Below are 138,094 nucleotides of genomic sequence, written 5' to 3'. Positions count from 1 at the left end.
TGTGTAGCTAGCAGGCTCCCTGGCTTGCAGCTGCAACAGACCTTACTGAATGCTCCTGATCCCTTGCCTTGCTCCTGGTTCCTGATACCTAGCCTCAATCCCTGGTCCCTTGCTCTGCACCTGACCGCCCACACTCTCTCTGTTCCATAACCCAGCTTTGGCAGGCTCACATGGCTCCGATCCAGCTCATCAACCTCAACTCGGACCTGATCTAATGGCATGAAATTGATATGTATCGCTGCATCTGGCCTTGACCCTCTAGACCAGTGGTTCTCAAACTAGGCCTCCGCTTGTTCAGGGAAAGCCCCTGGCAGGCCAGGCCTGTTTGTTTACCTGCCACGTCCACAGGTTCGGCTGATCGCGTCTCCCACTGGCTGTGGTTCGCTGCTCCAGGCCGATGGTAGCTGTGGGAAGTGGCACGGGCCGAGGAATGTGCTGGCCACCCAGGGGCTTGCCCTGAACAAGCGGCGCCCCTAGTTTGGGAACCACTGCTCTAGACTGAATTTGGACCCCATTCTCAAGTCCTCTCCAACCCAGGCCCTGGCCTGTGCCCCGTAGCTGGGATCCTGATAGAGTCCAGTGCTGTAATCACTAGATCAGATTCTAAGTCTCCTTGCATGCTCAGTTCAGAAAATAAACAACTTTTATTATTTGTACAGTGATGTACGTAGACAATATGCGAACTACACCAACCAGGAACTAAACCCATGGTGGAGGATTTACAAAGTGAGGGTAAGAGCTGGTACTGCCTTTCACAGTACAACCCACACTGAACAAATGCAGCATAGCAGTATAGAATCAGGGAGTTTTCAGTATTGTTCTGAAGGTGAGAGATGGGGCCTGGTGAATATTGAGCAATAATAATACCTAGCTCTTATACAATGCTTTTCATCCAGAGAGTGACAAAGGAGGTGGGTATCATTATCCCCATTTTCCAGATGGGGATACTGAGGCCTAAGGGGGCATCACCCAGCAGATCAGTGGTAGAGCCAGGGCTAGCAGTAGCACTCAGATCTCATGAGTCTCAGTCCAGTGGTGTAACCACTAGACCACCTCGGGATGGGAGGCTGTTTTAGGACAGGAAGAGAGCACAGCGAGAGGCAAACAGGTTGAACTTGTATGATCCTGGCATGAGTGATGATCAGTTTCTCAGGGAAGCACAAATCTGCCTAAATAAGGGCTCTAACTGGGCTTTCTGAGTCTGCAAGCAGCCAAAGCAGTAGAGAAGAAATTAAAGATTTTTATCAGCTCAGCAAACTCCAGCAAAACAGCAGGTGGTGCATCGGGATTCCCCAAAAGTTCCCTACCAATAGGAGATTGTCTTTCATTTATGATCTGCAAAAAATAACTCTCTTCCTCCCCTTCACTTCTTGTTGGAACTTTTTGGACAGCTTTGCTGCCAATTTTAGCTTTGAAACAAGACACTGTTCATGAGTCCAACTCCCCACTTTGGGGCAGACAGTGTCTGGAATTACTTCCCCACTCGAGTTAAAAATTCACTGGTTGGTGTTTCGTTCTGAACAGGCTTTGTTACAATTCTTGGCTCGGGAGTTGCTCAATCAGTGCGGTTAAAAACACCGCTTCCTACAGGCGCACAATGAAGGTGAACATTTGTAGTTGTGAGGTTAGTTGGGTCACCTCAGAGCATTTCTGGAGGCAAGAAAAGGGAAACGAAAAGGTTCATAAATCCATGGCTGAAACCAACCAGGGGTTTGGGCAACTGCAAAACTGTTTAGCCACTTCTGTAAAGCAGTTGTCATGAAACGTTCTAAAGGTTCGTGGATCTTATTGTTCGTGGCAGGTATTTGCTTGTGTTCTAGGCATATCTCTTTGAAACATCAACCGAATATCAGTGCCATAAAGGAACTCCACCACATGTTCCAGTACAGGACTGGAACACAGTAGTGAAGTGGTTAAGTATTATCGTGTGCCTTTACAAAGGGGGAAACTGAGGCACAGAGAAGTAAAGTGACTTGCCGCGAGCCTGTTGCAGAAAGGAGAATAGAACCCAGGAATTCTGACTCCCAAGTCTATGCTCTAACCATGAGACTTTGCTGCTCTTTGCCCATGGAATTTCCTGCAACAACCAATGTTAGGGAGGGTGCAAGTTGTTTGAATGCAGGCAGATTAAAAATATTTATCAGTTAGCTTCACTTAGCTAAATGCAGGTAGAATACAACAGCAAAATTAACCTCTTCCTTTTCTGAGATGCTTAGGCAGGTTCAAAAAGAGAGCACAACGGGTGGTGGTGATAATGAAGGGGTATTACACATAAAGAAGTGACACAGCCAAAACTCTGGGTCTGAACACCACTGAACTTTGAAAACCCAGATGAGATTTTTGTGACTTGTTCTCTTCTCTTATGAAGGTGTCGGCTCAGTCCTGCCCTCTGCTGGGCTAGGGCCCAATCCAACTCCCTCCCTTTAATGGCAACAAGACGTGGAAAGGGACATACTACAGGGAGTCTGACCCCACACAAAAGCAGCAGAACAGGGTCCTTGGTCAAAAGGAGAATGCAAGGGCTGGGCCAGCCTGATGCACTAGTTACCAGGTTCTACGCCACATAGTCTACAGGGTCGGACGCATGTCCACCAAGCCAAACAGCTCCTATGCTGCTGTCAGCAATAAGTGCCTGCTCGCTATGCATGTTGCTCCTGCTCAGTCATGTGAACTTAGCTCTTGCTACACTGTAATAAATCAATGAACCTTGTGCAATGGGGCTAGGGAAATGTGTTCTCTTTTCAGGCCATATGCTGAATTGGTTGTGAGTAGGAGTAGGAATCATCCTCGCTTAACCCCTTGTTCGCAGTTCATGGGACACCAAATATGCTTTATTGCATTTCATCTCTCTCTATTTCTCCCCAGGGCCAATGCTGCCTTCAGTACAAAGGTAAGTAGCCCCAGGGAGCTTTCAATACAGGAGGCAAAATCCACCTCATTTTCATCCAAACAAAATTACGAGGCTGCCAAAAAGGCTATCTGAGCTGCCGTGTTGTTCAACAACCTCAAAGTCCAACTTCGTAGTAGCCCAGGAGGGATTGGGGGAAGGGTGCACGGATTTTTATAGCAATGAATGTGACTGGGTGAGGTTCTTTGGCCTGCGTTATGCAGGAAGTCAAAGCAGTTGATGATAATGGTGCCTTCTGACATTGAAATCTATGATACCATCCAGCATCCAAAGGCTGTTTCGTGAGTAAGCCAGAGCCGTCTATAAAACACCATGGGCCAAATTGTGGTCCAACTGGTGTCAACTCACATTGACTTCAACAGGACCGGGCATTAGCCCCTGGTCCCTAATGCTGAACATTGCAAAGCCGGTCTGGCAGCATCGCTGCAGGAGTAACTTGGTCATTAGCACAAAGTGTATTGCAAGCAGAGATAGACCAAGGACACCCAATTCATATCCAGATTTCAAAGGCACCCAAAGTTCAGCAGGTTCAGATGCAAAGTTCTGGTTTGGGCCCAACTGCAACTGAAGGTCTGTTGAGATTTGCTGCAAAATCTCATGAGAGTAGCCACTGGCATTTTGTTCATGTGGATGGAGCTCTCACATACTGGCATCGTCTGTTTATTAAAGTTCTGATATGGTGCCTATTGCCGTGGCAGGTGGGCACCTCACAACTGGCTTATAAATAAACACCTTTAAACTAGTATGGCTCAGCAAAATGGGTGACTAAGAAAACATCATCATCATCAGAAACCCCTTGCTACAGGAATAGCCGGCTAATTAATTAAAAGTATGAATTTTATCCCATGCTATGATGATCACCAATCTTGGGGTCCGGAAAGGGTGAGGGTTTTTTACCACAAGAGGAAGAAAAGGGATGAGTTTACAGGTAGAGAGAGAGACCCTACTTATTCTTCCTGACAAAATGGGTATCATGTTACCATCTAAAATAAGCCATTTCTTCTTTTTATTGCACAGCACCAGTGACATTTAGTAATTCTATTTGATGCTTTGCACAGGAACTTACAGTATCAGGGTAATTTTTAGCAAAATGGAGCAAAATGCATTAAAAATCACTACAGTGCCATTACTGGAGTTTACAATGATCTGTCTGTTTATATCTCTCTATATATTGTACACATCACTGCAGTATCATCATTAGTTTCATATCCATTTCATATTGTATAACTACAGTCAGTTAGTGATGGCTGGTACGACCCAAATGTGTGAAAGTGACATGTGGAGTGCCAATTTACAGTGGCAGCTAGAAATAGTAGTGCATTGAATACAATGGACAGCACCTACCATTCTACCCAAAGGAAACACTCTTTTGCACAGATTGGCAGTAGATTAACACTTTGCTCCAAGAGCAAAATGATTTTACCTACCTTAAGTTACAGTGAATCTTTACTGTGGACTTTCTCCTATGCCACATTCCAAGCTGGATTTAGACGCCTGAGGGCTCTCCCACCTGGCAGCTGGGTTAGTTAGTGTTCAGATCTTGATGTTTATTCCAATTTTGTATAAATGTCCAACACTTATATATTAAGCTTTTCTTCTTCATCCAGGCCCCTGGAATAGTTTCCTTTCCAGGCTGCTGTCACAGATTTGCCACCAAGAAGAAGGTATCAGACGTGATCGAAGAACTTTACAGGAATGCGAGAAGTGCCATCAGCTCATTGAATATGGAACCCCAAACTTCTCCTTATGTATTCGGCTCCTTTGTTCATAAGTGTTAATGAGGTAATAAATTTAAAAAAAAAAGAGAGAAGTTATGATCAGAAATGGCGAGGATAAAGGAGAGGAATCCCCCTGCTTTCTGGGGAACTAGCAAACATTTTAATACAAAGCACCCTACTTTTCTGCAGAGCACAGAGTTGAAGTAAGTCCAATATCCTTTTAGATCTGATGATATGTTACCAATCAAGATTCTAATGTGAATTAATTCATTAAGTTCTTTTAATGGAATATTTCAGCATCTTTTCCCTGCCACCCCCCCCCAAAAAAATCTACAGTTCAAATGAAAGAGAACATACTAATTTCCTAAAGTGCACCATGCTCCTAAAGTGCATCATTATTATTATTATTATTATTATTATTATTATTGGGGTAGCACTTAGGAGCCCTAGTCATGGACCAGGATCCCATTGTGCTAGGTGCTGTACAAACACAGCACAAAAAGATGGTCCCTGCCCCCAAAGAGCTCACAATCTAAGTAGAGTGACTGCTACATTGAGAGCACAGCATGAATATTGCCTCTTGATATCACAGATGCTGCATAACAAACACAAGTACCTGGAAACAATCCCTTTTACTGAGCAATTTGAGTCTATTTTAAAACATGTCTAGCATCCTTTTCTTCCAGATGGCTCATCATGAACAGAACAGGGAATCATCAAATGATCCGTCCCCTGTCACTCATTCCCAGCTTCTGGCAAACAGAGGCTTGGAATACCATTCCTGCGCATCCTGGTTAACAGCCATTGATGGACCTTTGAGAAATACATTAAAGACTATGAAGTGCTTTGAGAGTACCGATGAAAAGCACAATAGAAGAGATAGGTGTTGTTTTTTTATTATTGGATGAAATTAAGCAAAGTAAAATTCAGTCACTATGTCACCAAAATTTTTCTAGCAGTGAGATCTGTTAGACTGTAGAATAGTCTCCCAAAGCAAGCCCCAGTCTTTAAGTAATTTAAAATAAAATAATTGATAAAATGCTGTATGGCACAATCCTGCAATGTCAGAGGTATGAAAAGGATGATGTAGCAGGTCTTTTCCATCTCTACTTTCTGTGATTTTAGTCAGCATTCCAAGGGCATCCCCAGGGAGAACGTAACCCACCTCCAGCAATGTATTTGTTCAGATTTAAATAATAATTTTAAAAGACCTCTATCCAAGGGTCTAGGTGCCCTATCACATCATTAATAATAAAATAAAATCCTAGCAGCATTAAAATAACCATTTAACTCAGCCAGCCAGACACCAAAGAAACCCCTAGGAGTGTTTGGCGATGGACAGAGACTGTTGGCGAATCATATGAGACAATCAGTGTTCTTCAATCACTTCTATCACGATCTCAGCAACTTGAGACAATTGCCTGTAGCCATCCCATGGCAGGTGGGGAAGACTCGTGCATTCCAGGCTAGTCAGTTACAGAAATGCTAATGAAATAAAATCATATTGGAGCATTGCAACACAGCCCAACTGAACCAATTGCCAGAAGACAGTGTTAAGAAATAAAAGAAGCAAAGAGCATAATCCCAAAGTGCCATGGACTTCATTTGAGAAGATCTTTTGCCTGACTCAGTAACTGAGTTTGAATTATTCATGTGATTTTTATCACGGTGCATTTTATATGTTGCTTGTTTGATGGCTTTAATGTTCTTTTGTGGGATGGGTTCACATTGAAAAAGGTGCCATGCAAAGAAAATGTATTTTGTTATTTTTAATAAAAAAACTAAAACCAAGGTGGCTGCTACTGCTCTGCACTGACAAAGCTCAGACATTTATAATGCCAGGGTTAACATGGTTACTACTGCAATTTGGTTTTCATAGGTACATTTTAATGTGTGGTTGCAGCTAGAGTAATGATAATACTCATTTCCTACTGGGAACTGGAGAGAGAATTGAGAATGAGTCATTCATACCCACATAATTTCAGATTAGCTCTAAATAAATTGCCTTAATTAAGAAGGGAAAAGTAGCTAAAATGTGTGTGTGTGTGCGCGCGTGCGCGCACAGGAGATTCTTTCCCTGGAGATTTTCATCTGTGATTTCTTCAAGGGAAAATGTGGGAAGAGAAAGTCAATCAGAGGTATTGTTGAGACTGCTCCAGAGTAAAATGTGGCCCTGACACTTTGTATTTCCATGAGGTTTGTAGCAACAGTGATGTGAGAAATGGCCCAGAATTCATGAGACCCATGGAAGAGTTAATATGATCTATTAGAGGGTTTGTTCCCCTTTTTTTTTTTTTTTTTTTTTTATTTTTTGTGGTGGTGGTGGTAAAAGTGTTTTAAAAGTCCTGATCTTGCATTCCTCATTTTTGAGGCCCTTTGAAAACTGAGTCCACATTGTTTGCAAGTCAGTCCATGAAGATCTTTGGAACCCTGAGAGATGAAGGCAAATCTTCATTGAGCAGATCTGCATTCTTTATCATGTTATGATTAGTTCTACCGCAGCAATAATCTCTATTGCTCTGTGCTGGATCTGCACAATAAACAGCTTTTGAAATTGATTAAACAGCTCAGCAACTACTCACCCTCAGAAACCATTTATTGCTCCATAACTTGTGGAGCAATAAGAGACAATAGAGATTGACCCACTGTTCCCCATCACATTCTGTGTACAGTCTAGGGTTGCCAACCCTCCAGGATTGGCCTGGAGTCTCCAGGAATTAAAGATTAATCTTTAATTAAGGATTATGTCATGTGATTAAATCTCCATGAATACGTCCAGCCAAAATTGGCAACCCTAGTACAGTCCTTAGTGTGGCATACACAAAGAACAAACCACAGGAGTTTGACAGGGCTCTGTAGGACCTCCCCACCCTCCCGTCCGAGTCACTGTATCCATTTTGGGAGCTTTTTCCAACATGCCTGTAGGGAACCCAACATGGTGGCTGGATGGGGAACATGCAGGTCTTTGAGTTCCCCAGGCCAACAGCTCTCTTTCTACAGCGATACTTTTCAGTCATAGCACTCCACAGCTGTCATTTCATTATGTGCCTTCCACGAGTGCAAATAAGGAGGGCCCCGCTGAGGTCACTGGAAGTTAATGAAATTAAACCAGTGTATCTGAAAAGAGAATCAAGCACAGGCTATTCCCTTCTTAAATTAGTGCTGAGTTGACAACCCTAGAGGGTGAAGTTCCCTATCTCTCCCTGCAGCTGGTACAGCACAGACAAGTAACCCAGAATGGCGGGGAAAGCATCTGTGAGGGGAGGGGATTTGCTAAATGGATAATCAAACATTGAACCAAAGGGCCAAATCCTCAGGCCACTGCCTCAGTTCTCCCTTGGTCCTGACTGGCAAACTCCTGAATCTTCAATGGAAGCCTTGACTGAGCGTGTAAGCAGCCGAGCAGTTTGCCCCACTGAAATTAGAGATGCAAAGAATAGCTCAGTTCACTTCTAGCCCACACTCTGGGCAGTGCAGGATGCACCTTGTAATAGATATTTTGATTTTTGCTCAAGCTGGTTTTAAATTGCTGTAGAGTTGGGGCTTCTATCACTTCCCCTAGGAATATCTTCTACAGTCTAACCGATCTCTCAGAGTAAGATTTGTTCCCATGCAGAAGAACATAAGTAACATTTAAACCCTATTTTGAGGGTTTAAGTGGGGCCTGGGCTTTGTGCTAGCTCTCTGCATGCTGGGGAATTGCCTCAAATTCCAGGGATTATGTCCCAGTATTCAGCTTGAATTTTTTTTTTCTTAATTTCACTCTATTACTCCTAGCTCTATCCTCTGGGATGATAAGCAGTTCCCTCTCACCTTGGGGTTTATACCTTCGTGTGTAAGCTCTTATCATATATACAGGCCTAAATTTTCAAATGCAGCCAGTGATTTTGAATCTCTTGTCTGTGCCCACTTTAAAGGGGATTGCTTTCCCCCAGTGTGGAGAACCCACCCTGTGAAAATAAAGCCACTTTAAAGTCTCAAGTTGGGCTTCCAAAATCAGTAGTCATTCTGAAATTTGGAATTCTTGGACTCTGCTTAATCACATGAGATATAAATACATCCTATTGGTGAACCAGCCAATAATCTGTGGACGGCTTTCCATGGACTATCAATGTTGTGAAACAGACACAGAGAGCAGCTGGGAGTGAACACAAGAATGGCCATATTGGGTCAGACCAATGGCCATCTATGCCAGGATCCTGTCTTCTGTGGGGGGGGGTGGAGGGTGAGAAAACCTGGATTTGTGCTGGAAATGGCCCAACCTGATGATCACTTTAGATAAGCTATTACCAGCAGGACAGTGGGGTGGGAGGAGGTATTGTTTCATATTCTCTGTGTGTATATAAAGTCTGCTGCAGTTTCCACGGTATGCATCCGATGAAGTGAGCTGTAGCTCACGAAAGCTCATGCTCAAATAAATTGGTTAGTCTCTAAGGTGCCACAAGTACTCCTTTTCTTTTTGCGAATACAGACTAACACGGCTGTTACTCTGAAACCTGTCTTCTGACAGTGGCTGAGGTCAGATGAACAAAATAGTGAAAATTTATCGCATGATCCATCCCCTGTCATCTGGTCCCAGCTGCTGGCAGTCAGATGTTTTGGGACACCCAGAGCATGGGGTTGCATTCCTGACCATCTTAGCCCTATCCTCCATGAACTTATCTAATTCTTGTCTGAAACTAGTTACATTTTCACAACATCCCCTGACAATGAGTTCCACAGGGTGACTGTGCATTGTGTGAAGAGATACTTCCTTATGTTTGTTTTAAACCTGCTGCCTACTGATTTCATTGGGTGACCCCTGGTTCTTGTATTGTGTGAAAGGGTAAATAACACTTCCCTATTCACTTTCTCCACTCCATTCAGAATTTGTGACGGGATGTTCACCCCACACCATCCCTGAAGGGGTTAACATGGCTCAGAAAGGGCTACTTGACAGGATGGGCTGCACCTGGGTGAGGTGTAGGCTAGAGATACAGCCCTAATTGCACCTGAAAAGCTCAGCAGGGCAGGAGAAGGAAGGACTTCTCTAAAGCCAGGGAGAGAAGAGCAGTAAGGGGCTTCAGGAGGAGGGAGGCTGCAGTCATTCTCAGAGCTGAAAAAAATGAGTAGGAAGAAGCCTAGAGAAAACAGCAGCAAGGGTGAGACTGTGTGGACCTTAGCTGCTGAATACAGGGTCTCTAGACTGGAACCCAATGTAGGGGATGGGCCCGGGAAAGTGGCACAGACAGGGAAGCGAACTTTGAAGGCTGCCTGAGGTGGTTTGTTGAAAGACACTTGGATACCCCAGAAGGAGGCAACTATAGTGACCTGGTCAAAGGGCCAAGCTATGAAGAGAAAGCACTGCAGCTTGTGGTGTGTGCGAGAGGCTGCCCAGTGAGAGACTGGGACAAGGGGCTGAGTAACCACGCGAGGAGGCGTCAAACCAGCGCTGAGCTAATCCCCAGGCGGCGACACAACAGTGAGTGGCACGAACCCAGTGATGTGATTTTCTAGATCTCTAACATAGCCCCTCTTCATGTCTTTTCTAACCTGAACAGTCCCAGTCTCTTTACACTCTCTCCCCAGATGGTAGCTGTTCCAGACCCCTCATCAGTTTTGTTGCCCTTCTCTCTACTTTCTCCTATTTGGTGGGGGGGGGATGGAGTGACTTGAACTTCATGCAGTTTTCATGCAGCATGGGCATCCCTGGATTTATACAGTGGCATTATGATATTTTCTGTTGTCTTATCTATCCCTTTCCTAATGGTTCCAAACACTGTTAGCTTCTTTGATTGACGCTGCACAATGAGCCGATGTTTTCAGTGAACTATCCCCAATGACTCCAGGGTCTCTTTCTTGAGTGGTAACAGCTAATCTAGATGTATAGTTTGGATTATGTTTTCCAATGTGCATTACTGTGTACTTATCAACACTGAATTTCATCTGCCATTTTGTTGCCCAGTCACCCAGTTTGGTGAGATCCCTTTGTAGCTCTTTGCAGTCAGCTTTGGACTTAACTAGCCTGAGTAATTTTGTATCCTCTGCAAACTTTGCCACCTCCCCTGTTTACCCCTTTTGCTAGTTCATTTATGAATATGTTGTATAGCACAGGTCCCAGTACAGATCCGTGGGGGGGACCCTGCTATTTATCTCGCTCCATTCTGAAAACTGATCATTTATTCCTACCCTTTGTTTCCTATCTTTTAACCAGTTCCTGACCCATGAGATGACCTTCCCCCTTATCCCATGCCTACTTTGGTTAAGAGCCTTTGGTGATGGACCTTGTCAAAGGCTTACTGAAAGTCCAAGCACAGTATATACCGTTTCACTCCAGTCCACATGTTGGTTGATCCCCTCAAAGAATTGTAATAGATCGGTGAGACACGATTTCCCTTAACAAAAGCTGTGTTGACTCTTCCCCAACATGTTGTGTTTGTCTGCATCTACTAATTCTGTTCTTTACCATAGTTTCAATTAATTTGCCTGATACTGAAATTAGGCTTACTGGCCTGTAAGTGCCAAGAAGGCCTTTGGCGCCTTTAAAAAAACATCCGTGTTAAATTATCTATATCCACTAGTCACCGGCTAGAGAGGCTGATTTAAGTGATGATAGGTTACATACCACAGTTAGTGGTTCTGCACTTTCATATCTGAGTTCCTTCAGAACTCTTGGTGAATACCATCTGATCCTGGTGACTTTTTACTATTAAATTTATCGGTTTGTTCCCAAACCTCTTCTACTGACACCTCAATCTGGAACAGTTCTTCAGATTTGTCACCAAACAAGAATGGCACAGGGGTGGGATACTCCTTCACATCATCTACAGTGAAGACTGATGCAAAAATTTCATTTCTTCTGAGGGTGACTTCTGCCTTTTGCAGGTGGGAGTCATAGTGCTGAGCCTGAAATATTTGATTAAATCTCCCAGTGAGACTCCACAGCAGAATGCAGAAGAGGAAGCTGGGGACGACATGTGGTTCCTTTCTTTAACACTCACAAAGATTCCTTTTCACTTCACTTTCATGACTTAGCATTTCTGGTGTCAATATCTTACAGATAATACCAGTTCTGAGTGGGGATGGACGGGAATTTGGGCCTAAAATTAACAATGTGGCCTTGCAATCAGGGAGAGGGGTGAAATATAGTTGTCTTGTGCACCTCGCAGTTCTTAACTCAAAGAATGGACTGACACTCCTGAACCAGGAGCATGCTGGTGTGAGGAGTGGATGAGGTGCTGGTGAGGTTGTTCCTATGCCCTGGCTATTCTGCAATGGATCGAAATTGTCTTTTTGTTCTGTGTACAGCGCCGACCACACTAGGGTTTCTGGGAGCTCTGATAACACACATACAAAGAATAATGATCATGATGGCCCTCAGAGGCCACTGCAGCCAGGGTAGAGCATGCTTGAGGACTGCATCTTGCAGCCAAGTGCAGCCCTAGGGTAGTGGAGCCACAATTTGCTCCTCATCTCTGTGCCTGCACTGGTATGGAGGTGAATTGTGGTCTTTATCCACCCAAGGGGTGCAGCTGGGGGAGCTTACCTCATGTCTGCTAATGTGCCTCAACGTAGACCTAGGGAAGACGGGCTCCTGTGGTGAGAAGGGAGTTAGGTGTCCAAAGGCCCCGTCAGTTGAAAGCTGGTTTTTGGTGTTGCTGAGAGATGTTACGTTGTGACACCTGTTGTTCTTTCTCCCATTCCCAGCCTTCCAGTGATACCCCCTCATATGGCACTGTGCTACTGGTGAAATCTTTCTAATTTCCTTGTCCCATCCTGTTCTTTCCAGCCTGTCCTGCAGAGCAGATGTGAGTTTGCTCCCTCAACAGATGGTAACTTGTGACCACTGCACCAGAGTCCCCAATGAGTAGCACTAGGGGGGACGGTGCAGTGACTTGGGTGTTAGCCAGAGACCTGGGTTCAATTCCCTGCCGTCACAGACTGCCTGCATGACCTTGGACAAGTCGCGTAGAGTCTCTGTGCTTCAGTTTCCCCTGTGCAAATGGCCATAATAAATAGCATTCCCCTACCTCACAGGGGTGCTGTGAGGATGAATACATTCATGATCATTAGGTGCAAGATATTACAGAACTGGGGGGGCATGTAAGTGCCGAGCTACAATTAACAGCCTTCGGCCTCCATGACACGTCATAAAGTCCTGCTGAGAAACCGGACTCCTTCGTTCTTTTTCCTTGTTTATTTACTCCTCTTGGGGAGTATTTGATATGCTCAAAGGTTGCTATTATACTTATCTTATTGCCTCTGATAAAGCAAAGCCTAATTATTTCTTTGGTACTGTTAATAGTTCACTTTCATTGTGATGCCAAACTAGCAGCCAGGCTTCCCATTCTAGCGCTTCTGTCCAATCGTTTAAGAAAGGAGAATTTAGAGCTGGACAGGTGCTGGGCTGACTGCCCTGGAGGGTGACATCCTTTAGCCATCCACTGAACAGGTGCAGCAAGGGGAAAGCCGGCTGCCCCCACGTGGGCATAAGCTTTTCCTTGCAACTGTGTGAAGCAAATAGGGAAGTTCCCGTTCAAAAGGTGCAGTACCCCCCACTTCTCCCATCCCCGCACTCCATGGCCGATTGCCCTAGTTGGTGGTGTAACTACAGAGGAAATGCCCTCCACAATGTGGTGATAGGGCTGGTGTTAGCTTTCTGGTTGTTTGGCTTGGGGGGCGGTTCTGCTCCTGCGTCTGAGCAGCTGGCTTTAGCACAGGCAGAGAGTCCTGTTCACACTGCCAGTGTCCAACTCCCCTTCCTTTTATCCCCAGGCCACCCTCACTCTGTATGTTTAACTGGAAATGGCTTGTTCGCAACTCCATTTGCAGAACTGATCTCTTCACAGCTAGGGTTTCCAAGCCTCCCAAGTGACTGACACCTCACAACTCGAGCTGGAGAACATTTAAAGCACCAGATTCTCTCTTGTCTATCTGATTCTGCCCCTTGCTGATCTCTGTAGCATCAAGCATCAGTGTTGCTCTGTTGCCAGTCCCTGCTGGCAAGTACGCCAAAGCCCTGTACATGTTCCATTTGGGATGTGCTCCCTAAGTCAACCTAGGCCTGTCTATGTTCCAAGCATGGACTTTATTACATTCATACAGGACTCTGTTCTGGGGATCCTCATGGCCTCAGCCAGCAGGTATACTTTATTTGTACTGAGCCAAGAAATAGGTTCAAGGCACGACCAGTTTGGATCAACAGATGCAAAACAGGGGAGGGGCCCTGGCTTCTAAAATATCATCTGTCTCATCAGCCTGTATTTCTTAGTTTAGACAACGCCATTTTGTTTACTCAAGTAGCAGTTTCTAAGCAAGAGGTGGTGAAAGCAGACTTGTGTCCTCTGCTGGCTACCTGATCTTGCTGCGCTTTCCCCTCTAGCTGTGACTATCTTTAGCTGAAGGTTTAGCTGGAAACATCTGGTAAGAAGCCGAACAACCGGCCTAGAGGACATTCCTAACTAAGCTTTGAATCACACAGTAAATCTTAAACTGTCTGTAACCAACACCAAAAAAACACATAGAAGTAACCCTGAGTCTGAATGAGACAGACCAAAACCAGGAACTTTGAAATTAAGGATCCGTCCTCACAACACGGAACTCGGTCAGTGTAGCCAGCAAATGCAGAAATAAGGGGAGCAAAGGCAAATGTAGGCTGAATTGTACTGTGGGCAGAAAAAATCATATCTATTGGTGTGCGAAATAGTCTCCCAAAGGAAGTGACAAGACCCCAGAACTGGCTGTTTGAAGGCCACTTGCCTTCCCTTCCTGTTTCCACAAGGAACCCCTAATATAGCAAGCCACAGAAGTAGCACGTGTGTATTAGTCTGCAGGTGCATATAGCAGTCCATCAGTGCAAGCTGGTCCCTCTCTGCCAGGTAACATTGTCCTTTGGACACTGTTTCTATTGTGGAACAACATTGCCACCCTCTGGCCCAAGAAAGAGACACGTCTTCCCTGCGCCAAAAATCCTCTGACAGGTGCCAGTAAACCATCCACAGACCAAAGGGAATCTGTGCATGCCTAGCAAGGACATGAGAGGGTGGATGTTGTTATTATTGATAGTCACTGTCATTTATGTCATGCAACAAATGGTGCATGACATAGCAATCAGGTGCACCAAGAGCTGTGTGCGCCCCAGTTCCTCTCATCAAACAAGCAGGGTTCTGCAGCTTAACTTTCATGTGATTTTTAGGAAACAGGTTCTGCAGTGACAGCTTGGGGACTGGAGTTCCTGTATTTATCTACAGAACAGGTACAGCTTAGGCAAAGGCAGGGCAAGCTTCCTCCCCTGCTGTTCCACCAGTGTGACTTCTGGGCACAATGGGGTGACAAGGCAGTTTGGTCTCTCTGGTACTTTCAGTCCTTGCTCTCTGGGCTGAGGCTGCCAGCCAGAGATGTGGGCCCCTGGCTGCTGCGATGGACAGAGACTGACCAAACTTATGGCACACAGACCGGCAAGACAGACCTTGGGTGATGACAAATACTTACCACTGTTAACACGGGCTGGATGTGAAGCAGCTGTGTGGAGAAGAAAATGGTCTACACAGCCCATTACTGCCCTCCACTCACCACAAGGCTAGTCTTGAAGGAAGCAGGTCATAGCACTGGGAATTTCACAAGCCAACTTGGCCTGGTGGAATCTCCAACCTTGTTTTGCAAACTCAAGACACTTTTGGGCACAGTCTACTTCAGAGCCAAACCTGGGGCCAACACAGATTAGGAGTGGAAACCACTTTACCTGACAAGCAAAGAGGCAAAAGAAAGGAAAGTGGCAGGAAAACAACCCTAGGAGAGAGTCTTCTAAAGCAGAGTCCTTCCCTGTTTTGTCACACCCCTTCATGGCTGCTCTTCTTGCTATCCCCTTCCACCCCCTGTGCATACCGTACATCACCATTTATGGTTTCTCTGTATTTGGCCTCTTGTGTGGTCCCTCCATCCCATAGAAGATTTGCCCATCACCCTATGTAAGGAGCCTATCACCTTGGTTTCTAAGCACCAAGTATCCACAAGCTGCAGAGATCCAATTTTCCATGCAAACTTTTTAGGCTAAGAAAAAGTGTAACTTAACCCAATCTTGCTGCAGCACTTCATTACTAATGAGCTGGAAATGCAGCTGGAGGGAGGAGCAGCAAGGCACAGGATGATTAATGCTGCTTCTTACCCCTGGGCATGAACAATAAATATGCTTCCTGATGTCTGTGACCCCCTCAGAGCACCCTCAGGGGTAAAGACCTGGTGAACGGTAATAGATTCTAGGGTCAGAGCTTGGCTCTGACAGGAGGGGCCTGTTAGGTCAGTGGTGGAAATAAGCTGCTTTTAAGTAGTAAGGTTGCTATTTTGCCCCCTGACTGAATTCGGCCTGGGGCAACGAGGGCTCATCTGCACCTGCTGGCACACCTCCAAAGCTGGCAGAACAGAACTGTGAAATACCGCAAAGAGGGGCCATGTCAATGCTCTGACCGACTTCAGAACAGCAGGCGTCCTGGCTCTTGGAAATTGCTTCTGACTGCAAGCGTTCAGAGAAACAGCCGTGTTAGTCTGTATTCGCAAAAAGAAAAGGAGGACTTGTGGCACCTTAGAGACTAACCAATTATTTGAGCATAAGCTTTCGTGAGCTACAGCTCACTTCATCGGATGCATACTGTGGAAAGTGTAGAAGATTTTTATACACACAAAGCATGAAAAAATACACCTGGAACTAGATTTCCCACCCCCCTCCCCAAGGGTACAGCACCCATAATGGGGAGCAGATTTTTAAAGGACCAACTACTCCTCCTGCTTCTTCAGAGCTCTGTGCAAGTTCAAAATCTTGCCTCTCTCACCAACAGAAGTTGGTCCAATAAAATAGATTTACCTCACCCACCTTGTCCCTCTAATATCCTGGGACTGACGTGGCTACAACACTGCATTCTTCAGGTATCAGGCATTTGAGATTCAGTTTCTAGAATGTTGGTTCATTGATTTGTATTTAGACATGAGGCTGAGGTGCAAAATTCAGAGCCAGATTCCAAACCACTCCAAGTCAGGAGTGTTCAGATCAGGGGGTTTGGACTTTGCTCTGTCTCTGTGTCTGCTGCACATTTACGATGGAGTGCTTTTGTTTGTGGGAAGCAAGAATGATAAAACAGCCAAGGTATTTAATCTCTTGCGTGTTCCAGGTGACACCTGCCCTGCTGTTGAAAGTTCTATCTATAAAACCTTAGGGTTTTATGCTGCCACCCGATACTGTAGTATCTGTTGCCTTCCGTGTGAAAGCGATAACAGTAGCAAAGTCCCTGGTGGACTTCATGGAATGGTGCCAGGTACATCCACTATATACTGGTACTTTGAGGAAAGTTGGTAGGCACAGTGCCATCTGCCTCAGCAGGAATGCAATCAATAATTTGCGATGGCAATTTGTTTAAATTGCCCTCACAAGATAGACACGACACTGCTTCTCTCACAGTGTGTAAAGGTACTGGGTAAGGTAGATCCAAATTCATGATAACGTTTCCTGTGCATCGGACACAGAGCTGGGTTTCCCCTCTGGTTGCAATGTGTGTTTCGAATCGCATGATGGAGAAGCAGAGCCTTCTAGCTCAAAGAATCGTAACATGCTGCACCGACGGAACACTTCACAGCTGAAATACACCCACTCCTGGGGTGGACCCCAGCAGCCATTCTTCTCTAGCCACAGTAAGCAACAGTGTTTAGGAGAAGAAGTGAAGAATAATGTATCTTCTCAAACTGCGGTGGGGGAATTGAGAATAGCAGAATGCTACTGAAAATGGGCCAAGACATAGCGGTGAATGCTCCTATTCCTGCAAATGGTGCAGTGGGAACTTTCGTGACAACATGTGGTTTTACATCTCAGCCGAAAGGTGGCACTATACCCATGCTGGGGCTCTGGTTAGGAAGTGACTCAGATGCTGTATCATTGTTTACACCTGTACACTGCCAGCTCAGGGTGACGGCATTTTGATTTTGCACATGTAAATGATCTACAGTGGGTGCAAGGAGAGAGAGCATCAGGACCACCAATGCCTGAGTTTTCTCTAAACACTTCCCCTTCAGGTAGTGACCTAGCCCCAGCTCTGATTTGCGTATGGGAGCACAGCTGGAGGTGCTCTGTCCGCAGCCAAATATCATCTTGCCTTCCCAAGCTGGCTGGCTTGAAACTCAGCAGCACCTCTTACCTGCCCCCACCCACCCCACCCCCACCGTTAGCACGTAGGGGGAGATGTGCAGCTTCCCTGGAAAATGAGGGGGAAATCCAGACATATGGTAGCCTCTGGGATAAGAAGAAGAGCAGCTTGTGCTACCCAAAGCCCTGTAATAGCAATGAAAGAAACACAAACGCAGGGATGGGTCTAGATCTAGAGCCAAACTTCCCACAGGTTCAGGGTGTTGGGATCTAGGTTCATTTAATTGCGAAGTATGTACTGTGCAGACGTCCGAGCACATCCCCTGGCTGTATAACCCTCCAGAAGCAGAATCAATTGAAAGCGTGTTTTACAACAGGACTTCCTTTCTGTCTATGTGGGAGAGGATCAGAGGTGTTGACAGAAGGCCATTAAGGATTGCTGTCAAACTGGCCTGACTAGCAAAAGTCAATCAGGCCTGATCATAAAAAGAACACGGTGCATAGATATGGCCAGGTCCTTAGGGTAGAGTCAGATTGCTTTTGGAGTAGAAATTAGGATGATCAAATATTTAAAATACTTTTAAAAAGCCAGCAGCAACACTGGGAGGAACATGAGACGTGTTCCCAGTGATGTTTGTAAAGCCACTCCAGCGCAAACAGGAATATGGCGCAAACAGACTTGAGCATATTTATTTGTAGCCAAGAGTTGTCCCTAAAATTAGCGTTGGTTCAATGGGCTCTTCCCTTCGTCTTGAAAGTTAAAAATGGGGCCCAAGCTGGAAAATTCAAATTGGGATCTGGTTTCCTGTGGGCATTCAGTGCTGGGGTTTTAGTTCACCCCATCTCTAATAAAAAGAGAGCAGCTCCCTCTGTTTCCTTGTTTTGATCATTCAGCAGCATATGCCTAAAGAACACAGACGGATTCTGTAGTCAACCATACTAGTCATTAGTCTGCACCCCCCCCTTTCCCTGCCCCCATGGCATAATATAGTACAACCAGGTATTTGAGGAAGGATTACACGTCACTCTGAAAAATCTGGGACTGACCCCATTACAGACAGAATATTAGGCTAGCGGGATGGTGGGATGTTCTCAAGTATGGCAGGGCAGGCGTAATGTTACATCTTGAATCCTTTATTGCTGGCTCCATTATGCGGTGGGCTGGTGAAAACAGGCCGATCAGATTCTGAATGGTTGGGGCAACAGAAGCATTACGCAGACACAGTGCCGCGGACTATTTTCCACCCGGGTTATTAATACAGGAAGTGGCTGTGAGACTCCATAAACTGTTCAGGGAGCCTTCAGCATCCTTCAGAGGACAGTGCAACACACATCTTAGAAACATTGATTTTTTCCTGCAGATTGCAATGATTATTTAAAAAGAGGAGGTCAGACTAGATGATCAAATGGTTCCTCCTTGCTTTAAACTCTCTGTTAATCTATGTATCGATTGACAGTGAGGAAGAGAGCGTGCCTACAGGTTAACCAAATCAGGGCCCTACTGCACCAGACATATCATAAATGACAGTCCCTGGCCCAGATAGTTCAATCTACAAGATAGGATGTAACAGGTAGATGAGACAATGGCATGCGACTGCTAGTAGCAAATATCTCCAAAGGCTACTGATGCGACTCTTGATGAGGATGGCTGTGAATTACTACAGAAAATTTTCTTGGGTGTCTGGCTGCTGGGTCTTGCCCACATGCTCAGGGTCTAGCTGGTTACTATATTTGGGGTCAGGAAGGAATTTTCCACTAGTAGAGACCCTGGGTTTCGGTTTTTGGTTTGTTTGTTTTGTTTTTTGCCTTCCTCTGCAGCATAGGGCCTGGGTCACTTGCAGGTTTAAAAGAGTGTAAATGGTGGATTCTGTAACTTGAAGTATTTTAATTGTAATTTAAGGACTTCAGTAACTTATCCAGAGGATATGGGTCTATTACACGAGTGGGTGGGTGAGGTTCTGTGGCCTGCAATATGCAAGAAATCAGACTAGGTGATCATGATGGTCTCTTCTGGCCTTCTATGAGACAATCAAGCAGGCTGGAGTGGTAGGTGGGGAAGACATGATAACAACAATCATGGGAGGTGTGCAGTGCCTAGAGAGTGAGGAGGTGTAATCCCTACCCGGTTGCAGCTTGTCTTGTGCATCATAGAAGAGCTATGTGCTAGGTGAGTAACAATTTGCGCAAACAGGCCTTCCTCATTATGGAAATTACCTTCATTCATATAATGAGCAGCTGGTGACAAGTGAATCTGTTTATACCAGGAGTAAACCAACCAGGCATAATGTACAATATGTGGGGCCTGTAATATCACCATGGGGCATTGCACTGAATCTATAGCCAACAATTGCTAATGATATGTAGTTGTCGGGAACATGTTATCAGCACATCAACACACCCCATCACCGATCTTCAGTGCTCTGCAACTTTTTAAGCAACCTCCTACCATTTTTGCAAATCAGTTAGAGTTAAAAATGAAATCCCAGCCAAAGAGGTGCTCTTGCAAAACAACCCAGATAAATTATCGCTCTGCAATGTCTCCTGCATAAAGCACCACAGCTACCCCTCCTGTCTCTATTGAGCTGCAAAGTTGCAGGGCATTACAAGCCGAATGCAGCTGAATTTAGTTAACATAAACTGATATATATGTGTGTTCTCTGCTTGCCAGAGTTGACTCAATTTATGGCATGATAATCCAATTGGATGCCATAATCGAAAAGGGTTGGGGCAGGTCAGAACATGGATTCTGTTACCAGAAATGAGGGGAAAGGAATCCAGTTTGGTGTTAAGATTCCAGGCTGATAAACCATGGCTTAACTTGTAATCTTGATTGCCTTTGATCAGGAACAGTCTGTATTGAAACCCACAATGTCCTTCGTGGAGCTTGTCATTTACAATCTCGCCTAACGACAGCTGCATTTTCCAAGTGCCCCTCTGCTAACAGGGGCTGACTGAAGAGGGATAGGAAGAAACTTAGTTTCTGAGAAGGTCATTCCATACTTGCTCACTTTAGAGTTTGCTGCACCTTCCTCTGAAAAATGCCACAGGGTCCCTAATGACCACAAGCTGTCCCAGGCCTTGGTTTATGTTGAATCTAAAACATGGCGCCTCTGCCCTAGGACTCGGAAAAGGCATTAGCCCAGCACTGACTCCGGGGACAGGGTCACACATTGTGAATCACCGTCCTACAACACCTGGGTTTTCCTGGATGATCTCTCATTCAAGGACTGACCCAGCAAAACCTACTTCGTGTAAGGAAGCTGACAACAGAGTTGCAGGCTGTAACAGCAACAACATGGATATAATCATTAACCATTTGTATGATAGTACCACTCGGATGTTCCAACTGAAATGGTGTTCCCGTTCTGCTAGACGCTGTACAAACAATGATAGTTTGTGCCTTAACCTCCTCTCTGACATTAAACTAGCATCATACTTTTGTCAATCAATCACCCAAAGAATTGGTGAATGTAACCCCAACACCTCATTACACTTGGACAAATTGCTAGGGTGCCATCTCGCTTTATGCAGCGAAGTCCTCTGTTACCGTCAAGGCTGAAAGGAAATGTAATCTCAGTGCCCCACAAGCACTATCTACTGCCCCCTGTCTTAGATGTGTAATTTTTTTTATCTGTGTGAGTTTACTAGGATTTATCACCCAACAAAATATACCACATAGGCTGTCATAAACATACAGCTCAACGTAGCATAAAATCCCTCCTTTACCTGTAAAGGGTTAAGAAGCTCAAATAACCTGACTGGCACCTGACCAAAAGGACCAATAAGGGGAGAAGATACTTTCAAATCTGTGTGGGAAGGTTTTTGCTTTGTCTCTTTGTATGTGTTCTCTCGGATACAAGGAGAGAGACCAAGCAAGCAATCTAGCTCCTACTGAGTGATACATCTAACTTACAGAAATAGTAAGTAATAGCAAGGAAATGCATTAGAGTATCCTTTTTGTTTTAGCTTGTGAATTTTCCCTGTGCTAAGAGGGAGGTTTATCCCTGTTTTTTGTAAACTTTAAAGTTTTGCCTAGAGGGGAATCCTCTGTGTTTTGAATTTCATTACCCTGTAAAATTACCTTCCATCCTGATTTTACAGAGGGGTTTCTTCTACCTTTTTTTTCTTTATAATAAAATTCTGTTTTTTAAGAATCTGATTGGTTTTTAGGACACTAAAAACCAAGGGTCTGGTCTCTGCTCACCTGGCTTACCTATTTGGTTGGTAGATTATTCTCAAACCTCCCCAGGAAAGGGGGTGAAGGGGTTTGGGGGGGATATTTTGGGGAAACAGAAACTCCAAGTGGTCCTTTTCCTGAATCTTTGTCTAACTCACTTGGTGGTGGCAGCAGTACCCATCCAAGGACAAGGAAGGATTTGTGCCTTGGGGAAGTTTTTAACCTAAGCCAGTAGAAATAAGCTTAGGAGGTCTTTCATGCGGGTCCCCACATCTGTACCGCAGAGTTCAGAGTGGGAAGGGAACCTTGACATAGGCCTATTATTACCTTGCTCAGATCCAGCACAACTGGCTGATTAGACTCAAACATGAGACCCTTCTGCTCTCTAAGTGAGGAGTAAAGGTCTAATTTCATGTTGGTTCAAAACTGTGTTTATATGGTGGCCACTCAAAGAATCTCATATGACTGGCACCTGTTTGCCATACTGGCCAAATGCAAAGAAGCCCTAGAATATCCTGAGCCACAACCACAGTGGGAAATGATTATTGATCATAATACTCTCTAGTTATACAGCATCTTGCAGCAGAGGGTCTCAAAGCTCTTGAAAGGCATTAAGTAAGCCTCACAATTATCCCAGGAGGAAGGTATAATTATCCCTATTTTACAGAGGGGTAGGTTAAGGCACAAAGAGTGACTTGCCTAGCATTGTATAATGAGCAGTGCTGGGAAACCAATTCCAGGAGGTCCTGCAATTTAGGACTGTAATTCAGCAAGGTGCTCAAAGCATGCAAAGTGGCACACTGAAGTCACCTCCTTTGAAGTAAATGAGACTACATAGGTGCTTAAAGTTCTACATGTATTTCCTGAATCAGGACTTGGGTTCCTAACTATTAGCTAACACTACCAATAGCATGATCTACTCCACAGCTGACATGCACTCTCTTAAGGCAAGGGTGCAGGCGTGTCTTTCTACTCAGGTACAGGAGCTGGCTTCCTTACCAGGGACTATGTCTTTTGCTGAACTCCAGGTCATTTGCAGGCTCAGTCCCTGGTCAGTGAGAAAGAAGAACTTAGTGAAATTAAAAAGTGGTCAAGCTTTGAAATAGATAATCAGTGCTCCAACACACGTGTGAAGATGGTAGGCATCTTTCCCTGCTGTGTTAACCTGATGACCCAACAGGCACTTGGCTCTTGCTGCCTGGGTTGGGAAGACATGGCAGATCTGAAAGTGAAGCTATGGGAGTTTATCTATAATTTTGGCTCAGACCTGCAGTTTTCAGTTTCTGACATGTATATAAAGGGGCAGAACCTCTGCTGGTATATTGACATGGCTCCAGTGAAGTCAACGGCTGCAACAATTCACAACAGCTGACAAACTGCCCCACGGTGTGATAAACTAAGAGCATGTCTAAGACAGAATATGTCAATAAATACTGGAATATATGCCCCATTAAAAAGCCACAGACATTTATCCCACGTCTCAGATTCAGAACAAGCAGCTGTAGAGAATCCAGCTAAAACATGTTTCCCACAGGACAGATTTACTATATTGTCTAGTGTTGAGATTGAGAAATGTCTGTCTTCAAATGCTTTTATTTAAAAGGTTGATGCTTGCTTTTCACCTTGAGGATGGGCTGTTCTGCTCTTGAGCTTTGAGAGTCTGAGATTCCCAGGCTAGAAGGGACCAATAGAACATCTAGTCTGACCTCATGTATAACACAGGCCAGCGAATTCCACCCAGTGACTTCTGCATCTGTCCCATATCTTGGGGTTGAGCTATAGCATATCCTCAGATGAAAGGTGCTATGTATCTGCAAAGTAGTAGAAGTTGTAAAGTTTCCCATTGAAATTATGGCACAATTAGGTTGGTGATTTCAATGTTTTTTTACTGATACCAGTTGCTTTGAGGTTCCTGAAGTACTAAACATAAGAACAGCCATACTGGGTCAGACCAAAGGTCCATCTAGCACAGTATCCTGTCTTCCAACAGTGGCCAGTGTCAGGTGCCCCAAAGGGAATGAACAGAACAGGGAATCATCAAGTGATCCATCCCGTCTCCCATTCCCAGCTTCTGGAAAAACAGAGGCTAGGGACACCAACCCTGCCCATCCTGGCTAATAGCCATTAATACAATCTGGAATCGAGGGAATCAGGATTTAACTTCCAGATTAAACAATACAAGGGCATCATCTTTGATGTCATCAGATTTTAATAAACCACTTATCCTGGATTTGAGCGGGGTTGTTCAGTTGGGTGATAAGTCTTGGTAAATTCACATAAGAAACAGAAACTACCTATCTGAGCCAATATAGCCCTGATGGGACAATACAAAATCCCTGCAAGGCATTAAAATTAAATTGCCTGGCAGACTTTATTCTAAGTCATAGGGAGAACCTTACTACCCACCGTGAGATGTCCCCACTTTGTCCAAGTATATTAAAGTTGTTGAGGTTACATTCACCAGTTCTTTGGATGATCCTTCATTACATTCTCTCTTCACCCCAGTATCTCGGGCTCTGCTCATGGTCTTGTCCTTAACACACACAACCAGGAATAAGGAGACTTAGTTTCTATTCCTGCCTCTGCTGTTCATTTCATGAATATACCTGAGCAAGTCAATTAACCTCTCTGTGGCTCAGTTTCCCCATCTGTAAAAAGGGCCTAATACTTCCCTACCTCACAGAGGTGTTATGAAGCTACTTTCAGAATGTCTGGGAAGGGTTTTGAGATCTCTAAAGGTTCTGTAGAAACGTAAAGTATTGTTCTTATTAGTAGGAACTGTATCCCTTTTTACTTTCTGTCCTAAGCTGCAGTGCAGTGTTGCTGCATTTCAGTGACAATAGAAGTGATTCCTGTAGCTTTTAGAATCATTAGTTTGTAAAACGCTCTGAGACAGGAACGGTCAGCTCATTAGCTAATCTAATCTGTAATCTATAGATAAATAGATATAAATATATCTCTATGACAGTGTGTAGTTTTTCATACCAGTGGCTCCTTATCCTTTATAATCCTGCAATTTATTTCCCCCTATGGCATCAGACAAGGTTTGAATTAATATTTGATCAGAATATTCTAGTTCAAAAATAATTAATTTATGAAGTTTGCTAAGCGTCCCAGATAGGCAAATATATAGGTAAGAGTGAAGACCAATTCATTCTATACATCTAAGGATTATGAGTTGCATAAGGGATATAAAAAAAAACCTCCTGCCAGTGTTTATGGAACAATCACATCAATTAATGTAAGTGAAAGAATGTCATGACGGATGCTACATTTCCCAGCCCCTACAGTAAACATCATTGAAAGAATACCTGTTGCGTTGTGTGTAAACCGCCTTCTGACCCAGCAGGTTTAAACTAGTTTGGGGCACAAACAGCAGCAAAAGAAGTTTCCACTCAGTTATGAACTCTTTACACCATATACTTTGGAGTGCAAATGGTTGTCTTAAATGAAAAGTCAGCAAGTTAACCGAGAGAGAGGAGAAGAAATTTCAAGATTGTGCACACTGAGTTTGTCAGTCTGTATTAACACACAGTTGTGCTCTGAAACGTGACTCTCTCAAGATGATATCAGGTGGCTCCATCTTTATTGACTCCCCATGTGTCCAGGCAAATTTCCTCACTTTACAAGTCCAAAGATGTTATCTGCTCCCTCCCCAGCTGGGATCTGAAAAATCAAGATTGGTCCTGCCTGTCTCTTATGTTATCACCAGTGATAGAGATCCTGCAGGCAGAATTTAGCTGGCATCTTTGGTGATGGAAATGTAAGGCAGAATGGAATCCAGCTCTCTCTCCCAGAGCTGTGTCCACCCTGATGAGTTGATCACATGAGGGCACTTTACTAGGATGGTTCTTTTTGTTTGCCTTTTAAACTCCAGTAAATAAGGAAAATCTGGCAGGTTTGATGTCTTATCATCAGCATGGTGTTCCCTTGGCTACCAGTGGGCTGGGTGAGATCTCACGTCCAAAGGTTACACTATTGGGCTGATGCTTCAGTGGACCTGCACCCATTTACATAGGCTGTGGATCTGACCCAATGGATGAAACCAGAAAGGGCACTAAAAGTAAGACACAGCCCTATAGCGCTTTGCTCCGCCCCTCTGGTGACACAGCAGCAGATTTGTGGGAGAACGCCAATGGGCTCCAGCAGAAACGTTGTCAATACCTCCCCTGTGGAGTGAAAACACTCTGCTTTTCTCCCACATCCTTCCTCCTAGGGTGTCAGGTCCTTTACTATTAATTAGTTCAGGCCTACACCAGGTAACCAGCAAGATATGCACTTTACTGATGGACGTACTAAGGTGCACAGAGGTCCTGTGGCTAGATGAAGATTACACAGTGCATGAGTGAAAGAGCAGAAACTTTAGGACAGGAATACCTGTTCTAACCATTTGATAACACTTACTTACTAAAGGAAAAAAGATTCTCACGGCTCTAAGAGGGGCTCAGAAGAGACACACTTCAACCTTCCCTCTGAAATCACTCTGGGCCTAATTCTCCACTGCCTTGCACCGTCTCTAGTCATTTGCACCTGTGCAAAGAGAATGTAACCCCCCCCAACACACACACACACACTAGAAAGGTGGCATCTTCCCTTCTGCAGAGGTGCAAATGATCGCACCAGGGGCAGGACAATGGAGATTCAGGCCTTGAGTGTTACGCTTCTCCCACTTTGTACTAAAAGAGGCTAACCTGAACTTTTTTCTGGTTAGTCCAGTTCTTCTCCAGACTTCCTCCAGCGCTGAAAAACAGTTGAGTGTTGTTTGGGGTTCTGTAAAGGAATTTGTACCCATCCATGACTCGTATGTCATGCATCTTAAAAAGAGTGTTGTTTTTATTAGACATATTTTAACACAGATCCCTAGGCAGCTTTAACCTAAAGGTAATCTGATCTTGTTTATCTAAGCAAAAATGTAGAGTCTGCCAGTATTCCTCAAAGAGCTTTTGTGTCATATAAAACCTTCGCTTGGTTAGCAGCGTGATTTTGAAACAGAGGCACCATTCCAAAATGATCTTGGATAAAGGAAACTTCTTTCGGTGCAAAAGATCCAGTCTAATCTAACTCCCCGGGGATATTATGGCATCATCTTTGTCATGCCGTGTTGCGAAGTATCGGTTCAGTTTCTGGATAGAGATCTCACTTCCAAAGTTTACACTATTCTGCTGACCCTTCAGTGCAGAGATGCCCATTTAAACTGCTGTGGATCTGGCCCCTGGGATGTAAACTGAAAGGGAACTGAATAAAGTCAAAGCTTGACAGCTTAACACCAACATAAGGGTGCCACAGCTTCTCCTCTGCACTAACTCTAGCTGTCTGTGCCTTCAATGGTGTAAATTAATCTTGATTCTTATCATGGGTGGGTGGCTGTGCGTGTTTTGTACCCCTAGCCTGGCAGCAGCTGCTACCTCTAGCCTTCAAACAAACCAGGGCAACTTGGGGGCCAGCTCATTTTATAGAGTCACTAGAAACCAAATGATTTATCCCCACAAGTCGTCCTACCCGCACTGCGTCTGTGCTTCCAGAGCTGGGACATTGGAACAACAGGCACATATTCTTGCCTGGTGCCACATGGCATTAAGCCCTCGTGTGTAATCAGTACAGAAAAGTGAATTCTTCTCCAGCAGGGAGGGTAGAGCCAAGCCACGCCGCTGATGTTATTTAAGCAGGCAGGAAGGGCTCCCCAGGACCGGTCTGCCCTCTCTACTTCTAGTCTGAGCCAGTGTGACTCCAGAACTGAACATGTGACTTCAGACCAACATGGCTGGGTACAATCTGTTCCTAGGAGAGGCATGAGGAGGACTGGGGTGGGGTGGGACTGATGTGAACACGAGGTTTAGAAACACAGACCACATCCTCCCTTGATCCCTGCTCAGGATGAGCCCAGAGGCATGTCCGCAAGCCAAGATACCAGGAGGTTGCATTGTGGGTCTCCAATACAAATAACTTGTCACGTGACCCACTTGTAGTAGGAAAATGGAATCCTAGGGCTAAACTCATCCCTGTACTGGTGCAGGGACTGAGAAAGGGATGGGCCAGTACAGTAAGTTAAAGCAGTCATACTCTGTGCCCAGTTGCACAAGTCCCCTATGGGCCTTGTAACAGCTGGAGAATAGCTGTCCCAGCCCTACCACTTAGAATCCCTGCCTCCGTCCAGTATGCATCTGACACAGGGGGCTTTACAGGGGAAAAGCAGAGCAGGCTCTGCATCTGACACCGAAGACTGCAGCAGGAGGCTCTGTGGCTGCTTTGCAGCCCCTGTGGACCAGCATATCCCAAGGGAACAGCAATTTGGACCCCTAGACTTGCTAGGCCTGGAACGGGCCCATAGTAGGTCTGACTCCTGGATCAAAATTCAGGAGCAGGATTTTCACAGTGGCAAAAGAGCTTTAGGGAAAATTCACAAGCTCTTCCAGTAGGATCCAGTGAGTCTGCAGGATATTTCATACTGGGCAAACCAGAAGGGTTTCCAGCTAGGCACTGTTCAGCATAACTCACCTGCTTCATTTCCTCTCAAAGGTGTGTGGGTTTGGGTTAATGCTGACTAGCTCACAACTAACTAAGATAATAGCTTACCTGTAAACAAATTACTGCTTATGAAAACAAACTTTATCAGGCATCTTTCTCTGACATTGTTGGGATTCTTTCCAAAGGGCGGTACTTTTCATTTGTTCATATTATTTTGTTTGCTTCCTTTAAAAGCCCTCCACAAAATAGAGCAGAAAAAGAGGTAGGGAGCTGGAGCGATTGGTGGGGATTGCAGGAAAAACACTTTTAAAAGAAAGATGGTCCCAACCCAAAATCCTAGCTCCTAATCCCCTCCCCAAATTTTGGATTGATTAGAAACCTTGCTCTGAATATTGTAGCCTGCACCCTTCTTTAGGTTTTTAAAACACCATGGCACAGCGGTTTACCAATATTTAAACATGTTCCAACCAGCAGTGCGGGGTCTAAGTGTCATTTGTAAAAGTGACAATGGCTACATACCTTTGAAAAATCTGGGCCTATTTGCATTATATTGACCTTTAAAAGGAATGTCAATGGCTTAATTTCACTGCCAGGGTAGCTGTCTTATCTCTGGCCTGTGACTTTATGTAAATATTGCACAGGTTGACATAGGTACTGGTAGGCTGTACTACTTTTATCTGTTACGTTTCCTGCTGGGAATAAGGATACTTGATTTATACACCCCACTGAATCTTAAAAATGCACAAACTTGAGAACAAGACTTCCCTGTGAGCAAACTGTAAACTAACGTGCAGAAAGTGGCACTTGTATGCTGCTGGGTGGCATATCCACAAAATACCACCTTGGCTGATCATTTGGGGCCCACTTCTACTTTTGTCAGAAGACAGGAGACATTTTAACTGATTCCCAGGGCACCAATGGCAGGATGCCCACTGGCCAAATTTTTGCAAACGTGGTCATGGATTGTGAGTGCCCAACTGTGCCTGATTTCCAGAGGTGAAGCCCATAGGACATGCAGCAGCTCAGTCCCTTTGAAAATCAGGACCAATGTATTAAAGGAGAAAATGTTCAAAAGGGGCCAGCCCATTTAATTCCTTTTGATGGGCAAAACACACAGTAAAATGAGGTGAGAGACTCTTGCTCTCCGTATCTTTTTGGTTCTTCTAGTTCAATACTTTTAATAAATTCATTAATTACACTTATAGTCTGAGGAGTAAACTACAAGAAAGTATGAATGGTGGAGTGGAGGTTGGTGATGGAAGGCTAGCTAAAAAAGCAAGTTTGGAGCAAAGCCTGGGTGGCAGAACAAACAGACAGATGAAGTTTTAGGTCTGTAGGGATTGGGATGGGTGGCAGTGAACAAAAAAAGTTGCAGAGAAAAGCGGAGGAGTTTGTGGGAGGAGAGCACCATCGGAGCAAAAATGTCTGGAGCATTCACTGAACAAAGCCACTGTAGGTGGCCAGAAAGACACAGGAAATGATGTGCACATTGAAGACAAGGATGTATCATCTGGTATAGAGGGGCATGCAGGCCTCATTCCAGCCATCTTCTACTCTAGGAACTCTTTAACATTGCATTTCTGGTACTAATAAGGTCATGCATCAGTTATTATGGGAGACACTATTTCCCCTCCAACGAATGTGGCTGCCTAAGGCTACGGGAAGAGCTGCTCAGGCTTATAAATGTTCACATTAGAGCAGCAGAAGATCCCAGGAAGCCTAAGGGGATCAATGCGACAGGTATAACTTATGACTTTCAGCTCTGTGAGATGTGCATTAGCTTGAAGAGTAGTCCAACATCTGTTTACCATGCTCTCCCTGCACCCCACTTCTTGGATGGGGGAGAGGGTGGCAAGGGAAAGCCAGAAGTTGAGTAAATTTTTTAAATGCCTCTTTTACATTTGGGAGGTGGAGTCTCAAATTCCCATAACCTGAGCAAAGTAACAGAGCCTCACCATAACAGATGCTTTTTCTGTAATAAAAGTTGAAATATCCATTGATGGTCTGAGCTTGTAAATCTGAAGCAATCTTTTCATTGCTACTACCACCATTTCTGTTCAGCTCTCTTTTAGAGTGAGTTGCAGCATTTTGTACAAGAAGCCAGGCCACAGCAATTCAAGGAGCTTACAATAATAGAGGCAAGGCCTAGGAACATATAGACAGGGTATCAGAGAACCCTCCAGGGAAAGAGAGCAAACAAACCTAACTCAAGGCTGACAAGGGGAGAAAAATCTTCCCCTGGTGACCTAATTAAAACATGGAAGAGTCTTCCAAGGACTTGGTTGGCACTAATGAGTTCTATAGGAGTGGAAGGGAATTCCTGGGTCAAAGTCCAGCATGCTGCTATTGCAGGCAGCCTCCTCAGACAGTCCAGGCTGGCACTCTTAAATAAAAAGGAAGTGCCCAGAGTAGTGTTCAACCCTGAATTGGTAAGGGGGCTGGAGCAGGCAGGCCCCAACCAGCTTTTTAAGGGTCTCACGTCTATGCCACAGGAACTGGCTTTTGCTATTCTAATAACATGGGCTATGCATGACTGCTGTCATGGCTCAGAAGTGGTCTAAGGTCCTGGTCTCCAGATTAATTAAAAAAAAAAGTTTCTGGGCTCCTGGGTAGTTAAAATGGTGATACACTATATAACCAGAGAATTATAGTTTACTTGTGTAGAATAAGTGACGGAGTAACTGAAGAATAGCTGGGGGGGGAAGGGGGAAATTTGTTTGCAGCCCCCTTTTTGTTGAAATTTCACCTCCACTTTCTAGGAGCAGGAAAGTTACAGGAGGTGTGGCATAGCAGCCTACCACTGGCCAGCACCCTCACAGGAGAATGTGGGTTCTGACAGGTCCCTACCTGTGCTCCTGTCAGTTTGGAGGGGCAGGCGTTGCCCTTGTCTCAACTGTGACATTGTGTAACGCATGTTTCTCTCCAGCACAAAGGTCATCTGAGTGTAACACCAACCCACGGTTCTAACTGTACAAAAGTTTGTGCTGTAGAGTGGAGATTTGAAAGTCCAGAACTGTAGTTGTCCTGCTCACCAGCTCAGCCTTGCAGGATCTTCTGTAGCGCTGACGTGATCACCCAGAAGCACGAGCAACTCTTCCTCTAGCCTCAGGCAGCTATATCCACTGAAGGGAAAATATTGTCTTCCATAGTAACTGATGTAAAACTCATGTGGGACATTCCTGGAAGAATGCTATGTGTCCAATGATTAGTTAGAGTTGACTATGTTGCCCCTAGATACATGCATTATTGCAAGTTTTGCCAAGTCGGGGCAAGGCTTCATTGGATCTATTCATGAGCAATGAGCCAAAGCAATTAACCTATAAAAATGTAAAAAGTGTATTGTAGGCAATGAACTTGGAGAGGAAGCCAAGCCCATAGCAGAGAAAGATTTAGCCTGAGTGGTAGCTACTGCATCTCTGTAGTCTAATGTGCTAGAATAACTGACCATATAAAGGTCAGTTCAGAAGTTGAATCAAGTTTTGCTCTGGCCACCGTCCAACACAACCCTGCTCACTTTAGTGGGTTGCACTTAATCTCACAGCAAGACCAGTAACCGCTGCCATATTCTAGAAATGGACGTAAATACCCCATTAAACTAGAACCTAAAAAGTTCCACTACCACTCAAGTGCAGAGGTAACAGGTTCCTTATTGGCTCAACTGCTCTGGATTGAGAGGACATTTAAGAATAAAACTTGTTCTTCCTACCCTCCCAACTGTTGAAACATACTGTCTTTTTAAAAGAGGAAATCCACAATATATAGTCGTTTGGCCATTTAAAATAGTTTATTACCAAAATAAAAAACCTCTAAGATAAAAGGGGCATAACCTAAAAGCACACAAGGCGTCAGCAGTAGTTTGCTCATACAGCTGGATATAATAAACCAGAGGTCAGATAAAAGGTCATGAAAGCAAAACAACAACATCATCAACTTCTACTCATCTGTATTTTCCCCCCTCATATTGGGCAGCAGTTCTGAATCGGCTACCTACACAAGTTCGATTGCCTGAAAGGTGACTGGCAGAGCAGCATCAAGCACGCTTACTTCTCACTCCTATCTGGGCTAAAATATCCAGGTCCTGATCACACTAGCAGTTGCACATGCATCGCTCCCATTGGCTTCAGGAGGTATGTGCATGTGCCCAATGAAATGATCAGGTCCCAGAAAGCTTTGAATAAATGTTGAATAATAAAAACAAAAAATCTAACACCCACCCACCCCTGAGCCAAATCCTGCCATCCTGTCTTTCCCAGATTGGCTACCTCCACACCCTTCTCCCTCCCCCCACACCAAACCACATGCCAGGAGTTCATGGTTTCCAAACAGTGAACATTTAGGGGAGCAAATGCAATAAAACATTTAAGGGAATGTTTCCATCCATATACTTATTCCCATTACATATAAATAATTATACACACTATATACACATGTGATGTCTATTTAGCATGAAGCTTTGAATAATTTTAATGGCAGTATTAATTCAGGCCAGTCTTCCTGAGGCCCTGGAGGGGTAGAAATCAAACTGTGAAGATGCTCATTTTCATGCTGCTGGTTCAGAGTGTGCAGAATTAATCTGTGTGCCTAGAACCCTGTTCCAAGGCTTTGCTGCGTTCACCCAAATAGTTTGTCCCACTTTGCTTAAGAGGAAGGACAGAAGTTCCTGTATTCATAGCATAAAAACATAGGTGAATTTGCACAAAGTGTTGGATTGTTTATTCCTTCAGTAGGCCAAGTTTTTTCAGAGCCTCCCGGCGGTTTTCATCTTTTGCTCCTTTAGGGGTGATTTTTACACTGACACAAGTAGGCCGGGGAAACTTCAGCAACGGGTAAGATTTGCGCTTGTCACCTTTCCCCAGCTCCTTATCATCAGTTTTGGATGCTTTGAATTCAATAAAGTCTTCCCTTGTGCCAAGGGAAGCTGGGCGTGTTCGGTTATTCCTAAGAACACTGAGAGCCATCATCTTAGAGATGGATGTTTTGCCAAGCGAGCTACTGTCCATGTTCTGGTCCTCCCTGCTCAGACCTATGCCTGAATGCTCTAAGGAGTTGGATTTGATTGTCTGGCTCAAGCCAGGAGCCGCACGCTCTGCTGGATTTAAACCTGGAGCATGATCAGGTTTCTCATTCATAGGAGCATCAGTTCCATCATCACTGTTTAAGTTATCCCTACTACCAGCCCTAGGAATGAGGACAGGGTTTGGTTTGGGAGCAGTAGGAGGTCTGACAACATGGACTTTAGATTCCCTTCCTTTATCATGTAGGAGTCCCAACTTCTCCAGTGCCTCCCACCTGGCTCTTTCCTGCTTTTCCACAGAAGAGTCACTGGTGCTGGATTTGTACTTGGGTGAAGATGGAGAAGGCCCTTTTCTATTGTGATTAGGGTCGAAGAGTGGTGCTGGTCTGATTTTGCTAGGTTTAAGGATAATATTTGGTGGCAGTTTTCTTGGCTTTGGGGCTGTGGGAGGCCCTGGCTTGATGTTTGAATCCAGAGAAGCTTCTTTTGAGGGTAATTTCCCTTGGCTGCCTTGAGGATCAGTGGCTCTCTCTTGTCCCTTCTCACAATGTTTCTTCTCCTCTTTCAGAGGCAGCCTTGCATTCTCTGGAGCAGAAGGCTGTGGTGCAACTTCAGCCTCATTCCCCGTTGCTGCCTCAGGTAGTAGTTTGTCTTCACTGCCATTAGCAGATCCCTTGCTTCTGGGATCCTGGAAGGGTTCAGGGGGGTCTATAATTACAGACTCCAAGTCTGATGGCTTTATCTGAGTACTCACTCTGGGCTGGTGATTTGACGTGTCCTCAATCCCTCTTTCCTTGGGCATCTGCCACGAAGACTTCCCTGTCTCTTGAGCTGTTGGAGTTGGACCATCAGTGAGGTCAGTTGCTTTGCTGACAGAAACCTTGGTGGTGGTTGGTGCGCTTGCTGCGTTGACACTCCTTGGAAGGCTGCGGTAGCGTGAGCTTGTAACCACCCCTGGAGCAGAACTTGAGAGAAGCGATCCATGCTTATCACCCTTTTGTTCTACTTCATGTAGCTGACCAAAACTTTCAGTGAGAGACCCACTGTCCAAATCTAGACAAAAAGATAAGTGTTAAGTATGCACCTACATGCAGAGCATTGCATCAAGACCACCCACTAGTTATATACAGAGCTAGCCTTTTTAATAGGGCTGCCAATGAACAGAGCCAAGATACCCAACTTCAAAAAATTTATGAGGGGGATGTTAGCGCTAGGGAGGTGAATATATTTTCTTATTGCAAAGATATTAAGTTTGCGGTTAGTGACACACAGATTGCCTGATGAGTCCTAGTGTAAACAGCATATAGATATTTTGTCCTACACTTTTGCAGACTAGCTATTTACCTTTACCAGGACAACCGGCAGGCTCTTCTCCAAGGGTAATCTACACTAGGTGCATTGGAGACAGACAAACTTTAGTCCCTTCTCCCTACCCCAGCACAGATTTTTCTAGTCAGTTGTGCACTACCAGGTGTTTACTGTATGAGGGAAGCTGGGACAACATTCTGTCCCCTCTAAGATTTCCTGTGTCACAGGGCTTTCAGTCCGGGTCACAGAAGGCCCCGAGTTCTCTGGGGTTCAGAATGCAAGTTTTAACCTTACTTTTTGGAACAAAGTCTCTCTTTGGCCATGTTCTGGGGAGCTCAGAACGTTCAGCATAATCAGTCTCATCAGCAGAAACCCCACTGTCTGCTTCCGTATCCAGAGAATCAATAGTTTCTTCTAGGAACATCAAACATTCCTTTTCCTCGATAGATAGATAATCATAGCTGTTATCACTCTAAAAGAAAAAAACAAAACCACCAATGGGGAAATTAGGCATAATGCGGTTTACAATCGAATTTATAGTTTAAATGAAGCCAAGGACAGCTCTCTCCCACAGGATCTAACTGTTGAATACCCAGAAACTGCCGGTCTGCCAAGTGACAACAACTTAGCCACACTACCAGAAGCACTACTTAAGGGCAACCTCATTTGGGAGTATAATTAAACAGCTTCTGAGGATCTACCATTCCTGATCAAGCAATTAGAATCCTGCCCCCAGCAGCAGCCACTAACTTTCCTTTGAAGCATCAGTAATCCCATAACACATTTGTCTGGCTAGTTGTACTGTAGACAGGCCACATTTGTATGGATCAGCCATACATATTGAGTTTTGGAAATGTGGCTAAGCATCCAGAAATTCAGAGGTCTTAAGAGTATGATGGCTGCTCTCCATGCTCTGTAACCCCCCATCTTTTATAGAATATAAGGGTTGGAAGGGACCCCAGAAGGTCATCTAGTCCAACCCCCTGCTCGAAGCAGGACCAATTCCCAGTTAAATCATCCCAGCCAGGGCTTTGTCAAGCCTGACCTTAAAAACCTCTAAGGAAGGAGATTCTACCACCTCCCTAGGTAACGCATTCCAGTGTTTCACCACCCTCTTAGTGAAAAAGTTTTTCCTAATATCCAATCTAAACCTCCCCCACTGCAGCTTGAGACCATTACTCCTCGTTCTGTCATCTGCTACCATTGAGAACAGTCTAGAGCCATCCTCTTTGGAACCCCCTTTCAGGTAGTTGAAAGCAGCTATCAAATCCCCCCTCATTCTTCTCTTCTGCAGGCTAAACAATCCCAGCTCCCTCAGCCTCTCCTCATAACTCATGTGTTCCAGACCCCGAATCATTTTTGTTGCCCTTCGCTGGACTCTCTCCAATTTATCCACATCCTTCTTGTAGTGTGGGGCCCAAAACTGGACACAGTACTCCAGATGAGGCCTCACCAATGTCGAATAGAGGGGAACGATCATGTCCCTCAATCTGCTTGCTATGCCCCTACTTATACATCCCAAAATGCCATTGGCCTTCTTGGCAACAAGGGCACACTGCTGACTCATATCCAACTTCTCGTCCACTGTCACCCCTAGGTCCTTTTCCGCAGAACTAAAACAAATTTTAGAAGCACTGTAGGATCCGTCTCAATCATCACTGGACCGTAAGCAACTCTTCTGCTGTGTCACATCAACATTAGTTTCAGGGCCAATGGAAGATGTTATTCAACTCTGCAATGCAGCTTTAGATGCCTATAAAACTGAAGGCATGGAAGGGAAAACATGTATTAACCATGACACACAAGCCTCCACCTCGAGGGGGGGGGGGGGAGAATACTCCCTTATTTTAGAAAAAAGCATCAAGCTGGATCTGGTATCATAAAGCAACTAGTCTGTCCATCCCTCTTAGTTATACACAGGTCTATTTCTGGTGTGCAATAGCACGGAGGGTCTGTTCTGTACAGAACTGTAGTGAGTTCATTGCAATATGCTCCAAGTCAGAGAGGAGTAATTAGTCTCCCTAATCCTGAAATGTGTTTGATGCAAACTAGCACTAATGGATGGGTGCAAATGCAGGATTTTCACCATTTAATGGGCCAAATCAATCACTGGTTTCATTACTGACTTAGTTGGAATTAAATCTAAGTGGAGTGTGGTTTAATACACATCTCCTTTAGCTTAACTTGGAGTCAACTTTGTTATAGTTAGTCACACTTTGGTCCCGCTCAGGAGATCTAGCCAACTAGACTCCTCCTACGTACTGAGTGGAGTGCATGGGCCCGGCCCCCTGACACAACCCAGGCTGGATTCAGGGCTCTAGCAATTCAGAAGAGGCAAAATGATAGTCCCCACTGGCCAAGCCATTCTGAGCTACACAAAGTTGAGCACGTCAGCAAACACAGACCAAGCCAACCTGCACATCAGTTGGGAGCAGGTGATCAGCTTGTTTTGTAAACTTATGTTTGCCACTGCATGGGTCTCTCACGACACTCTTCTATTGTACTACCAGCTGGGAGCTCCATAATGTATAACTCTTAAGCAATGCCATCGCAGTTCAACTGCCCAGGGTGCTTGACTGAGAGCAGCAGTGTTACGATTGCTTTGGAGCCAGAGAAGGAGTTTGGCATCACAATTCGGCTGTACTGATTCATGCCTGTGGTGATGAGTCTTTTTTATAGGACTGGGCTTCACTCTCTTTGCTTAGGCTTAGTGATAGCCTGTGTTTGTGCTGCACCATGGTTTGATTGCTGGAATATACCAGAGAAAGAGAATCAATGAAAAAACTGCAAACTCTTTGGGACAGGAACCATCCTTTTGTTCCATGTTTATACAGTAACTAATACAATGGGGTCTTGATCCATGACAGGGGCTTCTTTATGCTACCCCAGTACAAATATGTATTTAAAAAATTAGAACAGCACTTTCTGCCTATCTAGAATCCCTCCTTCAGAATTTACAGGGCCACCAGCTGCTAGCCCTGGAAAATAAAGGTTACTTAAAATGTTTACTTACAAATTCAGAGTGGCTTGAGATAGTGCTGACCATGCTGTCACAACTGCCAGAACCTTGACCAGCTGTCCCTAGCCACAAATCCTCTTTCGGCATATCACAAATCACCACGGCAAGAACTTCCAGGAGCAGGTGTAGAGTAGTTCCAACTCAAGCTGCAGAAAGAGCATGATTTGCTCAGTATTGCATTAGTTATGCTTGGAACTCACTCGCACCAAATCAGACACATCAGTTATATTTGCATTCAACTCTAGGGAAGCAATGAGGACTTGAGATTTGTTTGATGTGGCCATCCTTCTGTTCTGAAGAACTGTTCACAAGTTAGTGACTTTTTTTTAAAATAGTTATCTGGAAGACTCCAAGGCTCAATAGACCTGTAACAGGGTAAATGCCGTTGATTCAAATTGAGCCCATTTTGGTAGCGATCACAAGCTCTTGCTATCCACTGACAGTCTAGGGGGTCTCTGCAGCATGGGTAAGATAGTGATTAATTGGCAAGGGAAAAGAAAGCCAAAGAGCAAAAGCAATGCAATGGTTAGTTCTCAGCTCAGCTAGGCTCAGTTCACATGCTAGGATGCGATGAAGCAATTTCTGAAATTATGCTGACCACTTTGTCCTCGTCTCCACTTGCTGTTTTAAACAATTTTTAGTGCTGGTTCAACTGCATCCATTGGCAGAAGAGGGTAAAATTCATAGCATAGACAAGACTGAAAAAACATAGCCAAGGTATTTTGGAGAGTTTAACAGGTGGGGCTAAATCTTACCAGCCTGCTAACTAAACTGGTTAGCATATTTCTTTACCATAAGCTTCCTCTTTGCAAGGTGCTCGTTTTTTTCCACCCCACACCTAAATGATGCAAGTTTGTCAGCTGCCACAGGGAGAGGTGCTTGTTTACCTAAGTCATGAGTTTAGGTGGGTGTGTTCATGGCATAGCCTGTGTGAAGAAGAGCACCTCAGAGGTTCCTTGTTCTCACTGGAGAAAGACATATCAGTAATGCTAAGAGGAAAGGGTCTTGCTTTAGACAGCCCTAGGTTTGCTAAGGGTCTCTGTGAAACTGGATTCAGAGGCCCAGATGCACTCTAGTAACTCATTTAATGGGACTGTGGGTGTACTGAGAGCTTTGATTTAAAAAAAAAAAATTATGGAAGTTGAAATTCAGAGACACATGCAGATGTATTTTTCCTTGGATCAGTGAAATTCCAGTTACATACAAAACATTGAACTCTTCTTTCATCCTAGGATTTAAAGCACTATGCAAAGCAGGAGTGAATTATCCCCATTTTCCACATAGACAATCGGAAGCTAAACAACTTGCCAAAGTCCCACAGCAGGGCAGTAGCAGAGCTGAGAATGGAACACTGGCTTCTCTCCCTACTCTAGCCACTAGACCATGCTGCCTTGTGACCACACTCTCACAAGCTCAATAATTAAATCTGTGACCAGCCCTACATCATAAAATTGCCAACTCCACCCTCTACACATTCTAAAAGTCATCCAGCAGCTGATCAATATCGTTCCCTCCCATCATGGGCAACTGGTATTTAGACTAAGATCAGATCTCTAACCCACATTTGTTAGGACCATTACAGTCAATGTGGTGCAAATATTACCTATTTTGTGAATTATTGTATGACAAGCCCTCTAAGTCCAACGTGTCAAAATGACCACTGCAGAGAGAATGTCACGAGTAAAAGAAATAGCTAGGAAATTGTAACTGATGAATGCACAGCCCATATGCAATGGCTGCTTTTCTAGAGGTCACTTCTTCCCCCGATATACCAGCAGGTATTTGAATGTTTCTAGGCTAATATGTCTAAGATAGAGGCTAAACTCAAGTGTATTGTTATCTGTAATTAGCTCCCAAGAGACTTCCAGCTCCTTATACCTGATGGCAAGCTCAGACGAGAGGGTTGTTTTAAACAAGTTTGTATGTACAGTATCCAGTGACAACGCTTTATGGAGGCAGAGAAAGCGCCAAGTATTTCAGCAAATGTGAAGATATGAAATGGAGGTCAAATGTTGACCAAGAATGAGATGGCCTTTTATAGGCTTAACACTAGAATGCGCTGCTAAAGATTTAGGGTGTGTGATTAACTCAGGTTAACAAAGGCTAAAAGTTAGCTTAAAAAAGTGTAGTTATTTATAGCCATAAAATCTGAGACATGAAATATTAACATTGTGAAACACAGCTCAATGATACTGCATATTTTAAAAAAGTGATACATATTTTCCAGATGCATGCTGCCTATTCATCAAAGAGAGGAGAAGGGCTGGGCCACAAATACTGAATCCACTAAAAATACAACCAGCATTACCCATCAGAAGGGAAGGCAAAGCAATTCTTTGTAGCATAACCTGGTGGGGCTTTCAGCAGTGTGGCAGCTGGCTTTTTTTTATTATTATTAAATAAACAGCATCAGGAAGCCACATCTAGTAATACAGGATTAGTCAGACTGAGAATTTTTTTAAATCTTTCCTGAATAAAGATAGAAAATAAATTCCAATACACACCACAGGAGATACAATCCCTCAATGCATACAGCAGTCTTAATTTAAATGTTCGATTAAGTATTACTTTAAATAAACCACCACCGTTTGGTCTAGGAAAGCAGGTGGGGGGGGGGGGGTTGTTTAAACAATACAGCCAGCTGTCCAACAGTTTGGCAATATGAGGACCAGGTTGAGCGTAAGGGCTCTTGGGACATCATGGGATCTATGACTTAGTAATGCTAACAATGCAAGAAGCCACATGCTAACATTAGTTTGAATGAGACCCACAAGTTTCCTTCAGTGGTACTTGTAAGCTCTTCATTAGTTCCCCACCCATAAATATTTAGGATTGAATTGGTTTTTGTGGGAAGTCAGTCTTACACTGACTTGCGTGATGGGTGAAACCTGAAGTGGCTAGTTCAAGCCAGCATCCTGTTTACAAGCGTTAGTCATCCACACAACAGAAACAATGCCCTGTGACCAGTTACACATCACAAACAAAATACAGGCTCTCCAAATTTGAGCACAAGAGCTTTAGGCTCAAAATGAAGAGGTACAAGTCACACTGTTTGTGAAGAAACCTAAATTCATCTAATTATTAGGAACAAAAAGTTCACCTGGATCTGTATCACAGCCACAAGTGTGGCATTTACAAAAATATACAACTAACCACCATACAGAGTTGCATGATTACTACACAAGGTCTCATTTGTTCTTTAGGGCAAAGCTGGGGAAGAAAAGCATTCTAGACTACCAAAATATACACACATGCTTATGGGGCAGATCAAAGGTACCAAAAACGGAAAGATAATAATTTGAGTTTACCTTCTTGTTTCCGCCCCCCCATGATCTTCCATCATGAACTTCAACCCACTATAGCTGGTCAAAAAGTGACAAGAAAAATTGAGTGAGGTTTTTCCCCTTTTGCAAGGTTCAAAATAGTTATCAAAAACTTTCCCATCTACCAAAAAAAAAAAAAAAAGTGCCAGCAAACTACATTTCAGTAACCATTTTGATTTTTAAAAACTACAAGGAACAAAATTTCAACAATGCCCAGCTTTTCTACTTTTTTTTTGTTTGAGGAAAAAGCCATTTTTCCAACAAGAATCAAGTTTAACAAAAAAAAAAAAACCAAGCCACACCCAAAAAACAAATAAATGCTGGTAGCTGGATTGCTACAACTGCCCTTCAAAGCTTTGACCCTCAATCAGCAATGGGCTAGGCAACACTTAATTCTGTATGTCAAGGCAGCTTTTAATGCAACTACTAACACAAGTATTAGTGACACAGCTATTTGAGCAACACATTCATGTAGCTTTTTTTGGCTAGGGCAGAGCAAGTCCACAAAACATGCACTTTGCACACAGGTGCAAAGGACACGAGCCTGGTCAACAGACCACTTCCACAGGTACAAAAAAGTGTAACTAAAATTCTTGGTAACTAAAGTTGCAACTCCTTTAGTTCTACAACAGGATCAGAGGTATCAAGGCTCAAGCTGAAAGGAGATGAGAGCTACTGTCTTACCAATTCCCCTTGGTTACATAAATAGATCTAATTGATAAAAGCTTTTCTTGTTAGCTTCTAACTAGCATGGGAAACTGTATTAAGAACACCAAGTGCTTCTAAATTAGAAGAAATTAAAGACTTCCCACACACACACCACCACTGATCATAAAACCATTTTAATTTTTAGGGTCTAGAAGCAAAAAATCCAGAGTAAAATCCTGACTTCATTCAAGTCAATGGGATTTACATTTCACCCTTGTGAGTTTTATCTCCCATTCTCTCCAGCCTTCTCCCTAGAGACTATGCAAAATAAACTATTACTTGTCACTCATTAGAAGCTTTTAACTTCTGTCACCAAGCTGGTTGCAGAGGAACCTTTTCAAGCACTAATAAGGAAGCAGTGAGAAATCTAGAAAGCTTTATAGATACCAGAAATTGTACCCCCAAGGGATTTCACCTGGCCGGCAGCCCCTGCAGAGCAGGCAGATTGCAGCAGTAGATATTGAAATGGCAGGGAGGAAATCTGAGTTAGACTCCAAAGCTCTTTCCCAAACTCTTTTTCCACCCAGCTCCTCCCCAACTGTCCTAGAATCTCTCCACTTTATATTAAACAAATACAGCTCAGTCAGATATTAACTCACCTTAACTAGAAGAGAGAGAGAAGGATCAAAAGTCTCTGTTTCTCTAAGCAAGGAACTAAAACCCCAAACAGACCCCTCCTGTTCTGTTCAGCTTATGACCTATCACTGACTTACCTGGACAGGTATGCCTCACCCACCCTACTGTTGACTGCCACCCAATCACAAACTCTCCTCCCAACTTCTCACTCCAGCTGTTCTCAAAAATAAGGAGGGAGGGAGGGGCTTGACATTGGGGTGGGACGAAAGATTTCTTTGCTAATCAAAACTCTGTGCTTCTTGCTGTGACAGCCAATGAGATCAGAGGGTGGAGTACACGTTGTGGCAGCTGGAGAGGGGCTAAGTGTGCAGCAAAAAGGGCTCTTATAGTCAGCTGAGGGAAGGGGGGAGGAAAGAGATCAGTGAACAACTGTAAGTTAAACTAATTTCTCAACTGTCATGAGAAGCTTCTTCGCTGCTCCTAAATTGGGCCATTTTCTCTCCCTTTTCCTTTGTCAATAGCTTAGTGCAACTGAGGTGTGCTGACTGGCTAATTCAGGATGCTTTAGTCCTCTGTCCACAGAACAGGTACAGGTGGGGCAAGCTCCCCATCTCCCTATGCTAACAAAATGCCTCTTGCTTGGACCTAAGGAGGTCAGTTGCAGGCTGACTCAATCCTTTCAGAATGCTGATACTTTGCATGCCTAGAGCAACTTTCATCTGAGGGAAAGCGCTTTATGATCCTTCTCTAATTATGCCTGTGAGAAAGGTACTACCATGACTCTTTTATAGCTGGAGAAACTGAGGCTAAGTGACTCCATGGTAGAGCTAGGAAAAGAACTCTGAAGTCCTGATTCCTTGTCTTTTGCCCCACAGCCCCGGTCAATAGACCCATTGCCTTCCAACTTTGCTGAGACTGACCAGGTATGCCAGTTGCTATGGTGTTTCTTATTGTAAGATCACCTGTCCTCCCTCAACTAGACTGAGACAACCAAGCCACTTCTTACAGGTCACCGAGCAGCCCTTTCATTTCTGCTGCCCCCATCCCTCTAACTTCCTACCTCTGTCTCAAACATTTTAAATAGGTCTCACAGGAGACACCTTAACCTGGCATCGTGTTTTTCTGCATAGTTAGTGACGTTTGGAGGAGTCAAACTCGTAGCCTTGACCAAAATGCATGTGTACATAGTAATTAGCTCTCTTGTGAGGTGTTTAGTGGTGTGTGGCAGTGAATATATTAGTTCTCAGCAAGTTTATTCTCTTATGTGGTTAAGTAGCTTAGCTTTTACATTCAGTGCAGAAGAGCTTTAATAGGACGATTTTTTTTTCTCAGCTATAAAAGTGTGGATTGCTAGTGAAACAAGCTTGTCTCTATGTATCACTAAAGGCTTCCCAGACTGGACCACCCCTAGAGATATCCTAATAATCTGCACCTCCATTAACCGTCTTTGTAGCAAACCTAGCATCCACAGCAATGAGTTAATGCAATATGTGTTCCTGCTTCCTGACTGTTTTGTGAACCTCGACAGTACTCAAGCAGGGGAAACTTTCCCTCAGCCATATAAGCAACTGATTGCTCTTAGACAAGAGCACCTTCCTCTCAAACTGCTGTAACAGCTGCTGCTGGAGTCAAACAACTCAAGCTGGTAATGCCACTGAAATCAGTGACTTTAATTTGACCTTGTGTATTGACCCTGCCGTGTGCCTTCAACTCCCAGTGACTGCAGCAGGAACAGGATTAGAGCCCGAGGGTCTGATTCTGCCAACTCTTGCTCATGTGAGTAGCCCTGACCTCAGTGGTGTCATTGCTGTGAGTAACAGCTACTCACGTGCATAAGGGCTTGCAGACTCAGTGCAAACCATTCATTGACAAAACTCCCCTGAGTGTAACTTGCAACAGTTACATCAAAGGGGACCTTGGCCCAGTGGGAATTCCTGGGTTAGCCTTGGCACAGTGCATACTGAGAGTCGCTGTGTTGTGTTTTGCAGGAGAGGAAGCAGAGTAAGTGTGTGAGCGCACACACCTCCCATCATGATTCTGCCGTTTTCATTAGCACTTTCTACATATTGCAAAAGGCAAAAAAACCCTATTTACAAATGCCATTAAAGCACTCTTGCAGCAATCACAGATGGTGATGAGCACAGAAATATTTTCCTAACCATTAACTGAATTCAGTGAAACATTAATGAAGCAGCCTTGGAAGGGAGGAAACTAGATTTTTAACATGCTGGAGACCAGGAAAGTGCACAATAAACTGTATGCTGGAATTACCCATTTTATAAGGGGTGGAAATCCTGCTTGCACCTGTGAATAGATCCCAGAACACTTCTTGGAAAGATAACAAAGCTAGTTATGAGTGTTCCACCACTAAAGACACTGCAAGAATTCTGTAAGTGAGGAGGGGGAGCAGTTTCTATATGGCTGGCTGATTTAACATAATTAACCTAGCTCCTCCATTAGCATAAGTTTTTTAAATTTAAGCTCATTAGATCTATTCCTTTTTTACACAATGGCTTGTGTTTGGTTTGCTCCCATGGAGCTGAATTACCAACCCTCCTCACCGTGTGGAGCTGGTCAGCAGGAATTCAGTGCATGGAACATTTTCCAGTTCAGACCCTCTTCTTCTCAAAACTAAGGGTTCACCTCTGTCTCATTGCAGCCTCTTCAGTGGGAGGTTTGAATGTTGAGCCATGGGTCCTGTGCAAAGCTCAATCCTCCTGGCTCCCTCCGCCCATGATACTTTCTCTACATCCCAGGGTTTCACTCCCTCTCCTGCCCAAACACCTTCCACTTCTCATTCAAAGCCACTTGTCATCTGAAGTGACAAGGCATCTCCTTTGGTAGCATCTCCCCCCCTCCCCCCCATGAACAAACATGTCACCTCTGCAGTCTGTCTCCATTAGGCAAAGAGAGAGTCCAGACATTATTTTCAGACTGAGGTATCCCTTGAATCATTCAGCTGGCTCTATGCTGTGCAGTAGGAGCTGTTAAAAGAATAAGAAATGATTTGTCCCTTTCTGCTTCCCTGATTTTAGCATCTGCGGCTACTATTAAAGTTACACCCCTTCTGGTGGGCGAGCAGTGTGGGGCTCATTTCTAATGCTCCACTCACCAAGACAGCTCATATCTGCTCAAGGAGGTTTGCCACATCCAGCCACCAAAAAAATCCAAGCATAACCCCAGCAGCAAACTCCCATCACTCAAATCCACTGGCTGACAGGCTCACTCAGGGATATGAGCTTCAGTTATCAAATAAAGGAGCTGCTCTTATGCCAACATGTATTCCCTTAGCACTACCCTGAATAGTGAGGTGGAAAGGTTATTTAGCCATACAGAGCCATGTAGAAAAAACTAAGGCAAAGGGGAGGCTAGACCAGAGCAGCACTGAGATTCACCTCTCAGCATTTCTAGATCATCCTCCACTCAAATGGGAGAAGGTCTGGGGGTCAGAGAGCAAAGAAGGGGAGCAGTCTCCTAAAGCCATGGATTCAAAAAGAAGGGACACCCCTCTACACTAACACAGTGGATACAGCTTGCTGCCACGTGGCTGAGACCCCAGGGGCAGTTGCAGAGAGTTACCTGGAGGAATTAATGCCATTTCAGCATTAAAACCAGTTGAGAGAACCATGTGGTTATCTCTGGGAAGAGAATCAGGCTGGATGTCAGAGTTGCCTGTATAATTGAGTGGATTTGACATTTATGTTCTTTCTCTGGTATATAATAATTGGTGTTTTATGCATCCATGTTCTTTAAAGATGATCTGTAGAGGAAAGAGTTGTAGCGTTGGTAGTATGGAAGAAAGCTAAGCTTTTGCCCATCTAGCTACCAATTGCTCAGCTAATAAACATGGTCTTGAAAGTTAATATAATTTTAAAAGTACGGGGTGGGATTTTGAAAAGCACTCAGCATTGACCTAACACAGCTCTGATTGAAATAAATGGTAAAACTCCCATTGCCTTCACTGGGAGCAGAGTTAGGCCAACACTGCGTGCTTTTGGAAATGTTTATACATGTTACCATTTCTCTCTTCCCCTAAAACTAAGAGCAATATGTCTATGTTCAAAATATCCTGAGCTGCTTATTTTATTTTGCTGTAAACAGTATCTTGCCTCACCTTGAGCAGAAGATTGTAGCAAAGAGCTGATATTTTTCTTACAATTACTATTATGTAACATTTAATGTTCCTGCATAAACATTCTTGTTGTAAATTCAGGCGCACATGTGCTTGGTGGTATGCTACACAGCTGTAAATATACATTATGCACATGCAGGATTCGTATAGTCTGCAGCAGTGTTGTTCCATACACAGGCACATGAGGGCCACACTTTTCCATATACACTATACAGCCAAAGGACACAAATTAATTGTGGTCCAATCCTGTAGTCATGAAACTTCCACTGACATCTACAGGTGTTCCACCTGCAATATCATACTTGCTTTAAAGTCATTTATTTAAAAAAATCCCTTCACTCTAGTTCTAATATCATATAGCAAATTATATTTAAAAATTTCAGTTATTTGCATTTCACTAATGAATTAATTAGATTTATGTCCCTCTTGTTTATAGTCACTTTCTAGTTAGAGAAATAGGGATTGCCAGCCTGGATAAGTGGATCATTTAGTGCAGTTTGCTGTTACCAAGAGCGGCCATCACCAGATGCTTTAGAGGAAGATGCAAAAAACTCTGTAGTGGACAATCATGGAATAACCTGCCCCTAAGTACAGTTTCTTCCTAATCCCCTTAATTAGAAGGTGGTTTATGGAATTTCTCTTACATTTTGGAGGAAAAAATTTTTTTTAAAATAATTTTACCTTTCAGTAGTGAGCAAAATAGCATTTAGAAAAACAAACTGCTTACAATTCCTCTTTGTTTTGATATTTTTCTTCCAATTATTGTGGGTTTGGTAATAAAATAGAATACACAACAGCTTTCCACAAGCTGCACATTCTCCTTGCTTAATAATTAACAAAAAGGTTCCTTTTGGGGAAGGGGCACAAACATTGACTGTACTAAATCTATAAATATATTTGATATTAATTACCTTTGAATAAAAATGTGACCTATTTTAACACTTGATATGCACGCCCAAAATACAGTCAAATTTGTGGCTCAACCAGTTAAAGTACATTCCGTTTAGGTGATTTGCTCTATGACAAGCTTTTGGCTGGTTCTTGCCTATTTTTCCTCTTGAAGCAGGCAAGTTAAGTAATCAGAAAAACGTATTTACCCATTGCAAGTGCAAATAGAATTTTCTTTTGTAGATATTCCGAGCCATGTGTCCTACTAAATCAGTAGAGGTGTTGATAGCATAAGGACTCAAAATAGTTCTCGCTCCTTGAAAATAGAACCCTCGCAGCCTGATACCCTCTGTGTGAATTAAACACATCATAGCATCTATTAATTTAGGTCCTGATCTGCAAGGGGCCTAGCACTCTTACCTCCCGCTAAAGTATCAAGTGCGCAGCACCCCTAAGGAGTAGGCCTAAAAAAAGACCCTTTTTGACTGCACAGAAACTAAAGACCCTATCCATGAGCATTAGTGAGAACCTGAGTTGTTTTTCATGTCCTTCCTCCAACAATACAGGCAGGGGCAATCGAAAGCTGTGCCTAATTTTATACATACAGTATGAAGCACACACAATGACATAGGCAAATACCCCGCTCCCAACACAAAAGGACTTTGGACATGTTAACAGGTTCAGTGTACCTCACCCTGTTAATACAAATAATTCATCTGAAACCTCGTCAATAAGATATCTTACCAGGCTGGGCTAGTCACCTACATGTAGTGCTATTTCCACTTTTCTCCTGTGAACTGAATACAGTTCAGTACCAACAAACCAATTAATTAGGCAAAATGCTAATTAACAGATAGCATTTATATAGCACTTCACATTTTCAAAATATGTTATGCTACTGAACCTTAACATGGCTGTGAGATAGTGAAGTTCCCCCATTTTACAGAAGGAATAAAATGAGGCAGAGAACTTAAGTGATTTGCCCATGGTCAGAAGTAGTGAGAATTAGAGATACAGTTAGAACTCAAGGGTTGACTTCCAGCACAAAGTTACAGTACGATCTCTTCCCCCTCTTATTTTCCTGTAGTACAAAGGACACTGCAGCGATTGTCAAGCTGGGAAGATGTAAGTTTAACAACTACTTGGTTGCCAGTCATTCATTACAAATAGCTTCATGGTGCTTGGAATCAGAGTAAAAACGCAGTGATTTCCCCACCCCTCCACTGTTGTTTTACTTCACTCAATCCAAGCCAGAACAGGAAGGTAATAGTGAAAACTGGAGGCCCAATCTCATTTAAAACTGAAAGGATGACAGATTGCTTACATTTAAGGTGTAGCTACAATTTTCAAGTTATGTCCTGTTAAAAAGGGCAATGCAGCTTTTAGTAATACATTGTACAAAACTAGAAGTGCGTTTCTGAAAACAAACATTTAAGTAAGTCACGGAATGACAATTATGCTAGAAATAGAAGCTAGTTCCCAACGTTTTGTGGGGCAGCTAACTGCTTAGGATGTTCAGTCAACATGGACTTAATTTTGATAGGCAATACAATCCTTGCTGCAAAAATATAGTAATGTGTGAGGAAATGTTTTGATCATCACGAGCATATCACTCTGCCCCACACATACCATTTTGTGTATGTACTTCATTTTCAGGACAATGTAGGCAGTCAACTAGAGAAATATAGTACCAGACTCTTTAATGGGTTTTAGTGCAAATTTCACTTTCAACACATGAAGGACAGCACTTAACTGATTTCTGCTGCAAGGAAAAGAAGGCTGCTTACAAAACCCCCTGGCACGGGACAGATTCCCCTATAGGGTTTACCAAAGCCAACTGAAATGAGTTAAAACTGCAACTGCCTTGTCTTCACAAGCTTCGTAATATGTGGTTAGTTTAACATGGGTTACACATACCTTTTCTCCTACTGAAGACAAGGCCATGTAAGAACATATGTAGTTCTGGATGCTCATTAGTGTTAAACTATCTGTTTACCAAGGGGAGAATAGGTGCCCTAATACAGATGCAGTTCAAAATTTAGTAACTCCCCCCCTTCCCCTGCTGGTATTCGTTCATCTTAAGTGATCGCTCTCCTTACAGTGTGTATGATCTCTGTTTATATAAATCTCCCAACTGTATTTTCCACTGAATGCATCCAATGAAGTGAGCTGTAGCCAACGAAAGCTCATGCTCAAATAAATTGGTTAGTCTCTAAGGTGCCACAAGTACTCCTTTTCTTTTTCCTAGTACTTGTCATTCAGATCCTGATTTGGGTGGAGAAGATGGGATTTTTACTTGTCAAACTACAGGACTCAGGTGGGGTAAACAATCTTGCAAATTTATTAGTTCAGATAGACTGAGCACAGACTATTCATCATTCATATGCATAAAATTTACAAATTGAATAGGAAGATGCGTTAACACCGCCCTCTGGTGTTAAGAAATGAGAAATACATTGAGTGCATGAAATTGACCAAGTATGCTGATGCTTTAGAAAATAGACCTCATTGTACAAAAACCCATGTAATAGTTCTACAGTTATACCATTGTTTTTGTACACCAAGCAACCAGTGAAAATCTTATGCAGAAGACAAATGGTTTACCCAACACATTGTTCACTTTATTTTTCCCACTATAAACAATGTGAATATACAGCATCATACAGATTTAAAAGTAAAATAATGCAATGTTCAAAATGGCAAATTCAAAAGGCTTCAGATGTACAAGTTGCCTTTTGTATAGTCCTCACAGGAATGGCATACTGAATGAAAACGCTGGAAAATACGATTGGACAAATATGCCACAAGTAATGACAGGATTCTGATGTGAACTTGTGTGCATAGTAGACTCAAGTTACTAACACGGTATTTTGTGACACCAAAAGCCTCCTTTTCTGTCTCTTGCCATCTGGGACAGCTTTCCTCTCTTTAGCTTCTGACAACCATGCCCTTCTACCTTAACTACATCCCATGCGCCTTTCAGTAGTATTCTGAATTTGCTAAAGGTTACATTGTCTAATCGGGCTGGTAAGAAGTATTCTATTTTTTAAATTTAACTACGATATATTAAATCTCTTGCAATCAAGAGTGGGAAACAATTATACAGTTTTGTCCTTTCGTATATGACAAACTCCAGTGTGGTGTAGTGCTTCATGCATGCACAGTATGCTTCAGACAACTTTGTCTGCAGCATTTACCACGGCACAATATAGCAACAGGAGGTGAAACACCTCCATTAAAGTCAAAGACAAAACTTGCATTGCCTTCACTGAAGGTATGACATCACCCCATGGTTTTTGCACGCATCCATTTCTCAGCCTTATGCACAAGAGAAGACTCTGCCAGGTCTTTTGATTCTTGTCCAAAACAAACTCCTTTTAAAGTATCAAAGCTAACAGTCTGTAACTAGCACACTAAAGATTGTGCAAAGTCACTTCATTTAGTCAAGTGCTTTTTGAACTGAAGTGCTTAAAAAAAAGTACATGGTTAACAGAGGTGGGTAACAACAAAGCTACACTGTAACAACTCCTGTACCTTTTTTTTTTGTCCACAGTAATTTTAATCATCCATTTCTTAACCCAAGGCAGAGAGGATAAGGTGTTAGCAGGGAAGATGGGCTGTCCCATTTCTTAGATGGAGTGTCTCAAAAGCAGGATAAAGGGCTTCTAGTCCATTTCTAATGCCTTTTAATTCTACACAGCAGGCCTCTAGTCAGCAAGTACCTACTGAAACAGGTAATAGCCCCATACTTGGGAACTTCTTTCATGTGCCTAGCTAATCTGAGAAACATATGGGAGTCACCTCTTAAGTTTGCACACCTTTCTTGAGGGTGAGAGCCTTTGGAGATCCAGTGAGTTTTATAAGAAGGGGATCTGAAGGTGGAAGCTTGGAAAATGTTTTACAGAATGAATTTACATAAATCTAGTGCTGTTGAAAAATGCTTCATAGAAAGTGCTCCTTAGTGAATTCGATGCATTTTCCATTTACATTACAAAAGATATCATGCAGTATTTATAGAGTCCAAGTTTCAAAAGTTAATCTAATTGCTCTTCCAAACCCCTGGCTGAGACTATATTAAATGCACTTCCATTTAGAAGTGATTTATTTTTCATACACTGAAAAACAATTTTACATTGTTGAATGTCGCACTTCAATGGATCTTACAAGAATGCGATAGTGTTTTGACTGTCTCAAAACTCTACTTGTCCATGAATTCTACAGAAAAGCTACATTACAAGCACTTATTTGCCTTTGGAACTAGCTAACTGTAAGGGGCCAGGTGTGTGTTAGTGGCTTGTGAAGACTAATTCATGCTCCATTCACTTATTCAGGTTTTTCCACCACTATAACTAAACCCCAAGACCTGAGCCACAAATGAACACTACATCAAAAATACGCATGCATAAATCACATTTTTATTGGTGCAATATTGAGTTTTGCAATATAGGGCACATTGAAAGAAATATACTTAAAAATAACCTGTGCTAATGATAAAACAGGATGTTATGTCACTGGAATACATAGGTATGCTTTTAGTATCAAGATTTTTAGAAATTGTTCACTGTCAGTTATTTTACTGCAACACCACACCTACTTCAGGCTAGGTCCCTGCAAAACACTGCTAAACATGTAAACTTTGACAAGCTTTTAAAGTGCTGTGAAAATCATGAGATGTGCGTTTCTTCATGCAATATAAAATGTTTGTGAAAGGCCACATGATTAGAGTAGGTTAAGCTTCTTTCCTCCCTTCTTCAGGAAAAGGAATTGAGTGCTGGTGAAAAGGGCCAGACTGGCAACTTGGAAGCTGAAGTCCTCTAATTTAATCAGAGAAGTAGTCCCGCACAGGCCAGCTTCAAAAGGATACTAATGTTCAACCTTGACAAAGGAATCTTCCTCTGGGGTAGGAAGTTCAGTCTCCATGGCCCATTCAATCCCTAGTCTCAGCTGAAACATTGAAATTAGTTCAATTCCATTGAAACACATGGAAATTAGTGCTAATAATATTTTGGGGAAGTTGTAAGGACATCAGTCCACATCTGATGGTATTTTGGGGTCATTATGGACAGATGACAAGCTTCATTGCCAAATGCATTACCTGAGCTTCAGTTCCATGCTGTCTTGAACAACTAAGTTTATAAAGTGTCCACAATTAGTATCTTGGAGCTAAAAGTAGTAATGCTTCAGTACAACTCAATTAAGAGAGGTGTTGAAAAAGTCACAGGTTGATTCCTAAGATAAGGAAATCACTCATATTTCCATGTCTCTACTGTAAAAAGGGCACACAGATGCTAGTAGAATCAGCTATAATGAAGCTAGCACAAATTTATAAGATCTTACCGTAAGAGAAAACAAGTGAAGTTGCTTTTTCAAATATATATATTTTAGTTTACCCCCCCAGAAAATTTTGATTTTCTGCTTGGGAGGAAGGTAACTGACCACTTTCCAGCTCTCAATTTAGATTCTGTAAATGACTCTGCTCTTTGTTAAAATTCAACATCTTAATTTTTCTAAGTTAATTGTTACTTGTTCAGATATTTTTAGTGTATTACAGCAGTTCAGTGGCGATTTCAGACTGAAATCCATCTGATTTTCTAAGTAACTAAAAACACATTCAAGCAATGAGAATGAATCTCTGCTATATTGTGTTTAATGCAAGTGTCAATTAAATAAAGGAGACTTTTTTTTTTTTAAGTATTAGAACAGGGCAAACACTTGTGACCATGCTATCCACTTCAGAGATCCATTGCAGATAAAAGTTTGGACTCTGTTACAACATATGCAAAGATTTATGAAGTCTTGTATTGCAGATTCCAGAGCACAAAACTAAAGGATTTTGCAAAAGCCAAAAACCAGTTTACTGACATGGCACACAATAGTACTTCGCAATTACGTAGCATCTTTCATCCAAGCACTTTACACACATCAATCCATTAGCCTCAATACCTCCGTGAGGTAGATATTATACCCATTTTATTGATGAATATACAGACTGAGGTGTAGCAATTTGTCCAGGGTGTGTCACCCATTCACTGACACAGTTGGGAATATAATGTAGGAGTGACAGTCCCTTGATGTAGTTACTAACCCAAATTCCATCTCAAGTATTTATAATCCAGTATCTTTCATGTTCTGTTGAACTACTGTCTCATTACATTAGCTTTAAGCATCTGCTTCCAGTCAAGCATTAAAAACAGTTTAAAACAAGACTAAAAGCTAAGTGGGCTTAACACTGGCAGCTAACTTGATTTCTGTAACAAACTCATGAGTGCAATGTAATTAATACCAAGTAAAAATTCTGGTCCGTTATACTCTTGGTAATTATACTATTTATATACTACTTTGTTTAGGCCTTAATCCAGCAAGACACCTATGCACATGTAATTATGAGCACATTCCTAGTTCCACTGAGGGTCCACAGAATAATCCCTACGCTTAGATATGCATGAGGGCTCCAATTCAGAAAATTACTTAAGCAGGTGCTTAAGGGGGCTTTCCTGAATCAGGGTTTTAGCTAGGATAGCCTTAGTAACTGGTGTTTGTCTTTGAATAACTAGAAGTTTCCATTCCCGAACCTGACACATTACTACTACATTATGAAGATCTGTATGTTTGTTCCCCATTTGCACAAACATTCAGCAGGTATTTCAGACCCAAACAAAAGTAAGAAAACATGGCTAAAAGAGTTTAAATGCCTTAACATACACATTGAGGCATTCTAAAAAATAATTTCAGTAATATGCACATCTACTGCATCTTTAATTTAGATCTCAAAGCACGCTACATTAAGCCTCACAATCCCCCATAAGGCGAGATTTCTTTATTGTACCAGTTTTGACATCCCTGCTTTTGTCATTTCAGAAGTAAAGCATTTTACCTAGCTTATTTTGTTATGAAAAACTGCTCCATTCCTTATTAGAATAGAGGTCTTGCTACTTAATCACTGGAGAGAAATCAAGCAAGCTAACGGGCATTGGCAGAATGCAAACGAAGAAACTTCAAGTTTTTCCCTTTTGGATAAATGCTCTGACCTTCTGAAAAAAGAACAAGCCTTTGACCTGTAAAAAAATGAGAACCAAAGATTAAAAAGTGTTAACACAATATTTGGAGCCTGGTACAGCTTAACACTTTCCGTGGGCACAAGATCAGCCACATTTTAGCAAAACTAGATTTTAATGTTTAACCAATATGATCTGTAATTTGAATCTGAACTACTGTAATTCCTTCTTGCTGGAATTGAGATCATATTGTTACTGAGGATCCAAGTATTTCAAGAAACATGCCAACATCCGGATGCAGTGTAAACAGAGGGGTTGACAGTTAATTTTCAAGCAACTAAACTACATTTCAAGTAATATCTATGGAAAAATATTAAGTTTATTGGGTATTTAACTCTACTCATTAATTTTAAAAAAGCTTTCAGTACAGCCACTATCAGACTGTACATTCTACTTTTGTTCATTCTGACCTAAAGCAGCAGGGCAACTTTGGTGTTACCTTTTCTATATGAAGTATGCACTGTAGGCATCTCTGCTGCAAAAATCGCCTGAATGTATAAGAGTTACTATGTAACTCATCATACAAAATGCTGATAGGCTCATGAATATGCTAAACTGTAGGACCAGTTTAGAAGTATTGAAAGATAACTAAACCCAATAATTCAGAGTTTAGATTTCAACTGTGTTACTCTAAGTCTATTTAACTCTAGGTACAGTATTGTGTGTATGTCCAGCCATGTCACACAGCAGCTTCTCCATCAGAAAATAAGGTTCTTCAGGAGTCAGGACTTTTAGCTGCTAACATACAACAAACAGCTGCCAGTTACTTTAAAAATCAGCATGCAAGTTACCTATTTCAAACTAGTTGGGAAGAGAGGTATGCAGTAGTGACACTATCTGTAAACCTGCACACTAACCATAACAAACCTGTGCGTCTCAATCATTAAGTTAAGAGGGCTTTTCAAGCTTTGTGGAGGGAGTTTTTTATGCTTACATACAGCTTATCTGAAAACCCAGAATCTTATTCTGGAGCAGTGAGGTAGTAGATGTAACCATCCTCATGTAGATGTCACACTTCTCCAAAGTTCGCATGCCCAGTCTCCTTGGCATGTTCTCTGGCTTCCACTTGTCCAGTTAGACCCTTCTGGCACACCATGCATCTTAGTGTAAAGCGATTTACATCCGTAAACTGCCTCTTTCGTCTGGCTTCATCCGCTAATTCCAATGCTTGTGCAAGAACAACATCATCATTTGTTGAGAAAATGGTCAGGGGAGGGATGTCTGAGTCAGGGATTTTACGTTCAAGTGGATCATAATGAATCCCATCATAAATCAGAAGGACCCGCCTAGCATAGCCAGCATCTTCCCCAAAACGGTCAATTCTGACTGTCTGTGTATCAACTACACAGATTTCACACTGATAAAACTTAGACAGAATGGATACTTCGATGGCTCCTCCCCACGTATCTTCTCTTCTGATCCACTCACAATACTCTTCATTGGTTTTCCCTAGTACTGCCTCACAATAGGACTCTGGATCACTTGCCACTATCTGGGCTATAAGACTGCGCATCTCCGGAGCACATGCTGGATCATAAATGCCTCCCTCTACCACATAGAATATGCTTGTGAAGAGACAGGAGTTATCTGCTGGAACAACCCTCCTTGCAAGTACAGGCAGTGCTTCCCTGACCAAAGTAGAGACACTCCTTTTTGCAACTACAGGTGACTCAGTCTTGGGTTTGGTCATGTCCTCTTCAACTATTAGAGTATCACCTGTCAAAAATAAAGAATCAAGAATTGTGAGGACTAGGAAGATGAAATGCAGCGTTGATTCACCAAAGTGCACTACAAATAGAAAGGAAAAACTGCAAATACAGAGAAGCAAATCATTTAAAGTCTCCAGTATATCATGCCTCAGTTCTCTGACAGAATCAGATCACCATAATAGAAAGCATTACAGATTAAATAAATTACATAAGAAGCCACATCATGATGCACAAGATAATGGTAGGTTTGGGATATCACTGTATATTGCTGGTTCAGATAAAGACACAGGGTTTGTACTGGAGTCTCCAAATTAGCACAGAGGTTAATGTTTTCAAGTTTACTGTCTAAATCTGGAAGATGAGTGATACTCAATCCCTTTCATTTTAGGGTCTCTTGAAAACCTACTTTAGAGACAGTGAAATAGAAGATGTTTACATTTACAGATGCTGATAAACAGGTTCAACAGTCACCGACAGCACTATTTTGCAATCAATTTTTTATTAAAGGGTGGTAGCCCCAATGTCTCAACCAAGTTTCGGGTAAGGTAATTATAATCTGCTGAAATGCAGTTTCAGTTAGGTATGGCATTCTTTTGCTCTTCTTGTCTTCAGCTGTGGACCACCACTGTATGCTGTAGAAAATTAATGTTGTCTTTAAACATCTATTGCCTTTTACACCAGAGAGACTCACGGCTTTTGCTATATGTTCTTTACACTGTGTTGAAGCAGGCTCATAAGGTTTTAATATTTGCAGAGGAAATGAAATAAGCCACGCAAAGGAAATGCATACTAAGCCATAGCAATTTCAGGGAGTCATGAGCATGATCAGAGGAGTTCAGAGGGACAACCTGAACATACTTTTAACCCTACAGTCTCGACAACATCCGTTCTAGAATTCAAGTGTCAAAAACCACATACTTCTATGCGCAGTCCTCTCCCCTCCACCCATCTTGTCCTCGAGGGCTCAAGAGGCAGAAAGAGCAGACCCAGGCCAAGGACCCCCTCCTCAGACCAGCTGTGCCCGGCGGGGCACACAGCACCCTCCCTGCACTTTGGGACTCACCCCCGCGAAAGCTGGCTTCGGCCTTTAGGGACCACTCCCACCACCCACCCCGCGCCCGAGGGAGGACAGAGGAGAGGAGGCGCTGCCCCGCAGCCTGGCCCCCCCCGCCGGCGAGCTGCCCCGCCCACGATGGGGGCGCCCAGGAGCCCCCCAGGCTCAGGCCTGTCACCTGAGCCCGGGCAGCGGCAGCCCCCCGGCCCCGCCCGCCAGGGAAGCGGCAGTCCCCACGCCCCTCACCTGAGTGGATGCCGAGCTCCCCCAGCCGCCGCTCCCCGTCGCTCAGGTCCAGGCTCCGCGGGGGGAAGCCGAGCAGGAGGCGCTGGGCCGGGGCGGGCACCCCGGTGAGGGCGGCCAGGGCGGCCTGCAGCTCCCGGAGGCGGGAATGCGCCGTGAGGCCGGGCAGCGGGTGGGAGCCGCTCCGGGCCTTGCAGCGCAGCCGCAGCATCCTCCCTCAGGCCGCGGCCTCCCGGCTCTGCGGCCCGAGCAAAATGGCCGGGGCGGCTGCCCCGCCACGTCTCGCGACGCTTCCGCCCTGGCTCGCTATTGGCCGGGCGCCCGGCCCCCCCCCTCCCCCGCAACCTGCGGGCGCTCCCGGCGCGCCCGCGGCGCAGCCAATCCGCAGCTTGGGGCGGAACGCTCGAGACGCCCTTTCTGCCGTCACACGCCCACGAGGACCCTCGCGGGCGAGGGGGACACGTGACCGCGCTCTGCCTCCCAGCGGTCAAGGTGGACGAGCAGCGGGTGGGCTCCGGCCTCACCTCGTTTGCATCCGATGGGCATACCAGAAGTACCTGCTCTGGTCTTCCGTCGCCGTTCACCGCAAAACACGGGAGCGGGCTGAGCTCATTTACATGCTGTGTGTCTGCGGGCCCATCTGCATCTCATTTGCACCCTCTGCCGCTGGGCCGTGTGCAGGTCTAGGCCTAGTCCAACTGTTCGTGTTCGTTTGCCCCCCCCCCTCTCCTCTCCTCGCGCCCTTGGGGCCGCGGGTCTCCCCCCTGCGCGTCCTTGCCCAGCAGGGCTGCCGCGCGGCGTCGTGGTGACGTGGGCGCCTCATTAGCATGCCGTTTGCCTCTCGGTCCCGGTCCGCCGGCTGGCGGAGTCACCTGGGCGGCGCGCGGGGCGGCGCGCGGGCTCCTGCTGCAGTGCGGGGTGGCGCGAGCCGCCTGCTGCGCCCCGGCCCCTGCGGCTGCGGGAGGCTCCTGGCCGGTCCTGGAGGCTCGCCGCGCTTGGCAGGTGCCGCCGCCGGCTGGCTTCCCGCCCCTTCCCGGTAAGTCTCAGCGCGGAACCCGGTCCCGGGCTCGGGCTGAAGAAGGCGCGGGGCGGGTTGCGCCTCAGTTTCCCCCGCGCTGCAAGCGGGTGTGTCTGGGGGGGCTCTGCTGCAGGGCGGCACCCGGTGAAGGGCAGAAATCCTGGAGCGGGGCTTGCGAGTGCCTGGCTAGGAGACCTGCCCCCTGTTCAGAGGATGCGGTCAAGCCAGCGGGGATTATTTCCCAGCCGGGGCATCTCGGGGACTGGCCCCCTAACGCAGTGCCTAGGCAGCTGCGTAATGACTTTGGGAGGTTGGGGGAAGGCTGTTCCTTTATATTTGTAATGACTGACGCGCAAGGGGCAAAAGTAGGTGCGCTCCCTAGTTCCTCCCCTTCTGTTCCCGGGCTGCGATGATGCATTAATGCCCCAGCCGAGGGGTGTGTTTTTTTCCTCCTCTGCTTCATTTTTCTGTGCTTTGCGTTATCTTGTATCAACTATATATGTTACGAGCCGCTGTTGACCTTGGACGACTGCGCTGAGACTGTTCTATGGCTTCCTTTCCCTCCCACCAGGAACGGCCCAGATAAGCTGCTATGCGTCTTCTTGTATCCTGCCTACCGGATTGCATAAGGATTTGTTTCTTGGTTCTTCTTTTCTTTTCCAAGAGCCTGAAGGTGCGACACTGACCCAGTGTGTGATTAGCAGCAATGTCAGGACATAGAGCATTAGTTCCAGAGCAGAACAACAGCAGCAGCAGCAGCAGCCAGGAAAACAAAACTTCAAATATGCGAGTCTCAGAAAAAAAGTGCTGTGAGTATTTGTGACAGTCTTGAGGCAAGTAGATCTTGCGTCTAGTAATTAATTTCTTTTACCTCTTTTATAAAAAGAGGTAGTCAGTCAGTTCTGTTTTATTGCTTCTAGCTCAGTGCAGTAGTAAAGACAAATACAATTTCATCCTTAGTGCAGCTCTATAGACTTCGGTGGCATTACGCCAGGAATGAATTTAGGCCTATCCAGAATCCTGAAATGAGCTGCATGTGAGTGCAGGAGCTTTTTTTTTGTTTTGTTTTGTTTTGTTTTTAAAATCCTCCTAACATGCACCACTTTTGTTTTTAAGTCTTTAACATAAACGTCTTGAATGATTTTACTTTTTCTGACTCCATAGCTGAATTGCATCTCCCATGCAACCCTCATTACAACAGTGGCAGTGCTGGCTTCCCCCATGCAACCTCCTCAAAGGGCTTCAGCTCTGATTTGGAGGGCTGCTCAACCGTAACGTGTTTTTATGATGTCCACTTGGAACCGAGATCCCCAGAAATAATTCCATGTCGGCTCCTAAAGTAGTACTTCACGGGCTTATAACTGTTTACAATTCTTGTTTGTATCACTTCTATCCAGTTATGTTTGTTACATGTTTTGCTCTTTTGGACAAATGTTTACCTTGCAAAACGTTATTCACTTGAAATTCAGCTGTTTAAAAAGGAAATCTGTTTTAATGTAGATTGGAGTTCTAATGTAATCTCTGTTCCTGAAAGCTGCCCACATGTACTAGGCAACAAGTAGCACAACTGTACTGAACGGTGGTTTAAAATAGCCCACCATGAAACGTTCCATATTTCCATCTAATGTGCTTCATCAGGCAGTGATCTGGGCATGTTACATCTGTGATATGTTGAGCTGATGCCAAACCTAGTGTCTACCAATCTCCATTTAACTCTTTTAACCTAGCCCTTCCAGTCTTCTGTTGTCATAGGCCAGGAACAGATTTCAGCAAAGAATCCCAAAGGTATTTGCTCAGTAGGAAGGACGCGCACACACACAATACTATGATTTAGGGCTGCATAATCACCAGAGATCTGTTTTGATTTTTACTGCTTTCCAAGTATCTCTCCCCCATTGATTTTCACTCCCATTGAATATCTTTATTAGGGATTACTTTTTCTCCACATGTACAAGTTGCACTTATACAGATTACACCCATTTTGTTATTTCCTGCTTATATATCCAACCATTTTGGGTCCCATAACACAGTGTGTTTACTGATGTTTCAAAACCTCCCAGTCTAGGTCACTCTGGGAATTTAAATGTTTACCTCTTCCTCCAGATTCTTTTTAAAGCTATTTAAAGGAACATCATCAATTTAAAGGTTGTGCTTGTGTTTGACAATGTTTTACCTATAATTGTTGCAAGTAATCCTTAAAATGACTATGACTAAAAGAGACTGGGGTGGGGGGGGGAAATATTTATTTTTTCCCATTTGCTTATTTTGTGCATTTGAAAAGCACTTGGTACAGATGGCTTCCCCAAAGTCAGTTTCCCTGTTGTTTTGTGCACAGCAACAAGTGAAAGAATAACTGCACTAATAATAGACAAATATGGCTATAAAACTACAAAAAATTGGCATGGGGGCTTGGGGTCAAGTGTCGTGCACAGAAATACGTTTAACAGAGTCTTTGAAACTGACTAAATTTACAAGCTGGCAAAGCTCAGTCAGTATTGCAGTTAGATTTGCATTTTATCTTGTGTGGCAAAACCAGCTCATCAGGCCATTTAGTTATGGAAAAGACTTGAAATCCTATCTTGTCCATTCAGTTTATATTCACTTGCTCTGACCAGTTTAATTATGGCAACACATGCTACCATATCCCTGTCTATAATCAGTATCTTTCATGTAGTTCTATAAAATTGAAAGTTTTACTTAATTAGTGGATTAATTAATGCTTCTGTTGCTTTTGGGAAAGCTTTTATGCAAAAACAAATAGTCAAAAAATCCTGCTTCTCAGCAACAGGCTAAACGTTACTAATTTAGTTTCTCAGATCATTTGTTGAGTATGTTAGGGAAGGAAATTAGCTTCCTGTCTGCTATCAGTAGAGACATATGATCTCTTTCATTAAAGAATTTTTCCTATGTCCTTGACAGTTACTGCTTAATAGTTAAATATTTTTAACTCTGACTGACGTATTTTGGCTGACACTTCAGTCACACGTTATTTTCCCTGTTCCCGGTGGCTGATCAGTCATTAACCTACTTCATTAGCTGACACCTGAGACAGCCATGCTGTGGTCCAGTGATTGCTATTAACATTTAATTGGATGGAAGGGCATGATAATGAATCCACTGTGTGTTTCCTACAGTAAGTAACCTTTTGTGTGGCTGGTTGATGAGCAGAGGCAGTGAGTTACGCCAGAGGTGAATTTGGCTTCAGACTTGGTTTTTGTTCTAAGCTGTTTTAATTAATTTAATGATTTCACCTCCTCTTCTTTGCAGCATGGGCTTCTTATATGACCAACTCTCCTACTTTGATTGTAATGATTGGCCTTCCTGCCCGGGGCAAGACTTATATGTCCAAGAAATTAACACGCTACCTCAACTGGATTGGCGTGCCTACGAAAGGTCAGTATGGATTTTTGTACATGGTAGCCGAAAGTGATGGATGGGTCACGGAGCTGGCAATGAGACATTTGTTTTAATCCAGCCCAGGTTTACAGTCACTGAGAGTTGTCAGAACTTGATAGCTACTTTATGATAGCTTCAGTGTTTTCCCAGGTGAACAAGAGTCTACAGCATAAAACCTTATTGGTAGTGCTAACAAAGAGCCCAAAGATTCAATTATCCATAGCAACTGAATTCCACTTGACCCCTTAGAGGTGGTTTCTCCAGGCAGATTGGCAAGGGTCAGTATGTCAGGGAAGCTTTCACTAGTGTTACTCAAGCTGTATCTATTCTGTGCTCAGAGAGGGAACATCATCCCTGTGCCGAGGGCCAGCACAAAACCTGTGCATTACTTAAGTCCTCAAAGTAGGTCTTTATGGACCCTTGTGCTGGCCCTCTGCACGGGGGTGAATTTCACTCAGAGGCGTTTGGTTTCCAGGGCTGCCAATTTGGTATGTTTTGTGTGAACTAAATTCTTCTTTAACAAAGTGCATGAGATATTATAAAGCCCCTTCTACTTGACTTGGGTCTCTTTTCCTTTCAGTGAGTGCATGTAATCCTGCTTAATAGGAATAGGGATTGCACATGAATACACTGATAACTAGGAAGATAGTTATCACAAATGTGGATTAATTTGAGGAGATCTGGGAAAAAGTACACAAAGAAAATCAGAGATTCTGAAATTCTATGAAGAAAAGGAGTACTTGTGGCACCTTAGAGACTAACCAATTTATTTGAGCATGAGCTTTCGTGAGCTACAGCTCACTTCATCCGATTCAACTCGATGAAGTGAGCTGTAGCTCACGAAAGCTCATGCTCAAATAAATTGGTTAGTCTCTAAGGTGCCACAAGTACTCCTTTTCTTTTTGCGAATACAGACTAACACGGCTGTTCCTCTGAAACCTGAAATTCTATGGTGCAGTTTAAGCATTTCAGATTTCAATCGTAAGGAATTTTCATGGTGTTCGCAAAAGTTAATTTGAAGTAAAATTGCTGGAAGATTTTAGCTGGAGGAATAGCTCATAAATTGCTGTATTAATCAAGATAAGGATGTGATTCTCCTCTTGGCTTACAGCCAGGTAACATGTATTTGTGAAATGCTGCAAATCACATGTCTTTTTGTTTTTGTGAAGTGTTTAATCTAGGAGCGTATCGTCGTGAAGCAGTGCAGTCATACAAGTCCTATGATTTTTTCAGGCATGATAACAAAGAAGCCATGAAGATTCGGAAGTAAGTCTGTGTCAGAGGGTGCAACCCAACATGAATAGTAGAGGAAAAAGTTCATATCTCATTCTAAAGTCTGTGCAGCTGGTTTCAGACTATACCTCTGATTGTAGGAAGTAACATTTAATATCAATAGACAAATATGGGGCTAAATTCTGCCACCATTGCTTAGGATGAGAAGGACTTTATTGCATCAGTACTCCCATTGATTTCAATGGAGACTACTCACAGAGTAAAGGATTTCACTGTGTGAATAAAGATAGCAGATTTGGGCCTGCAGTGAATGTTTTGTGGAGTGGATTAATACTTTGCTCTACCTGAGGAAATTCCAGATTATTTTACAAGTTTTAAAAACTGCTTTGGGAGCATATGATAGAATTTAATTTAGTGTAAACTAGTGCTTTCAAAAAAAAATTTTTTTTCATTAAATCCTCATATTCCCACCTCCATTCTCCTGGTTGCTGGCACTTTGAGAAGGAGGAAAAAAAAGGCAGTTGACTCTTGTCCAGTTGTCAATACAGCTGTCACTATACAGGTTTAGGGGTACTAGAAATTCCAAGAACATCTTTAAATGGATTCCTGGAATTATATAGGGAGAAAAGTAAATTAACCCTATCCGGTAATTTAATTTTGCAGACAGTGCAGGGGGAAATTTCCAAGCACATCAGGGCGGGGGCAGGACGACAACACTCTGTGTGCTTTGTTGGTTATTCAGTGTATGCCATTAAAACAGCTGCCCTAGAAGGTGGGTCTTCAGGGTGGGCATGAGGCCTCCTGCTCATGAAAGGGTCTTCAGATCCTCTTTAGCAAGTTGGCAGAGGTATAACTATCCCTCCAAAAAAGTGTCCTTTGGTCCTTGTATGGGCATGTTTACAAGCTGCCGTGCTCTGACTGGATCATAGCTATGTTCTTTTAAGGAAAGTTTATCCTTATAGATGAATGCCAAGGGTGAAATCCTTGCTCTGGTGAAGTCCATGGCAAAACTCACATTGACTTTCATGGGGTGGAGGGCAGGATTTCCCCCCAGGCGTACAGTAGTGGTTGTTTACCGACAGGAGACGTCCTGGGGAGAGATATCAAATGATGCTAAAACGATAAATCTAATAAAGGGTCTAAACCTGCTCCCATTGAAGTAAGCGGCGGGAATTTTGTCATTTACTTCCAGGGAAGCAGAATGGGACAACATTCAGATGATAAGAGAGGCATGTAATACAAGTAAAAAGCAGATGGATTAAAAAGTCCTTATTGTCCCATTTAGTGACCAGTTGGGAGACCTAGATGCAGCTTTGGCTCCCAGAATCTATCTTTCCTGGTGGGCAGTGCACCTGTCCCCAAAGAGTAGGACTCCACAGGGACTCATTTGTTCCTTTTAAAGAGAGATGGCAACAGACTCCTGAGCTCAGCGGAGGCATGGAGGTGGAAAAGGGATTTAAACAGGGTTGGCTCTGTAACTTATCCCACTGTGAGCTTTGGAGCCGTGGTTCATGAGGCTTGGAATCTGAACACTTTGCACTGTCTGCAATGATGCCAATTTCTCTCCTTACAGACAGTGTGCCTTGGTGGCTCTGGAAGATGTGAAAGCTTATGTCACGGAGGAGTGCGGGCAGATAGCTGTAAGACAACACTTGATTATACCGAGTTTAAATCAAAAGAGTATTAAATCAGTGCCTGAGATTTTCATCCAAACCCTTCTGGCAGCTTTAAAAATTGTAGCTAATGTTGTTGGGATTTTTTTTTTCTGTTAGGTGTTCGATGCGACCAACACGACTCGAGAGAGGAGGGACTTGATCTTAAATTTTGCTAAAGAGAATGCTTATAAGGTGACTTTGATTGATCTGGAATAAGAACTGTAGGACTGAATGCCTCCCTTGGGTGTATCCCATTGCCATTAGCATCAGTGCATCAGATGGCAGATTTGGTCCCTTATCTTTGTACAGTGCCACTGTAGTTTCATGGCTTGTGTTTTCATTTCCACCTCTGCAAAGCTGGTTTGAAATGCTGTTCTGGTGTTGTTTTTCATCCACTCTGCTTCGGTGCCAATGAGTATTTAAGGTGCAAGGTAGGGGAGAATCAGCACCCTTCTATGTGTATGTCTGATTTGGGAAGTACCTGTTTTAGTGAATTGGCTGTTGGGATATCCCAAACAAAATATTCAGCCCTCATCAGCCCTTATCGCTATGGAGCCCAGAGATCGTGAGGTTGAGTGTGGCACACATTCCTAAATAGACAAATAACAGGAACCCACTGTGAGGGGCAAGGTTAGTTTCTCACAAAGCATATCTGGCTAAATCTGTCCCTTGGGTAGCTCTGCTGACTTCATTTGTGGCTATACTGGAAATTAATATGGCCTATTTACATTACTCTAGAAACTCTTAATTCTACTAAACATGCTTCATTGCCTCCTCTCTAGGTGTTTTTTGTGGAGTCTGTCTGTGATGATCCAGAAGTCATTGCTGCCAATATCCTGGTGGGTGCTAAATGTTCATAGGCTCAGTCTGTAGCATCCTTCTGTAGAAGACTTGTGTTTGTCAGGGAAGGTCACAGACTATTACAGTGGCTCACAGTAACAGCCGAGATTCATTATTATTAGAGAGCCTTGCAGTAAAGTTAAATCTAATCCACAGAACTCAGGGGATTCTGGGTTTAAAGGCTTTTACTCTCCCTCATTCTGTTGTACCTGCCTGTGGGCAGGTGATTCTGTGAAGTCGTACTGAGTATTCTACACTGAGGTGTCTGTTTGGGCTAGGTATTAATCTAGGTTACACCAGTGTAAATTCAGAACAACCCAGTTGGAGTAAAATGAGTCATTCTAGATTTATGCTGTTTTAAGAGAGATCAGAGTCTGGCTCAAAGACTGAGGTCTAACTTTCATTCTGATTTTCCTTTCTGCAGTCACGAAGGGCATCTGATGTTAAACTCACCCAATATTCTCTGACCTTACTTTAGTGCAGTTTAGGCCAGGATCAGAAAAACTGGGCTTTATCTCAACAGGCAGAAAGAGATCAAAACTGAACTGCTTCTAATAAGTGTAACTCTGCTGTTCTTATTCTGGTGCTGTCCTACCCCTGTATAAACTGCATGGGGTGGGGTGCCCTTTGCAATACTATATGCAGTTCTGATAGCCTTGTTCTTATATTTCAGTTCTGAAATAAGTGGTTAATATTTGCAGATGCATGGCAACCAAGACAGATGGGTTATTTTTGTGGGAACTTGGAAACCAAACTATAGCCATGAAGCATTTTATCTCAAAGCTTGATTTTATTTTCATGGGACAATATGGAGTAAGTGGTTTGTGTGGAAAGGCAAAAGTCAAGCCATCTGTCTCTGTCTCCAGGCCAAATGCTACCCTGTGACATTTGAAATTGTTCTTTTTCCTTTCCTGGAGCAGATTCTTCACAGGGCAGATGGGAAGGGGAAATGTAAACAGTGTTTGTTTGAAAATTGAAGAATAATCTTACTTATTCTGATTTATACAAAGTTTGCTTAACTTTTATAAAATCTCTCTCTCTCATTCAGGAAGTGAAGGTCTCCAGCCCTGACTACCCAGAGAGAAATAGAGAGAATGTGATGGATGATTTCCTGAAGAGGATAGAGTGCTATAAAGTCACATATCAGCCCCTTGATCCAGATAATTATGACAAGTAAGAGGCAAGATATAGCAGCATGTTGCTTACTGGATATGCTGTGGAAACAGACACGTGGGCTGCTTTCTTTTGCCAGTTTTGTTTCCTAACCTAACATGCTGCAGTCCCTATGCTGGCGAAACTCTCATTGACTTTGCAGTGTGGGAGATTTTCTTGTGTGAGTCGTGCAGGATTATGTCCAACATGAGTCACAAGGATTTCTCGCTAGTGTATAAAACAGAAAACTACGCTACATTGTAATAGTCTGTCCTCTCTCTCTAAGAGTTTTCTAAGGCACCTCAGTGCCAAGTGGTAGCAGCACTATCAGTATTACAAGAATACACGCACATACATTTTGCTTTAAAGATGCTGACGAGTGTGCTTGTTTTGTGTTGACCGTAGAGACCTTTCCTTCATTAAAGTGATCAATGTGGGACAGCGGTTCCTGGTAAACCGTGTCCGGGATTACATCCAGAGTAAAATCGTCTATTACCTAATGAACATTCACGTCCAGCCGCGCACCATCTACCTTTGCCGACATGGTGAGAGCGAATTTAACCTTGTTGGCAAGATCGGTGGGGATTCTGGCCTGTCACCGCGTGGGAAGCAGGTATGTTCTTGGCAGTGTCAGGATTGAGATCCTTTTAAAGTGTGTCAGTATAATAGGAACCTGGATTTGGGTCAGATTGACTGCTGGTGTAAATGGGCTCAGTTCAACAGAGTTTTGCTCATTTATGCCGGCAGAGAAATTGGCCTGAATCTGACTGTCAAGGGTGTGCGATTTCTCTTCGGCCTGGGGTTGAAGTCCCCCCATGCACCTTGAGCAGTCACTCTCCCTGCTCCCTTGAAGCAATGCTTCCTGCCGATGAGGGGTGTTCATTCTGCAAGGGACTCATTCTTTACTGCGCAAACAAGAATGGGTGAACATTTTTTGGATTTGCCAAGGTGCCAGTTAGATTGTAAAGCTGAAATATAATAAACTAGGTTTGCCAATATGATAAATGTTCCTGCCAATGTTGGGATGCAGTTTAATTAGGATAACCCCTCTTTACTGAATCCAAGGAGTACTAGTTTACTAATTTTAATACTAGGTTCTTTTCAAGTCTACTTTTATCTTAGACAGTGTTTCTGAGATCAGGACATTTTGTTGTTCTTAACCAATCAGCAGTTTATTAATTCACCTAGAACCTCATTGGTATATAAACAACAGTGATCGATCAAGTGAAGACACAACAAATCTTCTGAACTCAAAATACACATGCAGTCTTCTGTTGGGATCCAGCAACTATTCCAAGGAACAAAACAAATCACCCTAAATCTTATTACATTTACCTGTTGTCATCAGTTACCAGTTCTTTAGTATCTCTAATGGATTTATCACCCTTCAAGTAATTCTGTCGAAGAATAAGGATGCACTTGTCTTAGGGTACTCTCTCTCATGAATTTGGTCCTTGCTATTTCTTGCGTTTTGGTTTGATAGGGACTAGTTTGAAACATCAAAAGCAATTGCTTACATTTCTTTTTTTTTTGACGTTCCGAGGCGAGTGTGCTTGGATTTACAAAGGAGAAACATGTATATAGCATTACTTAGTTAAAATCCACAGTTTGGTTACTTGGCAGTGTGACAGGCTGTCCACCCCCACACAATGTCTGAACAGGTAAAATAGGCCAGTTAACCTTATAGGCTACACCTGGAGGAGAGCCAGGGACTGATAAGGCCCAATGGCTGATGAAGCCTAGCTGGGGGAGAAGCTGGGTAGGGAATCTAAAGAAAGGAAGTTTATATTTGTAGGTGGGAGCTTGCAGTCACTTGTTGGAAGCAGAGAAGTAGGGAGGAGGAAACCGGGGCGGGGGACAATGAGCCCTGGGATGCTAGCCCTGGGAAAAGGGTCAATGCCAGAGGAGTTGTGAAGAAAGAGAGTCCCCCAGCCCAGAGCCCTCACCCCCTCCCACACTCCAACCACCTGCCTCAACCCGCAGCCCCCTCCCGCACTCCGAATCGCTCATTTCTAGCCCGCCCCGCAGCCCCAGTTAGAGCTCTCACCCCCTCCAGCATCCCCAGCCCAGTGAAAATGAGTGGGGGTGGGTGAGAGCGAGCCACTGAGGGAGGGGGAATGTAGTGAGTGGGCGGCGGGGGCTTGCGGAAGGGGTAGGGCCTCAGGTAAGGGTGGGGCTAGGGTGTTCGATTTTGTGTGACTAGAAAGTTGGCAACCCTAGATGTGGGCGGGGAGGGTGAGCTGAGGACTTGCACCTGCAGCCGAGGTCCAGGGTCAGAGCCTGAAGCCCCACGACCGGAGTCTGCCATCTATGACTCCAGGGCTGAGGCCTGAAATCTGAGCTTCACCACGCCCAAGAAGGTGAGGAACTCACTGGCTGCCTGCTCCTCTGGCGTTTGTGGATTCTGAGGGAGGCAAGGCCCACCCCCTGCTGGTGCGCCCCCCCCCGTCCCTCCCGTCCCCCTCCAGTCACTGCCCAGGAGGTGGTGGCATAAGAAAAGCCCCTGGTGGCTGCATTCGAGAAACGCTGTGGTTTCTACTGACCACTTGTCCTATGGCTTTCAGCTCTCGTTCTCCATTGTTTCCATTGATATCCAGCAGATGGCGCTGGTGTATAACAAATTTCTTCAGTTCTTAGAATGTAATGTTTCATTAATTTCAAAGATTTTATATCTGTTTTTTTTTCTGTATTATCTATACTGTGAATTGGAATCTCTGCTCAGTTTCAAAGTTTTGCCTTGGTTAGCTGCTTGTATCTTTCAGTGAGACAAGGTGGGTGAGAGAGACGAGTTGAGGTTACACAGGACTTCTTCATGTCCTGGCCAGTAGCTCAAAAGCTTGTCTCTCTCTCCAACAGAAATTGATCCAATAAAAGATATTCCCTCGCCCATCTTGTCTGTCTAATATCCTGGGACCAACAACACTGCCTATATCTTTCAATGTTCTTTTTCCTTGTCGTGCCATACAGTTCGTACCACTTAATTCAGCATTAATTTAGAAAGAAAGCGAACAAAATCGCTTTACAGCTCCTCTAAATTTAGTGGACTTAGTCCATACATTCTTTGATTGTATCCAATACCTTTTATTTCACATCTTTCAGGGCTTGTTGTGGAACAAGAAACATTTATTGTGAAAAGACAGACCGGGAAATCAGATGTAGAGAGATGGTACCTTTAATTCATAAAGCAGATAAATGTACAGTTTCTAATTTGGGATAAAGACAGTTGGTTTGAATTTCTTGGGGTATCAGGAAGCTTGACCTATATTTGTTCTTCATGTTTCTATAGGTCGCCTAGCAAGCTTTCTGAACCGGTGTAACTCAGTTTCTACACGCAGCTCTGGTTCTTGATAGAAAACAGTAGAGTACTCTGCACAGGAAAACAAGCAGTTATTCTTGTCTTGCTCTCTTTAGCTAGACCAAGAGAGATGGAAGTCTCATCCACAAGCAAATTATGGGCGTCTTTGGTGTGAGAGTCTGACAATAGCTGGAAGACTCCTTAACAAGCACGGGAGCTTTCCTTTCCTGGGGAGTGTGTACTTCAGCTCTAGCTTAACTGATGTTTCCCAGACAAGATGTCCCGCACATTTGGATGTGCAGATTGGTCCCCATTGTCTTTAGTCCTGAGAGGAAGCTAAAGTTGGGAGTGTGTATGCAGCGATTAGTTGTAATTCTAGTTGCCATGTTTAGCTTCCGGATTAAAAGGGGCCCGCGAGGGAGCTATGGTAACTTAGTGCCAGTATGTATTTAAGGCATGTTTGACATCTATACAGCTCACAACTGAGAACATATTCACTCTAGACCCAGAGTGGCAGAAATTGGCTTTGGATGGCATCAGTTAATGCCAGTCTGAGAAGATTAGCATGTTCTTTCACAATGAAGAGTGAATTCACAATGGTTACTTTTATCATCTCCCAACCTGCTTCAATTTCTCTAGTTCGCTCAAGCCCTTAAAAAATTCATTGCCGAGCAGGAGATTGTGGATTTGAAGGTTTGGACGAGCCAGCTGAAGAGAACCATCCAGACAGCCGAGTCCTTGGGGGTCCCCTATGAGCAGTGGAAGATTCTGAATGAGATTGATGCTGTGAGTACAGTGGGGAAATGGTCCAAAGCTATACACTGAACTTTTGGGGGTTGTAAATAAGAATAGTGAACATGAAATAATGTCGTTCCCCTCCCATCTAAACACTTTCTGAGCATTAATTATGCTTCACAACACTATCCATTTATATTGCACCCCTCACCTCCTGTGAGTTATAGGACTGCTTGGTGTAAAATTGAAGATGTCTATGGGGTTTTTACCTGTCTAAGTATCCCAGTGCTCTTTACAGCAGATACCATTGAAAACTCAACATTCAAGGTCCCAGGTACCTGCAACAACCAACTACAGCCCAACGAGCATATGTTGGGCTTTCAGTGGTTCCCACTGTAATTCTTTCATGCAAATAAGCTGTAAAGATAATAACATGGAAATACAAACCTGTTTTCATTATTTGCAGATTTAAAAACCAACAAACCAAAACCACAGCCATAGAACATAAAGGTTTGAGTTTAAAATTCAAACTAGAAAACACATTGCAGTTATTTGCGAGGGAACTTTTGCTTCTCTGCTGAGGTCATTTCTGTTGCATTCGTAGATTCCAAAGCCAGAAGGGACCATTGTGATCACCTGGTCTGCTATTCCCCATAACACAGGTCAAAAAACCTCCCTCAGGATACTCGTTTCCAATGAGGGGCTCAGTCCCCAGTGCAGAGTTTGAGTCTCATATTCATCCAACTGAGCTAGCCTGCCTGCATCTGCATAATGAGGATGTTAATGCTTGCCTACCTTTCAGGAGGGGTGGGAGACTTAAGGAATTAATGTTTGTAAGCCCGCTCCATGGTTCTCGGGTGTAAAGTGCTGCATTAGAATTACTCCTGTCTCTTACGAAATGTAAAACACTCGCTACATAGGCACAGAATCTTCTGTGTTCAATCCTCCCCCCACTCCCCCCTGCGTAAATCTATTGAAATGAATTTCCTTGTAACAAACTCCTCTTCCACCAGGGAGTGTGTGAAGAGATGACATATGAAGAAATTGAAACTCAGTACCCAGATGAGTTTGTGCTGAGGGATCAAGATAAATATCTTTATCGTTATCCTGGAGGAGAGGTGAGCAGGTTTAAAATAATAATGTAGCTGAAAGAAAAGGAGTACTTGTGGCACCTTAGAGACTAACCAATTTATTTGAGCATAAGCTTTCGTGAGCTACAGCTCACTTCATTGGAAGTGAGCTGATGCTCACGAAAGCTTATGCTCAAATAAATTTGTTAGTCTCTAAGGTGCCACAAGTACTCCTTTTCCTTTTGCGAATACAGACTAACACGGCTGCTACTCTGAAACCTGTCAATGTAGCTGAGTATGTGTAGATAGGAAGGAAGGGAAAAATTAAAATGAAATTAGATTTATGTGGCAAGTGGCAATAGACCTAATGGTAGTATCCCAAATTTTGTTGTAATACAGTGGGTTACTGATCAGTGACTAGATTGTCTGTCCGTCTGTCCGTCCGTCTCCTTTATAGTGCCATGCAAGTGATACCACTTGATCATATTTGTAAAATGTATTCGGGCTAGTGTATTATTTCCTTGGGACTGTGGGCAGACATAGGGGTCCTTCTGTGTGGAGCTGATTGCAGGGAGAGAGCCATAGACATGATTATTTTATTTAATTTATTATTTATTTTTATTTACATCTGTTGAAAATGTTGCTAGAAATCTGACTATCCCCACAAATTTAGGGGCCAGTTACTAATCCAAAAATGTATCTAGCTTTTTTTCCCCCTGTGCTATCAGTTCTTCTATATCTTCCATATTTTAAGATTTTTTTTAACCTGTGTTTTGATTCATGTGAAGCAATTTTAAGCCCTGTTCTTGGTTCTGGTATCTCTGCACGCTTGTGAAACCCCTAAACATCTTTGTGCTGTTGAATCTTTCCCTTGATTTCTAGTCGTACCAAGACTTGGTCCAGCGTTTGGAGGCTGTGATTATGGAGCTAGAGCGTCAGGGCAGTGTTCTGGTTATTGCCCACCAGGCTGTTATGCGGTGCCTATTGGCCTACTTCCTTGACAAGAGCGCAGGTGTGAAAGTAAATTCACTGTGTTGGGGTGGGGGTTGCTGATTCCATCACAGAGCTTCTGGAAGGGAGGCTTGCATTATTCATTTAATTTTTGCAAAAACAGAACTTCTTGAGGGAAAAAAATGTCAGTAGGATCATACTGTACACTTCTCAAGCCTCTTTTAGCCCGGAGTATCTGTAAGTGCTTCACAAACAGTTCTCCTTGCAGTGCCACTGAAATGCAGCCACTTCGGGTGTGAGAGTTTAGGAAGGTTCGTCTGGATAGGCCCTATTATTGGGACTTGAGAGATGTGGGTTTCAGTTCCTCTCTCTGCCACAGACACTTCTAGGACATTGGGCAAGTCACTTAATTGACCCCGTGCTTCAGTTTCCCATCTGGAAATGGGGGTGATACCACTTTACCTGACGGGGGCGAGGAGGGTAAAATCCATTCATGATTGTGAGATGCTCAGGTAGAGTGGCAATGAGGGTCAGGTAAGTACTTACAGAGAAAGCATCACCCAGCCAATTTCTGGACAGCAGTGAGGCTAGATGGCACAGAGAAGGGAAATTATGGCGGAGGACGCAGAGGTGAACTCTTAAATTTCTGAAGTGTTTGCCACGATCTTTAAGATTTTCCCAGGCAGACACCCTTAGAGCTCTGTGGCTGCAAGAAGCTATGTCTACACAGCAGTTAGACACCCACGACTGGCCCATGCCAGTTGACTCGGGCTCGCAAGGCTCGGGCTAAGAGACTCTTCAACTGTGGTGCAGACATTGCAGCCCGAGCTCAAACATCTACACCGCAGTGAAACAGCCCCTTAGCCGGAGCCCTGTGAGCCCATGTCAGCTGGCAGAGGTCAGCTGCAGGTTTTTAATTGCAGTGTAATCATACCCTAAGTGGGTGGGTCTCTAAGGGTTTTTGCTATACGCCTCTGTTTTCGGGAATGTCTGTATCTGCTATTGAAAGCTATTTTCACTGGATGGCAGGTGAGGAACAAAAGGAAAAAATCCCTATCTAAGTACAAAGCCTGTCTGTTAGGACTGTGTTGCTGGCCATGCGGGAGGGACCTTGGGAGGAATCCCGGCCCCACTGAAGTCAGTGGTAAAACTCCTGTTGATTTCAGTGGAGCTGGTATTTCAGCTGTTAGGTTCAGCTCCTGGTCTCTTGGTCTTAAAGCTGGCAGGCAGGGACTGAAGCTTGTGAAGGCAGTGTGATCAGAACTTGTGGTGGGAGGAACTCTCCCGGCAGACTGAGTAGCAGCAGTAATGTGCCCTTAGATGGAATGATTGGACGGACCTGTGACTTGGTGATTCAGGGAGGGGAAGAGTTGAAGCAGGAGGGAAGTGCACAAAGCTGATCCTAGGGTGTCCCTCAGGACTGCAGCAGTAGACTCCAGAAGAGATAAGGGGATGTCAAATATATTATGAGGTGATTACCTTCTACATCTGCTTTTCAGAAAACAAAGGCCCTGATCCTCCAAAGACTTACCCACACATTTTAACTTTAAACACGTGAGCCATCCTCTTGAACCCCATGGAGCTCCTCATGGGCTTAAAGTTAAGCAGGTGTGTAAGTCCTTGCAAGATCCAGGCCAAACTGAGGAACCACAAAATTCCTGCATAGTTCCAAACTGTGCCCATACATGCAGTGTTTAACTTCTCCTTGTCTGGTTTTAGATGAGTTGCCATATCTGAAGTGCCCCCTTCACACCATATTCAAGCTCACACCAGTTGCTTACGGTAAATATTTCTCTTTTTCTCACTTAGCTGAATTGGCTGGGCAATTTGATATCAAAATACATATGCAAAATTGAGTGCTACATTTATTGTAAAAGTTAAAAGAAAATAAGGGGGAGGCAAAATGAGAGAGAACATTATATTTTTTATAGAATATATCTATAAAATGAGTAACAACCAGTTTCTTCTAAAAGAGACCCATTATCTCTGGATTATATTTATTGACCAGGAAACCACTTTTTCCCTCCAGACTTGAACTTGTACCTCGGAATGAACTGAACTCGAACTAGTTTTCATGTCAATAAGTGTAATCCATACCGCATGTATCTTTGTGTGAAGGCTGCTCTTGTTTACTAGCTGCACTTCTGCAGCAAAAGCTACAGGAGAAAGTAATTAAAATGTTGCATATCAAACACTCATGTAGAATCCATGATTAATATTAAATCTAAAGTCCTGTATACATACAAGTTCTTTACAAAAGAAGAAACTGAATTATTTATTGTCTCTGCAAACAACTGAGTCCAGTTGCCAGTAATTTAACTGAGAATAATTGATTTTAAAACAAAATCTAGTTCCTCTTTTGAAGTTTCTCTTTTCATTTGGTGAAGGCTGTAAAGTGGAAACAATCACCTTGAATGTTGAAGCAGTGAATACCCATCGAGACAAGCCTTCTGGGAGTACTGTAAGTCTTTACTGAAAATCCCGGCCCTTGATTCATGGTTGGCAAATTACACAACTTGAGCCTGCATGAAAGATAATATTGCAAATCTGAACAGTCACTGTGGAGTGCCTGCTAGAAATCTTCCATCCATTTCAGCCATTATAAAAACTGCTTTTGAAGTATTGCCCCTATAAGGATAATTAACTTCTTTGAGAAGAACTATTGCAGGTATAAAATTTTCCAGATATTTAGTTTGTTGTTTCCAAACATGAATGGGAGAGAATTTATTTTTAAAACTGTTTCAATAACCATATTAGGAAAACTGTAATGCAAAGTTTATCAATACAGCCTTTTTAAGCTTCAGGGTGATCATCCCAATGTGTAATGATGCATTTCTCCATTGTTGTTGCTATGATGCTCATTCTATAATTCTTTAATGTGAGCTTGCTCTAAGAACCTATCCTTGCAACAAAGCCATTTGGCAACTGTGTCCACATATCTATTCAGGGGACACCATCATAGGGCCTAATCACATCAGCCACACTATCAGAGGCTCATTCACCTGCACATCTACCAATGTGATATATGCCATCATGTGCCAGCAATGCCCCTCTGCCATGTACATTGGCCAAACCGGACTGTCTCTACGTAAAAGAATAAATGGACACAAATCAGACGTCAAGAATTACAACATTCAAAAACAAGTTGGAGAACACTTCAGTCTCTTTTGGTCACTCGATTACAGACCTAAAAATTTCAATTCTTCAACAAAAAAACTTCAAAAACAGACTCCAATGAGAGACTGCTCAATTGGAATTAATTTGCAAACTGGATACAATTAACGTAAGCTTGAATAGAGACTGGGAGTGGATGGGTCATTACACAAAGTAAAACTATTTCCTCGTGTTTATTTTCTCCCACCCCCCACTGTTCCTCAGACGTTCTTGTCAACTGCTGGAAATGGCCCACCTTGGTTATCACTACAAAAGGTTCCCCCGCCCCGCTCTCCTGCTGGTAATAGTTCACCTTAAGTGATCACTCTCTTACAGTGTGTATGGAAACACCCATTGTTTCATGTTCTCTATGTACATAAATCTCCCCACTGTATTTTCCATGGAATGCATCCAATGAAGTGAGTTGTAGCTCACAAAAGCTTATGCTCAAATAAATTTGTTAGTCTCTAAGGTGCCACAAGTCCTCCTTTTCTTTTTGCGAATACAGACTAACATGGCTGCTACTCTGAAACCTCTCATTTTTCTAAAGTTAAAAACAGCATTGGACAAAAGCCATAAATAAACTTCTCGGTTGGCTTTAACTCTGGTTCACAAGATCTAAAAAGCTGTGGAAAGGTCAAGGTCACTCCTGTAACCGTGGTCTGCCTGGAAGGCTAAACCTTCAAGGCACCATCATCAGTGCATTTGTTCTATTGCTGTTGATTCAGCTAATGATCCAGGTATATGTAGTTATTTGAGGCAACTAGAGAGGTTTTTTGGACCCTGGTTTCCTCATATTGATACTCTTAAATTTAGTAAAGACACATCTATGTATTCTGTGCAAATAAGGACATTATGACACAGAATCTTAGGCACAGATAGTGAGGAATGACCCCTTATGACTAGAAAGTGGATATGAACACGGACCTTAGCCATCAGGATGTTAGGGAACAGAAGATAGTGGCAATGTGAGAGCCAAATTCAGCCCTGGTGTGGGCGGGTGCACCTCTACTGAAATGCAGATGTTAGAATAGCAATGAATGTGTAATGGACTCGGCTGCTGTCCCCACCCCTTCCCTAGGCTTCAGAGCCCAAGCTGCAGCCTGAGCCATAACTTCAAAACGCTGTCTACACAGCTATTTTTGGAGTGCTAGCACGAGCCCCACTATCCCACGTAAGCCCCCTTCCGCGGGTTACGTGAGCACACCACAAGGCCCACATTCAGCATCCTACCCTTGTTCAGCAGAGCACTTAAAAACATGCTTAAAGTGTCTGCCGGATTGAGGCCTTATGGCGACGTTTTCAAAGGTTGCTTCAGTTATTGAGTGTCCACCTTTACACGCTGACGCGGGGCCTGATAGGTCAGAGGTGCTGATCATTTGCAACTGCTAGGGTCCAGGTGTTCGCCATCTTTTGACAATCCAGCTCTACGTGTTCACATTGAGCACTCAAAAACTGCAGCACTCAGAGTTAAAGGCCAGCTGCCAAATCCGGCTTGGTTGGACTGGTGTAAATCGGAAGTGATTCCATGACATTCAGACATGCTTTTGAAAACTTGGGCCTTCGCCTCTCTGTGCTCCGCAAAGCATATGTAAAGTGCTGCGAAGATGATTGTCATTAATACCTATTTCTAATCTGGTTGAACTTTTTGTGGCATCTGAATTGTCTTTTTATTGAGCTACAGGATGACAAGACAATCATAAATTGACAAATTTGGAAGTTGTAGACGGGGCAAAAAGTTTTGAAGGTGTCTTGAAAGGCAACACCTACATTGGAATGGCCACTTTGAGGAGATTCAGCGAAATTTCAGTGGCGAGTTCAATTTTGGGGTGTTATAATTTACACTCCGATTATGCTGGCACTGCTCCATTGTTCCTGTGTGATACTCTGCACTGCCTCCGTGAAAACAGTAGGAACTGTTACTGTTTGATTCTGTGCTTTCGTGGCAAGATACAGCAGCTCTGAAAATAAATCCAAGCGCTTGGGGAAATTTTACTATCCGTACAATTTTTTTTATCTGCATCCTGTTTAAAAAAAAATCTTGAACCCACAGAGATAAGGGACATAAATCTGTTACGGTGCAGTGACGAGAGCATTTCAGCAGCAGCTACTGGACTAAAGGAGTATCTCAACTGTTCTGTGTGCAGTGGGGCTAAAGTAAAAGGAATGTTTAGAAATGGATAATTTTGAAGACGGTAACAGGTGAAATTTTATAGTTGAGGGACCTGAATCTGTAGCCACCCAGAAGTTTAAATGTACGCCTATGCAGAGGGCCAGCACGACACCCATACACCATGTGAATTCTCAAAATAGGACTTCAGTGGTGCATAAAGTTTGTGCTGGTCCTCTGCACAGAGGAATTGTTCCACTGACTTCCATGGGCTTTGAATTAGACCTCAATTGGTTTGAATGGAAGGCCTGCCTGCAGAGCAGAATCAGGATTAGGCTTCTGGTTATGGCAAGTGGAAAGTGTCTCTGGCATCAGAAATATCTTGGTATGAACTTCGATTTCAGATTGTGGTTCTGCTTTTCATTCCTTGTATTATCCTCCATTTTCAATCAGAACAGCCTTCCAAAGAGCCAAACCCCTGTAAGGATGAGAAGAAACAGCTTTACGCCTCTGGCCAGTCCGGACACAATAAAGCGCACACGAAATTACAGTGTTGGGAGCAGGCCTCTCAACCCAATGGGGTCTCTGCTATTCCCAGAGGCTCGAGATGGGGCTGATCAGCAGAAACTACAAGTCAGTCTTCAAGTGGTAACTCCTCTACCTTACCCCTCTCCCCCGGTCAGACACAGAACTAATGGCCAAACAGTTACTCATGTTTTCCAATGGTCCTGTGCGATGCACAAATGAAATATCTTGACGTTTAGATGCCTTATCACCATCCGTGCTTTAAAATAGCTTCAGATTACAAACTACTTAAGAGTCAGCAAATTGGGGTACAACTGCAATCGTGTAGGCATAAAATGCCCTGCTCCCTGCAGAGTGAATGCCATTGAATAACAATGAGTTCCTGGTTTGTCTGTTTTAAAATACGATTCCCCTTTCCAGACAGACAGGTTAATTTTTAAGGAACTCTCTGCTTGCCCGAATGTCATAAGGTATATGCAACAAAGTGATCCTCTGATCCCAGTGAAATTGAGCAGCAGCTCTGCACGCATGATCTCGTTGCGGGGAAGAGTAATTCTTCCTCTTCGTAAATTGAAATTAATCTGTTTTTGTTGTTCCAAGCTGGATGCTTAGTTTTTGCACTTCACATGCATAAATACTGAATTGTAAGTAGCACTTTTAAAGCTGAGGTCCTGATTCACCAGTGTATCTCTGCTTTCACGCTGGTGTTTCTTCGCTGATTTCCACAAGCAAAAAATAGCGGGAAGGTGACAATTTGGGCCCCAGTTCAGTTCTAATAATTCTACCGTGGTAATAGTAAAACACAGGTCTAAATTTTCAAAAGTGACAGATTTGAGAGACCCAATTTTAAGACACTATAAAGGAGCCTGATTTTCAGAGGGCCCTTGATGAAAATGGAGACACCCAAAATGTCTAGTCACTTTTTCGAAAGTCTGAGCTAGACAGAGTGTGTTTAAAAACCTGAAAACATCCCTTTAAACTTAGTATTTAAAAACCATTTCTCCCTGTACTGACATTAACGTTGCAGCTCATCAATATGGAATACATTGGATTGGACAGAGCCATTTAAATGAACGTTCAGCCGACAAGCTGATTGACTGGCCGGACTTCATTGGTACTTTAGGATGCAGTTTCCATGGCTTGTATGAGTTAGTTGTTTCTTATACAAGCCTGCAGTGGTCCCTCCTTCACATGCAATTCTGGGGGTTGTTTCAATTTTTCCTCATTTGCTGCTCAGCTTTTATATTATTACTTTTTAGTCTTTGTTAAAATGCAGTATGAGCTATCCTGTGCTGTTTGTTTTTTCTTTGCAGCTTCAAATGGGAAGTGCTTGCTTGTGAGTATCACTGAACATAGCTTGTATGCATTCTCCCTGGGTTTGTTTAGTAAGTAGCAATTCTCTTAATTATAATTGCATGGCAATCATTTGCGGGGACAATGAATGCTTGGGGCAGAAGGAAATAATTTGTCACATAATAGTCCAGTAAATCAAAGAGAGGCCATTGTTGGTGGAGAATCTATTTATCATTGGTGAAATTCATCATCTGCAGAGGCCAGCGTGAAGGTTGAAATTGAATTTAATGGTGCATAGGCTTCATGCTGGCCATCTGCAGAGGGGTGAATTTCACCCCAGATCAGCAAGATTACTGGGATAGATGAATAGTTTATCAAGCCCCAAATACGTTCTGGGTGTAACCCCATAGAAATAATTCAGTGGAATTACACCAGGGGAGATTTTGGCCCGAGGTGTCTGTCTACAGCACAAGATGCTAGTAGCTGTAGTCTTGTTGATCCGTGTTAGGAATTCCCTACCAAGATGAATAAAGGGCGAGTGACGCACAGGGGTGGATGGCATGATGCAGCGCTAGTCAGCAGGACTTCAGAACCATTTATATGAAGACTTTAATAAATTTCTGCCAGAAGTCTAGTAGCCTGAGCCAGGAACTTCTCGAGTTTTAATTCCTGCTGGGACACCAACTCTCTGAGGCCTTGGGCAAGTCTCTTACCCTGTCTGCCTCAGTCCCCCATATATGATAGACAAGTATTATCTCTCAGAGTTTTTGTGATGGTTATTTAATTATAGCCTAGTCCCACATGGTGCTGAAAACCCTCAACATCCATTGACTTCAAGTGGGTGGTTGAATTAATTTCCCACCTTACAGGAGAAACTTGGTCCCTCACAGGATTGTGAACTTTGAAGAGTGCTATGTTAGTGTTAAGTATAATTATTAATCTTCACTAACATAATCCTACTGGAAGGGTGAATTGGATGGGGCTGAAGGATACTGTAGCATCTCTCTTTCTCACATCCAGTGAGAAAGGACATAAATAGTCTATTATCCCTTCTCTCCAGGGAGCCAGCAAACAACATCACCTGTGAGTCCTTGGTTTCTGTCTCAGCCACCAAGTGAGGCTGTCAAGCGAGAAGCTTTTAGTATCACACTGTACAGAATGGCCAGGAAATGATCCGTGCTTCCCTTTGTGCCTATGTTGCTCAGAACCAACCTTGCTGACCATGAGGCCCTTTCTTGTCCCTGCTTTGAATGCCTGAGCGAATGTCACTGCAAATGTTGATACAAATATCTCTTGATGTACCTGCTGTTCCAGTTTATATCTTACCTGTGAAATTGACTTCTATAAGTTTGATGTTGCATTTTATTGACCTTATTTGTGAAATGGACTGTGCAATGTGAGATTTGGTTTTATTTAAGTTTGTTGTGGTTCTTAGTAGGTGTCTCTTTGGGTTTGTATGGGTGTGTTTTAATGTTATCACAGCATTTTTGCTTTTTCCTCTGGGGAGTGGTATCATTTTCCCCTATGCATTTGTGGCAACTCCATTTAAATGCCTGTGGTATTACTTATTTGCCAGCTGTTGAGTACTCTTTGCCTAGAGAGCTTCACCCACTGTGGTTGCATGCCGCCACGTGGATATGGAGAGGAAGTTGTTTTATGCCCAGCTGTAGCCATTTGGCATGAAATCTCTTTCTCTCTCTGCAGTGATTTTTGACAGTGCCTGGAACGCGCTTCTATACCCAACAGTGTTATTGTTGCTACATTGAATAAGTGATTTTGCTTTAAGGGAATATTCTCAAAAGAAGCTGAAAAATGTTTGCATTAGAACAAGGCCTTCAAAAAAGCTCCCTCTCCTTGTTGACCACCTTGGCAGCCAGAGGCATGTTTTAGAATTGGGGTCTGGGAGTCGAAAGTTATGGGTTCCATTCCATGGGTTCCATATTGACTAATTTTATGGTATTGAGCACGTCACTTAATCTCCCTACACCTTGGTTTCCCATCTGGGGAAAGTGCCCATGTTTATAAAGCGCTTTGAAATCATCCTATGAAAGGTGCTATGTAAGTGCCAAATATCATTGTCGTGGCTATAAAGGAGCTCGTTTTCACTGTTGGTTTACAATTAGAAAACTGATCTTGAAACAGTTTTTTAAAAACCTCTGGTTTCCAAGGCTTTCTCATGGGGATCCTCTCAATCTGGTATTGCATGTCAAACTGTCAAGATGACCGTGATGGTCAGTTATTCTCTTTTTAACTTTGTTAAAACACATCAGTTTTGGGGGGGGGAGGGGTTGTCTTTTTTTTTTTCCATTTCATGGATCCAGTGGCCAAGAAATACCCCATGAAGAGGGATACACAAAGTCCACTCTTCCAGACTATTCCTCTTGGGTGTTCCAGTTATTACAGTACATGGACCGTAATGCACTCTCTCCCACACACTAAAGGGTATCCAAGACAGAATTTAACCCTATAGAAATTTGTTTGCGATTCAACAGAGTTGCAAATACTTCTTGATACTGACAACTTTATGCTCTGAGGAACAGAGATCCTATGGCCTTTTCCATTTTTATAGGTAATGCACTTGTCTTTCAGTTTTGTTGGCAGGAAAAAAAAAATGGGAGAGAAATGCATTTTTTTTTCCCCTGTGACACTGAAGTTAGATGCCTTGTCCTATTTGACAGTTTAATTTTAGAGCTGTATTGAAACTCCTTTTTAAATTGTCATTTGCTGAGCTGCCTTAACTTACACTTTGCACTTCTGAATCGTATGCCAATTCTCTCTCTATGTAGAACTGTATTCTGTAGATGGAAGGGAAAATGGCTGCTGGTTCAATTATTTTCCAGACATCTAACGCACATAGTTAGAATGGAAAATTAAGGTTTCATAAAAGAGACTCCGTTCATATTTCATTCTCAAAGACAGTACCAAAAGAAGGAACGCTACAGTCAGGCTTGGGTCTTGCTGTTTTCCGATGTCACTTAAACACCTCTTTCAAGCAGGGAGGGCTGTACTTTGTGTTGAATCAAGACAAGCAAAACGTCCATTCAGAATCAAACAACTTCCATTGAATGTCTGCAGAAGTTATGAATACGCATCTACAGGCACAATGAGAACTTATAGTTGCCACACAGTGATATACACAGGAGCTGTTTGTAACTCATCTTCTAACAATAGGATTTTGAATTTAATTGCACTTTGTAATTAAAGTGAATCTCCTTAGCACTTTTACTGTGATTACATAGCCTCCCTGTTTGTAACCAGCATTTTATAGGCATACATTCCTTAGGATAAATGATTATGTTATGGGTTTCAGGGTAACGTGCCTTGTTTTGTCTTTTATTCTCTCTATCTTAACAAACATTTTAAATAACAGATACAGAAAAGTTTTATTTAAATGATAGTGATGTTGTGACTGTTCTACCAAAGCTGCAATAATGCACAAAATGTCAGTGGATGTTGCTAGAATGAGTGAATGTTTTGGATATTGTCAGCAAAATAATTATGCAGAAATGGCACCTTCTTAGTTCGCTCCCTGGGAGTCTCTACGTTTCATCTGTGGACTTTATTGACACAAACATGGACACACGGGAAAGCAAGATGGATTTTATTCTCCTCCCCTCGCTGTGGGGCTGATCTATTCCCACTAAAGTTGGGAAAGTTTTGCCACGACACAAGGAGCAAGCCCCAGTAGAATGATCCGGCTCAGGTCCAGTTGCAGAGTCTGTATTGCTGGGGATGAGGTAAGAGACAAAAGGGTCCCAGCAAGTCTCCCGGTGGGAGCTTGTGTCACTGGCAACTAGGTAAATTGTCATTTTTCACTTGTAAATTGAGCAAATAAGATTTCTAATCAACAAGGGTGAAATTCACCCCTGGACCGAGAAACAAGCCCTGCGTGCTGCTTTTGCCTGGCCTTTGTGCTGGTACTTTGCACAGAAATTAATTGTACCCTGAGGAAATAAACCTGCCACCTTCCCCCACCTCCAAATGCCATTTTAGCAATGTTATTTTCTAACCATAATTTGACTTTAAGCTTGAGTCTCCATATGAAGAAGCTGCTGGAGGGGGGTGCAATCACACTGATGGAATTTAGTCCAACACTTCGTGAATTTAGTCTAGAACATTCTTTTTTTTTCCCTAATGGTTTTGTTTTGCATTAAAACTCAGTGTGAATGTGTTGCTATAGACACGTTCTTTATAGAATATTAGCATCTTATATTGACATTGGTTCGTTATTAAAAGTTGCTTGTTTTTTTCTGTTTGGGATTTTTTGGGTGGAGGAAGTTTTATTTTTAATCAAATGTGATTTGTTTGTAAATCACACATGGAAAAATATGTCATGTCTGATTTTCTGAATGTTTTGTTTTTAAAAGAGTAAATGTGTTTTGGTGATTTTTGTCATTGAATCAGTGACTTAGTTTGCTTCTCTTTACTGCAAAACACTGGTGATTATACCCTAAGAAAAATGACAGACTGATTTGCAAGATTGGCCCACAATCTTCAGAAGTGCCCCTTATGTCTGAAGGGCAGGTGCTCTGCAATTTCTGCAATTCAGGCCCCTTTAAAGTGACTCATGTTGGGCACCTAAATACATTAGTCGCTTTTGAAAATCTTGGCCTTTGTATTTTAGTTTATATAACTGCGTGTCTGTAAAGTTACCTGCTAGTTTTGCTCACATGAATGCATTCTCTTTATAAACTGCATCAGAACATCATTAGTACATTTCCTGTACGGAAGGAGCATAGTTGTAAAATCAGTGAAGTGTTTCACTTGGTTGTTTTTTTTTTTTTTTTTTGTGTGTGTGCAAATATGGGCCTGCAAAATAGATATTGTAATGTTGCTTTTGAATATTTGTGTTGTAAACTTCCTTGTGGATCAGATAAATAACATTAAGTAACTTTGAACCACTCAACTGCTTCAGTATTGTTTTTTTTCTTCTCATTGCATGCTCCAATAAACTTTTCTACGCTCAATGTGTGAAATGCCAATGTTCTGATTTATACCCACTTTGCACAGTGATAAAGAATGATGCTAAGTGCAAGTTAGTGCAGACTTGAGCTGTATATGCCCAAAGTTCACTTCCATCATTTCCCAAGTAAAACTGTGTCCTTTAACTGTAACACTTGAAAGCTCCAACTCTCTATTACTGCTGTTGTAGCCCAGAAGAGAATTACGTCTAGTAAGTTTAGAGGAGGAACACTATGGAACATGTGCAGAGATGTTACTGTTTGAAACAGAGATGTATCTGAAGGAGAGAATTAATGAGCACAAGATTGTGATGTGGAAAATATTTGTTCCTAGGAGAGAAAATGGGTTCCTTCCGTTGTCATGGGTAATATGCTGCCAGCAAAACTCCCCTCTGAAATCAGTAGGAATGGTCTTAAAAACTGCTGGGGTGTTATGGCTCTGTATTTTATACGAGGAAAGCATCACCCTTGATACTTAGTCCTAGGTGGTCTCTGCACCATTGTCCAGAGTGATTTCAATGGCTTATCTCCTTTCAGCTTTGCAGAGTTATAATTTGTACCTTTTTTTGATTTCTCATTTCTAGAGGAAGTCTGGGTTAACGATGTAGAGGTCTTGGTTTCATCATGAACTTGGCTGAAAACTTAATGGACACTTGAAACGACAAATCTCATCCTGGAATTAGAATCAGACTCCTGGAGTCAACTTATCAAGCCCCTTTTGAAGTAACTGTGTGCACGTGTGTGATGCCTAACGTAATCTTACATTTTCTGAATTAAAACAATCACTCCAAGTTAGTATTTGACATGGGCCTGACCCTACAGGCTTCTCTCACTGAAGTGCAGTTTTGCCCTTGACCTCTGTGGGAGCAGGATCCCCTGTTTTTTATTTATGAAAGTTATCTAATGAGTTAGAGACCAGTCACAAAAATGAGGAAGAGAAAGCATGTTGGAGGAAGAGACTTGTGGGCTATCGCACATTTGCATCCATGGTCGCTTCCTGTCTAAATGCATGAGCTTTCATCCAAATCTACCATTTGCTTACTTGCTTTCATAGGATTAAAATAACACTGCAAAGTAAAGGCAAATAGCAATGTATTGTCATTTGACAACACACAATATGCTGTAATCACTTTGCACAACATTGTGCAGTTAATTATTTTTCTATCATGGGTGAGCTTTTGGTTGCATCATTAGATAACTGGTTGTTTTGTTTTTTTTTACCTGCCAGGATGTATGAATGTTGCTGCTAATGTATTGACATTGTAACTTTTTAATCAATACTAATGATCGGTGTTTTAGGAAGTTGGGTCTGGTACCCTTACTGTGCCAGTAGTCCCCCTGCTTGCAGAGTAATGTGCCAAGAAGCATGTGTCAGAATGTGGCCCCCTGTCTTTTAGTTCAGTCGATATCTTTGTCAATCAATGTATATCAATGTTTGACCTTAAATTCCGCTTGCAAAAGGGATATATAATTTGATAAATATATTAGTACTGTCAACGTTGTGTTGAGCTGTCTTCTACAATGACATTCTTATACTCGGCACGTAGGTATAGGTGAATAACAGAATGGGTGATAAAATGTGCTTTTAGATGTAAGAATACTTCTTGGCACAGCTAAACTTACAAATGCGTTCTTGCCTCAAGCCATTACTGATGTACATATTTTGGCTGGTGCCAGAGTTAGGCAGGCCAAGTTCAGAGTTTTCTCATTATTAACTGAAAGTTGAACCCAGTGATATAATTTTTCATGTTGTCTATTCCACCTCCTAATTAAGTGCTACTCATGTGAGTGAGTGCTTCAACATGAGGAGGGGTTGCACAATCTTAGCCCTACTTAAAGATTAAGCACAACTATTCTGGCCTGGTTGGATGGGGTGTACAAACCCCACACTGAGCAACAAGGGCTTAAAAGGCTTGTTTTGGGCTCAGCCACACCTGCAGCAAATGCTCCGTTCGCTGGAGGAATTATAAGGCAGCAAATTAGCTCAGTTGGCGAGCAGCGCTGAAGGTGAGCAGACCTGCAGCCCATAGCTCCAGCAGAGCAGAACAGAGGGAAACCCAAAGGTGCTGACACAGCTGCCCAAAGGAACCCTTCTTGAGGGAAGGGAGGACCCTCCGCAGAGGCAAGCAAAGAGGGAAGTATCCAGTGGCCTTGGACAGTGGCAATTCTCTCTTGTTTCTGTTGATTTGGATTTCCCCGCCAGGCAAAGGCCTTGGACTGAGCTGACCCCAGAGCAGGAGACGAGAGGAAGAGGTCCAGGGAGGACAGCTACAAGTAGCCTTGGTTGCCAGGTTACTGGTAGCCCAAAGGGCCCTGGGTTAGAGTCCGGTAGAGTGGGAGGCCCCGGGCTCCCCTCCCCACAGCCCCCTTGGCAGTCCGGGGTTGTGGCCGTGACCACTAGGCAACACTTCCCAACCAAACCCCGAGTGGGGACCATAACATGCTGGTTACACCAATGTCAATCTGAGGTAACTCCATTGTCAGTTGAGCCAGTTGAGTTACTCCACATCGATGTAACGGAGCTGAATCTAGCCTCGGTACGTTCCTAAGGAACAAGTTTGTTAGCGGTGAAAGTTACATTTTGCAGTGTAAGCCTATCAGAAAACAGTTACAAGCAGCAAAGCAGTTACACCGTTTTCATGCCAGTGCTTGCTCCAACCCCTCAAGCAGAGACCAACACCTACAAGATCTTCACCAAGCATTCTCAAAACTACGATACCCGCATAAGGAAATAAGGAAGCGGATCAACAGAGCCAGACGTGTACCCAGAAGCCTCCTGTTGCAAGACAAGCCCAAGAAAGAATCCAACAGAACTCCACTGGCCATCACATACAGTCCTCAGCTAAACCCTCTCCAACGCATCATCAGTGATCTACAACCCATCCTGGACAACGATCCCTCACTTTCACAGGCCTTGGGAGGCAGGCCAGTCCTCTCCCACAGACAACCCACCAACCTGAAGCATATTCTCACCAGCAACTACACACCGCACCATAGTAACTCTAACTCAGGAACCAGTCCATGCAACAAACCTCTATGCCAGCTCTGCCCACATATCTACACCAGCGACACCATCACAGGACCTAACCAGATCAGTCACACCGTCACCGGTACATTCACCTGCACGTCCACCAATGTAATATACGCCATCATGTGCCAGCAATGCCCCTCTGCTGTGTACATCGGCCAAACTGGACTGTCCCTACGTAAAAGGATAAATGGACACAAATCAGATATTAGGAATGGCAATATACAAAAACCTGTAGGAGAACACTTCAACCTCCCTGGACACACAATAGCAGATTTAAACGTAGCCATCCTGCAGCAAAAAAAACTTCAGGACCAGACTTCAAAGAGAAACTGCTGAGCTTCAGTTCATTTGCAAATTTGACACCATCAGCTCAGGATTAAACAAAGACTGTGAATGGCTCGCCAACTACAAAAGCAGTTTCTCCTCCCTTGGTGTGCACACCTCAACTGCTAGAAGAGGGCCTCATCCTCCCTGATTGAACTAACCTTGTTATCCCTAGCCTGATTCTTGCTTGCATATTTATACCTGCCTCTGGAAATTTCCACTACATGCATCTGAAGAAGTGGCTATTTACCCAAGAAAGCTTATGCTCCAATACGTCTGTTCGTCTATAAAGTGCCACAGGACTCTTTGCCACTTTTACAGATCCAGACGAACTCAGCTACCCCTCTGATACTTGTTTATAAGAAAGGGTCTCTAAAAACAAATCTTGTTTCCCCTGTGATTTTTCCCTCCAGTATATGCAGTAATGGGCAAAGCTTCCATTGACCGTTTGGGGTTCATGTTCTATGCAGGCTTCATAACACCATAATAATGTCTGTGAATATATAGAGGTTGTGGAAACCATTAAGAGAATAACAGTTAAAATGTATAAAGGAGACAAGGCTGGTCTATGCAAAGTGGATCAATTATTGGTAAGGTTTGAGAATGACATTAAGTAGTTATTGCATCCACACCTTTTACCCTCACTGCAATAATTCCCCAAAAATGATAATTGGCTTAAAATCATAATTTAAAAAATAATTGACAGTGGGATCTTTTTACTTGCATTCTGGTGTTCAAGCATTTAGGGTTCACATTTTCAAGCTCTTCTCTACAACTAAAGGATTATAAACTGTTTTTTAGGAAAGCCTAGAGTCTCATATAATCACATGATTTCAGGAGAGGGGACTTTAAGAAAAACAACCAGTATCACAAGACTCACATAAAATCATGAGAGTTAACAACACTGTGAGTCCCAAGATTTGAACGTCTGCAGCTGGCAGCCAGGAGCTCTCAGTGGAGGGTTCTTTGACTCAGAAATTCACTTTCCCCATTAGTTTGACAACCCAAGTCAATTTAATTTTCACACACAAGCCAAGGCTCAGATTTCCTCCCAGCATCTGAGTGAGGGTGCTGGTGGGCTGGTAGATAGTTGGCTTGGAGGGAAGGTCAGTGGGGGGTTTTCTAGTAATGGTTTTGAAAAATATTTTTCTTTCAAATGTAAAATCTGACCTTGAGTATTTATATCAAGGTGTGTTTTACATTTTAAAAATTAACTAAAAATACATAAACTTTCAACTGAGCTGTTCTAGCAGTGGGATAGACTGGGAAGACCTGTGTGGGCGTGTTTGTGGATGTCATTCTGTGTTTGATTTGGAAGGGTTAAGAAAGTTAAGCAGCATTGCACAGGTGAACTTATTTGGTAGGAGTGACTTGGCATTGTACCCCCAGGATGTATCGCTACCTCCCTGCATAGTGAGAGCACAGCTCCTAGGTGTACTTTACCTCCTGCCTCATGATGTTAGCTACACAGTAACTCTTAAGTAAAGCGAAAGGGGATCTTAGGGAACTCTCTTAAGTCCCCTGATGTCTGGTAGCTGCCCGGCTGCAGCGACTTACTTGTGAAATTCCTAGAGAAATGGCAAGGTGGCAGCCGTGCACTGGTCTTGAAGTTGTTGACTGGAGTAAACAGTCCATTATAAACATCCAAGAAAAGGTACTCCAAAATGCAGACAAATATGTAAAGAGCCAGGGAGAAACACTAGTTCCCTGGCTGGGAAGCGTTGAGCTCTAATGAGGAGTCCAGTGGCACCTTGAAGACTAACAGATTTATTTGGGCGTAAGCTTTCGTGGGTAACCCCCTCCCCACACACACACACTTCTTTAGAAAAAGAAAAGGAGTTAATATGGCTGCTACTCTGAAACCACTTCTTTAGATGCATCTGAAGAAGTGGGGTTTTCACCCACGAAAGCTTTTGACCAAATAAATCTGTTAGTCTTTAAGGTGCCACCGGACTCCTTGTTGTTTTTGTGGATGCAGACTAACACGGCCACCCCTCTGATACAAGAAATGGGACAATTTGCCTGCCTCCTACCCTTCCCTCTGACCCCCCACCCTCCCCACACCAGCTGCTGTATAAGTGCCTGAAGCAGAGCTGTGGGTTAAGGAAGCTGCATGATGCTCAGTGCCTGCCAAAGTGGGGACATGTTTGTCTAGGTGTTTATGGAACCTAGCTTATTCCCTGCTACTGGGCCCTACAGTAGGTGCACAGAGGCTATTGTCTGTCGGACAGACTCCCAAGAGGTGACATGCTGCACAAAATAATTCTTCAGCTATTTATCTTCTGTGCTGTCTGAAAATTGAGGGGAAGACCTGTGGTTTGTGCTTGACATGAACCTGATTCCTGTAATGAACAAGTGATTAAATATTGACTGAGGTCAATGCCTCTATTGTGCAAAGTGGAGTCTCTGAGCTTGCCCACACTTGCTAAGCAAAATAAGCCAATATGCAAAAAGGTATTCTACAAAGTGAAAACTAACGCAGACTCACTGCTTTTTTTTTAACCTGGGCTCAGGTAACTAATTTAATCAATTCCACTTAAAATTATTTTCCCCCTGATTTCTTTAAACATTTGCTACTGGGCTCTTTTGCTCCTAGTTTGCTTTGTTTCTGTGCCTAAATATCTCAATTAGCATGAACTGCAATTTGTAAGAAGATTTTCTCAGAAGATATGGGAGAAGGATACGTTAACCTGTGTTTTATACCCCATTTCCAGGAAGCTTTTATTAAACTCTACTTCTTTCACTGGAATGTTGCTCCTGGTTTTGTCTCCTGTTTCTAGATCTTACAGGATCTTTTTCTTCTGCTGTGTGATACGCTGGGAATCCAGCCTTTGGGACAAGAAGAGAATTAAAAGATGAAGATATGGCTGAAGTTTTTCATTCTGGCCACCTGGCTTCCTATTCTGTTCGGTAAGTCCATTAAATCTACTTTCTGAGTAATACCAGAAATGCAGAAGAAAACTGTAATACAGAAGATGGGACTGACAGTGAGGGGCTCTGTAAAGAAGCTTTCAGAGAGCTCAAACTTACTAACTTTTTTTGACGTTTCAAACCCTATTACAAACTTTGTCTTTTGTCTTGTTTGCTAAATGTTCCTGCACAATGGATATGATGAGCAAAGGAGTGAGAAAAAACAAGAACCCCAGTCTGAACCTCCCAATCGCCAAATAACCTCCCAATCGCCAAAGCTCTTATTTTGAGGTCTAAAAAAAAATTGATTGTGTAAGTGTGGCGCAGGGATTTTGTAATGGGACAGGGAGCTTTTTCCTGTATAGGTGGTTGATTGAAATCCAGCTCTGGTCCCAGAGTAGTTACCATCCAATAGTTGGTCAGAGTGAAATGATCTGGTTGCCTCTGGCTAGTTCTCAGTGGACAGCTGACCATACCATAGTAACCACCATAATGAGTTCTGGTTGGCTTTGGTACAGGAAGTAGCTAAGCACAGAGGCCAGTGAGATCCTATCTTGCCTCTTGGAGTAGGTCTTTTTCGGTTAGGATGCAGCACCTAAGGAGTGAGGGTCTGGTAAGCCTGCAGTGCTGCTGCCTGTGCCTTTTCTGTTCTTTGAATGAAAGGAGTTCAGTCCCCAACCCACCACCTTGCAAGAGCACTTAACTGACTATAAAGGAACCGCTCCCACGGTGGCAGGCTTTTTTTTTTTTTTTTTTTTTTTTTTTTTTTAAAGTGCAACTCACTATAACCAGAGCTAAGCTCATTGTTTTGATATGCACAAGAACCCTCAAATGGCTAGTAGCCCCTGCGCTCAGAGATCTGTGCTCCAACTGCTCCAGTATACGAGTTGAGAAATCCAATTATGTAGACGAGAGATCTCCAATCACTCTGCAGTGTAACTGGGTTACATATAGTAGTGCAGGGGCTAGTGGTTAGATATGCATGATATAGTGAGCAGCCATTCTAACCTCAGCAATAAGTCCTTGTCAGCCTGTCCTTTGGCGTGGCTGCTTCTGCAAAGCCTAGAGTTATTCCCACTTGCGAAATAAACCTGATCAGCACTGCAGAATTACTTTTCTACAGCAGATCCTATGCACAGTAAAGGGGCGTGTTCCTTCTTGCAGGAAGTGATTTTTTTTTTTTTTTTTGGCCAACAATCTCTTCTGTCTCCACACAGGGGAATGAGAACTTCCTGATTGTGTTCCAGTTGTGCTGGGTTTTGTTTTTCTTTTTAAGATGAAAGTTGCGGAGATAGTCCTAAGGTTGACAACAGCATTGCATCTAGTTGGGGAGCTGATGAGGGAAAACAAGTCACATACGCTTGTGCTGATGGTTACCGTCTTTCTGGAGAAAAAAATCTTTATTGTACGTCTTCCCAGGAGTGGCAAGCACCTCCACCCATCTGTAAAGGTAACTCACCATCTCTCCCTCCCTCTTTGTTTTTTTGAGAGTCACATCCAGGTAAGTTTAGCCTTTTGAAGGGCTAGACCTGATCCCGTGACACTTATTACCCAAGCAGAATCACTAGGCAAGAGTTTAAATAGTGACTGGTGTTTTTAGAGGTCCAACTGGAGATGTCTTGGAGGAGTCTAATTTTCCAAAAATATTGCGCACCTTCCCTCTGAATAAAAGCCAAACCAAACCAGGCCCCTTTTAACGTTTCACAAGTTGGGCATTCAGAGTCACTTTGGGAAACCATGGCTGTAGGCCATTATTCAATTGTATACCCTTGCACAGTCCTCTTTCTTCAGTGTCTCTTGAGAGGAGGTGACCAAAGCTGCACCTGAGGCATGATCCAGACGCCCAATCCACCACAGCACCTGAGTTGTACCTGTAACACTGTTTCAGAGGAACAGCCGTGTTAGTCTGTATTCGCAAAAAGAAAAGGAGTACTTGTGGCACCTTAGAGACTAACCAATTTATTTGAGCATGAATTGGTTAGTCTCTAAGGTGCCACAAGTACTCCTTTTCTTTCTGTAACACTGTATACACTTGGGCCTCCTTTGTATCTGTGTCTGTAGGTTGCATGGGAGGAAGAATAGTTTTGTGGAAGATAAAGGGTAGATTTTTAAATCAGAGGATTTGAAATCTTCTATTCCCAGTTCCACTGTAGACTCACTGGGTGCCCTTGGGCAAGTCACTTCATTTCTCTGCGCTTCAGTTCTCCCATTCCGTGAAAGGGTCCGATGAATATTTGCCACAGGGGTGTTGCGAGACTTAATTCATGTTTCTAAAACATTGTTTAATTTCTGTCAACACGGTACATGGTCCTTCCAGCTGTGAGTTCCAGAGAGTCGGAACCAGACGAAGAAGAAGAAAGTGAAGCATTAGTAACGGAGAAAATAACACAGACTATTTCTACAGCTGTGGTAAGAGGCAACAATGTCTGTGCTGCTGGAGTTATCAACTGCTTAGTAAGCATATAAGAGAGCGGAGGAGATAAGCAGCAAATTCTGATGCTGCCACACCTCCCTCACCCCAGATTGGGCGGAGGGGAAACAACAAAAGAAAAGTTTTTTTTTTAACTTTGGGTTGAAAATTCCACATTATTGGCATGACCTAAGGCCTTGAATCAACTGCATGATGCTGTGCAAATAGGTTTATTTGCATTCAAGGATCTATATCGTGGTCGCTACACCAATGGAAACTTCCCGTGGAGTTGTGCTGCACTGGTATGAGATGAAACTTGCACCAGCATGACCCTCCCTGGTAAATTGCACTTGTACAAGCCCTATTTTTCCCTGGTGCATTGTGTGAATGGTAGGACTTTTGCTCCAGCATAATTGCATTGGTGTAGCAAATTGCTGTGTTTGTGCACCATACAGGTCAGTGGTTCACAGTAGTTCAATTCCCCACGTAGGCTGCAACTTGTAATGTGATGGCCCATATGGGAATTTGAACTGCTGCGAACCTCTGCTGCGTGGGAGCCACTTCGCTGGCTCGGGAGAGTATGTACTACACCAGCACAATGTGGTTCTTTGTCCACGCCCCACCCCCATTGGTAGATGTCAAGTAGAGGCTCATGGGTCTGCTGTGCTCTCTGGATTAACGGATCTGGTCTTTCAGCTTTGGCAATAGAGGCTCATGCGCTTAGAGTCAGAGGTCATGGGTTAAAACCTGCTCGAGGCTTTTTGGCACTTCGATCACATTTAAAAGCACAATCAAGTCTGAGTTCTCTCTAGCTTAGTGGTGTGCCTTCTGTTGCGTGTCTCTTGGAGAAGTCAAAGCCTGTGTGCTGCTGTCTGCGAGGACGTGCGGAAGATGGCAGAGCCCCTGTCGTGGGATGAACTGGATTGAAACTAAATCTGTGATGGAAATGGAGAAACTCCGCTTGGAAAAGCTAAAATTCCAGCTGGAGGGAAGGCAAGGCAACCAACTGATGTATGCAAAAGAGACCTAAATAAACGACTTGCCCCACTTGTTGGTTTGGTTTGTCTCCTTTTTAAATTTTCATGTGAATTTGGTGCCAGGGAAAGGCACTAGATAAGATAGGAGCAGCGTGGGCAGCTGCAGAGCAAACTTCTTCAACACTGCCCCATGGTGCTTCTCCCTTCTTTGCAAGGACCACCTGTAGGGGCAGGGGGGTTGTTCTGTCTCCGAGGCCTGTTCTGTCTTTTACATCTTGGCTGAGACTGACAAACTGGGGGAAAAGGGGAGTCAGTTAGTACCAGTTCGAATTTTGTTTGTATAATGGTGATCCTGGTCGCCTGGGAACTAGAATGACACCCACAACTCCATTCAGCCAGGCTTCCCCAACAGCCATCCTCTGGTAATAACTCTTCATCATCAGTGACATATAGTTCCAGTGTGGAACCAGGTGACCTAGCGGTCAGTCCAAGCCCTGCAGTGTAAATGCTGACAGTAGTTGGGTGTTCTAACCCTTTTCTTAAGTAGCAGTGAAAGAAACAAGCAGACACCAGCATAGAATCATAGGTCCCTTCCAGTTCTACGCTTCTCAATAGGTCATCTAGTCCAGTTCCCTGCACTCAAGACAGGACTAAGTAATAACTAGACCACTGCACATGCATATTTTAACAGGTTCTCCAGACCAGCAGAAGCAAAGAACACAACCAAGAAGGTGAATCCTCAGCCCCTGTGGTGTAACATTGCTCTGTGGATGGGTTATTGTCTTCTGGTTAACCTAGCATTGGCTGAATAAACTGCTTCCTTGCTGGAGACAGGATCCAGGGCTATTGGTTATTCAGTTTTGACAATTCTTATGTTGTCTTAAGATGCCAGGATTGAAGGGGTAAGAAAATAAGCTGCTCATTTAAAAACTCAACAATACCCAAAATGAAACCAGTCTGAGGAGGAAGAAAGAGGCACAGAAGTGCCAAATGCTGAAGACGTTACTCAGTCAAAACACCCATGGATGTCAGTGAGCATTTGCCCCAAGTACGGAATCAAGTCAGGACTCCGGGATTTGACCCAGAATCAGAGAAATGTGGGGGCTAGAAGGCACTTTAAAAGGCCACTTAGTCCCCCCACCCCCCGTGCTGCGGCAGGATTAAGTATATCTGAATCATCCCTGACAGGGGTGTGCCTAATAAATTCTTAAAAGCCTCCCATGACAGGGATTCCCCAACCTCGCTTAGTAATCTGTTCCAATAATTGCTTTTCCTAATATCTAACCTAATCTTTCTGTTGCTGTAAACTAAGTCAATTTCTTCTTGTCCTACCCTCAGTGGACAATAGATTGTCCTCTTTACAGCAACCTTTTACATATTTGAAGACTGATCTCATGCCCTCCCCCACCCCCCAGCCATCTCTTCTCTCCTCCAAACATGTCCCATTCTTTCAACTTTCCCTCATAGTTCATGTTTTGTAAACCTCTCTTTTTTTATTGCTCTCCTCTGGACTCTTTCTGATTTGTTCACTTCTTTCTTAAAGTGTCAGGTTTCAGAGTAGCAGCCGTGTTAGTCTGTATTCGCAAAAAGAAAAGGAGTACTTGTGGCACCTTAGTTTGGTTAGTCTCTAAGGTGCCACAAGTACTCCTTTTCTGTTTTCTTAGTGTGGTGCCCAAAACAGGACCCAGCACTCCAGCTGAGGCTGCAGCAGTGCTCACCAGCCCCGAGGAGAGTGGAACAATTCCCTCCTCTGTCTTACATAGCAAACTCCTGTTAATACACCCCAAAACATTGTTTGCCTTTTTTTGCAACAGCATCACACAGTTGATTCAGGAGACAAAGTACAGCATTTGACATTTTGGGCAGCGTGGCTGGTATTTTCAGAAGGGTCAAAGGGAGGGTCCATTTCCCCTGAGCTCCTTTGAAAATTCCAGCCTGTATCATTTTTGAATGAGTCAGAGACACTTGGAGAAACTATTGAAAAACCTCCATCATAAAATACCATCAGGGTAAGGAGGCATCTACTCATATGATATACACAAACTGTTGTGGGTTTTCCACTGAAACGATCCCTGTCATAAATGCAAAATAGGTAGTCCTTTGCAGTACAGTAGTTATATCCCGGCTGGCAAGTCCACTAGTCTTTGCTCTTGGAACAATGAACTATTCAACCAAATTCCGGAGAACCTTTTATTCATGTCATTTTCAGTAAAGAGTTGGCAGATTAGCGCAGTAAGTAAACAATTTCGACATCTGCTTCCTGCGAAATGAATTATCTAACATTTGATTGCAGCTTGAATAATTTGCTTCCTTGTCATTTTAGAGGAGGAGTTAATCATTTATAGATAAGCTGGTGCACCACCCTTCCCCCCCCGCCCCCCAGATCGAAACCTCATCTCAATTTCACCATATCTCAGCGTTTCTGTATGTATAAGCATATTGTGCTAACTTCTTGTTTAGCATGGTGATCCCTGGGTGCAGGACAGGCTAGACGGGAAAGTCAGAGATACCATTTCATCCTTCAGTAACCAAATAGACCTGAGTGCACTCTGCCGCCTGCTGACAAACCCTTCAGGTAAGTTGACTGTGATTGCAACCCAGCTACTTAAGGCAACATTCCTCTAAGAGAAGCCCAGGGAAAATGAGTTGGGGGGAAGCAGGAAATCCAGAACCATTTATTAAACCTCAATATAATCTATTCTAGCAAATATGCCCATGTGCACGGATATATTAGTAAACAAAGCCAGACCTAGCGGCGGGGGGGGGCTAGCAAAGCAGAACAACAGCAAGAAGTATTAGGTTTAAGGAAACGGGGAGGAGGGGAAAGGGGGCGAGACAGAGAATGTGACTCTAGGTGATGTTTAAAAAGAAGTATTGGTTGGAAGCTAATAACTTTTACAAGAGTCTCTTGCTGTTGTCTATATGGGACACATTTTGCAGTCATGGGGTAAGGTTTTTTTCAAAGGCTCCGAAGAGACTAAATGTCATTTTCAACAGTGACTCAGGCACTTAGGGTCTGATCCTGAACCATTAAAATCAATAGGAGTTTTGCCATTGACTTCCAGGGGAGCAGGTTCAAGCCCATAAATGCCTCAGGCACTTTTGAAAATGGGACTCAGGCACTTTTGAGATCTTCACCCCAATCACTACTGACTTGTACAAAACTCCAGTTGACTCTGTTTACATATTCTTCACATGGCTGTACGTACATATGGGTATAATGTATTGCACAGCAGTTGTGCTGACTCCACTGGGAGCTTTACCTGCCCATGTATGCTAGGGTTTGTTCCATAGAGATTTACGAATAGAGCAATTTTTTTTTCTGTCAGACTACTCTAATGGACTTAGAGAACTATATAAATTCTCTGGAAAGTGCAGATCAACTTATGTCCCTGTAGGCATTAATTTGGCTGCCTGGCTGGAAAGTGCCAATGTCCTGGCAATAACAAAGGTTTTAAAGAGAGCCTGACAAACTGATAAGCAGTTGGCATATATTTTGGGGACAGGTTTGTGCTTTGGGCAGTGAATTTGTTACCTTGTATCATGCGGAAAGCTCAGTTGTTAACTGAGGAGTCAAATAACTTTATGCAAAGGACAAAAAGGCTCTGAAGAGTTACAATAAACCTTCCAAACGGACACAGTGAGTTTCATTCTTATAAAACAATGCAATCATTCTTAACTCGGAATCCTTATTTCAGTTATGTTTTACCTTATTTTGCTACTGCAAATATCAGCTACATGTTGTACAATGGTTATATGTAGCTAGCTAATTTAATTGTTTAATAGAGGAGTAGAAATTAACATAAGCCTTTCCATTAATCCCCAATAAGAGCCCAATGAGACATAGCTAGTGTTCGTGCTCTTGCTCATCTAGTTTGAGTGCTCCATTGGCCCCATCCAGGGGTGAGACACTGTGGTGTTGCAGTTTCAGAGTTAACTGCCCCATTGACTCTCGCTCTCCTGGTTTTCCTCGAGGGCACCCTCTTACGGTTTCAGGTTCCCTGCCATCACCTCTCTTGGGTGAAGATTTGCATCTCTTTCCCTCCTGGCGAGAAGTTTAGGCTTGCTGTCCCTCTGCACCTTGAGAGATTTCCTGTAATTAACCTTTTCCCAGGGGCTACTACAGTCTGTACTAGCTACCAACCAGTCATCACAAAGCCAAATGCGTTTATTCTTAGGGTAAAAGAACTACAGAGTAAACATACAAAAATAAATAAAAGTTCCTATACGTATGCTAAAAGTATCCAGAGGTCCATCAGTCTTGTGGGACCCGGGTAAGCTAAAGTCCTTCCAACCCTTTTATAAGGGTTGAGGCCCCCCCCCTTGGACAGAGGGTCCTGTGTCCATTTGCTGAATCGAAAGGAGGCCATGTGAGTTAGTTTAAACTCCGCCTTTTTACCACTTTCTTTGTCTGTGGAATATCCAGTTTGACCTACTATATATGAAGCTCCCCAGGGAGGTGTTCGCATCCTGAGTGATTCACCTTAATCACCCTCCCCCCCCCCCACATTATCTTTGGTTCCTGGAGGAGCTGTTGTCGCCTTCCCCCACACCAAAGTTGCAGACAATCCCTGGCCCAGAGTGATGCACAACCCATTCATAAAATGAACACTATGTGGTCCCCAAAGATAATTCATGCAATTGCAATATCTGTCACAACTGACAGAAACAAATGGCTTTGATGGTTTGTTCTTTATCTATTCATGACTGTTTCTGTGAATGGGTACAGATGGGGAAACTGAGGCACAGAGTGGTGATGTTACTTGCCTGTGTTTGTCACAACAGGCCAGTAGCACAGCCAGGGATAGAACCCAAATCTCTTGAGTCCCAGGCCGCTGTTGTCTCCTTTAAACCACCCTGCCCTCCATTATTAGAAGTATTAGGACTTGAGAATTGGAGGTTGGCTCGAGCCATGTTAATCACATAACTTACGAGGTTAATGCAGGGTGTGTTGTTGAACCCGGAAGTGTGCCAAGACTCGGGCATTTCTGTTTACCGTGCTGTGAATGTTCCCTGGGAAAGTGAGATGTGAGGTAGGTTTCAGTAGATGGAAAAATTAAATAACAACTTCCTATTTATTGGGATTTTATTTTTCATTTGAAGAAAAACCATGACCTCAAAAAAGGCAAAGAAATGCGTCTGATTAAAGCCTGTAGGAGTTATGTGAAACTTGCCGTCAACCCCTTGTTTTCTTATTGTAGGGATGTTTGACTTCACCCCGGCTCTCAACTTTCCCCACCTTGCTTCTGTTTTTAATAGCCGAGGCTAGATCCTCAGCAGGTGTAAATCAGGGTGGCTCCACTGGCTTCGAATGACCCCAGTGGGTGGAATGACCCCAGTCTGCACCTGCTGAGGGCATGGCTCACTGACGTCTGTTGTAAAGTGCTTTGAGATCTACTGATGAACAGCGCTATGCGGGAGCTAGGTATTATATTCTGTTTATCATTACTTGTATGACCGAGCTCCTAGGAGCCACAGTCATGGACCAGGACCCTCGGGGCTAGCCACTGTACAAACACAGGCCAAAGAGATGGTCTCTGCCCCAAGGAGCTTACAATGTATGTCCATCCTAAATGTATTTGAAACACTTTACTCCCCTCCATCCCCATATTTTTACAGATCTTTAGTCTGGAAAGTGATGTACTAACGTCCTTGTTAGGTCTGCAAGAAGAGAACGTGACATAAAGAAAGATGGAATCTTTAAGCCCTGGAAAACCACGTTCTTACATAGCCACCATTCCGCTGTTACTTGCTGCTGCATTCGTTGTTGCTGTACACAGTGAGTAAACATGAGTATCCGGCAAATCCATCTGGGTAAAATAAGAACCAGCCTGAGCATCCAGTGAAATCTCCGTGTGAGGAACCTCTTTTTGGAGGTTCATATAACTTTGTTGTTTTCCTCTGATCATTTTTCTTGCTGCCTCTGCACTTCTGGGCCTTGGACAGTCTAAAATTCCACTAGAAGTTTATCAGCAGTCTCGCAAGAGACCAGACTCTGTCTTCCCAGTGCCCTTAGGGCTTGATGTTTTTTCCACACCCACCACCTTGTGCATCATTTACATAAGTGCAAAGTGTGTGTAAAGTGCTTCCAAATGAGGATTGTAGTGCAATACATCCACTTTGCACTGGTATAAATGAGTGCACAAGGTGTAAGGCAACAGTTAACTGGAGACCCTCTTCAAGTTCTTGAGACGTAAGAGGCTTGGAAAAATGTGCATATTTTGGGGTGATGAACAATCTGTGCTTAACATCAGGCTGGTGGCTTGACATTCAGGATTTCTCCGGGTTGCATCCAAGATCGCAGGACTCTTGAGGCCTCCCTCATCATGGGTGCTCATAACTGGGGGGATGACTGGTGGCAAGAGTAGGCCACAAAGTTTTCTTCGCCTTTTAAGGACCTAAGCAGGACAACAACAATTTCTTTTTGAGTTGATTCTAGCCCTTCCCCCCCACACACCTTTTGGCCATTCCTTTCCTCTTTGTCCATCAGCTGGTGCCAATAGACCAGGTCTGCGTCACCTCCAATGACTTACCCTTTTCCACCTGGTTTCAAAGTGTAGAATAAACTGGGTACAAGGATACTAGCTTTGGTTCTACCTTAGCAGCTCCGGTCCTGCTGCTTATCCGCCTTCTAGGACCCAGCCTGCAGTGTTTTGTGTCACAGCTGGAGACGCAGCGACCATCACAGCGATGGTGGGGAAGGGCATATTATGTTCTGTCCAAACAAGCTGCAGAGAAAATAATTCTTGCATCCTTATCCTCCCCTTACAGATGGGAAGATTGTTTTCCTGACTTTAAGGAGAACTTAGATTTGTTTGATGCCAAAAAAAAATTTTAAGCCAAATCTTTGAGAGAACCAGGTGGAGTGGCAGGGGTCAGTTAGGAGGGAGAGCTCAAGTATTTTGTTTACAACCCTTCTGCTATTCCAAGAAAGGACACTTTAGTAAATGAGGTCTGGACAATAGCATGTTTTCCTAGTTCCATATTTTTGACACCTCTGTTTTGTCACTAGGTGATTGTGGTGTGCCACCACGTTTTACTTCTGCTGAGCTGAAGGAGGAGTACAGAACTCAGAGTAAGTTTGCTGTTGGGAGCAAAGTGGAATACAACTGTCGCCCAGGTTATACCAAGATACAACGAAAGTTATATCTTTGGTGCACGCTATACTCTCAATGGTCATACACCAGAGAGCTTTGCAAGGGTGAGTATTTTGTTTTTTTTACTTTTCTTTTTTAAACTAATTGATTTTCATCAGCCCTTTTTGATTAAAGAGCATAATGAGAGGGACTGTATGCCTGGAGGGAGGGGTTAAGTTCACTGATGTGATATGAAGGCTTTCACCACTAAATTACCTGTTCGTATCTGAAACCTGGCTGCTCCTTGCTCTTCATGGGCAACTCCAAAGATGTCTACAAAGGTTTCCTTCCGCTCTGGAGCTTTAAAACACAATGCTAAAAATGGATTTTGAACCTTAAATAATAGACTACTCCAGGCTGGAAGAAGTTATAACTGTCACAAGTGAAATATTCACATGCACAAAAACATGGTAATGGAACGGAGTTTGATTTAAACAAACACATGCACAAATTCCAAGTTAAGTCTGGCTCTGTATCCGGAGCTGACAAAAAGTGAGTAGAGTTTTGATGGAGACAGAATCTTTGGTTCTTTTATGGTTACATTTTACTGAGTCAAGACACACAAATCAAGAATAATTCCAGTCTTATTTCTTTCTAGCAAGATCATGCCCTCACCCCGGAGAGCCAGAAAATGGCAGACTTGTTATTCTAACAGATCTCATGTTTGGTTCAACAATAAACTTCATCTGTGAAGAGGGGTGAGTAATGGGCAGCTTGTGCTGATAGATGTATAGGTTTTTAATTTCCAAAGGGACCATTATGATTATCTAGTCTGATCTCCTGTATAACACCGCCCAGAACGTTTCACCCATTGATGATCAAGCCCATATTTGTATTTGAGCTAGAACATACTTTTAGAAAGGATTCCAATCTTGATTTGGAGATTTCACCACATCCCTAGGTAGGTTGCTCAAATAGTTAATACCTTCCACTGTTAAATTCAGGCTACATACAAGGCACAAATTGTTACCTTGTTTCAGCTTCCAGCCATTGGATCTTTCTATGCCTTTTTCTGCTAAATTAAAGAGGTCTCTATTATCCAGTCTTCTAGCCGTGTAGGTACTTCCAGACCGTCCATGACCAAGTCACCTCTTAACCTTCTCTTTGAAAAGCAAAATGGATTGAGCTTCCTCCACCCTAATGAGGCAGATTTCCCCAGCCTCAGATCATTCTTGTAGCCTTTTTCTGCACTCTTCCCAATTCAATATCTTTTTTTTGAAGTGTGAACACCAGAACTGGATTCAGAATTTTTGTGGTAGCCTCATGGCTACTATATATAAAGGTAATACCACCTCCCAACTCACACTGAGTTGTCCCCTGCTTGTATATCCATGTATCGCATTAGCCCTCTTAGCCACAGCATCTCACTTGGAGCTCATGTTCACTTGGTTATCCACCACGAGCCCTAAGTCCTTTTCAGAGCCACTGCTTTCCAGATACATGCTCCCCATTTTGGGTGACTTGCATTCTTTTTTCCTAGACCCATACCTTTGTATTTAGCTGTATTAAAATGTGTGGTGTTCAGATGAGCCCAGTTTACCAAGCAATCCAGATAACTCTAAAAAACTAACCTGGCCTTCTCATAATTTACCATTGCACCAATCTGTGTCATCTTCAGACTTCAATAGCAATGGTTTTATACTTTCTTCCAGATAACTGATCCAAATATTGAATAGCACTGGGCCAAGAATAGATTCCTGGGGGACCCCAGTAGAAAAGACCACTTTAAGGATTCTCCCACTCCCATACACTCTCCTTTTTTGAGCTATATCAGTTAAACCAGTTTTAATCTATTTAATATGTGCTACATTGATATATATCAACCAAAAATAAATGAATAAATATATATATTTTTGGTATAGTGCTGGTTTTTTAGTCAGAACGGCATGCGGTATTAAATCCAGTGCCTTACAGAAGTCTAAGTCTATTATATCAATGAGTTATCTTCATCAACCAAACTTCTAATCTAATGGAAAAAAACTATATCAAGTTTGTTTGATAAAATTTATTTTCCATAAAACCATGAAAGCTGCTATCCTTTCATTCTTTACTGATTGCATCCCATGTCAGCCATTCCATGACTTTGCCTGGGATCAATGTCAGGCTAACCAACAAGGGACTCTGGGATGGGGCATACAAACCCCAGGAAAAGGTTAATGAGCTGATGTATGCTCAGTCAGCCCCACCCTGCTACACCTGCTGTCAGGTGTCAGGTTTGGAGGGAGGAGTTAAAAGTAGAGCACACAGCTCAGCTGGGGGCAGACTGGGAAGGAGAGCAGACTTCCAGCTCTCACTCAGAGAGGCCTGGCTAAGGCCAGGAAAGGCTTGATAGACAGCTGCCTGCCAGGGACTCCCTGAGGGAAAGTGAGCATGACACAGGACTCTGTCTGATTTATCACCAGTGACCTACCTGCTGGTGCTGAGTAAGTCTGCTGCAGATGGTGGCCTGCCAGAAGGGGGTGACCAGATAAATAAAATACCTTTTGTTTCCTTACACCTGATTAGGGACCTGGCAATAGTTTTGTCCTAGGCCCAGTCAGATTCCCATGATCTTACCTCCTCTTGTGAAGGCCATGATGAATCATGGGAGATGTAGCCTCACCAGGGAGACCACTCTATATAGGAGAATGAGGCACCCAAGCTACAGCTCCAATGTGGCACTGTGGCAGCATTGTGGGATTAAAATATTTCAGTTTGGGGGCATTCTATTTTTCCATGAAACATGGAAAATGTCTGCAGAAAGCAGATAATTTTTTTTAAAAGCAACATTTAATTGAAAATCCAATTTGCTGTTGAAAAATAGTTTTGATGAAAATGTATTAACCAACCCTACTAATGATGATGTAAGAGAATCAAAGCCTTATTGATGCTGGACTAGGCAAGACATCCAATCTCAGTTTGTATCATGTAAGTTCCCTTCCCTGCTGTTTTATTCAGGTACAGACTAATTGGAGATGCAGAAAGAAAATGTGTGCTTCACGGATCACAAGTTACATGGGACAAAGAGGTTCCATACTGTCAAGGTGATTAGAGACTCTTAATAGCTTTGTGGGGAAAGTGTAATCAGGGTTAGACAATGAAAAGCATACTTTCTCCTGCTGGATGGATTCTGAAATACAACTCATTTATCATTTCACTGCATGCTAAATTCTTGAACGCTTCAGTTTTGTTTTCCTCTTGCACCATGCTGTAGAAAAACTTGTTAGCTTTTGAATCTGTTTGTTTGTGGGGTAGAAGCCCAAAAGAATCAGATTCTTGGTTAACAGAGCTTGGACCAGATCCCCAAGTAAATTGAATCAGACCCTTGCTCTTCAGTTATCTAGTAAAAAAGGAAAGGAGGACTTGTGGCACCTTAGAGACTAACCAATTTATTTGAGCATAAGCTTTCGTGAGCTACAGTTCACTTCATCGGATGCAACCGAAGCTTATGCTCAAATGAATTGGTTAGTCTCTAAGGTGCCACAAGTACGCCTTTTCTTTTTGCGAATACAGACTAACACGCCTGCTACTCTGAAACCAGATATATAGTATTAACATGCTTATAGCACAATCTCTAAGCACTTTACAGATATATTTATATTTAGGGATAACTTTGCCTGTCACTCATACGCAGTTATCCCTAGGATGGAAAGTGACAGCAAAAACTCCTCCCTTTGGAGAACGTGCCATAGAATCTTTAATATGCTTGAATGGGCAAGACCTCGATTTGATTTCTCCTCCTTCCTTCGGCTTTCATGACCCTTGAGTCTGTGCATCCACTCCCACCACACCCTGGCTGCATAACTACCTTAGGAAAGGTGCCCCGTTTTCTAGTCTTAAAAATCTTGTCTCGCATAGGGCCAGATCCCCAGCTGGTGTAAATGGGCATAGCTCCATTGTAGTCAATAGGCTAGGTCCTCTGCTGGTGAATCAGCGGTACTCCCTTGGTGTCAATGGTGCTACACTGATTTTAAACCACCTAAGGTTTTAATCCATTGCATTTCAGCCTCTTCTTCTCTTATAAGACTTTGGATATGACGTAAATTACATTCTCTCTTACTTCCCTTCTTTCCTTTTTTCCCCCTCTTCAGTGATACCTTGCCAGCCTCCTCCAGAAATAGATCATGGAACACATACTGGGACGACCATGGAGGAATTCAACTATGGAACATCTGTCACTTACCAGTGTGACAGTATAGAGAGGGGACAGGTTCCTTTCTCACTTATTGGAGAGCCCTCCATTCACTGTACGTCCACGGATAACGTAAATGGAGACTGGAGCGGGCCTGCCCCTGAATGCAAAGGTGATGGAATCCAATTACTGTAAAACATGGTGGCAGTGTGCACGTACGCATTCGCAACGTAAGTCGTAACGGTGCCACTGCTTAACAGATTGTCCCCAGGACTCCGACTCTTATTCCCACCCCTCAGCACATCTTCTTAGTAACACCCTTTGGAGAACAGAGCCTAGTCTGAGATTTGCAGAGACACTAAGGGGTGCAGGGAACTGCACTTCTTGTGTCCAGATTGGCCTCAGTTCCCACCTCACCCTACCAAGAACAACTGCCTGCTTTCCTTGGTCTGCCCACGTTCTGTGTTCCAACCCCTCCCTCAGGCAAGGAGCCAGGAAGCTTAAAGAGGCAGTTGGTGTCCGTATGGGAGGAGGAAGTGACATGGAATCCTAGAAAAGCTTCATGGGGGGAGACAGGCTGGCAACATGAGACTGACCACTGACATGGAGGAGAGAGGTGGACAAGGTCTTCTGCTTCTCAAAGGGAGAAGCCGTGCCAAGACAGAGAGGATGGAGCAGGGCTTGCAGCTGGGTGGGGAAGGAGAGGAGAAGAAGGAGAGAGGAGTAGAGTTTATTCAGCTTCCGTCCTCACTTAAGAGTCCTCTGAAGAAGAATACTGGAGCTGATCGAAATTTTTTCAACAAAGATTTTTATGTCAAAAAAAGTCCTTTTTTGAAAAAAAAGCAAATTGTTTTGCGAAAAACTGTCCACTTTACTAAAAATGTTTTATTTTTCATGTCATTGTTTTTAATGTTTTCCCCCCAAAACTCATATAAAATGTTATTGAAATGGCCATGGAACTTACTGAAAACCCCATTTTATGGGGTTTTTTTTAAATTGATCATATTTTTGATAAGACGTATGTGGGAAACAAATCTAATTATTTACTCACTTGAGAAATTATTCCTGTTGAGGTTTCTGCAGGTAAACCAGGAGCATATCTGCCTGTCTTCTTCACAGGAGACCAGATCTGAGTGTCTGTGTCAGCTATAAGTGCAGCTGGAACTCTGGAGAAATGATTTTATAATGTCCACAAATGATAAGCAACAAGACGGAGCAGTTCCAGCAGCTCCTGCTGCCCAATACCTCTCTTGTCAAAGACTGTAAGCACTGTGTGTGCTCTCACTCTCTTCCCCCGCCACCCCCAACACCATATCCCCACAATTGCCTGGGACAGAACTGCCTTTGCAGGTGGTCACAAATTCAGCAGGGGTAGTTTGACACTTTACTTGAATTAAGAAAAGGCTAGATGAAGACTAAAACTTGCCTACTAGGTTCGATCAAAACTGATGCCCCAAGGAATTTGAGAACATAGCATCAGACCCACTGATACTTTTCTGCTTTTCCTTAACACAATGTTTCAAATAGGTGGTTTCTGGGGGGGGGACAGGGGCAGGAGTGTTCAGACATGCCATGATATCTCTGCAGGGCCATGTGTATGTGCTTTCAAATCTGTTCATATCCTCCTGGTAAATAGATCTGATTCCTCAGAAGTATCTTCACTTCGTTTCCCAATTTTTAATATAACAGTAAACCTCCCAAGGTGACACTGTTTTTCTTACACAGTCATTCGCTGTGAACAGCCAAAAGTTGACCATGGAAAACAGGTGACTGGATATAGTCCTGTCTACACCTACAGAGCCTCCGTTCTGTTTGAGTGTGAACACCGCTACACCCTCAAAGGCAGTGACATACTTCAGTGCAATGAAAATAGTAGATGGGATCCTCAGTTACCAGTTTGTGAGCGAAGTAAGTGTCATATGGGGACTACGACCTCCTTCAAACTGACCCTGCAGCCCTTGTTCGCCCAAGTTTCAGGGACAGCCAGTTTGATGTCCCCTTTGTTTTAAGAGAGGAAATAGTGACTGCTGTGCAAGCCTGCATGCCACTGTGCTGACACAGCTCCATGACGCTTCGGTTAAATGACTTGTATGCTGAAAACAGGGATTCCAGTTTTATTCTATTGCAGGCAGTGTTGCCGAGTGAATAGAGCACTGAAGTGGGACTCAGGAGACCTGGGTTCTATCCCTGCTGAGTGACCTTGGGCAAGTCACTTCCTCGCTCTGTGGCCCAGTTTCCCCTGTAAAAGGGGAATAAGGATACTGACGTTCTTTGTAAAGTGCTTTGAGATCTACTGAAGAAGAGCCATGTATTGTTGTTTATGTATTTATTGTATAAGTTCTTATCCTGCACTCATCACCATAATGTCTGAGTGCCTTCCAGTATTGCATTAAATAATGTAACTATGCACCTGGCATGTGTTTTTTGTTTTGTTTTTTTTCCCCTCTCATCCTCTCCTCGGGAGAGAAGCATGTGCCATGGGGTTTCTTGTTTTGTGATAGGGTTTTAGGTTTTTGGGTTTGTTTGTTTGTTAATATACATGTCTTTCATGTCACATTCGTGTAGAGAAGAATTATTTCTCAATAAGATTTCCTGGTTATGTATGTCCTCAAACTTTTATTTTTACTCTTAGGTAGTTGTGATGACCCACCTTACATTCGTAATACTTTTCGAGATCATTCTAACAGGAACTTGTTTCCGGCTGGGACTGTAGTGAAATATAACTGTGTGGGAGGTTATGAGTTAATCCCTGGAATATCCTCTGCGAATGTTACCTGTCAGAAAGATTTTACATGGTCTGAACAGCAAGAATTTTGTCAGAGTAAGCATATTAATCTTTGGTTTAGCTTTCTTTGTTTTAATTGAGCTACAAAATTAACACAAATGTAGGAAGCTATACTCTATAGTCGATATGTGGTTCAAAGTAAGTGTGTGTCTGTCTGTCTTCTGGGAATTCTTACTTTAACAGTAGGAAGCAGGGTCAGAGTTAATTGTTTACACATTCATGAACAGATCTGTTGCTCCCACCCATGATCTCCATATTATCTAAGGCAGATTATAATCAAGGTGGATTCTACACAAAATTTATTGTAACACAGCAATCGGTGTTGTTTAGAAGCCTGCTGAAAACCAAAATACCGTGCCAACTTCAATTCAAATAGTTATCCAGAAGAAAACTGGAAAGGGTACTCCTCAATCCATGAGGCACGCCCAATAACACTCATGGCAGGAAGAAATGATTTGCTGTGTCTGTCGATGATATAAAACTTCCACCTAAAACCAGCCTCTTCAAAAATGTGAAGGAAATGCTGACTTTCTGTAGCTAGCAAAATGTTCAGCTGCTCCTTGTAAATGAATCTGCAGAATTGTTTTTGCTCTGATTTAACACTGGTGGTGGTGGTGTTTCACAGAAATTAGATGTCCCGATCCAGACATTACCAATGGAAGAGCGAGACCTACACAAGCAATCTATGAGTATGAGGACACGATTAGCATTGTTTGTAATCCTGGTAACGCCCTCAAGGACAATTATGGATCGATTAAGTGCGAACAGAATGGTGCATGGCATCCTGCATTACCAATTTGCGAACCAGGTATGTATAAATGATGAAGATCTCTGACATGGTGACCTGCTATCCCTGACCTACTCCCAAACAACGTAATTGCTGCATAATTATATATTTATATTATGGTAGCACACGGAGGCCCCAGTTGGGAAAGAGGGCCTCTCCCTTCACTCCCTCCCCCACCTCGTCCCTTCTTGCTTCCCCTCTTCGGCCTCTATCACCCTGAACCTCTGTCTCCCCCTTCAGTCCTCTCCTGAAAGGTCCTGAGGATCCTATGTCCTTCTTAGAACACTGATCCTGGTTTCCTGGACAAATTCCAGCTCTGCCATTGCACTCTGCCTCCCTCCGTTTCTCCTGCAGTTTCAAAAGGATGTGGTGTTTTTCGTCACTTAGGCCCTCATTCCACAAAGTCCTTGAGCACGTGCTTAACTCTAAGCACAGGCGTAGTGTTGATTTCAGTGGAGCCACTTCCATGCTTAACTTTAAGCACATGTTTAAGTGCTTTACTGAATTGGGACCTTGGAGAAATAGCTGCATTTCTCTGGTGGATGAAGTAGCTCTGGGCGTAACAGGTTGAAAAGTATGATAGAAATGCAGGGTCATTACAATGACTGACAGGTAGGCCAAATGCTACTGGCACAGAGGCATCTCACAAACATTCTTTCCGCTCCCTTGCTCTACCCTTCTTCCATCATGAGGCAAGCACACACAAAGGTAGTCAATGTATGTTGTTAGTGGCACAGAAGGAACAAAGTTGGTGAATGGCACTGCATGAGCTTACTAGTGGGGTGGTAGTGGTGTTGTAAGATTTTGGTTCATTCCAGCTCCCCACACCCAGTTCATTCCAGGGTACTTGCCCTGCGGGGTGTCAGCAGATCTCTGGTAAAAGAGGAGAAAAGGAACTGATGAAGGTTGGGGTCTGTAGTGGGTAGGCTGAGCTTCCTCTGAAGAAATCTGCCGGGAGAGTAGATGTATGAGTGACGGAGACAGACCCCATTGTTTGAGTCATCTTAAGTACACACAGCCCTCTGTGAACACAGAAAACAAGATCCCTGTGCTTGTAGCTGGACTGGCTTTGTGACCCGTTGACTCCATCCCATTTCAAAAAGTGGTTTGAGGGTACCACTATTTTCCTTCCACCCGAAGAAAGCATCACCCTACAGTGCTATTAGCCAGTTCCAATTTCACACACTTTTTCTTGGTGTCCATCCATTATCCTCCTTTGAATGTTTTTAGTTCTTTAAATTAGTCTGACTGAATCTCACATGATAGGTTCATCTCTATTTTACGGGGCTGTTGTTACAGTTTGCAAACCAGTTTGTATAAATGATGATGAACTCTGATACAGTGACCTCCCATCCCTGATTTTGAAAGGAACATCTAACACAAAGTGTAATTGCTGGTACTTCTATATTTATATTATGGTAGCACACAGAGGACTCAGTCAGGATCCAATGTCCCATTGTGCTGGGTGTGAAACCTTGGGGGAAGTATTTCTTCCGCTCTACCCTGCGGTGATTAGGTATCAGCTGGAGTATTGTGTCCAGTTCTGGGCGCCACATTTCAGGAAAGATGTGGACAAATTGGAGAAAGTCCAGAGAAGAGCAACAAAAAAGATTAAAGGTCTAGAAAACATGACTTACGAGGGAAAATTGAAAAAATTGGGTTTGTTTAGTCTGGAGAAGAGAAGACTTGAGGGAGGACATAAAAGTTTTCAAGTACATGAAAGGTTGTTACAAGGAGGAGGGAGAAAAACTGTTCTTGTTAACCTCTGAGGATAGAACAAGAAGCCATAGGCTTAAATTGCAGCAAGGGTGGTTTAGGTTGGACATGACATTAGGAAAAACTTCCTAACTGTCAGGGTGGTTAAGCACTGGAATAAATTGCCTAGGGAGGTTGTAAAATCTCTATTGGAGATTTTTAAGAGCAGTTTAGACAAACACCTCCCAGGGATTGTCTAGATAATACTTAGTCCTTCCATGAGTACGGGGACTAGACTAGATGACCTCTCAAGGTCCCTTCCAGTCCTACAGTTCTATGATTCTATGTGGGGTACATTCTCCCCTACCTAAATGACTGGTGTCTTGGCATTGTGATATCTATGACGGGCAATTTTATCTTCTCTGTGTCTATCGGCATGCTCAAGTAGTACCAAAAGATGCACGTAATAAGTGAGTATTTAGTGGGCCTTTACTCCCTAATGACAGTAGCAAAATGAAGAACATGGTCCACAGATTGGGCAGATTGGCTTCTAGTTTACTTGTTCTGCTAGGCACCTTGATAAAACTTCACAGATGTTGTTGATAGAGTGAGGCAAATACACCCCAGCTCCAGCGGAGAGCTCCATGTGGTGAATTTCCTGGTGTTTGTGCTTCTTCACTTTGATCTTCATGGAATGAAGTATTCCTCTACTACATGAATTGGTTTGATTGTAGAATGGAATCATATGAAGATTCACCTCCTCCTTCAATTTGTACGCTTGCATTAGCTACTTTTTAATCACATTTTCCAGATTACTGGAGTGTATTCCACAATTCTACCTCCATAGCCTTGGAAGCAGAAATGAATCCACAAGGACAAAGCATGTCTCGGTGCAGGATTGGATGGAACCTTCTCCCAACTCTGCCTGTACCTTGTAGATATGTAATTCACTTTCCAATTACCATATAGACTAATGACTCTCACCTCTCTGCAATTTTCTCATTTACTGTGAGACTAAGATTGTGTAATACGTCTCTATCTCCCACTTTTACAGGAGACCTGATTACTTTGGCATACCATCGCCACCTGTTTGCCAACTGATTTTTCTGTTTTCTTAGTAGCTAAATTATATGCATAGCAAAGTCTTCATCTCAGGTCCTTCACATGCGGCTGATAGGTTATCGCAGCTTGCCTTTGCTGTTGGATTTCAAAGTACAAATCAGTTGATAGCAAAGGATGCCTGCCAAACATAGAAAGTATGGGCTCTCTCCCATTGCATCATTCTTAGCACAATTACATACCAATCCTTTAACTAGCAACTATACCTGAGGAAGATCCTTTTGTCCTTTCCTGCAGGTTAGTGTTTACCCCATCTAGAGAATGGGAGAATTTTCAGTCTCCCCATAGTCTCCCAGTACTTTATATCTATTCTTCATTAGCCAGCATTTAAAGAATGCTGTTTATTGGAGTTAGTGCCCGGACTATATGTCCGTACAAATAAATGCCTTTTGCAGTTCAGATTTCTTGAAGATAAATATGCTTTGTACCTTTAAGGACTAGTCCTGAGTTAAAAAGGCTTCAGCAGAAAGATTGCCCTGGATTAAGGGAGCTATGATTGGAGAAGGCCTCCACAGTGCCTTGTTCCCACAGTGGTCCAAAGACCAGACAACATTGCCCCAAATGTAGATGATGTTGGGTGAGGATGGCTGGGATGCCCAGAGGATACAATGATTCTGTGCCTCCCTTAGCAGCCAACTTCACTGTGACCATTAGAAAGATCCCATCACAGATTAAAGTTGCCATCCCCCAACGCAACCATTGAGTGGGAGCATGGTACAAATGCTTCTGGCACCCTCATCGGTGTTGGGTCAGTTCTCAAAACACTAAGCACATGAAAAGAGAATTTTAAGTATCCATGAATTTTCAAAAAGCCAGATGAGGGATTAGAGAAACCCAGGGGGTGAGGTAATATCTGTTGTTGGAGTTATTAGTTGAGCATTTTCAGAGCTTTAGGCCTATTTCAATGGGCAGTACTGGGACTGCTTTATGCGTCACTCTGGCTACCGTTGGAAATGTGTGATGATCCCGGAACAGTGTCAGAAGACTAAAACTAACCACGATAAAAAATATCACCTGCTAGAACCAACTCTATCCCCATCTTTCACCCGAAGCAGTCCTCCTCCTCCTCACCAGTTCAAGAAGGATGGACATATGGGGAAAAGATGGCTCATTATACTGGGAGGGTGGTGTGGTGAGAAAGTTCAATAGCTAGTGGGGATGGGTGGGGAATTCGGGGGACTCCAGAAGAGTCTCATAACTTGGAGGAGGCTTGGCATGCTCATTCAGGGGGTTCTGGCAGAACTCAGTGGCTATAGAAGGGGATCAGATCTGGAATTTGATGGTGTGTATGTAGCAGGGCCAGTTTAATGACTCAGGGAGCCATGCAGGAGGAGCCTACTGTTGAAGTTGATGGGAGCTGCAGGCCTTCCGTACTTCTCAGGGTCTGGCTGTAATTCTCAGTCATTCAGTGTCGTCCGCATGTGAACAACGATCCCTGGGGCCCTTACAGGTCCAAGAGACATTTTAAGAGAGTTTTGCATGTTGCTGTTTTTAATCTTTGCTCTCCCAATGCCATGGGTATGATGCTAACTCACAGCCAGAAACTAACAGAAAGTGCTGGCAGATTGTCAGAGGCATTAGACACTGGTGCCCCTCCAAGCACCATTTTTTTTGGAAATGTACTGCCGGGAAACCCCACAGTATTTATGCTGCCTCCCTGCTTTTAGGGGATTGCTCGTTCTGTATCACTGCTGTATTTTCCCCTTTTTTATTTTAGCTTGTGATCCACCTGCACGCATCTCTAATGGACGGGACATCCGCAGCCGGAAAGACGTTTTCCATGTTGGCTCAAGTGTGACCTACGTATGTGAGGATGGTTGGTCACTTGTTGGAGTATCCTCCATTCAATGTATAGCTGGTGATGGGGGAACTCCGCGCTGGGATCCACCTGCCCCTGAGTGCAAAGGTGATGCATTTCTTCATCACACTAGAATGACTGAGATTAGAAAAGGGTGGAGGGCACATTGCAATGACCTGGGGGCTATTTAACATCTTAGCCCTTCAATACTGAAAATATGGAGAGCCAGGGGCCAACTCATTGCAGACTCAGTGTCTATAGAAGGGGATCAGATCTGGATTTTGGGGGTGCATATGTAGCAGGGCCAGTTTAATGACTCAGGGAGCCATGCAGGAGGACGCTACTGTTGAAGTTGATGGGAGCTGCAGGCCTTCTGTACTTCTCAGGGTCTGGCTGTAATTCTCAGTCATTCAGTGCAGTTGTTCAGTGTCATCCGCATGTGAACAACGATCCCTGGGGCCCTTGCAGGTCCAAGAGCCATTTTAAGAGTGTTTTGCATGTTGCTGTTTTTATCTTTGCTCTCCCAATGCCATGGGTATGATGCTAACTCACAGCCAGAAACTAACAGAAAGTGCTGGCAGATTGTCAGAGGCATTAGACACTGGTGCCCCTCCAAGCACCATTTTTTTTGGAAATGTACTGCCGGGAAACCCCACAGTATTTATGCTGCCTCCCTTCTTTTAGGGGATTGCTCGTTCTGTATCGCTGCTGTATTTTCCCCTTTTTTATTTTAGCTTGTGATCCACCTGCACGCATCTCTAATGGACGGGACGACCGCGGCCGGAAAGACGTTTTCCATGTTGGCTCAAATGTGACCTACGTATGTGAGGATGGTTGGTCACTTGTTGGAGTATCCTCCATTCAATGTATAGCTGGTGATGGGGGAACTCCGCGCTGGGATCCACCTGCCCCTGAGTGCAAAGGTGATGCATTTCTTCATCACACTAGAATGACTGAGATTAGAAAAGGGTGGAGGGCACATTGCAATGACCTGGGGGCTATTTAACATCTTAGCCCTTCAATACTGAAAATATGGAGAGCCAGGGGCCAACTCATTGCAGACTCAGTGTCTATAGAAGGGGATCAGATCTGGATTTTGGGGGTGCATATGTAGCAGGGCCAGTTTAATGACTCAGGGAGCCATGCAGGAGGACGCTACTGTTGAAGTTGATGGGAGCTGCAGGCCTTCTGTACTTCTCAGGGTCTGGCTGTAATTCTCAGTCATTCAGTGCAGTTGTTCAGTGTCATCCGCATGTGAACAACGATCCCTGGGGCCCTTGCAGGTCCAAGAGCCATTTTAAGAGTGTTTTGCATGTTGCTGTTTTTATCTTTGCTCTCCCAATGCCATGGGTATGATGCTAACTCACAGCCAGAAACTAACAGAAAGTGCTGGCAGATTGTCAGAGGCATTAGACACTGGTGCCCCTCCAAGCACCATTTTTTTTGGAAATGTACTGCCGGGAAACCCCACAGTATTTATGCTGCCTCCCTGCTTTTAGGGGATTGCTCGTTCTGTATCGCTGCTGTATTTTCCCCTTTTTTATTTTAGCTTGTGATCCACCTGCACGCATCTCTAATGGACGGGACGACCGCAGCCGGAAAGACGTTTTCCATGTTGGCTCAAATGTGACCTACGTATGTAAGGATGGTTGGTCACTTGTTGGAGTATCCTCCATTCAGTGTATAGCTGGTGATGGGGGAACTCCGCGCTGGGATCCACCTGCCCCTGAGTGCAAAGGTGATTCATTTCTTCATCACACTAGAATGACTGAGATTAGAAAAGGGTGGAGGGCACATTGCAATGACCTGGGGGCTATTTAACATCTTAGCCCTTCAATACTGAAAATATGGAGAGCCAGGGGCCAACTCACTGCAGATTCCTCCTTTGCAGCAGACCAAATGCTCCCAGCTGGGATGCCCACTGCCAGTGTCCTCTCTGCCCTGGCACTCATACATATGATCTGCCCTGAGCTATGCCCTAACGTATGCTTGATCCTCCCATCTCCACCTTGCTGAATTTCTCCCTCAGACACACCCCTCAACTGACCCATCTCTTGGTTTGTGGTTCCCAATCCAGCTGTCCTGATGGTGGCACTTTTAATATTGACCTTCTGTGTGTGTGGTCTCGGTATGTTTGTGGGGACAATCTGAGTCCAAGTGCTGGACTCTTCTGTAACTTCTCCAACTTCCCTGAAGCCACTCCTGCTTCTCAGTGGAGTAAGTCAAAAGGCAATCAGGCCTTACATTTCTCTGTCTAAGGTGTTCGTAGTGTGCCAGTCACTGTGGTATCTTTGGCATCCTACAGGATGAAAGTCACTATAGAAGCGTAAGACGCTGTTAAGGACCAGGTTCAGCTCTTGGTTCCATTAGTATCAATCCAAGGCAACTCCACTGACTTCCATGTACTTCTCCCTCACTGCAGAGGAGGGTAATTCTGCAATAGACCAAAGAGGCTGTTTTAAAAAAGGCCACAAGTGTGCCTGGGAGTGAACTGCACGTTCACAGTTGTCCCAAGACTGCCAATAAGACGTCCTTAAATGAACCAACAGAGCGCCTGTGCTCTGCTGCTCCATGTGGGGGCTTTCAGCTGCCGATGCCTGCAGGAAGTGCCCATGATACACAGCACTGGATGGGATTTCACTCGCACCGTTTTCTTGTTGTTCTCATGATGTTTGTTTCTCCAAAGAGAGAGATGCACTGTGGGTTTAATGTTACTTGCAGATTATTTCCCTGCAAAACCAAAACAGCTGCAATGAAGTGAACTAAGAGCATGATTTACAGACAATAAGCACCATGCACCGTGCATCTCCCCCTCTCACTGAACTGTCTTCTCTTCTTCCTTTTCCTTTCAGTTCAGTGTCCAAAGCCAGATGTGCAAAATGAAGAAATGGTCAATGCGTTAGATGAAAAAATGTGGTACAACGTGAATGAAAGCATTACTTTCAAATGCTCTCCTGGGTACCAATGTTCAGACCTTTGGTATCAGTCTACAACAGACAGCGTGAATGTTACATGTTTAGCTAATGGCACCTGGACCGTGTTACCCGTGTGTGTAAGCATCACAGTCCATTTGGATTTCTTGATGCACCCTGTCCAATTTCTAGTGTAAAACAAAACACTGTCTGAATGTGTCTTTGCTTCTTTAAAATAATGAGACCTGTGTGGCGAGGGAGATAGATCTGCCATTGATACAACATAAGTGGAAAAAATAAGTGGACCTGAAAGCAAACACATCCCATCACTCCCCCACCCCATCCCTTTCTTGTATTTTAAGGGAGAAGGTTTTCTTCCTTTGCAGTGGCTGCTCCATGCCCAAAATAATATAAAATAGGTAAAATCTGGTGGTTAAAAATCACAACAGGAAGAAAATGTTATGCCCCATTGTGAAATATATATATAGAGAGAGAGGTTTTCAAAGCAGTTAATGGTGTGATACGTTATGTATCTTCTGTTGGTCTGGGGCACAGTATAAAGCAAATATCATGACTGACTGCTTTACTGAGCAACTGCCAGTGTGTTCAACATTGTACAAGTGTAAATGGAGGTCTGGTTCCTGTCTCAGGAGTTGACAGTCCAATGCCTGATTCTGCAAGTTGCTCAGAACTTCCTCAGCATTGCTTAGCAGTATCAGAATTGAGGGCACTCAGCTGGCATTTATCGGGATCAGACCCTAAGTCAGGCACAGAGGATATGAGACGACACATGTAATAGACTGTGCGTATGTGCAGAAATTGTAAATGACCAAAGTCTTCCCAAGGCAGCTGCCAAAGCTGAGCGCCCTGTCTCTCTGCTTCTCAGCTATTGCCACCCACGCCTGCTATCTCCAGGGCCACAGAGGCAGAGAGCCCAGTTGCTCTGTTGCCCTGGCCCCTGGAGTCAGGAGGAGTCTGAGTGCCCAGGCTGTCTAGCTGCTGGAGCTTGGATGGAGTCTGCGTGGCCAGGGTCTCTGCCTGCTGGCTGGTGTGATCAGCCAGGAAGCCAAAAAATTTCTATTTGGGGGTCTCTTGAAGTAGAATTTTTCTTGAAATCCCTTCCCATGAAAAATTTCAGGGTCGTTTTTGTTTTTGTTCCGGTTCAGGATGAAACTGTTTTCAAAAGCACAATATATTTCACATGAAATTTTCATTTTCTGGCCAGCTCTAACTGAGAATGTGCAACACCTTTCAGAATCCTATAATATGTCTGAGACAGACACATGTAACACACTGGATAATGGCTCAGATCAAAAAGGAGCAAGCATGCTTGTGAGGATAGGTCCTTATTATCTTCAGCGTAATCACATTCCCTCTGTTTCTGTTTTACAGAAGAAGCAACTCGATTCCCCTCAGTGCAACATGGTTCGCGAGTGTATAAAGTTTCTCCACTGCAATGTGTCTCTGACAGAACTGAAACTCCTGCTGGAAGTGCAGAAACTGTATCTGGAGATTCAGAAACTTAAGCAGGACCTACAAAAATATAAAGAATAGCTGAAATCTCTGACGCATTTCTGTGACAAACTGTCTCCTTTGGCTGCGGTTTGTATAATTACTTTGTACATATGACAGGTTTCAGAGTAACAGCCGTGTTAGTCTGTCTTTGCAAAGAGAAAAGGAGTACTTGTGGCACCTTAGAGACTAACCAATTTATTTGAGCATGAGCTTTCATGAGCTACAGCTCACTTCATCGGATGCATACCGTGGAAACTGCCTTTCCACGGTATGCATCCGATGAAGTGAGCTGTAGCTCACGAAAGCTCATGCTCAAATAAATTGGTTAGTCTCTAAGGTGCCACAAGTACTCCTTTTCTCTTTGTACATATGATGATTGTTACTATTTGCAGAGAACTTGCTAGTACGTCTAGTGATCCAGGAAGAGATTAGCCTGTGCATCAGGAATCAGATTTTTTTCATGCTGTGTGCCAGTGGTTACGGTTTGAGGTTTTTTTGTTCTTTCCTTTCAATCTCACAAATGTAAGTCCCTACTTGATAAACTAGGGATTTCATCCTCTTATATATTTGTGAGGGCTATAAGTAAAAGGGTTGAATTCAGATTCCTTTCAGTTCAGAAAGGGAAAGCAAGTTGAGAGAAACTAGATTAAAATGTATGAAAGTAAACCTTCAGTTGATGCAAGCTTCAGACCCTCTGCAGAATACACCAACAACGTTGAGCTTTCAGAAATCACCCAACTGTTGCATATATTTAACCTAAGTGCATTATAACCCAAACATGTTTAAAGTAGTGAATGGCTGTTTAACTGCCTGATAGCCATGAACCTTAAGGGCAACTCTGTTCGCAAATCCCTCTGCCCCACTGTGAAAATGTAAAGCATAAAAAAGCCAATTTTCTGCCCTATTCTCTTATTTAAAAAGTCAGCAGTTTTCCTTCCTAAACTGAACAAATCTATTTTTGGTTGACTTCAGTGCTGGTATCATCTGCAGCATTTCTATATCCTCACACACACTCCCACGAATCGATGGTGAAAATTTAACTGTAGAGCAGCAACCAACTAACCATCTCCCCATTGCCCAATGAATGATAGGGGCGTCCTCTAACCTACGCCATTGTGATCAAGCAATTATTTCTGTCCTGCAGGGCTACAATAAAGTGCAACTGTAAAAACTGCCGATTGTCTTTGTTTTTATAATTTTCTCCCTTTGGCTGTAAGACAGGAAAGTGCCCAGCAGGTTTAAAGGCTCCTTTTCCTGCTGAGGAGTGAAGCATGGCTCGGTTTGCATCTGTAAGCCAGGAGCAGCTTTGAGTCAGATACATCCCTGGGTAATGACATTAGCGGAGGCGGATGGAGTAACAGCAGGGATGAATTTGACCCACAGGATTAATAGCAAGGATCCTTTGGTAACTGGACTGCCTCTTGTGTTTCAGAAATCAGCACAGTTTGGGGGTGCTGATCAGGACAGGGTGGCATAGTGCTGCTGTGTCAGAATAACTTTGTGTTTGTCCCCAGACCAGAAAAATAACAATCCTGCATTTCTCTTCCACTGAGAAACCTGAGCTGTACAGCGCTGCACTGGTAGGTGCCTCTCTGCAAACTTTACACCTTCCAGCAGCATCCTCTAAAGAAAAAACAAGTGTGTGCAGCCTGCAGGGGATGCTAAACATTAATACCCCTCGATGTCTCATTCTTCTGATGCCACCCAGCCCTTGGAAGGAGGCAGAGGGAGGAAATGCTGTCCCCCCCCCCCAGGTGTTTCCTATGCTGAGGGGGTGACCACAGCCTGCTTTTGTTATGGTACTAACTGCAGCTATATCCGCTCTATCCTGTGCACTGTCTGCCATGAGCACAACACTACAGAGGGGGCTGGGCAGTATGTGCACTCTGCCCATCCCCTTCCTGGGCCCCTGAAGCTGCAGAGCACTGACTCCCACTTCCCCTTGCCTCATGTGCCTCTGGGTGGCCCTGGCTGGGGTCTGTGTTGCACAGTGTGCAGGGTGAGGAGCGGCTGCAGCCCTGCCCGGACTGTGCTGTCACCCCCATTCTCTGGGAACTCACCTGGCACCATGACGTCACTTCCCTCTGGCTGGACCCTGCGGCTCCTGGGGACCCTGGTACTCATGCTGCTGCCTGGGGGAGCTCTCAGTGAGTAGGAGGATGAGCCTCTCCCTTCAATCCCATCCCCACCCTTTCCCCTCTCCTGGCTTTCCCCTTCACCCTCACCCCTGGACTCTCCCTTTGCTTCCCTCTGGCAAGCTCCTGGGCGCTTGTGGTCACTGAAGATCCCATGCCATTCTTACCGCACTGATTCTTGTTTCCTGGCCAAAGTCCAGCTCTGCCTGCTACGGTTCTCCTGCAGCTCCAAATGGAGGTGGTGCTTTTCTTTCCTTAAGGCCCCATTCCACAAAGCTCTTGAGCATGTGCTTAACTTTAAGCACACAGGTAGTGTTGACGTCCATGGGACAACTCCCATGTTTCAAGTTGAGCTCACACTGTAAATGCTTGGACGCCACAGGTTGAAAAGTACTGTTACCCCTGAGCGGTGAGCCAATACGCAGTGTCTTGCAGGCTGTTTCTGTTAAGAGGAGAAATTGATGATCGAGCTCGGTATTTCTCTGGTGCAATCCTGTTTATTCACAGAGAAGGTAGACAAGAGTCCTGATTCCCCGAAACAGTAGGAATCACACCGGAGACAGGTTTTTTGCTCACAGTTCCAAGCCTCGTTCCTGTCAGCACACTATAGAAAAGCTCGCTCTCTCTCCATTTCCTCTTGAGCCCCGTTACCAGTGCATTTCTTGCCATCTCCTTGGCTTTCCTGCTCCTTCTTTGTCTGCTTCTGGCTGCCTGGGCTAGTTCTCTCTGCCTGTTTCCTGGGTGCTTCTGTTCACGGACTTACATGCGCACAGCCTTCAGACAAAACTTACCAGCCTTGCTTGCAGCCTGTGTCTGGGCAGTGGCTCCTATGGTTTTATCCAACTTACTCTATAAAGGAGCTTAACTGTGTCTGATATTTATCCTGGATGGGGGGCAGCTGTTATCATGCCCATCGCTTCAACGAGGGTCACCCAGCCTCCTTCATAACAGTGTTATCGAAATGAAGGATCATTACCAGGTTTAACAGGCCAGCCACTCACAAATTTGAACTATGTGGATGACAGGTCAGTGCCAGGTGGTGTTTGAATAGAGGGTCTAACGTCTAATAGTGACCAGCATTTCCCTGGTGCCTGATCAGTGTGATTGTGACCGGAATAGGACCACTGCTAATGTAATTGCTACTTAACATAACTGACTTGTTGAGAAAATCTCCATGCGAGATCTGCAGTGCGCAGTCTGCCCAGCCTGACTGATGCTAGATACACAAGATGGCTCAGGAACAGTGCTTCTGGCTTGCCTGTGGGGATGTGCACGGAACTGAACACAGATTGCAGTTGTGCAACCAGTTTGATGGTTTGTTTTTTAAAAAAAGAGGAAATTGTCACGGCAGTATAAGCCGGAATCTCACTGGGCTGAGACAGCCCCATGATGACTTGTCTGCTGAAAACAGGGATTCCGGTTTAAACCATTCTATAGTTTGAAATTAACTAGAGGTTTGGACACTTGGTTACGTCTGTAGGCTGAGCTCATTGCACGCACCACTGGGCTTCTTTCGTTCCTCCATTCTCCCCCACAAGATCCTGTGAGCCACCTTCCCACTCCGCTCCTTTCCCAAGACTCCTTGATATCTCCTCCCTCATGCCATGGCTCTGTGTGGCTCCGTCTCCCCTCTGGACCAGGGTTCAGTGTGTACCATCTTTTCCCCAAACCCTGTTTTTGCTTCTTTTCTTCCTGTCTGGGACAGAAGTCCTTCAAGGTGTCCTCATTTTAAATGGTACTGGGAGAACAGGCGGTGTTGAGATGGCAGGTATTCTGCTAGACGGTGTTAATGGCTGAGATCAACCAGTTCTCTGATCTATTGACAATTATCAGATGCAAGAAGCTCTGTTTGTTCCCCATCCCTCTTCCGATTGTCCACATTCCACCAAAACCAACAGGCTTCTGCCTACTGATGCCTGGGAATTGTGGAGTTGATTGGATGTGGTGTTCAGAAGTTATCATGTTACCAACACCAAGAAGAGCTCTGTGCAAGCTCTAAGCTTGTGTCTCTCACCAATAAAAGCTAATCCCTCGCCCACCTTGTCTCTTTCTAATCTCCTGGGACCATGACCACTACAACAACACTGCATGTTACAGACAAACAGAAACACTGTCAGGTTTAGTGTAGGGCCTTGCATTTCCCTTTCTAATTCCAAACGCAAGCTAGAATCATATAGTGACTGCCACCCATATTCCCATTTGTTTTTGTTGTATTTTCTATGCGGTTTCCTTGCAAATGACTGAGTTAAATTCTGAGTAATGGGATTGCATGGATCTGAGCGAGAGAGAGTAGAATATGGACCTCTGATTTTCCCCAGCTATGTCTCTCACATCACATTCTTGTTGAGAAGATTTCACCTCAATAGGTTTTCCTGGCTAAGGATGTCCTTACATTCTTCATGTTTTACCCGTAGGTCATTGTGTTGATCCACCTGACATTCCCAATGCTGTTCAGAAGACTAATGTTGGCACATTGATTCCAGTCGGGATGGTGGTTAAATATGGCTGCCTCCCAGGTTATGAGCTGATTGCTGGAATACGGCAAGGGCATGTTACTTGTCTTCAAAATTCGACATGGTCTTCAGCTCTCAACTTTTGTCAGAGTAAGTATTTGGCTAAATTATCTTTGTTTTAATTGAGCAAATTTAACACCAATAGGGAGATTATGCTTATAGTCGGCTTGTGTGTGGTTCAAAGTGTAGCGATGGGGGTGAGAGAGAAGGAGGGATAGTCAGGGTCTTCTCTTCCTGCTAACCCAGGGGTTTATGGTTAACAATTTGAGGTGCGATCCTCACTCCCAGTCTGGCCCCTTTACTCCAAGTAAAATGTCCAGAGTAACAGAACAGGTCTTTAGATGCCCTGGATCCATCCAGAAGAGGACTCCACCCATGCAGGAACTGCAGAAGACTACAATAGGGCTGTCTTCCCAGGAGCCTCGAGCAAGGTTGGGGTAAGTAGTGTGCCAGTGGGAGGGGTGTGTTGGGGCAGGTCACAGCACATAGAACTGCAGAGATTCTGGGTAAAGCTGAAGCCAAACCCATCGGCAGCTGGGCACAGGTCCCCAGGGCTGTCTGTGTGGAGCAGTCCAGTACTGGGAAGGTACAAAGGTAGCTTAAAGTTTGCATATACCCCCAGGCTATGAATTCCATATTGTGCCTCTTAAAATCTGCCACCTGTACATTTCTATGCTTACGGACAGATCTGTTGCCCCCATCGACCATCTCCATCTGAACCTAAAGTAGATAGCAATCAAGATAGATCACGCCGTATCACCTGCCTTTTTATACACAGTATGGTCATAACACAGCCAGTGCTACTCACTGACTCTATCTGTGATGAAGGCCAAAAATACCCTGCCAGTTGCAATCAGAACAGCTGCCCATAAGAACAGTGAAAATGAAATCCCTTAACCCACATGCTGTTTCTGCCCAGAAGACAAAACTTTCTCTAAACCGAAGCCTCCTCAGCAATGTCAAGGAAATGCCAATTTTCTATAGCTTGCAAAGCATTCAGCTCCACCGGGTCAAATGAATCTGCAGCCACACAATTGTCTTTGCTGTGATTTAACGCTGTTGCTGCTGTTGGTGTTTCTCAGAAATTCGTTGTCCAGCTCCAGATGTTAACAATGGAACACAGGTACCTATGCCTAGACCTGGAGAGGAGACCTATGCATTTGGGGACAGTGTTACAATTGAATGTGATTTTGGGCATGGTATCAAAGGCAGTATCAATGGAAATGCTCAGATTCGCTGCAGTCATGATGGCAAATGGGATCCTGCCATACCAGTTTGCGAACCAGGTCAGTATAAATGGTGGAGAACTGTGATTCTTCCAACTCTGGCCTGGTGGCTCCTGTCCCTGGTGGGCAGTCTTCAGCCCAGCTGTAACTGCTAGGCTAGCCTGAATATGACCCAGTCTCTTAAATAATGTATTTTTCTCTCTTTAATTCTAGTTTGTGCCCAACCTCCGAACATCTCCCATGGCCAGCACAGTGACTGGCGCAAGAAAGTTTTTGTTGTTGGATCATCGGTAACTTACAAATGTGACAGAGGCTTCTCACTTGTTGGAAAAACCTCCATTCAGTGTATAGCTGGTGATGAGGTCACTCCAACCTGGAGCGAGCCTACCCCTCAGTGCAAAGGTAATTCATTCTGCATTGCACTAAAATGACTCGTATTGGGAAAGGGCAGAAAAGATTTTTGAATGATTTGGCGCAATGTGTCCCCATAACCCATTCACTCTCTGCCATCCCATTGCTGACCACTCCTTTCCAGTGCCTTAAATGTTCCCAACAACCTACTCCCTGAGACGCACACTGCCAGTTTCCTCTCTCACCCAGCACCCATATATGTGATCTGCTGTCTGACCCACATCCAAGCTAATGCTTGTCCTCCTTTCACACTGATTTCTCCACCACCTGTGCCTGACCTTTATTCTGGCTACTGGTTCCCAGTATAACTGTCCCGGCAGCATCCCCTTAAGCCTGCAGTCCTGCGATAGCAGTGCGTTTGCAGGAACAGTCTGAATCCAAAAAGTTGAAATGACCCCGGTGTCTTGACTCAGCAGCAGGAAGCTGCAGCGAGGAGCTGGCAGCATGGAAGGTGTTCATGTATTGAATGCTGCATTGCCCCATCTCCAGTAGTCCCATAATTCCCCCAGGAGACCTGCCAATAGTCAAATTTCATCACGAATCCAGTGCAATAAGAAATGATCTGTTGCGACTGCCTGTGGAAATAAGAACTTTCCTTAAACACAAAGGTCAACGGCAAGATTAAGAAAATGTGGTGATCTTTTGTGGCTGTGTGTTTTTTCACAATGTTCAGATTGCTTGGAAGATAGATCCAGCTGTCCTCTGCATGTCTTGGCTTTCGTTGTTCCCTGTCTTAGACTTAGCACCAACATCTTGGCTGTTTTCCCTCAGTGGTTGAAAATGGAAGGATGACTACAAAAATATTTGTGTTTACATATAGTGTCAGTCTTGAGTTTTCTTGTAACAAAATAAATAAACTGCATTTATTGTACAACTTTTCACATGCTCAATGTCAAGGAAATGCCAATTTTCTATAGCTTGCAAAGAATTCAGCTCCACTGGGTCAAATGAATCTGCAGCCACACAATTGTTTTTGCTGTGATTTAACGCTGTTGGTGTTTCTCAGAAATTCGTTGTCCAGCTCCAGATGTTAACAATGGAACACAGGCACCTATGCCTAGACCTGGAGAGGAGACCTATGCATTTGGGGACAGTGTTACAATTGAATGTGATTTTGGGCATGGTATCAAAGGCAGTATCAATGGAAATGCTCAGATTCGCTGCAATCATGATGGCAAATGGGATCCTGCCATACCAGTTTGCGAACCAGGTCAGTATAAATGATGGAGAACTGAGATTCTTCCAACTCTGGCCTGGTGGCTCCTGTCCCTGGTGGGTAGTCCCAGCTGTGACTGCTAGGCCAGCCTGAGTATGACCCAGTCGCTTACAGGCTGGGACCCTGAAATTCAGTGCATCTCATAGCAACCTTTGTTACTGGGGGTTGTGTGGAGCTCTTGGTACAGATTAAAGATGCTGTCCCCCTATTCTCCTCTTAAGGGAGGATACAATGCAAATGCAAACTGCAGCTCTGTGTCTGTTGGGGGGATCAGGTCTCAAAATGCTTAGCACCTGAAAAGAGTTTTGAGACATCCAGTTATTTTCCAAAGGCCTTGTGACAATTTTCTTCACTCAAAGGCATTTTCCAAGCTGTGGTTTATGTACATGAGCAGCCCTGGGACTAGTTTACCATCATGCAATGAAAATGTGTATTAATTCCATGGGTGACCTCCAACGACTAAAACCAACCCTTAAGAAAAACTATATTACTCCTCAGACCGAGTGCTATCCCCTTGTGTCGCCCTAACTAATCTCCCCCTTCGCCAGTTTGGAAGAGATGGGCAGCTGGGGATAAAGATGGCTCTGTGTATCTACAGGGAAGGTTCTGTTGTGGGTGTGGGGCTGTGGTGTTTGTTGGGGGACTCAGAGGGTTTGGTAGCTTGGAGGAAGATTGGGAAGCTGGGAGACCTTTGAGCAGTTGGAAGAGGTTCAGATCTGGATTTGGAGGCGTGGAAGTATAACAGGGCCAATTTACTGCGTCAAGGCCTGACCTTCTAGTCAATGGAAGCTGCAGGCATTCAGCATCTCTCTGGATCATCATCATCCGTGTTTCAGTGCTGTTCATGGAGCATGTGAATGACTGTCACAGCAGCCAAATGGCCACATAAATACTTAACCAACTTTTCATCATTTTTGTGTGTGCTGTCCTGATGCCATGCACAGCAAGAGATGACCACCGAGATAGCAGGTTGTTGGACATACCTTGGGTGTTCTTCCATGTATTATGGAAAGACTGTTTGTTTTTGTTTTTTTGCTGTAATGGCATCAGGAAATGCTGGGAATCTGTCACCTCCTTTTCTTCTTAGAGATTTTTATCTACTGTATAAACAATGTATTTTTCTCTCTTTAATTCTAGTTTGTGCCCAACCTCCGAACATCTCCCATGGCCAGCACAGTGACTGGCGCAAGAAAGTTTTTGTTGTTGGATCATTGGTAACTTACAGATGTGACAGAGGCTTCTCACTTGTTGGAAAAACCTCCATTCAGTGTATAGCTGGTGATGAGGTCACTCCAACCTGGAGTGAGCCTACGCCTCAGTGCGAAGGTAAAAAAGATTTTTGAATCATTTTTTTACAAAAATATTTGTGTTTACATATAGTGTCAGTCTTGAGTTTTCTTGTAACAAAAGCTACCTTGTCAACTGCAGCAAAGAAAGCCAGTGCGTAGGTGACATTAGATGACATTTTGCTGTATCATCTTGTGAGTGGGATGTATATGACTGTGCTATGACCACTTCTCTGGCACACATGCTCAAATTCTGAATAATTACAATATATGGAGAGGTGGTGCAGTACCAGCACATGGCTGGGCAATGGAGAACTCTGAGTTCTAATCCTGGTTCTGCCATTGTCTTCCTCTCAGGCTTTTGGGCACGTCTCTTTCTGCTCTGCCTCAGTTTCTCTGTTTGTAGTTTCCTTCCTTATTTGCCTTGCAGAGGTGTGGGGAGGATTAATCGGTACTTTGGTGTTTTGCAGAGACTCAGTGTCCAGTCCCACATATTCAACATGGAAGCCAGAAATCTCCACTCCCACATAACTATACATACAGAACCAGTGTAATGTTTCAGTGTGATCCTGGTTACCTCCTCAGGGGCGCGGACAGGATTCAATGCCAAGCTGATGGCAAGTGGTATCCGCAGCAACCCGTTTGTGACCTAGGTAAGTGTGTGCCAGAGTATTGTGATGCTTTGTGGGGTGTCTATATTGGGGCAACTTTCTGTCGTCTATAACCCTCATGATGTTGCATGTCGTATCACTGAGTGAATATGATATGAATGGTGTGTAATAGATGGTCTGTCTTTTTCCCCCCGGCTTCCTTTCTTCCACTTTATGTCTATCTAGGCTGCAGCCTTTTTCTGTTGAAGTTCCTTTCTCACTTTCTTTTGGGAATCAAATGAGCACCAGAGTGTTCAGACCCCAGGGGAAAGCAATTGGTGGGAAAAGACAGGGGCTAATTACCCGGGTTTCATACTGAAAGACCAGGTGAGGCTTGTTGCGGAGAGCAGAGTCTGAGGCCAGTCAACACCAGATAGGGTGACCAGACAGCAAATGTGAAAAATCGGGACAGGGGGTCGGGGGTAATAGGAGTCTATATAAGAAAAAGACCCAAAAATCAGGACTGTCCCTATAAAATCGGGACATCTGGTCACCCTAACACCAGATAAAAACAGCTCTGGGTTTGGGAGGTAATTCAAATGCTGGGGCAGTGAACTAAACTGCACTAAAGGCACTAAACTGGGAGGACTGCAGAGAGGAAAAGCTGTATTTTGATTTCTGGGTTTTTGTTCATGGGATGTTTTGGTGCCAGTCATTTCCCAGCTCAAGGGAGGACAAAGAAAACACCTTTCATGCAAGAGAGCAAGAAAGCGCCTGTGACTTTCATTTTACAAAAGCTAGACACGCCACCTGAAGTATCCCTGTGACAGTATAGAAGATGGAGATTCCTTATTTTCATGTGTCTACCTCTAGAAGGGTATGGTGAGAATTCACTCACCGATGTTTATAAAGCTCCTCAGAAAAGGTGCTATGCAAATAGAAATTTGCTAAAAGATACTAACTCTTTATTCCATTTCTTCATAATGGAAAACTTATGTTTTCAAGCAAGGTGATGTATTTAACAATGTAGCAGTTCTCCTTTTAATTCCATGCAGGGGCTAGCATCACACCACTTCACCATAGATTACTGCTATTCATGTTTCTCATTGCTTACTATTACTGTCACCTGTAAAGCAGGTAGTCATTGCAGTTTGTGTCCCCCATAACTGTGCATTGTCGCGTACCCAAGCCCATAATTCAGCCCTAGTTGTTTTATATCATTGCAGTTACTGTGCTCAGTGCAGTGGTGAGCAGAATGTAGGCCACTGATTTCCACAGCTGGGTCTCACATGCCACATTCTTATGAGGATGCTTCATTCTCCATAGGTTTCAGGGTTAAATGACTTTTACAGATCTCTGTCTTGTTTTGGATTGTTAGGGAGATGTTCCTACCCACCAGCATTTGCCTACGCTGACAGAAGCAATCACAGAGAGTTTCTAGTTGGTACCGTAGTGACCTACTCCTGCAGACCAGGTTACACACCCATCCCTGGAGTATCTCCTCATTTGACCTGTCTTACAAATTTTACATGGCCTAAAGTCTCAGAATTATGTCAGAGTAAGTAACTCAATTTTTGGCTGAATTTTCTTTGCTTTTAGTTGATATACAAATTTAAGAGCAATTTAATAGCTTATGGCAGGGAGGGGGACACTTTAGGGCCTGGTTGGCCCCCAGGTGCTGAGCAACTCCAGATCTCTGGCTGTAGCTGGAGTGGTGGGGTGCTCAGCATCTCTGAAAATCTGGTCCAGCACACATTGAGCAATTGGCTGTGTGAATGTGTCTGTACCGTAGACATGGTGATACCAGTGTGATGTGAGGAACTGCATTTATTGTACAACTTTTGACCTGTTCAGCTGTACGCTGCCTGCTCACCCTAATCCAAGAACTTTGAACATCCCAATAAGCAGCCCCAAACATCTCTCTCTCTCTCTCTCTCTCTCACACACACACACACACACACACACACACACACACACGTATTACATACATAACTTACAATACTGTGGCAAATGTTCCTTCCCCGTCAAATATGGCATTTCCAAGTCCCTCCAGCCCCTCAGGATTACACTGGCTTGAGGCTCAGAATGGGCAATAATAAAAATTCAGTTCTGCACCACTGAAAGGATTGAAGTAGAATGTCTGGTAAGCTACCAGGGCTAGAAATCGGTGAGTGCTATATATCGTTAAAAGTCCAAGAATCCCCCTTTCTAGTGGGACAAACACTTGCTGTTAGGACCTACCAGGTCCTGAGATATCAGACTTATCTATGTAGTTACATTAGCTATTTTAGGTAATTTTGAGGTTACTTACCCGTAATATCATGGATCAGATGTTCTGCAAAAGTGTACGTCTACATTGTGATTAAAAAAAAAAAAACCCACATAACCCCACAGCACCAAGTCTCAGCCTGGGTCAGCTGACTCAGGCCCAGGCTATGGGACTAAAAATTGCAGGATAGACTTTGAGGCTCAGGATGGAGCCCAAGCCCTGAGTCTCTCCCTCCTCACAGGGCCTCAAAGGCCAGGCTTCAGTCCAGACCCAAACGTCTGCACTGCAATTTTACAGCCCCACAGGCCATGCAATTTTACAGCCCAAGCACGGTGATGAGCCTGAGTCATAGAATATCAGGGTTGGAAGGGACCTCAGGAGGTCATCTAGTCCAACCCCCTGCTCAAAGCAGGACCAATCCCCAATTTTTGCCCCAGATCCCTAAATGGCCCCCTCAAGGATTGAACTTACAACCCTGGGTTTAGCAGGCCAATGCTCAAACCACTGAACTATCTCTCCCAGCTGACCCAGGCCAGACATAGTCATACCAAGGGTCTTTTCTCACAGTGTAGACAAGGTCTAAGATCCTGGTTTTGCAGGTGGAAGATAAATAAAATAAAAACAGCACCAGGTAAATGATTAGCTGTAACACATGGCATATCCCAAATTCAAGCCAGTGTGCTGCGGTATAAAGGCTCTATTAGGCACTGAATATGGCATGTGTGAGCAATGTGTGGCTGGGCCACTTATGAGTCTCTCTCAACTGTCCCAAACTCAGAACAGTAAAACCTTGTCACACTACGCCATCCTGCAGTGTCCTCCTCGGATATTATACAGAGCTTTTGGAGAAGACACTCTTAGCCATCTTCCTTTTACTGTGACACCCATGAAACAAAACTTCTTTTAGGAAGTAGGGTCTTTAAAAACAAAAATTAAGGAAATTGATGTTCGTGTCAGTGTTCAGATGCTTGCAAACGGTTCAGACCCTGCTGGTAAAGTCTCTGTTGTAGAAAATGTCTCTACCGTGACTTTTTTTCTTCTATCTTATTCTGAACAAAAACATCTAAAACTCTGTTGGTGTTCCTCAGAGATAAGTTGTTCAAAGCCAGTGGTTGAAAATGGAAAACAGATCTATCCAGTTAAAACTGAATATACATATGCCAACCGTATTGTGTTTCAATGTGATCCTGGCTACATCCTCAGAGGCAGTGAGGGGATTGTGTGCCGAAGTGACGGGATGTGGCACCCCCCAGTACCATTTTGTGATAAAAGTAAGTATAAATGAGAAGAGAACCTACCATTAAGAAGAAATATGCCACCATATGATCTTAGTAACAACAGCAGGAAGGCTGCCTCCCTACATCTCAACTTCTAGGAGGATATATTGGAAGGATCCCCACAGATCATTAATAAATAGCCAAAGGGCTTTTTCATCTGTCTTCTATCCGATGACCTCGTCCAATTCTGGGGGAGGGGGATCAACATGTAAGTATTCCCTACAGTCTAATCTCCAGGCCTGCTTCTGGCTGAAAGTTAAATGTGTCAGCCGAAGGGACTCCCACCCCTTTTCTTAGATTATTGAAGAGTCTTAGATCTCACTTGCAGTAAGTTTTTTTTTCATACTGTCGTTGCTTAATTTGTGCCAGGGCTTGGCAGTTCAGAGCCCTGACACCTCTGGGCATGGTGCATCAGTTCTGAAAGTTAAAAAAAACACAATTGTTTGAGCCCCAGCACCTCTTTAATTACAAATTAAGCACTGCCTAATGTTCAGCCTAAAATTTCCTTTTCTTAATTTCCTCCCATTAGTCCTGGCTCAGGCCCCTGATAACATCTTCTACAGTCATTCCTCCTCTTCATTCGGTATGGATGGGCAGCAGCAGTGGGATAGTTATTACACTGCGGGAGATGTTGTGGGAAGGTTCCACAGTGGGTAGTGGGACTGAGACACTTGTTGGGGGACCCAGGGAGGGTTGGGATGTTTGCCTAGGAGATTCTGGAAGGATTAAGCACTATAGGGGGGTGGTCTGACCAACAGACTGATCTTTCAAGCAGCTGAGCATCAACAGCCCCCATTAAAGAGAATTTACCTATGGTCTAAATACCAAGTGCTGGATGCCCCTGTAACTTCATGGGCTGCCCTAGTTGTTGCCTGAGTCAATGAGAGGAGCATCAGGCCTTACATTGTTTCTATCCATTTGTAGCCTGTGGCCGACCTCCACCTATCATGAATGGGCTGCACAATGGTGGAATGAAGGAATATTTCCCCTATGAATCACAAGTGACATATAGCTGCGGAGACGGTTTGTCACTGATTGGAGAGTCCTCCATTTATTGCACATCTGATGGGGTAAATATGATGTGGAGTGGGCCTGCCCCACAGTGCAAAGGTAAGTCATTCTACATGACTCTAAATTACAAAGGGTAGAGGGTACTTTCCGGAGACCCACGCAGAGTGTCCCAACACTTTTTGTAAGTGGGGCTGAAACTGAGCAGAGCTGCCTGCCGCTCCTCATCCATCCCACAATCATCTTTGAAATCCAGGATTACCGCTGACGTGGGTGGTGAAAAGCCAAGAGAGGGTGTGGCTATGGCACTCAGGCTGCACTGGCCCAAGGTATCCCCATCCGTATGGATCCCTGGGTGGAAACTAAGGCTTTTCGTTTGTGGTGGTGCATTATCCTTCCCGGTCTGGCGGCAAACCCCACCCCGGAGTGCAGATGGCTCCGCGGCAGTGTTAGCTGCAAACTGCCGAAGCTGAATAGATCCTATAGCTGTTAAAATAACCAGGTAGATCTTCTAACTTCCATGTGAAGGATCCCAGCAGGAGCAGCTGTTCTTGCAGCCCACATGGAATAGTGAGTGCTGTGGGAGCAGCAGGATTCCCCTGCATGTGGGAGATTCTTAACATGTACAGCTTGGCAGGTGCATCAGGGGATTTGAGAATGGGCTCTGAGATACTAACCCCAGGCAGAGCTAGAGAGCAGCTAAGGAGGGTTACGGTGCCTGGAACCACCACTGAACCTCCTCCACCACAGACCCCTGTTTTCAAACATATAAAAATTACCCCCTACTGATTTTCTCACTGGCCAGTGCCACCAGCCATTAGACCTGTGTCCCAGCTGAGGCGTGAGTCTCACTCCCGGTGACTTATTCCCCCACCCCACTGACCCATCTCTTGGATCTGGTTCCCAACCCAGCTGTCCTGGAATCATCCCTTTAGGTATGAGTCCTTCTGGATGCAACATCAGAGAGCGTTTGAGGGAACAGCCTGATTCCAAAAAAATGGAATAACCCTGGTGCCTTGACTTGGCAATAGGAACCTGCAGAAAAGAGAACAGCATTGAAAGCATTCACCCACCTACCAAACCTGCCATATAAAGTTTCCCACCTCACAATAGTCTCAGTGTCACTGTGAATCCAGTGCCGTGAGTAACTACTTGCTGCACCGGCCCATGGAGATAAAGACATTTTTCCACACAGAGGTCTGCTAAACGGTTAAGAATCTGATATTCTTACGTAGCTGGGTTTTTTTTGTTTTTTTACCCGCCATGTTTAGTGTGCCTGGAAACAGATGAGCTGCTATTTAAGTGTATTGGCTTTGATTTGTTCCCTGTCTCTGACGTAGCATGAACCATTTTGTTGTTTTCCCTCAGTGGTTCGCTGTCCGAGGCCAGAGGTTGAAAATGGAAGAATGACTTCGACAAGGCAACCGTTTACATACGGTGTCACTGTTCGGGTCTCCTGCAAGGAAGGCTACCTGCTCCATGGCAGTAGAGAGAGTCAGTGTCAGGATGACAACACCTGGAATCCTCCTGTGCCAAGTTGTCAGCCAGGTAAGTGTAAATGATGAACTGAGGTATGGTGATTGGTCTGGCACGTGTACGCTGAGCCCTAGTAACAGCACCGTAGGGGAAGAGGTGGTCTGAGCACAGCACTGGAAACCAAGGACCTTGAGTTCTTACCCTCTTCCTGCCCCAGGCGAGTCTCCCTGTGTGACTTTGGTACCCGGGGTTCTTTCAACCCAAAGCTCTTGGTAACTTTTACTCTGTGCGAGGTGGTGTCAGGAAGTAAATCAAGGGAGACACGGCCATCCGACTGATCAATGGCTGGCACAAACAGGACAACACAAGAGTGCTTTCACTTACAGCTAAACTTTACTTAGTCTCAAGCACCTATACACTCGTCTGCAACAGGTTCGTAAAACACCCCCAACCCTTGATCATTACCAAAGCTGAGTGTGGCTCTCGAGTGGCACAGCGGCAGTTCGTCTGCCAGTGGGAAACACAAGATGCATCCAGAGAGAGAGTCCAGTCCTGAAGAGTCCCCCTACCTCAAACTTTTTCCCCCTATTTATACATTAGTAATAGAATGACATGTCCTTTAAAGCAAACTTGTTAAGTAAGCAGTTTCAATGGTCAAGCAAGAGGTTCCTTCTGATTATTGATTAACCAGCTGTTGGCAGCCTTGAGGCCCCAATAGACATTCATGGGGCACATCCTGCTCTTCTAAGATGCATGTATCAGCAACTTGAACACAGTTCTTATCAGGAAGGACGTGGGGTCAAGCTGCCCTCTCTGTGGCACACAACCCCACCCCCACCCCCCTTGGTTAAACTGAGACTGCTGAATGGCCAATTTACAGCCTACTGACTTGGCTACTTTTAGCAATAAGCCATAGTGGTTTTAGGCACTTTCCTGGTTTGCCAAAGTCTCCCCATACAACTTGAGCAAGATATTTCTCCTCTCTGCCTCCATTTCCCATCTGTAAAAATGGAGATTGTGGATCCAAGCTACCTTGAAGAGGTGTTTTGAGGATTAATTAGGAAAGTACGTCAAAGAAAGATGCTAATTATGACTAATCACTCATTGCTAAAACTTTCCTGGCTATACTGTGGAAGGGAGGCCAAAGAAGTAAATATTTATCAGCAGAATATATATTTAATAGGATAAGGACCAAGCATCCCCAGAGTTTAGGTCCAAGTAGCTTTCTTCAGGAGTGGACCAGCTTTAATGATGGATTTTTCCCGTTTAGAAAAGGTGCTTATCAAGGACCCCAGGCTGCTTGTACCAAAATCTGAAAAAGTGGTACCCTGTACTACTCAACTGAGTCAATGCCAATGAACAACAGACTTCTGAGCCTGCAAAAAACCCCAAACCTTCTGACTGCCCCTTAATCAATTTGATATTGACTAGCACTTCCTTGGCTGGAATGGCTGAGTGTGCTAACCCTCAGGTTTTACAAGTCTGGCTCCACAGATTCACAGACTTGAAGCTCACCAAGGCAGACTCAGCCTTTCTTCCTTCTGAGGTAGACACATTCAGTTCTGTAGAGTTTGCTCTGTTGAGGTTGGATGTGAGATGAAGGAGTGGTGGGGGCTGATTTCCAGACAAAACTTTAAGGACGGAGTCTCATTTACACTAAGTCCCTCTCTCTTGCCAGAGGCCTTAGTGTGCATGAGAATCAAGTTCTCCATTCAGGTCTGCATTCTGTAGACAGTCCTCAAATAGCCCTTCATGCTTACTGCCCCCTTTCTCCAGAGGTGGTTGTGGGGAAGGGGTTCCTTACTGTTATCTAAGGGGTTTGTATGGAGCCAGTCACTGTGGTATCTAATCAAAGCCTTTGGCATCCTGCAGGATGAAAGTCACAATAGAAGCATAAGACACTGTTAAGGACCAAGTTCTGCCCTTGGTTCCACCTGTATAAATCCAAGGCAACTCCGCTGACTTGCAATTGTTCCTCACTGCAAGGGTGCGGGGGAAGCTAATTCTGCAGTACACCAAAGAGGCTATTTAGAAGAAGGCCACAAGTGTGCAAGGGAGTGAACTTCACATTCACATTTGTCCCAAGGCTGCCAATAAAACTTCCTTAAACGAACCAGCAAAGCACCTGTGCTCTGCTGCCCATGACTCCATGAAATGCCCATGATACACAGTGCTGGATGGGATTTCACTCACACCCTTTTCTTGTTGAACTCATGATGTTTGTTTTCTTCCAGCGAGTCACTGTGGGTGTGATGTTACAAGTAGTTTATTTTTCTGATTAAACCAAAACAGCTGTAGTGAAGTAAACCAAAGGCATGGGGTCTTCAATATAGCTGCCTCTTTCCATTACAGGCAATAAGCAGCACTCACAGTGCATCTCCTCTGCCTTCTCCTCTGCTTTTTCCTTTCAGTGCAGTGTCCAAAGCCAGATGTGCAGAATGGAAGAATGGTCAATGCATTAGATGAGAAAATGTGGTACAACGTAAATGAAAGCATTCCTTTCAAATGCTCTCCCGGGTACCATTTTTCAGACGATTGGTACCTGCCTACAACAGACAATTTTAGTATCACTTGTTCAGCCAACGGCAACTGGACAGCATTACCCAAATGTGTAAGTATGACACTCCCGCTGGATTTCTTGAAGTACTCAGTCCAATTTCTAGTGTAAAACAAAAGTAATAACAAAACAGTGTTTTGATTTTCTTAAGTCTGAGTCCTCATTGTTTTAATGAAGCAATGGGACCAAGTAGGGAGATGTGCCATTGATACAATAGAAGGGGAAAATGTATTGATCTGAAAGCAAACTCATGTCCTTCCTCCATCCCATCCTTTCTCATGCTTTGAAGTAGGAGATTTTCTCCTTTTGTAGCACTGATTCCGGTTTAAAAAAAAGTGTGGTAGGTAAAAATCACACAGGATGAAAACTTGGCCATATTATAAATTAGAGAGGCTTCCAATGCAGTCCAGGGTGTGAGACATGGCATATCTTCTGTTGGTCTAGGCACAGTATAAAGAAAATTTAATGAGTAGTTGCCAATGTGCTTAGCACTGTGAAAATGCAAATAGAGGCCTGGTTCCAGCTCAAGGAGTTGACAATCCAAGTGCCTGATTCTGCAAGTTGTTCAGAAAGGTCTCAAAGTTGCTTAGAACTATCAGCCCCTATAGACATCAATAAGAATTGTGGGTGTGAAGGCCTTTTCAGTATCAGGCCTGTGTCAGACAGACCGTATGATACAGATATATGTAACGCACTGACTGAGGGTTCAACCCCAAAAAGGAGCAAGTATGCTTCAAAGGTAAATCCTTCTCTTCTGCAGCATAATCACATTCCCTCTTTCTCTGTTTCACAGAAAAAACAAAGCAATACTGAAGAATGTTCAGGGGTACGTGAGAGTAAAGAGTTTGCCCATTGTGATGTGCCTCTGACGGAACTGAGAACCCTGCTGGAACTGAAGAAACTGTATCTGGAGATTCAGAAACTGAAGCGGGAGATTAAAAAATTGTAATGAATAGCTGAAATCTGTGATCCTAATTGTGTGAGGAAAGTGAAAGCAAGTAGAGGAACTAGATTGAACTGTATGATCTAAAGGTTTATTTTCATACAAGCTTCAGATCCTATGCAGCTGGAAATTTACACCAACAACCTTCAGCTTTGCCATAATTGCTGCTTACATTTATCTTTTATGCATTATAATACATACATTCACAGTGGGTGTATGGCTATTCTACTGTCTGATTTACATTAACCTTAAGGGCAGTGATGTTCATAACTCCCTGTACACCACTGAAAATCTACGGGTTAGCAAAGCAATCTTCCCTGTCCTCTTGATTTAAACTCAGCTCAACAGACGTTCTTCCTAATCTGACCAGATCTAGTTTTGATTGATACCAGTGTTATCACCTGAGGCATTTTTAGATCTAATCACACTCAAGAGTAGATGGTAGAAATTTAACTGTAGAGAAACAGCTTGCTAAGCGATTTTCCCATTGCCCGATAAATTGACCTATACCTTTTGTGATCAAGTAATTATTCCTGCATTCCAGCAATAAAAATTATTCCTGCAATAAAATGCAATTGTTATAACTTTTGATTATTTTTGTGATTTTTTTTTTTAATGACTTTATCCCACTGGCTAAAGACCGAAAAATCCCCACTGTGTTTAAAGGCTCCTTTTCTTAGAAGTGAAAAACTGTTTCAATCTAGTGACCAGTCTCAGCAGGGACTGCAAGGACAGAGAAAGCAAAGAAGATCTGGCTTTTCCTCTCACATCTAGAGGAGCTCATGGTTGAAGCATACTGGGCAAGTAGCATAGGAGACAGCAGCTTGCCTTTCTGCGGACAGTGCTGTAACCTGTTCTGTGGAATATCAGGAACCATCGGTCTACAGC

General features: G+C 43.8%; 4 protein-coding genes across 16 annotated transcripts; 2 read left to right on the top strand and 2 right to left on the bottom strand.

The window, feature by feature from the left end:
- Positions 1–32,130: 32,130 nt before the first annotated feature.
- On the bottom strand, positions 32,131–42,536 carry C21H1orf116 (chromosome 21 C1orf116 homolog). Of its 6 annotated transcripts, none has more exons than XM_048827076.2 (4): positions 42,459–42,536; positions 37,709–37,860; positions 34,990–35,167; positions 32,131–34,440 (listed from the first exon to the last, which is right to left on the bottom strand). In XM_048827076.2, the coding sequence occupies exons 2-4, from the start codon at positions 37,799–37,801 to the stop codon at positions 33,086–33,088; spliced, it is 1,626 nt and encodes a 541-aa protein (XP_048683033.1). In that variant the 5' UTR covers positions 37,802–37,860; positions 42,459–42,536; the 3' UTR covers positions 32,131–33,085. The 6 variants fall into 6 exon arrangements, with proteins under 6 accessions (XP_048683033.1, XP_048683032.1, XP_048683030.1 ...); XM_048827075.2 differs by lacking the exon at positions 42,459–42,536 and adding an exon at positions 42,345–42,437; XM_048827073.2 differs by lacking the exon at positions 42,459–42,536 and adding an exon at positions 42,133–42,274.
- Positions 42,537–51,734: 9,198 nt separating this feature from the next.
- Positions 51,735–57,674, bottom strand: YOD1 (YOD1 deubiquitinase). 2 transcript variants are annotated; one of them, XR_007353498.2, is made up of 3 exons: positions 57,406–57,674; positions 55,335–56,112; positions 51,735–54,396 (listed from the first exon to the last, which is right to left on the bottom strand). XR_007353498.2 is itself a non-coding variant. In XM_048827070.2 (2 exons), exons 1-2 carry the CDS (start codon positions 57,611–57,613, stop codon positions 55,406–55,408), a joined length of 915 nt encoding a protein of 304 aa, XP_048683027.1. In that variant the 5' UTR covers positions 57,614–57,674; the 3' UTR covers positions 51,735–55,405. The 2 variants fall into 2 exon arrangements, 1 of the variants encoding a protein (XP_048683027.1); XM_048827070.2 differs by having other exon boundaries at positions 51,735–56,112.
- Positions 57,675–57,836: 162 nt separating this feature from the next.
- PFKFB2 (6-phosphofructo-2-kinase/fructose-2,6-biphosphatase 2) lies at positions 57,837–84,795 on the top strand. 7 transcript variants are annotated; one of them, XM_048827039.2, is made up of 17 exons: positions 57,837–58,083; positions 59,085–59,229; positions 61,688–61,813; positions 62,986–63,082; positions 64,623–64,689; positions 64,822–64,896; positions 65,487–65,543; positions 66,593–66,717; positions 67,102–67,309; positions 70,631–70,777; positions 71,740–71,844; positions 72,679–72,808; positions 74,467–74,529; positions 75,135–75,208; positions 78,464–78,658; positions 79,849–79,871; positions 80,889–84,795. In XM_048827039.2, the coding sequence occupies exons 2-17, from the start codon at positions 59,127–59,129 to the stop codon at positions 80,944–80,946; spliced, it is 1,653 nt and encodes a 550-aa protein (XP_048682996.1). In that variant the 5' UTR covers positions 57,837–58,083; positions 59,085–59,126; the 3' UTR covers positions 80,947–84,795. The 7 variants fall into 7 exon arrangements, with proteins under 7 accessions (XP_048682996.1, XP_048682995.1, XP_048683005.1 ...); XM_048827038.2 differs by having other exon boundaries at positions 57,837–58,438; XM_048827048.2 differs by having other exon boundaries at positions 57,837–58,438; positions 58,992–59,229; positions 63,050–63,082.
- A 597-nt stretch (positions 84,796–85,392) lies between these two features.
- On the top strand, positions 85,393–137,790 carry LOC125625262 (complement receptor type 1). The gene is made up of 32 exons (XM_075122124.1): positions 85,393–91,054; positions 92,331–92,504; positions 93,372–93,463; positions 96,902–97,016; positions 100,061–100,220; positions 101,454–101,642; positions 102,176–102,275; positions 104,515–104,600; positions 105,648–105,860; positions 107,414–107,596; positions 108,321–108,509; positions 109,099–109,281; positions 113,792–113,980; positions 114,607–114,795; positions 115,422–115,610; positions 116,725–116,924; positions 118,177–118,337; positions 119,091–119,163; positions 119,814–119,879; positions 120,008–120,446; positions 122,849–123,037; positions 124,030–124,233; positions 124,387–124,575; positions 125,591–125,794; positions 126,938–127,126; positions 127,557–127,739; positions 129,055–129,234; positions 131,034–131,216; positions 132,147–132,332; positions 133,599–133,778; positions 136,118–136,317; positions 137,057–137,790. The coding sequence occupies exons 5-32, from the start codon at positions 100,133–100,135 to the stop codon at positions 137,210–137,212; spliced, it is 4,980 nt and encodes a 1,659-aa protein (XP_074978225.1). The 5' UTR covers positions 85,393–91,054; positions 92,331–92,504; positions 93,372–93,463; positions 96,902–97,016; positions 100,061–100,132; the 3' UTR covers positions 137,213–137,790.
- Positions 137,791–138,094: the final 304 nt, after the last annotated feature.

Source organism: Caretta caretta, chromosome 21, assembly GCF_965140235.1.
Source record: "Caretta caretta isolate rCarCar2 chromosome 21, rCarCar1.hap1, whole genome shotgun sequence".
Classification (NCBI taxonomy): domain Eukaryota; kingdom Metazoa; phylum Chordata; order Testudines; family Cheloniidae; genus Caretta; species Caretta caretta.
The sequence above is the reverse complement of the archived record's forward strand: the minus strand, read 5'-3'. Positions and strand labels throughout refer to the sequence as shown.

What these genes read in the sequence shown, in the direction of transcription:
- C21H1orf116 (XM_048827076.2), bottom strand. Translation starts at nt 37,801, where the DNA reads ATGCCGAAAGAGGATTTGTGGCTAGGGACAGCTGGTCAAGGTTCTGGC. An exon ending in TCTCAAGCCACTCTGAATTT is followed by an intron (nt 35,168 to 37,708) that starts GTAAGTAAACAT and finishes TTTTTCTTTTAG; the next exon opens with AGTGATAACAGCTATGATTA. An exon ending in GAGAGACTTTGTTCCAAAAA is followed by an intron (nt 34,441 to 34,989) that starts GTAAGGTTAAAA and finishes CTTTTTGTCTAG; the next exon opens with ATTTGGACAGTGGGTCTCTC.
- YOD1 (XM_048827070.2), bottom strand. Translation starts at nt 57,613, where the DNA reads ATGCTGCGGCTGCGCTGCAAGGCCCGGAGCGGCTCCCACCCGCTGCCC. An exon ending in GGAGCTCGGCATCCACTCAG is followed by an intron (nt 56,113 to 57,405) that starts GTGAGGGGCGTG and finishes TATTTTTGACAG; the next exon opens with GTGATACTCTAATAGTTGAA.
- PFKFB2 (XM_048827039.2), top strand. Translation starts at nt 59,127, where the DNA reads ATGTCAGGACATAGAGCATTAGTTCCAGAGCAGAACAACAGCAGCAGC. An exon ending in AGTCTCAGAAAAAAAGTGCT is followed by an intron (nt 59,230 to 61,687) that starts GTGAGTATTTGT and finishes TCTTCTTTGCAG; the next exon opens with CATGGGCTTCTTATATGACC. An exon ending in GATTGGCGTGCCTACGAAAG is followed by an intron (nt 61,814 to 62,985) that starts GTCAGTATGGAT and finishes GTTTTTGTGAAG; the next exon opens with TGTTTAATCTAGGAGCGTAT.
- LOC125625262 (XM_075122124.1), top strand. Translation starts at nt 100,133, where the DNA reads ATGGAATCTTTAAGCCCTGGAAAACCACGTTCTTACATAGCCACCATT. An exon ending in CATACCAGTTTGCGAACCAG is followed by an intron (nt 124,234 to 124,386) that starts GTCAGTATAAAT and finishes CTTTAATTCTAG; the next exon opens with TTTGTGCCCAACCTCCGAAC. An exon ending in CATACCAGTTTGCGAACCAG is followed by an intron (nt 125,795 to 126,937) that starts GTCAGTATAAAT and finishes CTTTAATTCTAG; the next exon opens with TTTGTGCCCAACCTCCGAAC.